Here is a 118,644-nt window from a genome sequence, read left to right as displayed (position 1 = left end):
GGACAGGTGTGCAGCCAGGTGGATCATCGGGTGACTGGCAGGGGCAACTTGAACTGATTGAGAAGTACAATGATCTGTAAAGCTCCACCAAAGAATGCAGAGCCTGTAGGGGAGGTAGTTTAAAGTTGAAGATGTATGGTGCAACCTTGTACATGGTTATACATGTTTTACACAAGTTGGTTGTAGCTTGGTAAAGGTTTTTTATACTCTCAAATCTGTTTTTAGTTGGTCGAGAACTTCTATTTCAACATTCTGCATCAGTTTAACAGCTTTATTAAGACAATAAGATTCAACTGAATCTGATTAACTGAATAAATGAGAAAATAAATGTAATTTTTGTGGTTTGGATGAGGGGTTGAGAGTTATTGGTGCTGTTTTACCTTCACCTTATTGCACAATAAAAAGTGCAAGTACATTGTTTACCAGGAAGGCAAGGGAGAGATTTGTTCATTTGCTCCTCCAATTCAACATTCCCCAGTTGGTTTTGGCGCTGTTATTCGGAAATGCCTGTTTCTGTGACCTCTGGGCTTGTGCTGCACTAACTAGCTTCTGTATGTGTTTGCAGCTTTCTGTGATGATGTGACAAATAAGCAGCTTGAGGCAAATCCTGTTTCTTTTCTAAATTATAGTCTATATTTGGAGGTAATGACATCGAAAAGGAGCTTTAAAAAAAGCATTAGACTGGTGGATTCAGGGTTTAAATAGACAGCAATGTATGTTGCATGCACGCACGCACACACACACACACACACGCGCATTGACACACGCAAACACACAATTATGCAGTATACTCCCCTCAGTCTAAAAGTGTTAATTGGATTCGGAGTGAGGGGTGAATCTCTTTTCAACCTCAATGAAACATTCCCAGGCAGGAGATATAAGTGAGTGGAAATAAAACGATGAAGACACACATTTGTTATTCACTGCTAATCCATTTGACCCAACTAAAAGGCAGAGGGCTAACCTCACCTCACTTGATCTCAAACTTGTCTCATTTTGTGTACTTTAGCTGAACTGTCTATATCATTCAATCTGTATTAGGTACTGATGAAGTGCTCCTCAAGTTTAAACATACAAATGGTTTCTATCACTGAAGTAACCGCTGACATTTTTCTTTAGGCATATTTTCATCATTTGACAACCACAGGACAAGTTGTGAGCACAACATTCACATATTAGCTAATATAGTTAGCCTAGTTACAAACCCAGCAGATTCAGAATAACATTACCTTTCACTTGGACTCATATTTCTGGTCAGCTATGAACGTGAATGCAGTATTCACTCTTTTAACTCATGTTTGGTCTCCAACAGCTTGCCAGGGACATATTAATAACCCTTCAGCAGCTGAACTCTTCACTATATTCACCAGCTAGCTGCTATGTTTGTCTGTCTGCTGTTTGGTGCTGGGCAGACAGTGTGCAGTGGGTTTATCAAAGATTTTTTTCCTCTAAAAAGATGCCTGCTGTGAAAGTAAATGAGGTTTATGAGAGCAGAAAGACTGAACTGAACCAATAAAGTTAATGGTCGTTCAACTAAAGATAATAAAAGTTGCTGCAGAGAAGAGGGAACTGCAGAATTCGATTATATTTCTCTGTGGATTCATGTGTGGATGAGCAACCCCCTTTCATATTATACATAGTCATTTGTTACCATTGTTAATATAAAATAAAAATGTCCTTTTAAATTGGACTGAGATCGCACCTTTCTTAAAGGGTTGGAGGTGACACATTAAGTGGATTTATAGAGTGAGAGGTTCTTTCCGCCTTGACTATTTTCTGTGTTTGTGTGTGTGTTTCTCCCACATTAAAGCGGTTTCACAGCTATTTCATCAGCTTCAGCAGTGGTTCACAGCAGGTCAGGCCTCGCCCCGCCTACCTATGACAGTCTTCAGCCTGTCCTTCCCCCCTTTATTTATTCACCAGAAAAACTTGCTGAAGGGAGTCAATACATCACAGAAGAAAGCGAGTCAATATGGGAATGAGCTACAGAATATTGGCAGGTCTTTCTCAGTAGCAACATGCAGTATTAACACTGTACTGTGTGCTACTTCACCAGATGCAATTAATTCACCTTCAACTAAAATGTGCCACTAATCTGACTAGATAGCTGGGGAATGAATGCAACTAGCATTCTGTATCTGGTGGATCTCAGACTTAATATTCACCCCATCTGAAGATGTGTTCATGAAATTCTTCATCAAGACCCTAATTCTATGTCACTATTTCCCATTATGGGAAAAGCTTAACATAAAATACATACATAAGATTCATCTCAATCTCAGAAATGCACCATCCACACCTCCCCCAACATGTCACCTATACTGGTTTAAATTAATCTACAATGGATGCCTGTGGCCTCGCTCCCTTATCGTTATTGAGCTGGCCTGAGCCAACATGGATGGAGACGGGGCTGATAGCTATTGGTTTTGGACACCAAAGCTGACCAGGGGTCAATAAGATGCAGCCATTAAAGATTGCCCTTGCTTTAATCAGGTGGAAGCTTTAAACAGGGCAACAAACACAAATAGAATAGAGATCAGATCTTATTATCAACCTATTTTCTTACTTGTTAACTTTCTTTCTTGACATTGACAGTTATTGGAGGGACAACAGGAATGACATTTAGGAACCCAAGGAAACAAGTTAAACTGAATTTTTCATGTTTCTACACTTCAGAATAACATAGTCAGAGTTATTTTTACATTGCAATGGGATATAAATAAATAGCTTTTCCTAAAATTGGCCTAGTATTAAAATACTTGTAATTTCCAAACATAGGTGTCAACATTTGCTACTAAAATTAAAACCCTGTCTATAAAATTTGCTCGACGGACACGAGACAAACTTGATCAGCTGATCCTGTGTTGCCTCAGGTCTCCTCCGAGCGACTGTGTGAACAGACTGTCTCAATAAATTATAAATAGAGATGTTGGAATTTACCACCACGGATGATGTTGGAAAAGTGTAATCATGGAGGTACAGGTTTACACAAACACCAACTTTTTAAGCTAAACATTATGAGCTATTGTTGTCTAAATTTTCAAATTGTTTTCTATCATGAGATGTGAACCATCCCAGAAATGTTTCACCTCTGATAGTGCCGGCACTAAATAAAAAGACACTGTTAAAAATCAAAATGTAAAAATTATTAAATACAGCTTTAGTTGCAGCCTCTTCTTTCATAAATTGCATCTCACTTGTCTCAAAGCTTAAAATGTCCTCTGTTACTCATCTGCTTCTTTTTATGACCATCTCTGTCATGGTGTAGAGATATAAAATCAATGAAGAGTAATGACTTTTACCTGGACTCACCTCAGCAGTGTGCATGGAAAGTGTCTGCAGTATTTTCTACTATTTTTATTGGAATAAAAATTGAAAGAGACTATAATCAATATTTGCATTTTAACTATGGATAAAACAACGCTTGTATATAAAGGAGTCACTCATAGTGATGAACCCACAGAGAAATATCACCAAACTCAGCTCTATGAAGTATTTTAGCATCTTTCAGCTCATTATTTTGTTTTTTTAACACACAACTCATCTGTGTTTTGTTGACACTTACCGTTCTCATCAGCGATGTTATCAGTTTCAGCAGGCAGCTGTTTTTTAACTAAACTGCCTAAATAAACCCACCGTACAATACTGCATCAAACAGCAGAGCGAAAAAGTTAGTAACTGGCTGGTGAACATAGAGGAACAGGACATTTCCCTAAGGAGACGGTGGACACCAAAAATTGAGCTAAAAGGAGGGTGAATATTGACCTTACATTCACCAGGTGGCCAAAAACATGACCCCGAATAAATGAAAATGCTGATCTCTATCTTTTGCTAACAAGTTGGGCTTGTCAACTTAAAAGGTGCGAATATGTCAGTGTTGGCCAAAAAAGCAGTTGTAACAGGTTTAAATTAAAATCAGAAATGAGGAGTATTTTTGGCATTCCAAATTGGTTATTTTTAAGTTGTGACTTTTAACCATCCCAGCAGCGTACCTGATGATTGGTTGTTTGGTCCGTCACTTTGATGCAGACTGAAATATCTTGACAACGTCTGGATGGATTGCCATAAAATGTGGTACAGACATTGTTGGTCCCTGAGAGGATGAAGCTTAATGACTTTGTAGATCCTGTGACTTCTCCAGTGCCATCATGAAGCCGGCATTTTTCCTTTTTAGTGAAAGATTTCCAACCTTTGAACTGCCATGAAATTTGATAGATATTTATGTTCACCTAAAAATGAGACCGTAACATTTGTTTCTCCAATACTTTGGGTGCAAAACTAATGACATTCTCATCAGCCTCAGCTGTACTTTGTGTTCGGAGATGTTCAGGCAAATGTTAGCATACTAACCAAAGAGAAACATTAGCATCCTAATGTTAGCATTTAGGTCAAAGGGCCACTGAAAAGGCTCAAAGAGCTGCTAGCGTGACTCTTAGTCAATGAAAACAAAGCCTTTAGAACATTACCTAATTTTCCCAAAATGACATTCATGTTGAATATTAAACAATCCCTCAAATTTTATATTGAGATACAGATGTTGTGTAAATACTTAACAATCCTGCTCACCACTTGGCTAGATCCTTTACTGCTATTCTTACCAGATGCTCATGGTGTCATGACTGGCTTACTTGCTCATCTCAACTGGCACAACTACAGTGTCATAAATGAAGTGTACCGTTGCAAGTAATTAATCTCCACCTGACATTAATTGCTGTATCATGTAATCTGTTCTTATCACATATCTTAATGTCATTAATGCTCCAAAGTCCTCTGAAAAATGCTTAATTCCCCTCCCCTTTCAATCAGGTCTTAACCTTCGTCAGCATTTTTACAATATGTGAACTTGCTCTATCTTTTTTGGCATCATTCATGAACAAAAAAGGCAATGACAGCTTCCTTTTGATAAATCTTGTCCTTTTCATTGTTTTTTTCTACTTCTTTTCATGCCAAAGGGATAGCGATAACACATAAAACATCCATAACCAATGAATCATCTTAGGGCATTAAATCTCTCATATTCTGAGTAAAGTCGGATGCACTCAACAAGCCATTCATCAATATTAATGAGAAGCTTCGTCCTGAAAGAGCAAAAGAATAAAGCAATTTCTCTTTTATTGCAGAGTCTGAAGATTGGGGGAAAGTTGAGAAATCACTCTAAATACTTGAGTGATAGAATGAATGAAGGTTATGATTTCAATTGCAAACTTTTCCAATATATGTGTAGTCCGTAGGTGCAGAGTGCCATGGCTATTCAAAACAAAGAAAAGTGTCATTGTTTGTTCCAGACAGTCTTTATTTCAAAAGACGACTTTCTTTTGCTTTGGGTTCACAACACTGCTTTCAGTCTGTGTCTGTTAGTCATACTGCATCAAACACCACTGAATAATGAGACAGGATACGGCTGGTTTTTTCTACTTTCAACTTAGCAACAAACCCAAGATACAACACCACTCTGGGGAATAAGCCTATATTGATATAACACAGCTTTGAAATAAAAAGTTCTGGAGGAGGATCCAAAGATTGGGCAAAACTTTAATACTGCCAACCAACTTTAAAACTTACCTCTTTCATGAGAGAGACATTTGAAATGCGAATGTGAATATCAGTGGTTGTACAGGTCCTACATGTTATGAAATTCAAAAACGTGTTTTACCATGAGTGTGAGTGTTTGTTTAAAGAGCACTTCAAGTTTTCTCCTCTCCAGATACGTGGTCAATAAGGTAAAACTTGATTATTCATATCACACTTTGTGTCCTGTCCTTGTCATTTTCAGATCACGGATGTGTAACCCCGTCAGGTCCCAGAGTACTCTGTAAGGTAATTGGTGTTAAAGGTGTGTTGCACCTCTTCTAGCAGAGAGTGCATAATAAGTAAGGCTAGACCTTGCAGATGCCACCCCCAGCACCAAAGTCACTGCTGGCACCATTTCCATTTTTTCAATCAAGCCACAAAACTCATTTTTGGCTCTGTCCAGTCATGTGTCGCTGGTCGGGTGCGCGAGCCATTTTTCACTTCATGCAGCTTGTAAAGCAGCCATATGGAAGGGGGGACCTGGCTGCACCCACACTGGCTCATCTTTCACTGTCTCAAGGTCATGCGCTATTTATATATATTTTTAGCTGCTTTAAAAAAAAGTTTAATTAAACTTTCAACAATGTCTTTGACGAGGCAAAATAAATATACAAATCCATGTTTGTTTTTTCTTTCTTTTCTCATAAAACAACATTAATCACATCACATCATTAATGTCACTCCTGTTCTGGATGGAGTTAGCAGATTGTCCTTTGCTTCATTAGACTCTGACACTAATGAACAATAATTTACTCATGCTGAATCTGGGCACCCAAAAAGATTATGAATAAACAATGAAGATTTTAACAAAAGTGACATAGGTTTTCCTTTTGGCTCATCTTGCAAGTGTTAGGATTCTGACAAACACAACTAATGAGGTCTATAACACCAGAAAACATAATTTAGCTGACAATAGGCTAGCGAGGGGTATAAATTCCTGCACATTGTCAATACAACAACTGAATAAAAATCAGAAAAGCAGTGAGAACAGCCAAGCACTCTCCCAGTGAGATATCACCTTAATCTGTATCAGGAGGGATCATCTCAGCAAACCTAAAACCCATTTCCTTTCCATGCTCTGCTTGCATGCTATCTGTCTGGTTGACTTGTTTTTTATGTCCCTTTTGGAAAAGAAAGAGATACCAGCCACCAACTGCAAAGCACCCTCCTTTACCTCATCCAATTTGCAAAAAATGAATACTGCTATCTCCACGTAGCAGGAGGAAAGTATAGTTCCCTCCTTAACTTTATGATTTGATGGCAAACCAAAAGACAGTCCCTGAAAATGGTGAGTATGAATATGCTAAAGAACCCACCCTGAACAAAAGATCCCCTTTTTGTCAAATCATTTTCATTCTGTGTTGCTAAGTGAGCAGCATTACGACGAAGCTATTACATTCTCCACCTTGCCATTCTTTTCCAAACCTGCAGGGCAACATCCAAAAAATTAGTTACCATTCCACACACTGACTGCTGTGTGACAAAAAGAGCACCAGGAGCGATACTAATCACATCGCTCATTCACATGGAGAACAGAGACTTCCTCAGCTTTTCCTCCTCCAATTCACACACACACTGGAAGACCAGAAGCAAATTACACCTGATTTTGTCAAAGGCCATGTCATCAGATGCTATTACTCTGATATAATCGTGCTTGAGTTCTTAAATTGCGTGAGGAATAGTTGGAGATTGAATGAAAACGTTAAATCAGGTGATGATGTGGACAGGTCTGGCCAGTCAAAACAAATCCCAGGATTGATTTAGCTCTGTAGGATTAAGTTATGGCCCTACATGACAGCTGTTTTACTCTGCAGGCTATAAAGTGACCATTGGCATGCCGTTTAGATCAGCAAATTTAAGTATTGATGGATTCATTTGACTAAGGATCAGTCAGTGAAAGGGAACTCAGTTTGCAGGTGAAGGGACCTGCCAAAACCATAATGCAAAAACTGTGAATTTACATGTGGAAAACTGCCTCACCGTTTCCCCTGCGTGTTGACATCACAGTCCACTACGGCCCCGCCTCTTCACTCCGCTGATGCTGATCCCCCCCACCTCCACCTCCCTTGCATCAGCACCATTTCTGGCATCCTCACGGAGCATCGACAGAGGGAGAGCGAGAGAGAGAGAGAGAGAGGGTGAGGGAGAGGGAGAGAGAGAGAGAGGGAGAGAGAGACTATCTAGCCCCACCGAAGCGTCAGACGGCCGCCAGAGCATCCCGGTTACGCACTGTTTAGAGGCCCCATCGACGGATCGCAGCTACAGAAGAAGTCGACATAGCCGGGAACACGGCCACAGCTACAGTCAGTAATGGAGAGCCTGCTGGATAATCCAATGAAAGCCGTTCTATACTTGAAGGAGCTCACTACTATCGTGCAGAACCAGCAAAGCCTGATCCAGACGCAGCGCCAACGCATCGACGAACTCGAACGAAAGGTGGAGGACCTGATAGGAGAGAACCGACAGTTGCGGGACCCTCATCAATACGTCCAGCAGCCCACAGCTCCACATCATCATCACCACCATCACCACCACCCGACTCACCGTAGCACCAGCCCCCAGGCGCCCGCCCACCTCCATCAGCACCCGGGGAGCAACAAAGCTGCGGCTCACCTCGGCCAGCAGGAACAGCAGCAGCAGCAGATTCCTGGGCTATCGGCCCAGCCTCAGCAGCATCCGACCCCTCCTGCTCCATCCTCCCACCACCCGCAGCAGCTGCAGCTCGTCCCCACCTCGCCGCAGTCTCCCAAAGCGAGCCAAACCAGCCCGGACTCCGTCGAGGAGGACAAGAGGAGCCCCTGCTGCAAGTCCCTTGTTCCGCAGACTCCCACCACGCTCTGCCGATCAGTTGGACTGGCCAGGAAAGCGGAGTAAGTAGCTTTCATGCTGTGAACGCTGCAAAAAAACAATCACCACCTCAGCGAGAGGTCTACAGTAAATTACGAAGGCTCTTGAAATCTAGTTTCACCTATAGAACAAACAAAAATATAATTTATAATAATTTAATATAAGGGGAGTGATAGGCGCCAAAATATGCAATCTGAGTGTGGTCATTTGCCTTATTTCACATGACATGTTTATTAAAGTGTAAAAAATTGCTTTTTGTTATATCCTGTCTCATAAAACACACATTTAAGACACAATATTAGGCTCAGTGACCTAATGAGATGGATATTTTTGCAGTGTACCCAGGTCTGGCAAATGTTAGTCTAAATATAGTGAATGCAATTGGCCGGAAAACAATGTGGCATCCTGAAAGGCCTTGAGATATAATGTCAAAGCCTGTTAACAGGATGTCAACTGACATTTCATAAACATTTTAGAAGGAAGCTATCGAAGAAACAGAGGAAAAACATACACATCGATAAAAATACACACATTAATTATTCTGGGTGCACATTTACTGAAGTAGCCTAGATTAAGACACTGTAAACTGTCTGGTACGATATGTGCTCTGTACTGCAATGCACATGATTAACTTCACATCCTCTGACAAGCTGAGGCTTAATTTTTTGACAGGTAATTCAGGCCCCTCCTGTATTTTCACATTATTCACCGGGTTGCTCCCCTGTTCAATCAATTGAATGCTTAATGGATATTGATTCAGAAGGCCCAAGCTGGCATTTCGACAGTGGTGGTTTGTTAATTCTGCACCAAGGTGGACTGTCACTACTGTCTGTAGGACTTTATACTGGAGATAAACTGTTTTTTTGGGTGACTGGTAATAGAAGCAGAAGTTTTGTTAAATGCTGCACTGCAACATTTTGGTCAACTTGCAGTTGCAGCACAGTGCAGTGTTTTCTTTTACCCCCATGTGTTCCCACGCATCCACACTTTGAACGTGGAATGAACGGAGGAGTTTTAAAAATGCAGCTGTTTTTTAGGCTCGGCTGTGGTAGCAGTTTCACAGGTGCGTGCAGAGAGCGTGGAGACATTGTGAAAACATATTTTAAAACAAGCAAAGCACCATCTCCTAATGGCATATCACTGACTTTTATATTCACATCTTAGCATTTCAAAACACCTTCGATGGAATTTTTCTTGGACAGGCCACAGGTAGAAGATTATAACAGACACTAGTAAAAAGATGTTTCAGCAGGAGGACAAAGACAAAAAAGCAAAGACAGAAAGACATTAGAAACTGCTCATAAATCACATTACAGCCAGCCCAGAGGTACAAGTAAGCCTTGATAAGTTTGTTCACATTTGTTCGATTCATTTTGCTTATTCTCTTTTTGGGGCATGAAAAGGATTTATAGCTGAATTGATTAGTCGATTGATAGAAAATTAATCAGCAATAATAATTGATTAATCTTTCGAGCCATTTTTCAAGCAGAAATGCCAGACATTCCCCAGTTCCAGCATTTCAGTTATGCAGATGTATTGGTTTTCTGTGAACTGATAATATTTCGGTTTGGTTGTACATAACAAGCTATTTGAAGATATGAGCTTGGACGATAGATAATTAAAACAGGCATGTTTCACCATTTTCCAATATTTTATGGACTAAATGATTAATTGACTGAGAAATTAAAAGCAGATTAATACATCTTTCAGAATAATTGTTAGTTTTGGACAGTGCTAAAAGGTATATAAAGGTAGTCCTGATAAAATAATAATCTACTTACCCTCATGTCTCCAAAATTAGAAATTCAGCAGCAACTGTCATTTTGTATTTTTCAGATCTAAGCCTCTAATGGAGAGCTGAGGCAGTATAACATATCACAAAACACACATTCCTTTCAAGTGAAGATAACACACAAGTTGCCAAAAAAATCTTCTTGAATGCCTCACTGAGGAATTTAATGAGTATAAGTTAAAAGTGGAAGTTCTACAGTGGTGGCATCTGTTGGATGGGTGATGACAGGTGTTTGTATGCCTGCAATGTTCGTGTGTGTGTGTATAAAAATATTCACCTCCCTTTGAAGTTTTCTAGTTTTAGGGTCTCACCAAATTGAATTAAAGTCGACTACATACTAAGTTAGGTGCAGCTTTGGCAGCAGTTACAGCCTTGAGCCTGCATGGATAGGTCTCTGTCACATCTTGACACTGCAGTTTTGCCTTATTTTTCTTTGTAAAACTGCTCAAGCTCTGTCAGATTGTAAGGGGATCATATCCACCCTCCATTGGACTGAGATCAGCACCCTGACTCTGCCACTCTGGGACATTAACATTGTTGTTTTTAAGCTGTTCCTGTGGAGGATTGGCTTAAAGCTCATTGTCTTGCCGTAAAGCAAATCTTCTCCTAAATCCTTAGGTTTTCGTCCAGGATTTCCATACATTTTGCTGCATTCATTTTACCCTCAAACCTTCCAGGGCCTGCTGCATCTGGATAGCTTTTTTGATCATTGTCAAAAAAACACCAAAAACACATTTAATCCCCTTTGACTCAATGTTGTGAGACAATGAAACATGAAAACTTCTAATGAGAGATGAATGCTTTTTATAGGCACTGTATGTGCTTCAGAGCTGTCCGTGGTGCTGAATGTTCTGTGCTTGCCACTATCAAGGTCACATGAATTGCCTCACACACACACACATGCGCACAGTTACACACACAACGCAACGAGCTGAGCCCCATCTGTTCCACACGGCTGCATTTTGCATTGTTTCTTTTAATCCAGATTGATTTATCGTGCCATTAAGATATAATTCCTAAAGAGTGAGGGTCAGGAATAGTATACATTATCATGAATACTGAGGAAAAAAATGCTTTCACATGGACTCACACAAGCCCACACTCACAAGATATGAATTGCGTACAAAATAAATGTCATGGGGGATTCAATAAGTGGGTTCATTCGTGATTTACCAACCATGCCCCCTGACAGTTCTGCAGAATGATGAACAATGAGAGCGAGGGGGAAGAGAGCAAAAGAACACGAGAGAGAGAGCGTACTGTACACTCTTATCCCTAATGTAGAAAGCAGTGATACATGAAAGGCAGGCAACGTCAGGCAGCATTGTAATTTCCACTCAGAGAATTGATCCTGGCTAGACAAGATGGTGTATTGCTGAGCTGTCAGTGCCTCCAGAGAAGTGATACATTTCTGTTAACGAGAGGATGGCAGGGGCATGTCACAAATATACTAATAAGGGGTGTGTATGCTGTAAGTGTCTGTACGTTGCATGTGTTAATTCGTGAATGAGTGAGCAAGCGAGCAAGAAAATTAATAAACAAATGGATTACCATCTAAACCGCCATTTCCCCCAACTCACTATGTGTTTCTACTTGATTTCAAAGGGAAATGAAAATGAATTTTCAAAGCTTTAAATGAAAAAAATATATGCTCACTCACTCACATCATCATTCCTCATCTCCTCCTGTGGCATAATTTGAAGAATGCAAATCAGGGAAAAGTTGTTTCCCTTACTTACAGACTCCTGCTCTGGTGTAAGCTCAAACTTCTCAGATTGAGAAGTCTGAAGTGTTGCAATTGTGTTACTCAGTCTGAGAAAGATTGTTAAGGGGCCTGTGTGATCTGAGGGAAGCCTTCAGCAATCCTGTCTACTCTTCATTCCCTCCCACTCTTTCCGCTTCCATTGTTCCGATTCTCATTTTCTCCCAAACGTTGACTCCTTTTTCCCAGCCTACAAATGATACCTTTGTCCACCTACCTCATTACTCCTTCTCCCTCCTAGACTGTCCTTTTCCACATCCCTTCATCTAAACTTGCTGTGTCTTTTACATTTCTCCATTCCCTTCACCACCCCCCTGTTCACTTTTCCTGTTACCAGCAGCTTGTATTATTTTGGCCTTCTCTTCAGTCAGGATCAGTATTCAGCTCCTCAAACATTCAAGCTCTCTACCACTTAACCCATCCCCTGGCTGGACAGAAGCCTCCATGTCCACCCTGTCCTTTGGGTCTGCCAAGTGAATGTGTGTTAAAATGAAAGTGTAAGAGCTGGACCATGTGTTCAGGTGGGAGTCAAGAAGAGTGTCATAGGAGAGTACATAGAGTGTATAGAGGTGTATGTGTGTTTGATAGGCAGCAATCCTGTTGCCTGAGGTGGAAATCCCAGGGTTTTCATATAGCTCCAGGTGCTACTCTGCTGCTTCCCTGCCTCCCACACACTCTCACATATATATTAAACCCCTACACACAAAACACTCACTAATGCACTCAAACCCTAACATGCCACATGCCACCTGGCACCCAGCGTGTTTTCCCACAGTAGCCATGACTCCCTCTGAGCCCACCGTGCCCTCGTTTTCCACCTACTGGCCTCGTACCAACCAGAGGGCAGAATATATGCCACCTCCTGCCTGCGCCCTTCTCCTTAAGGAATAATGTGGGATGCACGCAAAGCATTTAGACACGAACACACATTCATATACACACATACAATGTTGCATAAATTACAGAGGAGCCCCGCTGAATACCTGCTGGATGCTGCAGTCTCTTCTTGTTTTAAAACTCTCAGATCAATGAGATTGGAGCTTTGCCAGCACAGGCTCCGCTAGTTATGCTAACCCTTAAGACCCATGCTGGCCTTGATCTCCAGGTACTTTATCCTTATTCTAAATCTAGACAATCTTTCATATAAATCTGTCACGGGACTTTTCTCTGGATAATATACTGAGGTTTTAATTTTGTAGAAGCAATGTGCAACCTACACAAGGGTAAAGTTCAGAGCCACACTAACCTCTGTTAACCATAAAGTGTGTATAAGATAAGTTAAAGGATGTGCTATTTTCATTTCCAGCTCTATATTTTTATTTTGGGACTCCACTAGAGTAGCTTTGCATGATTCACAGTTAAAAAACATCTTATTCATCTTATAACGGCCCTTTATGCAGCCCCTCAGTTCAGCCTCTGTCTATTAACAGGCAGTCTTAGCTACCTTCTCTTTAAGGGCCCCCTCACAATGAGCCCACTCTGTTCTGATTGGCTTAACTTACCGCTGCCATGGAAACTCAAAATTTCCTGCTTTGATGTTCCATATTAGAAGCTCTTAAATGACTCAATAACTGGATATTTTATTGTGAAGAATTTACAGGAAATCAAACATGTTCCTCACTAAATTAGTAGCTTCATTGACAGCATTAAAATCATATGATTTGGATATATTTGGAGCTCTTTGTTCAGCAGATTAATTAGAAATAATGCAGTTATAGTACAAACCTAAACAGCTACAGTGATGATGATGTTTGATGAAGCGTTGCAGGCAACCAGCACACCTCAAACAGGTAAACTACTCATTTTACTTTGTTGTGCTGTGTAATGGAGTCATGGCTCAGCATGACTACTCCCAAAACAATGGAAAAATGCCATAATGTTAGCAGAGTGAACAGAGCAATGAACTTGTGTGCTGTGTGGAGCAGATGATAATATAAAGAAATCCCTCAACAGCTGACATCAGCTCAGGCTGAAAAAAAGAAGAAAATAAGTTGGAAAACGAGTGTTCAAAGCAGCCGAAGCCAGTGCTTTCTGTTTACAGTGATTTATTCTTATGTTTACCTCATTATTTCACATTCATGCATTATTTGGCCACGTTTAATATGAACATCCAACACTGTAACATTATATATGACTGAAAATAAGGAAAAGCAGAATAGGTCCTCTTTAAATTCTCAGAAACCTTTAGAGTTAAGTTGGATGTTAAATTACTCCTCACTTTAAATAACAAGTACTAGGTTGTGTGTTAAAGTGCCTAAAAAGACCTATGTGTGCCTGATGAATACTGACTTCTTCTCTTAGAGACTAAGAAAATAACACAATGTTGTTGTAGTGCTGGAAATTAAAGGGCAGGAAATCTAAATGAATGGTTGGTTCTATACATTTTAACTTTGATACTGAAGTCAGTGGATTCCATCTCATCTCCCGCCAACCTTGGTAGGGATGCACCAATACACCTTTTTACTGAGGACCGATGCTTTACAGTGCTTTGGAATCTTCCTACCTTTCTCTGTGGAAATCATTGAAATAATTTCATGTAAGGTAAAATGATGCCAGGGATTGCTGTGGCCCTGAAAACTGAGTTGGCGACCCAGGTGGCAGCGTTAATGAAACTATAATGACATTCATAAAGAAACTGTGGATCAGTCTCATCATGGCTGGTACGCAGTTTGCTTAGTCAGGTCATCGGCGCAGACACTGATCCAGTAGATTGGATCGGATCGTTAACTGCTGTATGACCCCAATCTCTCACTAACCTTAACTTTTTAACATGACCCCAATTGATTTCTTTTAAGTATTTTTGATTTGCCAAGCTTAACCAAATCTTAACCACATGTGGAAGACCAGAAAAAGCTCAGAATATGGACCATTTTGGATGGATATGACAAACAGCCTATTCTGTAATTTGGATTTATGCTGGGCAATATGATGTTGTTTCTGAACATGTGTATGGATCAAGTTATTTTCTCCCTTTGAACTAAAAGAGCAAACCAACCAAAGCACATTAAATTATATGATGAGGTTTTATTTGGACTACTTTGTACTGTACAAATGGTCCTAATAAAAAATGCTGGCAGGGAGATCTGCAGACTAGACATTGTACAAGACATTGTTAATAGTGTTTTTAGTGTATTTTTCAGTACTGCACAAATGAAAATCTGTTCACCTCTTTTGTTTATTTAGGAGGCAGATATCTTAAAACCTCAGCAAACAAAAACCTGTATCTGTGTAGCTCTAAACTACCAGGGTATTGAAAAACTGAATATTTAAGGAAAAATATGACAAATTATTTTTTCTGGAGTGAGAGTAATCTTTTCCTTTCTGCATGTTTGTCTCTCAAAACACAATTGGGAGAGATTGAGAGAGACACAGATAAGTGGGTGATGGATATGTGGGGTCAAAATGGACACAGTGGGCCATTCTGTACTTGCTCTCTCTCTCTCTCTCTCTCTCTCTCTCTCTCTCTCTCTCTCTCTCTCTCTCTCTCTCTCTATCTCTCTCTCTCTCTCTCTCTCTCTCTTTCTCTGTTCGCGTATATCTCTCTGTTTGCCTTCTCGGCAGCATTATCTCGAGAGAGGTGGAGTCGTTTCTCCTGCAAACCTCTGCTTCCTCTCCCCTCCCTCTGAATGGGAATCACGTCTGCTCAGTTATGACAGGGTGACTTGGCTCTGCTTCTGCTGGAATCCAAATCATGAATATCACATTTGGTGCGTAGTGCTTTTAAATTGCTTCATTTCTCAGAGGATGTAGCTGCCGGGTGATTCCTTACTTCTTGGTAGAATATTAGCTGTTTTCATGCACAAGTTGAGCAAGGCAAAAACAGCCCCAGTTGACGGTAATCCAGCCTTGTGTGCATTTAAGTGTATGTGTTAAGCACTAGGTTTGTTTCTATGTTGGGGTGTTAAAATGACATGAGAACTGCTGATGTAAGGGGATATTTGGGAAATGTTTGTTTCTTTTTTCATTTATATGTGTGTGTGTGTGCAGGAATCAAGGTTGTAACTTGTTTGGAGTTGGGATCACTGGACACTTCTTTTGTTGGTTACATGTTGACTAAATTGGAAAGCATTATTAAATTGAATAGTACTGTACAAAGTAGTCATAGATATGGCTGCTGTACTATCTTTGCAAATGGTGTAAAAGTATATCAAACGTGTCCTCCTCATACACTAATCTGGGTGTTAGGTTTGATCCTCAGCTGACTTTTAATGACCATCTATGCATATGCCATCTATGCACAACCTCTTTTTACCATCTCAAAAACATCTCCAAACTCTACCTCTCTGTAACCTTGTCAATGCAGAGAAAGTTATCCATACCTTGATCTCCTCAAGGCTGGACTACTGCAGTGCACTCTTCACAGAGATCCCAGGCAGAAGCATCCAGAAACTCCAGGACAACGCTGCTGGGATCCTGATGAAAGTGCAAAATCAGAGACATATAACACCAATTCTGTTTTCATTGAACTGACTCCCTCTCTCCATCAGGAGGACTACAAAGTCTTCAATTACATGCTACTCACATACACTCCATCTATGGACAACATACATCTCCCTACCAACAGCTTGCTCCTCTGGGCCTCCAGTACTAAGCTTTGCACCATGGGGGATCGAGCCTTCTGCTGTATTGCCCCATGCTTGTGGAACAGCTTTCTTAATCATTCAGGGCAGTGCAGACCATAGACTCTTTTAAAAAAGGCCGGAATTTATATAGGAAGGCTCTTTCATCTGAACTCTTATTACTATTTTCTTTATGTTCTCTATGTTATTAATTTTGTAGCACTTTGAGTTTCATTATGAATGAAAAGTGCAGTACAGATTAAATGTATTATTTATTATTACTATGTGGACGTACTGTATAAGGATCAAGTACCTGACCAAAATGCAAAAATCAAGCAAAAATTCTTATCCATGTCACACCTCATAACTATACTTACGGAATAGTTATGAGTCAGGGAATCACCGTCGATTACAATTAATCTCAATGGGTAAATGAATGTCTGTACCAAATTTGATGGTAATCCATGTAATAGTTGAGACATTTCAATCAAAACCATAAATGTCAACCTTGTGAGGGTGTTAGAGGAAAAATCAGGGAATCACCAAACTTCATAAGATTCACATAATCTGGGCACCAAATATATCTGTAGCAAATTTCATCACAACACATCAAATATTTGTGAAGATTTTTGAGTGTGGACAGATCCACACAGCCATCACTATAGTCACGCCACCAGCTTGATACAAATACAGATATAAACATGGATTTGTATTGATTGATTTAGTAATTATGTGTGTCAGTTCTAGCCAGGAGCTTTTGATAGATGGCTATTGTGTTGCCAGGTTTTGTTCAAAACTGCAGGGAAAGATGATTACAGAGAATGTAACACGGTTGCATACATACAAAAACAGAATGACAGACAGGCTAAATAATTAGACATATTAAAAAGCAGGACAGGAACAGAATACTTGCATAAAACATGTGATAAGCCCCGCTGGGCTGAGGAGTCCAAATGTTGTCCCACTTTCCTCACAACTTGGAACAGTTTCTTCTCAGTGTCCTCTATGATCCCCAATCAATTACAATGACAAAGTTTGGCTCAACCCTGTTTTTTAAATAACATGGCTCCCGACTGGCAGCCCTGAAAGACAAACGTGTCCTCCTTGTCCTTGACGCTTCCAGATGCTTCAGATGACATCATCTTTTGTATGTAAATATTGCACATTCAAGTTGCAGGTCTGTGTGAATTTGAATGTGTTTTTGTCGTTTGTCATCTTACACTTGCATAAGATGACAAAGTGAGACACCTCTGTCATAGTTGGAGATAAATTATTCACACTTTTGATTGATGCATTCCATTTATTCCTCATGCAAATTAACAGTTGGTCTAATGAGCAATCAGCAGATAGTGTATGTCATTAGTATGCAATCTACATTTGTCAGAGTTGTGGTTGCAAATGGTAATGACAACAGTGTTTGGATTCCTTTTATGTAGATGTTCTGATGAGTGGCTGCTGTGAAAGGTTAGATGAAAATGATGAATAGAGCGGGAGAGAGTGGGCATCCTTGAATGGTCCTCCTGTGCAGTGTGAGGCTTTGTGAGGTTTGTCCCTTTGGTGATGACAGTGGCTGAATAAGCAGTGTACAGAATCTTGACCCAGTTAATAAATGATTCCCCAAAGCCAAATCTTTCTATTGTGGTAATGAGAAATTTCCAGTTTAGTCTATCAAAAACTTTTTCTGTATCTAAGGTGGCTATGATAGTACAGGCCTGTTGTAATGATGAATAGTGCATTAAATTTAACAATCTATGTGTGTTAACAGATGTGTGTGTACCATTTATAAAGGTTTGATTTGATGATTTTTTTTTATCCATGTTGATTAGAGAAATGGGACAGTAATTTGATGGCAAGGTTGGGTCTTTGTTAGGCTTTTGGAGGAAGGTAATTGGGAGTGTGCTCGTGTTTGCTGGAAATCGTGAATTTTATTTTTATTTCAGTCATTAATTTGTTGAATAGCGGAGCTAGAATGGACTAGAAGCAAGGAAGCCATTGGGTCCTGGTGCTTTGTTATTGGGCATAATATTGTGGGCAGCGGAAAGTTCATCCTGTGCTATTGATGAATCAAGTATGTTGGATTGTTCTTTGATGTCGTTTTGACTTGGGTCCTTTTCAGATGAGATGAGATTGGCGTAAAAACATGTAAAGATTTTTATTTATCTCTTAGGGTGAATTTGTGGGATTTCATTTGATATGCCAAGTATTTGATTTTTTGTTCCAGTCCAGCTTCTTGTTTTTGTGCTTCCTTTATTTTTTATAAAAGGAGAACGGAATTATTTTAGCTCTCAGTACTGCACACGAGAGTTTGTGATGACTTTGGGGAATCATTTATTTTTATGAAGGCCCATTCTTTTTTAATGTCCTGTCAAACTCAGAATCTTTGAGAAGAGATGTGTGAGTAACATCTCGTGATGGGTTCATATAGATTCGTTGTGTCCCATGAAATTGTTTTGGGGGCATGGTTACTAATAATGATAGGGTGAGTCTGAAATATATATATTTTAGTTGCTGGTGAGGAAGACACACAAAAAAAAATCCTAAGATCCGTCTCTATGCAGATGATATATTGCTGTTCTAACAAAACCCTCACTTATCATTACAAGAAACATTTAAGCTTATTGAATCCTACTCCTATATCTCTGACAACAAATCTTCCATCTTTTCATTACATAGTGACAGCTGGAAAGTGGCAGCCCATACAGGTCACATGCTGCCAGAGCTTCACTCCATTACTGTACTACTCAAAACACTAAATGATGACCTCCACTACTGACAATGAACCAATTACTCTCCCTTTTTGGGCAGAATAGCCAATGTTAAAATAATAATACTTAAGTATTAAAGTTTGATTGAACAGATGAATTGAATTGAATCATCTGTTCAATCAAAATTCAACATTATGGCCACCAACATAAATCTTCCTCCCTCAACTTCAGATTTCACATCCCTTCCCCGAAAAAAAACAAACTACTTTCCATAATGTATAGAATAATATCACAGTCTGACAAAATGCCATCTATACCATCAATAAAATGGCAACTAGACCCATCCAACACTCCTGATGCCGACTTCTGTAACCACATTTGCAAAAACATCTACTTAATGACTAAAAATGCCAACCTATAACTCATACTCCACATAATTCACTGGGGGAAAAAATGCTCAAAATGGGATTCTCATTAGAAATCTGTTTGCATTGCACACAAAACAGCCCAAATAGCTATGTTCATGCCACCTGGCACTGCACATCTAATAAACACTTTTGGAAAGAAATCAGAGTCACTGTCCTTCTTCATGGGCTGCCACATCCCATTATCCCCTCACTCTGCTTATGAGGAGACATACCAACAATCAATGATTGACTGGTATTGCACCTACACTTCCACTAAAATCTACAATTATACACATACATATCGTAAACATATAAATAAAAAAATGATGGCATAAACATTACTATAAAGACACACAACTTTTCACAACACTGACATCCTCCTACCTGCTCATCAACAAATGTATTTGTTAAATTATATGAATTTATTTATTTTTTGCATAACATTTTTGTTATTTGTCATTAATATTATAGATTTTTTGTATTCTTTTTTATGTAGTCACCCTTTCACACACTCATCATTTCTCTTTCCCTCTCTCTCGCACTCTCTGAGCTCCCCCACCACCATAACATTATTAAACTCCATGGGAACTGTCAAGGCATTGCCCCGGCTTGTCCCCGGCAGCTGGAGCTTCATCCAGGGCACTGTGAGGAAGGGAGGTTGGGTCACCTTATTCCTTTTCTCAACCAATAGCACAGCTAAATGTGTCTGTTAATCCCTTACAAGGGATCAACACAACACTGGGTCAGCCTCCTCCTATGAGGGTCTGGGGCATTAAAAACTAAAAACTTCATATTATTAGTATTAGTAACTGCATATTTTAAGGAATTGGCGACATTATCAGCTACTTACAAGCTAAATCAGATGATATATTGATTGCACAGCTCTTCATAATTGTAGTAATAAAAAAGTAATACTATGTGCACATGTGATAAGTGTAGCACTTGATAATACACCCTTCACATTACACTCTTGTAATAGTCCTGCCATGTATTGCAGCCTGTTTTACAACTCAATACAGAATGTACTATTAGCTGGCAATTAGCAGCTGCTAATGTTTGCAGTGTTGTAATGAAACAGATGTGTTGACCATAGACAAACACGCCATGAAAATGATGCATAATTTAATGGTGATAAGATGGTTAAATACCTCAAGGGTCAGATAGAAAGCTATGACATGACTCTGATTGATCAGTGGGTTTATGAACCCTGCAGCTCAGGAAAAGGGTTATTTGAAAGAAGCAACAGTGTGCAGTTATGGAAAAATGTCCACCCATCTGTCGCAGAGATTTCACCTCCTGAAAGCTTAATGCTGAAAATCCCTCAGCAGACAATTCTAATTTTGCACCATGTGTACCAGAGCGCATCTGTGTGTGTGCATGTGTGCATGTCCAAAGAAGGTTAAGCACGCAGTTAAATTATGGGCTCATGCTACAGCTGAATGATTTAAGGAAAATATGTAATTGTTATTTTTCTATTATTTTCTATAAATTAAACTGCTAGACAGACCTGCATTCATTGGTGGTATACACAGAAGCAAATAAGATATGCTTGCACTGCTTGTGGCCGAGGACCTTCCAAAGTTCAGTCAGAGAAAAGTAAACTTCTAAGTACTTTTTTAGAAATTGACCAATTTAGTTCACATATATTAAGATATAACATTAGTGCTGTGGTGGATAGTAATAAGTGCATTTAGTCAAGTAGTTTATTTAAGTATTATTTTGAGGGACTTCACTCAAGTATATCCATTTTATGCCTCATATTGTCAAGTACTCTTCAGATGGAAATACTGTATTTGGCCCCTTGCCATGATGCAGATGTCTACGTGTTGTTAGCAGTTATTAGCAGAAGTAAAATTATCCAATATTTCCCAAAAAAGGCAAAGATTAGAAAACAATAGTCAAAAATAAAGTCACAATTTGTGTAGCAGAAATACATTTTTATCCATTATAATAATGTAATGGCCCCCCAGATTCATATGGTGAAACCAAACTATTGGTAAACTATAAGATCCTTAATAATTGTTGCGTTAATATCAAATATTAAATGTATATGGCACCTTTCCAGTTTTCCAACCACTACTTTACACTACATGCCAACATTAACCCATTCATACACTGTTGACAGAGGTTGCCACACACGGTGCCAACCTGCTTATCAGTAGGTCTAATGCTCATTCACACACGCACACGCACACACACACACACACACACACACACACACACACACACACACACACACACACACACACACACACACACACACACACACACACTTAGTATTACTGAAGTTTCATTATTGGCCATTGCTCTCTATCCAACATCATTTCTATGTCCACTGTTGTATCATTTACTCACAAACACGCACAGAGACATGCGCAGGCGCATACTTGCCTAGGGAAATGTCAGGTATGGTTAACTTTACGACCCAGAGTAATGTTCACAGCCATCTACCTAAGGCTGCAAGGCATTACAGAGCTGATCGGAACAGGCATGGCATGTCCAATCGGCTTTCCCGGTCTTCTCAACATATCACACAAAGACTCAACCAAGCCTCTACCACGATTTATTGTACTACGCAAGAGAGAAATAGGACAGGGGATACATCAACTCAGCTACTAATTTACTCACTGGCTAGATCATTCATTTTCATTTTTCACACATGTGGTTACACATCTCTTCATCCAATTATTTTCTTTTTCTCTTCACTTCCAGGATTAATAACCTGGCAGCAAAATTGTATTCATTCTTGGAGATAGTAACGACTAGAATGTGTGTGACATTGTTTGTGTGTGTGCCTCGTTTGTGTGTTATATATGACATTTAATGAGCACAGTCATAGTAGCATAGTAGATTGTCTTCCCATTCAGTTGACCGTAAAAGCATCTTGTACTCCCTGTGCACTGTGGTTACATCACCAATGCCCGTCTGTCCACCCACTTGACGCCAGGATTACATCATCAGGTACGCAGTGCCAGGGGGAGGAGCTGATGACTCTACCAGTGATGTCAGGGGAGGCTTTTACTTGGAGCAAATCCTAAAAGAAGCCAATGAGATAAGCAGAACATGAACCATGAATGAGTCATATACTATGTGTGGGAATTGGGGAAGTTATTGTATGTGGATGATGTGGTTTATCATGACATTTCAATCTTCCTAAATCGCCTATCTTTCTCCCTGTGTAAAGGCCTCAAACACTCAGGGTTTGTGCAGTACTTATGGTCTGCTATGAATGACAATAATTCATCTCACCACAAAATGTATGTTTACTGTTGATGTTGATGATTTGGTGGTTGGGATTTTCCTTGTCAGCTGAAGCCCTGGCTGATATATGACAACCATGTCAGTTTGATAGCTGTCAAGCATCAGCGTGAAGCACTGAAAATATCTGTGAAATTTGACCCAGTGCCAACCCTTCAGCAGATGGCCCTGCAGTGACACAGTGTAGCTTGATGCTTGATATGAGCTGCTCAAACTGCTCAATAGTGGACGCACCAGATGGAGATCAGATGAAAACAGTAGGAAAAACTGCTGCTTTCATGGCAATTAGTAACTGTGTTTTGTTTTTCTTTCCTTTTTTGCCATTGGATTAAATTAGACATTCTGAGACTTTGAAGGACCTTTCTTGTAGACTGTTTTTGCATAAATGCAAAGGTAATATGGTAGTCGCCATACCTCCCCTCTAGGTCAAAGCCATAATCTCATTCAAGTCCAAATACAATTAATTTTGGCGAATTGGTTTTAGTGAATGCCACTATGGCTTGCTCAGTTGCCCAGGAAGATCGCACCTTTCTCATCACTGGAAATATTTAAATAATTGCATGTCAAACTTGTGCTTTTGGTTGTTGAAGCCCTGTTATGCAAAAGGTTGTCTTACTCAGCACCACAGAAAAACTAGCCATTTTCTTGTTGTAATGTAGGTGTCATTTTTAGTTGACATGGAAACAGCAGCAGCTAAATGCTAGGAACAATTAATGTAATATTTTTCACAGTGATAACAAATGTTGACTGAAGAGTTGCTATTGCTATAAGTCAAGGCACAATTTGTACAGCTCCATTGACTAGAAAGCTAGTCTACATTTTACAGTTTTTCTGTCACTGTTTTTCATGAACGTAGCTAGCTGGTTATTAAGGAAGACAACGCTTTATTAAAACTAAATGGTGATTTAACATTCAGGCAACCATTCATTATTGTTTTGCAGCAAGAATTTGTGAGCAATTTCTTCATTTGAGTGTGAAAATGGCTAAAATATTTAAGTAAATATTAGTAATAAGTAAATATTTACAGTTTCATTCATTCATTGAAAAATATTTCTGCTCTCCAGTGTTATCATTAGCTAAAAATCAAGCTACTGTTTAGTTTGCTAGCTTGTTTATACTGAGTTACGTCCTTGTATCTATATCGGCATCATTTCAGCTGGAGCAGCTAGCCAATATTGATATTTGCAAGCTAACTTAGCATGAATGCTTCCATGCCCTTGCTGTTTGTAATCTCTGCCACCACACACCCTAAAAACCCAGGGTCGATCAATGCTGGAGACATTTGATTAAAGAACATTTCATTTCTAACAGTAAATTGTCCGGCAGAAATAAATCCAGCTCAGTGTCAGTCTTGAACCCCCTCAGCTGAAGGAACTTTGTCTGACAAGTGAACGCCAGGAAGTAGTTCACTGCTGTTCTTCCCCCCCAGGCTCAGCTCTCTCCTTCTCTGCTTGTTTTGCCTCCTCCGTCAAAGGCTCCTCTTTTAAGTCTTTTTTTTGGAGGGAGGGGGGCAGCAGTTGGGAGTTGAGTTGAAAAAGGGTGTAAAATGTTGAGAGCCTCGAAGAACTCACCTTTGATTTTGAGGGGACATCAAAACTTGACATTTACTGTTGATATTTTAGATAGCGTTAAATTTTCCTTCCTCAGAACTCTGCTAAATATATCCCAAAGTGATGACACATGGACTAAATGTGGCCATGCAAATAAAACCTTCACTTATGAACACATTATATTACTTTTGGACAGCAGTGAAGTATGCTGTCACGTTTCATCTTTTTCCTCCTTCTCTTCCAAGTTGCCACCAGCTTACATGATGTAACTGTGACCTCAAGAGGCCTTGTCTTGTTCAGACAAACATGATGCAGCATAAATGTGGATCTTGATAGTGAAATGGTTTGATTTTTAAATGTCAAATGCCTCAATGGAATCAAGTAGGCTACAATGAGTGTCAGAGAGTGAATAAAGCACAAATGGTGCAGCTTTTCACTCTGGGCACAGGAGTTTTTTAAGGGATTGAATACACAGACAAGATGTTTTTCCCCCCTCTTTTGTGAGATTATCATGGGAAAGTTGGTCTTGCTATCTCGTCCATCTCTAGCTCTCTCCGTATTGCTTGCAGAAGGCGAGCTAAGCCGCTTGAGATGGCGAGTCCATGCTGACGTAAACCTTTCAAGGAAAGCTTGTTTTAATTTCACTGTGCATGTGTATGTGTGTAAAGGAATTCATATGGTCGGCTTTGAGGACAGAAAAATGAGGTGTTTATCCGTGTGCGTGTGTGAGTGTGGAAGATTGGTGCAGTTCTCACACAAAAAAACATCTGATTCCGTTTATTTTTTTTGGCTAATAGTCCACTGCACAATCATGTCCAATCACTTTCACCTCACGAAAGATACACACGCATATCAACATGTGTATTGAATTTGAATTTGAATTTATTTCTCTCAGAAAGCACCCCATTAGCCTGTAAAACATAGCAATAAACTAGCACTTGCAGCAACTGCCTTTTTAGCAAATGGAAGTGAAGTATCCTTCATCCAGAGTGTCTGATTTAACATGATCAAAGTGTTTCTCTTAATTCTGGCATGAGATGTGTTGGTTTGTGGAGTGTGTATAATATTTCAGCTGATCTAAATTAATCAAGGAATTGGATGGAATCTTGTTTTATTTTTACATTTTCATAGGTGATACGTTTTTGTTTTTTTACTGTCACCTTATTTATCTCAGGATTTATTTTTTTAAAGATTTGATGTGACTCTAAAATTAATTTATTCCTAAATCAAAACAATCATGGAAATCAAATAATTACAACAACCACAAAAAAAAGCCTTGGTTTTGCCACTATTGTGAATACGTCTGCTTCCTCCAAGGTCAGTTATATTTGTTTTTACCATGTTTGGCCTTCAGGGGCAGACTAATACTGCACATTATGTTATTTCAATGAGTGAACATGTTCACAGCTATGTTTTTTTCTCTCAGTGCCAAGGAAATGGTCTGTGAAAACTAATCCGTCAATTATTGCAAGCTTTGATCCCCCTCTTCCTCTTCCTCTCTCTCTCTCTCTGTCCCATGCTTCAGAGTGTATCACGTCAGTGCGCACAGATCTTTTCTGCCTTGAGCTGAATTGAATCAGCCGGAGAGCTATTGACACAGTAAAGCTGAATTCAACACGAGGAGGAGCGCATCGACAAACACATTAGACACGAGAAGTTAAAACAAAATACAATGAAGCCATGGTGTGCAGATTACACTCTCCCTCAAACAGATCTGGTGTGTGGAAGAGCTTATAAAAGCTTATAGATTTTTTATAGGTGGTATTAGCGAGCTTAGACCACAAGGGGAACTGAGTCAGCGGCGTGGAACATCAGAAAGCAGGTCATGCAAGTTCAGTTTAATCTTCAGTGCCCGCATTGATCAAACAGCACCCACTGTTTGAGGGAGGTGTGGGTGTGAAACTGGAGGCAGGGGTATGTAGTCTCACAAATTTTGTAAATGTGTAGAGCAGAATTTATGTTGATGTTTTGTTAAGGAAATGTTTGTGTAATCCTGAACATGGGAAGGCGTGGATTGTCGTCACAGTGAGTTTGTTTGTGATAGAAAGACAGATTAGTTTGAAAATCAGGACCTCAGATAGCCTCTAGTCTTCTCATATCAGTACAACTTTTTACTAGAACAAACAGATTCATGATATACAACTCGATACGTGACTTTTTTTTTGTATATGCTATCTCTGTAGCACAGCTGTGACTCTTAAAGCTCCCCTCATAAACCAAGATTGTTATTAAAGGCTTGCAAGCTGTTTTTGAGTGGAACGATTAAGGTGATAGTAAAGCTGAGTAGAAAATGTCAAAAAATAATGGAGAAAATTGTGAGAAGCCAGATCAAAAGGAGACAGAGATAGACGGTTGAGATAAATCAAAGGGAAGGTGATTTATCCTAAACTATCCAAATTCACTTTACTTTGAGGTGTTTTTCTCAAATGTGGTGGAATGAATGACTCAAATGTGACCACACTCACCTTTTATTCTCAAGGTATTGACGCAGTTTGGCCCTGTGTCCCTGGATATTTCTGTCTGTGCATTTCCTTTAAATGTGTCATCATCAGAGGCAACTGACCCTGCTACACACACTGTACCTTTTCCCAATAATACCTATTGATTAAATTCAAATAGGTGCTGCTTTTTTCATGCTGTCATCAAGAAAAAGAAGCCTCAGCAGGTTTGGAGTGAGATTATTATGCCAGAGCCATATCTTATTGGAGTGTGGCAGGTTTTATACGTATACAAAAAAGAAGAAATAGATGCATGTGCAGTATTTCTGTACTTTTCTAATAATAGTTGTCGCAAGATTTACAGAATTGCAGTAGAAAGATCCAAATAAATGTCATCACTGAAGTAGAATAAGTACAGATCATTGTATACTTTTTCTTTTAAAAACACTAGTTGTACATGTTTGGTATTAGTAATTGTTAAGGTTAAAGATACATTGAAGTTTTGATTAATTTTGGTCCCTCATATCCTGAAGTATTACCACTTTTATTTGAGCCAGGGTGACTACAATTCACTTTATTATGGTCAAGAAAACATGTTGATAGGACTGTTTTTTTGTTTCAGCACGTATATAATTACTATCACTAAATATTTGCATGTATCAGTCCCGATTTGTTTTATACCCTTTATCTGTGTGAGCAAATGGCTCTGCCATTTCAACGCTGTTGCTAATCTGTGTCCCCCCAGATTCCGCCTGTGTTCTCGACCTATTAAAAACGGCCACAGTGGTGTCACGGTCATTAAGGCGAACACAATTAGAGGAGCCATTAACAATGGGAATTAATTTGCTGTCATACCCTCCCTGCACTGTCTACCATTGTTGCTGTCAAATACCTCCCAACCTCCCTTGGAAGCACTTTCTCTGTTGCTTTCTTTGTCCTTATAGAGAGAGACTGGCACAAAAAAGAGACTAAAAAATCTGTATTTTCATGTCTGAACCATTCAACATTAAGAGGATCAACATTAAGAATTTCAGAGATGGCTAGTCTAAAAAAAAAAATTAGTTTAAACTCAGGGAAGAAATCTTCAAAGAAGCCTGTGTGTTGTGTGATAAACTACTGCACTTAACAGCAGAGAGCAGGGTTGTTGGATTGGAGTGTTCTTGAGGTGAACCAGCAGTCACGCTCTTACAGGGGGTATATAAGAAGACATGCAGGTCTCCTTGTTTTCACTGTCCTCTCCCAGGGGGCAAACAGGAGGGGAAGCAGGGAAGCAGAGAAGAGATTGACTACAAGGCAGAATATCAAATGGCTACACAGGGGTGATTAGGGATGGACGGGCAGTTGCTGCTGGGAAGATCAGCCTCGCTTTCTTATCCAGTCTTTTGTACCTCACCTCTTTCCTTGCTATCCTTCATGTCCTGTGTCCAGGGTAGAACACAGCATATACAATACTGCAGCCCTTTTTACTGGCTACATCTTCTGACAGCAAGAGCAATTGGGTAAATTCCTCTCTTGCACTACACACCATGCCTGTAGGATGTGGAATAGGTGGATGGGGAGGCATAGACAGTGATTGAAAATAAGTGTAAAAAGGGACCAAAGGACAGAAGAGTGGGAGGAAGGGAGGATATTGAGGGGAGAGATGGATGAAACTTAAAGAGATAAGAACGTGAAGAATGTGAAGCAGCGTTCAGGTGAAAAAAGATGTTCTGATGTAGGGAGGACAGCACGCAAGAATTTTAATGCACATGTGAGAAAACCATGAGTAATGCACTCATGGCTTTCTCACATGTGCATTAAAAATGTATATCCCTACATGCTCTTTTCTTACATCTCAGTATCGCCTTCACTTGTGACTGTATGTACAGTAAGCTTTAAGCTGCCTGGCTGTCTTAAGCTGCAGATATACCATCCTGTATACTGTACTTACTATTTTTGGTTTGCTATTTTGGCAAAATGTGACACTTGTGCAATTAGCCCAGCAGTTTCTTGTGAATTTTTTTTTTCTCAGTCACTAACTACAAAAACAATAATAGAGGAAAATGTTTTTGAAGAGCCACAAATTCACTCTCTCTTCCATTTCTCTCTCTGTGGTGCTGACATATTCAAACTCTCTATCTGGTGCTGAAATACTGAAACTCATACCTTTGTATATCCATGATGATGAAACACTCAATATCTGTCTATCTGTATCTCCCTATCTATACAATTTTCTGATCAACTGAACACAGATAAAGACACATTGACAGCAAATGTATAACAGATTTTGACCCTCATATTCTTTATCCTATTTTTTCTAAATTCCATTATTCAGAATATGAGAGACTGTTCGCACTAAACTTCTGAGACTACTTTGAGGCAAACTTTGTTGTACTGTACATTGAGATGATCTAGTTAAAGAGACTTTGTGGAGACAAATATTATGTTTACATTCACTCTCATCAAAATGCATTGTGTGTGTCCTTGACGCAAGACAAATGTTTTGCATGCATTTCCCTCCTCATATAAGATTTGCAAAGCTGGTTGTTTGAATATTTTGTTTATGTGTTTGCTAGCTTGCGGTCTTCTTTGGTGCCCTGCTGTTTCTTTACGACTTACTGCCACTGGACTGTCAATCAGTGGAATATGATGAAAATTGTCAACAGGGAAATGTAAATGGGATGTATTTATATAGCGCTTTCCTAGTCTTCCAGCCTCTAAAAAGCGCTTTACACTACATGCCAACATTCTCCAATTCATACACTGATGGCAGAGGCTGTCATGCAGAGTGCCATCCTGCCCATCAGGAAATCGAATGCTCATTCTCACACACATCGATGGCACAGCCTTCGAGAGCAATTTAGGGTTCAGTACCTTGTCCAAGGACACTTTCAGACTGGAGGAGCCAGGGATCGAACAGTCGATATTCTAATTAGTGGATAACCCACTCTACCTCCTGAGCCACATTCTTCCCACCATGCTTGCACACGTTTGTCAGATAAACAAAATGGGGACCCACACATTAACTACTAGTGGTCAACAACTCCACACCGTACCTTTAATGGTGCCTATAGACTGTGAGATTTCATTAGTCTTATTAGTTTATTGCAAGCCACACTGTGTGACATATATCTAACAAACTTGGGTGCATCAAGTTTTAGATTGTACGATGATCACACCTACTGAATTTTAGGCTACAATTAAAGTTAATATACAAGAAAGTGTCATCAGCATGCATCATCCATCTGTGCAGCTATAGTGGTAAAGAGTGAAGCTGATCAAGAATCGTAGCTCCACGCTATGTCCTTCTGGAGGACACATCATACAAACAAGGCTTCTGCTGCCACAACTCAATAAGATTTTCTTGTTTGATGGAATCCCAAACATCATTGCTTTTAGTGCCAGGGTTATGTTGATCAATTTTATCCTGCATTCCTATTACTTAATTAGTAGATGTCACATTATGAGATGGTTATCCTAAATTTTTGACACTGTCAGAAACAGCCATCTTTGAACTTCTCTCACAATGCGATGTAGGACCACTGTTTTGGGGCCACAGCCAAAGATATCACCACATTTGATCATGTCATTTTTTGTCTGGGACAGCCCAAAATAGCGCAGTGTGTTAAGTTTAAAGATATACAAATATTAATTTTGACACATCTCAATTAAAAAGGAGAGAAAACCAATAAATCTTTCTTGCATCCCGACTTGTATTAATAGCCTAGAATGCCTAAAGGTTTTGCACTTGCTGACATAATCTGGCAATCTTCAGCAGCAGCTGTGATTAGTTGAGAATACAAATGAGCATTCTTGCCAAAATTAGAACTCTGTTGGCCCAACTTCGGCTTGATTGTTAAAAACATCTGCTTGTACCAGGGTCCAGTGTTAGGAGGACTGCTGTAAATTATGCAACAAAGCTGTAAGTGGCTCAAATCCAGGCTGCCATTGTCTTCTGATTGCCAACCAAACCAACACTGGCCCAAGGATTTTATGTTACCACGGTAATCCTTAAAGTCTCCCTATAAATAATGGCTGTCACAACATTGTGCCTGGGTTAAGTAAGGTGGTTTGAGGGCCTGAGAGACTGGTTCTCAAAGCAAGGTACTGAAAAGCAGACACTGCAAGCTGAGGTTGTAGGGGTGAGTCAGTCTTTCCTTGGTCAAAACTATGTTGTTTCTGGGAGATCACAAAAAAAGGCTTGAAAAACTAGAGGGGCTAAGGATGAAAGGAGTCAAAAACAGGCAAGCCGACAATACAAGGAAAATACTAACCTACCATAAAGCTACAAGGCATAGAAGACAATCTACTAAAGGAGTGACTGCTGATTTAGGAGTATATATACTGGGGCTGACAAGTAATAGAAAGCAGGTGTGGAGGGAGGAGACTGGTTAGGTTATCAAGTGCTAGAAATACACTTGGGGCAAATGGTGGGTGAGAAATGGCAGGGTCCAGACAAACAGATGAATATGGTAAAATGACATGTTGTTTCATTCAGTAGGCAACCTGAAAATAAACAAAATATATAAAATGTATGTAGTCTGGCTGTAATTTGAACTAGACTGTGTCCTCTTGGTTTTTATGTAGGGATATTAAAGTGGTGTCAACATAACAGTTGGCCTTCAGAGATGAAAAGACAACCTTATCACTAAACAAGAATGTCAATGGACAATTCTGTTAAGGTCACAGCACTTGTGGTTTTAGCAAATAAATTATGTTAATGGTTAGGGTTAAGCAACTGGCCACTTGTTTAAATCTCTTCCAGATGTCGTCTTTTCAACAAAAAACAAAAAAAAGGTCAATTGCCTCATTAGAATCTTTAAAATAACATCTACTACTTCTCCAACATTATACAATTCAGAATCTATAAACATGCAAATATTGTCTTTTACTTCACAGAAAAGTCTGTTCTTAGTTTACGTGCACTGGAGGCTTCAACTTTCCACATCACATTTTGTGTAAGTTGCAAACTGGACCAAGATTGGCTCCAACCTAGCTGTGGTGTCACAAACTGTGCTCGTGCATATCCTCGTCTTCAACGTCGTCGTCGATTAAATGATTGCTCAGGAAAACGTTGAATCTCAAGCTCCAAACATCCAAGTGAAGTTAAAAAAAAAAAGAAGCAAAATACGCTCATGAGTGCAGGGGGACTTTAAGGTTGGGTACTGATAAAGGTTACAGTTAATAAAAAGGGTGAATGTTAATTGCAGGTCTGCAATGGGAGTTGAACGTCCAACTTACTAAATGCCCACCCACCACCCTAACATTTTCCACTTCACTACATATAAGGCAGACTATTTTCTGCATTGGTATTGGCAGTGGACATTCGTTTTGAGGTCTAGAACTGTCCATTATATAATTACTCTTAGGAATATTGGCTTGCAAAATGAGAACTAACTAATAACTAAAATAAAAATCTCAGCTTTAGTAATTTAAACAGCTACCAGTTAGCATTTAGCTTTAACTTTTTTATTTATTCTATTGTTCTGTTTCTTCTCTTCCTTGCACAGCAACCAAACAGTGCTTCATCAGTTCTGCTGCCCTGCCCCAGAGGCCCCTGAGGGGGAGACCTCTACCGCTTGTGTCCCCAGGTAAGATAACTGCATCCTTGTAACATTTGCACAATTTTTTTTTTTTAACTTATGTATTTACTTTGAACAATTTTAATTTTCTTTTCTGTAAATTTTAATTACAGCCACTTATCATGCATCCTGTTAATGGCAGTGCTGCAGTAGCTACTTTAGGCAACACAGCTACCCCAGCAGTGTTATCTAAGTTGAAGTGGTTGTAAATGCTTCAGATTCTTCCCGGGGACAAGCCGAGCTTCTTTTTTCTCCATGTTAACAATCAGGCAAAGAGAGGGAGACTCCTACACTCTTAAAATAGCCACCCCATTGACAGAGAGGGAGTGACTCCACACAGTTTTAAATGTCATTTGTCACATCAGCTTGGGTTTTGGGTCTTGTTGAGGCTGCAGCATTGTTTCCTGAGTGAATCTAAGATGCACTGGATGATTTGTTATTTTCACAGTGTCAGCGCTGTGTTTGTCTGACTATCAAGATAAATCCACTGAAACACAGCAGTAATATCCAAACCAATCACATCAAGATCCCATTTCCTGGACATTGGTCAAGTCTTTGGTGGAGCTGTCTATATGACAATTGAACAATTGGCGAAAAAAATTACACTGAGTTTAGCAAGCAAAGCAGGATGATGATACTGTTATCTTTTTATGTCAGATTAACACATGACAGTGATGGAGCTGTTGCTGCCTGTTGGAGTTCCAAGTGTGTACAAATACTTGTATATGAATTCCAGATAAGCACTTTTTTATAAAAGTTTTTTACATTAAGTTTGATGTGGTAATTTGAGTAATTTGCACCCTCTATCATGGGGAATGTGAAAAAAGAACAAAAAGAACAAAAAGAGCTAACGATTAGTTGCTGTAATGATGGTACTTATGCACAACTATTAACCAGCCAGGCAGCTTTGAGGGAGTATAATAATTAACATTTACTGTTGAATAAGCAGTCTACAAAATAGAATTAGATAAGCAAGATTATCAATTATCTCACCCCTTTCAAGAGGAATTGACAGCACAAAAATGTCTCTACTTTCTGATTTTATTTACCCAAGTGCACTCTGCCACCGGTGTCACTGGAAATTATTGCAATCATCTGGCCAAAGCACATCAATAGCAATCAACAGCATCAGCCCCAAAATGGGTTGTTTGTTGTGGACTGCACATTTCACAGGATTGCTTTGCTGTATTGTCTGAGCCAGGCAGTAAATAGCGTACAAGCAAAAGTGTATTCATGGCAAATCATAGCCCCCGAGGTGCTGGACACAATAAGTGACAGAAGGCTGTAGACCAACAAGCACAGACAAAACTAAACTTTAAACACCTCAGAGGCATGTGTTGTTTTATGTCAGCTACGTGGATAGACTGAGAGACAGAAATGTAGAGGAAAAGGAGAGCTGTTTCAATAATTCTCATTTTTGGCTTTGTTTGCCACTTCAGTGAATAGCAAATAAAGCTTCATAAAGCCATTTATCAGATATATTGGCAAACGGCCTGCTGACTAACTCAAAACCCAAGTGTCTTACAGTATCTGTTGTCACAAAAGTCTCTTTGCCCTTTTATTAAATGAAATCAGTGATTCCAGTTGTAAAAATTGAACTGGAGTGACTTTCATGGGATCAAAGCCGGGGGTGGGCGGGAAATTGGAAAGGCAGACAACAAAAAATAAAAAGACAAGAATCGATCTGAATTTAGCAGCTTGAACTTTGCTTGATAGAAGCCGTTTGGTGCTGTTGTGTTTTATGATTGCTTTGTGCTAAGGGACCATTAGCTAAAGGTACAAACAAAGTGCACAACAGAAGGTCCTTGTCAACACCTCCAACTCCTCAAATCCCCCACCTTCACCCCCCACCCAACCTCCCAATCTCTGAAGCAAACCACTTCAAAGCAGTTCTCTCTGGGGCTGAGACAGAAAGCAGCTTGTGATTTTGTCCCTTTTTTTTTTTTTTTTTTGTTCTTGTTGCGTCTATCTCTTTTTGAAAGCTGTATTCTGTTGTTGTTGATTTCTGTATTTCCGCATTGTTGTCAGTGATTTGTTGATCATTTACTCATGTGGCATCACCACATCACATCAACATAACTCCGCGTCGCACCACACCTCATTGCATCCATCGCCACCATTGTTCACTTCATTCGGGCTTGTCTCTCCACTGTGGTCACATTAAGTTCGAAAGAGTCATGTATGAATATTACCATGTAACCAAAGTGTAATTATGCAATGTAAAACTACCATACTGCATTGATGTGTGTACTGTAGGGTCTTTCCCCATGCTGGAAACTGGTGAGACTTCTTGTTGACACATGTAATACATCTGTGTTCATGTGAAAAAAAAGAGTTCTTATCATGTTGCATGCTTTGGCTTGGCAGTGATCAGAACACAGCTCCCTGTCTATCTGTGTGTGTGTGTGTGTTAATGTACATGTATGTGTACCAGTCTGTCGATACGGTACACACGGCATAAGGTAGATAATCTACATACTCTAGTAAAACACATAAAACCACCAGATCAGCAAGAGAATCCATGATGATAGATATGCCAGAAAAAAAGGAAGAGTGACATAACCTTTACTTAAACCCTACAGAAATCTACAAAAGTCTCTCACAGAAATAAAAGTGAGTGGATTGTGTTGTCTTGCATGATTGAGGGGCTCCTCTTACCACCAAACAAGACCTGATTAACATATAAAAAGGACAGTTCATTGCCTCTTTGTGCACTGCATCCACTCACCGATGTAATGAGGCCTTATTTCAAACACGGAACCTGACAGACAAAGCACAATCATCGTTATTTCATTTACATCACTCCTTCTACTGAGAGCAATTCAAGCCTTGGGTCAGCTCAGAAAAGGGTACCGGTGTGAGCTTCTGCAAGAACTCAGTGTACTAATTTGAAGCCATACTTGCACTATGGTTTGCACCAGAGGAGCCTGATCCGAACTGTTAGGAAGTGGGGAAACAAGCAGGTAATATCACAGTGTACGTGGGATCGTTTAAACGAGCAGAAAAGTAGGAAGTTACAAACTGAAAAGAGAAATGTGGATTTCACTGTCACATATAATGAGGACCTTGTGGAGGCTGGAATCTCACCCTGACAGCCTGGTCATTCTTGCCAGGCTTTAAGGAGGCACCAGAGGGTTTAGAGATGGCAGGGGATTTGTATTCAGGGTCACCAAGTCAGATCTATAATCATTCATGGAAGGGGCTGATTTAGCAGGATGGTCATAGCCTTTCAATTAGCAGTGTGAGCCATCTTCTGCTGCAGTGTGCTAGAATTGCACTCAGGAGTTTTGTTTTTACCTTTCCAGTTCCATAAGGGAACCTAAGTTTACTGTAACTTTCTGCTTTGCAGCAAAACTGAGAACTGCTGTGGTCAACACACAGGCCCACCAGAAACCTAATAAATGGAGGGGGGAAATTATGAGTAGAATATTCTTGCATAAAGAATGGCACAGCAGAGGAGCTATAAATAATGACACTCAGAAAGATGCCTGGTGGACAAGCCGCAGGTAGAATGACTGCTTTTCAAATCACTGCTGTGTGTGTTTGTGTGTGTATACACAAAAGACTTCCAGGTATGCAAGAGTAAATTAGCTGACCACAAATGACCGGCGTATTATGTAATTTTCTATCATTTAAATAAATCTACAAGATTAACACAATCATTCCTGAACCTTTGAATTTCCAAGTAACAAATTATGCATACTCAAGTTGTTTGATTCGAATTTTTGCAAAAATAAAAAAAAGATTGCAACAATCAGCATCTGTTAGCTGTTAATAACATGCCACCGTGTAAGGTTTACTCAAGTGTTTGGGGTGCACTCCGGCTTCAGAATTTTTTTTTTTGTTGCAGATGTGTGATAACTCTGCAGTGTTGGTATAGGGCAGTTCTTTCAACAAAAACTGATGTGTAGGCCTACAGTTTGTGTAAACAAGAGCAAGTGCAACACAGGAGGCAGCAGTGTGAGGTACGGTCACTACCAGCAGAGTGCAGCTGCTTTCTCAGCCATCCTGTCCAGTAAAATAGCCAATCAATTGTTGGCTAGGGTTGGTTGGAGAAGTCACTTAGAACATATCATGTCACTGGTCCAATACCTGGCACTGATAGAGCCTGTTAAAGCAGAAATGCCCCAGATAAAGGGCTCATAACTGCCATATGGACTGAATATACAAAATATTATGGACACTAACTCTTTATTAGGTGCAATGGTTAGGTTAATCCAGGTAAAAGGCATTACCACTATATAGATGTCCACCAATCAATCTGAGACACTCACAAAGAAAGATAAATATCAGACACCTAGGATTGAATTTTGGAAATCTAGCAACTATCAATAGTGCAATACAGTACACAATACAGAGAGTTGTGTGCAATATAATAAAAAGCCGAGAAATATTTTAGATTTTAAACTCTGAATGAGGCAAATACTTCCCTTCAGCATAGAACATAGCTCACAAAAATACTTAAAGAAAAAAAAATCTGTTTTTCAAGAATGCGTTGATCATTGTCAAAGTGGTGTTGTTTTTAAAATGCTAGGTACTGGTTCTATCGACATTTCATCCTGTCTGAGGAGAAAGGAAAGACAAACTGTGTCGTTGATGTAAATCACCCGAACCACAACACCAGCCAGTTCAGACAAGCTTCTTCTATTTTAATAATGCCACCTGCAGGCAATGAGTAATAAAGCTAAAGACTAATAAAGATTATTTTCATTTCCGATGGTACTGATCTGACAATGAATTAACATCCAGCTGCTAAATATGAACTAGTATGTTTGTGAGTGATTTATGAGCTACTCTTCGTACTCGCAGTTTAAATTTAGTGTTGCTTAGCTAAACCTTGTAGCCATAAAATCAGCATGCTTCCACAACACAGCTCAAGCAAAATAATTTCCCTGCATAGCTGAGTCATCCTGGGAATATTTAATGACGGCGCTGAAAGGATAAACACCTACTCTTTTGGTCACAGAGTTAAATATAAACTGGACAGTCAGCCTTTGGCAGGTGACGGCCCAAATTTTTGGCATGATATTTAAGTCTGTCGGCGATTCAGCTGCCAAAACGACGTTTTTCTCCACCAGCTCACAGTGCAGACAGAAAGGCTGACATTCTGTTCACCATCTAAAAGCACTTTAAATCAGTTCTCCTGCTGTGCATCTGACAAATTACTTGCACACACATACACACACCAACACCTTAATGAGGTATGCTATGCTAATTAGCTAAAACAATCTGTCATCGGGATTTTTTAGTCAGAGAGGAAATTAGTTATCAAGTCTACAAGCCTCCTCTGCTTTTTTTGGTGAGAGAATAAATTACATATTAATGAACACATGACAGTTAAATTGCACTATTATTATTACATATTACCATAATTTATTTTTGGAGTTGTTTCTGGGCAGTATATCCTTTTATTCAAAAGGTAGATAAATTAGTGGCAAGCTGCACTTTTGCACCCATGGTGTAATTAAAACTTACAACCCTATCTTTTATGACAGGCGATAAATTGAGCTGTAGAGGTAAGGAAGGATCACAGACTGCACCTGGTGAAGCATATGACTTTGCAGAAATATAAAAAGAAGGACAACACATTTGGGTTATTGCCAGATCAGATTTAGGAGTCTCATGTCATAATTTTTATTTATAACTCAGAATGTCCTTGATCATAAACTGGAATAAAACGTAGATAAATGCCACGAGTGGTGAAGATGAAGCTGACACCTTGAAACATCATAGTGGGGAGAATTATGGTATTTCTACAGGAAATTAATTCACCTATGGTCATGGCACAAGTAGACAGCTGTGCCATCTCGCCAAGACACCTTTTTTCTCTAATTAATCACTGGAATTAATAATAAACTGCACTAATTAGTGGAGTCATGCTGTCTGGCAAATGGAAAGGTGACATTGGATGAATAAGGACGCAGCTTGAAATGCTTTGTCACTTTGGGTGGCAACGGAGACAAGTAGAGGTTCTCAGTGTGGGGAGACTTAGAGGACTACAGGGACCATGATGCACTGAGGCAGACGGAGCAACTGATAGGATGATTGATCCATTTTGTTGGAGGACATTCAGGGGCATGTTGGAAAACTGTCCCCAAAGCTTTTTTTTTTAGTGATTCAGGAGCTGCCTTTGAGGTGTGTGGCAGTCACGCACACACACTCACACAAGCTAAAGGAGAACTGCAAGATCACCCTTTGCTTTTGTCCTCACATCCAACATTAGTCTCACCTGTGCAGCTGCAAATTCAATTTCACACATGTGGCGTCTTGATCTCAGTTCGCCAAGTTTCTTTTACCCTTTCACTCGATAATGTAATATTTTGTCCTCATCTCCCTCTGCCTCTGTCTCTTTCGGTTGCATGCCATGGTTGTGCTATCGTGCTGCCTCAGCTGGAGAAAGTGACCTTGTTGGCTTGCTGTTCTGTTGTCATGGGAACAGAGGGCACAGCAGGAAGATGTGCAGTTGTGGCATAACATCTAGAGACTGTCTGTTATACACCACAGAGGTGTGGGTGTATTTTTATTCTTTTACCCATCATTGTAATAACTGCAGAGCCATCACCAAGCCATGTGTTATATTTCTCTGTCTTTCAAATAAGCCTGTCTGTTGTCACCTTCCTATTGGCTCAAAGGGTTTGCCTCTTAGCCAATCAGAGGAGCACTCAGTGTCATTTTCCTCAGGGTTCTGTCCATTCAGCTGTTAGTTTTTGTTCTAGCTTATTCCATTTTAAACACATCCTTTGGGATTTTGAGTAGCCTAAATTCACTCGAAAATTGAAATCAGCACTCAGCAGCATTGTGAATGAATGAAAGAAGCTTTTAGAGTGTGAGCGCTTGGAGTAATTTCTAATTAAAATGATGCTGCATCTAATTTATTTTCACCCCGAGGCCTGCTTTATGCAAGACAGCTACCACAGAACTGTGATACCAGATCTGCTCATGCTCAGTTGCATGATCATAGACATCATTCACTATTTTCTTCTTTTTAATGCATGTAGGCTTTGATGAGATGAGGCTTACTACTGTATACATACTTGTGCAAAAATGAGAAATAGGACCATAGTGATGCTCTGCTGCATTCCTGAACAGTGTCACGTCATCCCCCATCTCTTTAGGAGAACAGTGGTGAGCATAAAATGTTCAGATCTGAGAGCGTCTCCTCCTCTTCTCCCTCCGTTCTGCAGCTTATCTCAGCATTGTGAGCGAGGCAAGCGGAGGGTTTTATTACAGAGGAGATTTAATAAAAGCACAACATTTGATGACTTTGCTGCGGCATCTCTTGTGTGTACAGCATCTGTTGTGTGTATGTGCTTTGAAATGTGTGTATGTGTGTGTGTATCTCAGAATCAGCAGTCTTTTAAGTTTCAGTCTCAGTATAAATGTCAGGGCCTTAGATCTTCTTAAACATACAAACTGCTGTGAAAAGCAAAATGAAAGCAGATACGTGTAGCAATGTAGTATGTTAATATTTTTAAAGGGGCACTCCACAGATTTGTCAAAGTCAGTTTATAAGTCATTAGGTGGACAACTCAACTTGTGAAAACAGTTTTACAATGTGTCTCTTGAGGAGCTTTGTCAAGAAAATATCATGATGTCATCCAGGTTATCTTCGCTTGTGCAGTAAGATGGAAAATGTTGTCTGTGTCAAATCTGGGCGTTGTGGAGAAAAATGTATTATTTTTTTTACCCAGCAGGGAGGATCTAACAAAAACAATGCTATCGAGATCATGGGAAATGTAGGATCCTGTGTTATTTGAAGCTTAAGCCGTATGACTTCTGCTGCTTCAATTCAACCATTTTTGTAAAATCTGTTTCTTTGGAGTCCTTGAACTTAATGGATGTGCAATAACAAATCCCTGAAGTACCTTTTTATTATATTTCATACTCTTTGTAATTATAATCGTACAAGTTGGTAATATTGCTGTTAGAAAGCTGAGTACAGCACAATTAACTTTACTTTTTCTGTCCACCATTTTCTGCAAAGGTGGACAGTGAAAAAAATACATTAAAAACCTTATGTATGCTGTTTTTCTGACGGTACAATGGTTTTGGTCAATTCTAGAAACTGACTCACTTGTCCCAGGAGCCTGCCATCCACTGAAATTAGATTAGATTAGATTCAACGTTATCGTCATTGCACTTGCATTGCAAGTACTGAGACAATCAGAAGTGCAAAAGAAGCAGTAAAGCGCAGTGCAGTGTAAGTTGAATAAGTTGAATGAGAATAAATATGAATACACTATGGGTCAGATATAAGCAGTATAAATATTGGTAAGCAGTAGATAGTAAATCGTGCTCTTTCATTTTGCAAGGTGCACATTTGTAGAATTTCACCAGAATCCAAGCAGACAGATGGGCTTTCCTCAGTCACCTCAGGAAGAAGAGATGCTGGTGAGCCATTTTGACCAGGGGTGAGGTTTTGTGTCATCTTCAGACTTGGAGCCATGTACATAAGTGCAGTTGTGTATGAAGAGGTAGTAGAGGAGAGGACCCAGCACGAAGCCCTGTGAGATGCTGGTGTTTAGGCTGAGGGATCAGGAGGTGAGGTTAACCTAACATGCTGTGGTCTCCTGGTTAGGAAGTCCAGTATCCAGTTGTAGAAGGAGGTGTTGATGCCAAGCTTGTCAAGTTTGGTGATCAGTTTGGAGGGGATGATGGTGTTGAATAATGAACTGAAGTCGATGAATCACATTCTCATGAGTTTGTAGTCTGTGATGGCCTGAGTACCCTGCCACATGCGTTTGAGGTTGGAACTGTTGGAACCATTGTGGAAGTACTCCTCAATCCTTAGCTTGTGGCTGTGCATTGCCCTCTTGATGCCCCTTTTCTGTAGGCCTGCATGTCACCTGATGTGAAAGCAGTGTTGCATGCTTTAAGCAGTGTGTGGACCTCTTTTTTGCTTCTGATTGGGAAATGTTGTAATCCAATTAACGGTGGTAACACTGTTGATGTTAATGTTGATATCGTCCAATACAGAGGAGGCATAGGAATCAATGTCTGTGTGGTAGTCAAGGGTGGCCTCAGTTGCAAACATGTGCTGTAGGAGTGAGTGTACCCACTCTGGCCATACTTGTACTGTTTTAACTGAGGGTTTTACACCTTTCATGAGTGGTGTGTATTTGAGGATCAGTGAGAGGTGGTCAGACTGTCCCCAGTAGTGGAGAAGAATGGCTTTGTATGCTTCAGCAATGTTGGTGTAAACATGGTCTAATGTCTTGTCCCCTCTAATGGGGCAGGAGACGTGAATTTGGGGAGTATAAGATAAGATATTCCTTTATTAGTCCCACAATGGGGAAATTTGCATTGTCACAGCAGCAAATGGACAGTAATAGAATATAAGAGCAGCAATAAGAAAAACGATAGAGAACAATAAATACTAAGTACAAAAAAACAAACTAAAAGAACAATAATAATAAGAAATATGTAGTAAAATAGTCCTGACATTATTAATGCATGTTGGTATATGCTGCAGAAAGGCTTATTATGCATTACTAACCATTCTGAGCTGGCAGAATCACTGCAAGATATAAAACAATAAATGTAGTTTTCCCGTAATATTTTCCATTTTTTTTAGAGAAAAATGAGGTGATCATTACAGGCTGAAGTTCTATCTCGATTAAGGCACTCTTTGTTCTCAGCCTGAATACAGATCTTTTGATTTGCTATGGGCTCAGATGAATGCCATTTTCTGGCTACAACGAGCTCATATGATTTCAGATAATGATTTCGAGTACTGTGGCAGAGCTGTGTGATATATAGACTCGTTGACCTAAACATCTTTTTGCTTCTCATAGATGCAAGCACACATACACTCACACAATGTGCCAAGGTGGTATTATTGCTCTCTCTTCCACTCCTTTGTTCCTTTCTGTCTGACTGTCTTTAATGATCTGCCATCTTATTAGTTTCCATCATCTCAAGCGTCCCAGAATACCTCAGTCCCATTCTGCAGGCCAGTCAATACCTCAACTCCTGCCTGACTCTGCTGCCATAAAATGTCCCCTGTGTGTAGGTGAGTGTTTGTGTATGGAAGAGAGAGTGCGAGCCAAGAAAAAAAGAAAGAGCACAATGCCCTGGGATGAGTGTCTGCTTGTGTTTCTGTTCTGTGTGTGTTTGTGTGTACCTGCCCCTCTATCTAAACTGCCTGCAGCTCCACAAATGGACAAAATAACTCCCCTCTGAACAGCAGGGGGTGCTAATGAGGAGCAGAAGTACTGGCAGTCAGAGACATCTGTCTGTCCACATGCTGGCTGAACATTTTGTCCTGACCTTTTTGCTTTGGCTGTCTGCCTATATTTTCTCCCTCTGTCCTTACATCAAGTCATCTATGCTCTTCTTACTTAACTATAAAGGATGTCCATAACAAGTCAGTTTAAAATCTTTGCCCAATGACCTTTCCTTTCATCAGTCAGCATGTTACAGCATTCCTAATTGTGCAATGACGTAGAGCCAAATGCCCCAAAAGCAGGCATCTGGTTCCCTTAACTGTCCTACCCATTAGCTCAAGAGGTGGGAGAGTGTAAGCTATAAATCTCTTGTGGGTACAAATGGAGGGAAGAATTAACAATCTGCTTCATTCTGCAGTGCATGGCAGGTAACAGAAGGGGTACTAAAACCTGGAAATATGAGGCTCTATCTGACCTTTTAAGTACAAATCATCCATCTTTATCATGCATGAATCGCTTAACGCTTACGTGCTGTTCTCATTTTTTGTTGTGTTTTATAAGAGTAGCCTTTTTGGGATTCAGGCTGTAGCCCAGGGAAGTTAGTGGAGGCAGTAAGTGCTCTCACACACCCAACTCAACTTTTATTTCAAATACTTGATCAGAAATATCCCAAATGTCTTCTGCCACACAAACAGTATATAGCAGGAACCAAACACAGACAATTTTGAGGTACTTCTACCTGGGGTAGAAGAAAACATGACCTTGTTTTTTTCATAACTTTGACATGTCCCTTTCATGAAATGGATGGTCATATTTTTTCTTTTTACTGCAAAAGTCATTAAATTCATGAATGAGGTGATTCACCACATGAGCAAAAACATTTTTTTAAATGCCTGCCCCGAAAAAGGGAGCACCAAGTTCATCATTTTCTACCTGTTCATCTGTATCATATTGTGTCTGGTGGTCTACAGGTGATGTCCCTGTAATCCAAAGCAACCAGAATGTCAAAATATGGTTTTATTGTGAAACAACAGCCTCTTATATAAGGCCTTACCATAGGTGAAAATATCTGTTATATTTTCTCAGAAATACTCACTTCTAATTCTAATGCTAATCTAATGATAATGTAATCAGTGCTTAATTATGCTAATAATTCATTTCAAGTAGTCACTGACAATGTCTCATCAAAAACAAAAAGTAATAGTTTGCTACTGAGCACTACTATCGTGACTATCCAGTGAGTATAACCTAAAAAGGTACAGAAAAATGTCTGCCTTGGTTGTATTTACATATTTCATATTAGCACTGATGGTTTTCAGACCTCAAAAGAACATTATAGTAACCACAGGGTTTTATTGTGAATCAGCAACATAATGCAGCCATAAAATAGACACATTTGCAATGAACAAGTATTTTTCTTGCATTAGAGAAATCATTTATTTATCACAATAAAGATTTCTTTTTATTTTTTTTATTTTTATTTTTTTAACATTTTCTCATTGTTCTTCATGGGATCAATCAATCACAACCATTGGGACATTCCATGTAAATTCAGGAGCAAATGTTTGTACACTCAATCCCACAGACAGACACTAGGATTTCGTAGTGTGATTGCAGTTCTTATCATTGCAATAGAGAAGAATGACATCTTTACGGCTGTTGGTGCAGGCTCTTTTTAAGTGATTTTTGTGGTGATGTGCCATCTTTGAGTATCCAACCTTTCCCAACTGGATTCCATAGAAGGGGTTTGAGGATGTGTCTGTGGCACAGTATACCAGTTTGGTACATTGCCCGTAAGACATGTGGTTAAAAAATATCCTCAGTGGGAGGCAGATGTGAGACAGGCATGTCTGTTGTTGATGCAAGAATGCAACAAAGCTCATCAAGACTTGTACAGAGCTGGCCCTTTGCCTTCATTTTCAGGCCAGAAGAGCATATTGTCTTACAACTGGCAAAGCCTCTGAAAGACAGTCAGACAAGCCAAAGTTTCTCAGACCCTAAAGCTCATTTTTGTGCTTCTCAAATTTGTTGAAAGCATTTATTTTGCCTGTTTTGAACAGGCTGCTTGTTGTATCACATCCTGTCAATGCGTAGCAAGCTGGAAGACTCTCACACACAGCCATTCACAATTTCTTTGAAATCCTTGATACTGGGATGAACTATTGTTTTTTTTTTTGCCTATGCGGTGAATCACTTCACTAACGGGTTTGATGACTTCCATCACATGAAGGGAACATGTCAAAGTTACGAAAAAACAAAGTCATGTTTTGTTCTCAGGCCCTTATTTTAGGGGTTGTCCCTGGACTAGTCATACATTGATTCACTGGATAATTTTCAAACGAGTCCATCAGGGGGATGGGTTTTCCCTAAAATGCTGCTAACTGGTTTTGATTACCTCAGTTCTCAGTCTTCTGAATTTTCAATAACACTGTGTATGCACATCTCCAGAAAACAGCAAATTGATTCCATAGGCAGGATTAGTTAGTGGCCAGTTGGAGGTAGCATTAGGTGCTTTCACTAACATTAACTTGCCTTGTGTTGACTGTTCCTCCTGTCATTGCATATTTTACCTTCTTATTGTACATGAGCAGTACAGAACAGAGATGTTTGGAAACATAGTTTTTTGACAGCCAAATTTAAAGAATTGGACTGTAGCTGTTGTTGTGCAGTGATGGGCGAATCTCTGACTTTTGTATCGCCACAAGCAAGTACCACACATTTGCATATATATATATATATATATGATATATGTTCAAGATCATGAGTGCGTGAAAGATTTACAGGTATTAAAAATAGAAAAATGGGTGTGCTCCATTAATGCTGTACATGCCTTACCTCCCAGTCACGCACACACACCAAGTAGCGATCTATTGAGCTCAAGTTGTTCCCTGCTGTTCTGTGTGAAGGGACATTAGTTGTCCTGGGCATGGGTGACAGTGTCAGATTCAACGTACATCACTGGGTAGAGTCCTTGTCCTGACAGCTCGCCGGCAACCTCACGACAGTAGATCAGAGGAGGAGGTGGAGGAAGAGGAGGGTGGCAGGGGAGAAGAGGACGTGAAAAACTGCTGACAAGGCAACTTGCCTCTGCTGTCACCTCACTCACTGTAATGAGCAACAGGGATGACGAGGAGGAGAGCGAGGGGGTGTTTAGGTTACAAAATGAAGAAGAAAGACAGAAGGGGAAATAGTGAGATTTAATCATGCAGATCTCGGAAAAGAGACACTATCTTCGTTAAGTTTTATATTTTTGTCCATTGGGAATGTGGATGGTCAGTATCAGAAAACAATGAGTGTATATTTCAACAAATATTATAAGAAAGCTTCATATGACAAAGATTAATTCAATATAAAATACATTAAAATGAGACATCATCAGACCACTGAATGCTGATCAACTCTTCCACGCTTTTATGCACATTGTACTGCAGTTACCATGACTTTAACTGTGTTTTTTTGTGGTGAGTCATCTTTGCAGTGTGTATGTCAGGCTATTTCATTCCCTGTGTCACGTCTTGCCTTGTTCTGTAGAGGTGATGGGAAGTCAAAATAAGTTAGTTGTTAAAACAAAGTGAAAGTAGTCTTTAGATGCCAGTGCCATGACAAGAAGATCCACTTTATCTTGAGCAAAACCATAGAGAAACCCTCAAGATAAAGCTGCCTTAAGAAACCTTCAACCAAAAGAACGAAAAATAAGCTAAAAATAGTGTGAGTGACTCATGTTTGTACAAAGTTAATGGAGCTTATACTTGCAGAACTACGTTTTGACCCTTTAATCTAAAGGACATTGTTAAGTAAGCAAAGTCAAACTTCTTATTCAGCTACTGTTGCAGACCAGGTGTCCCTCTCTTGATTCCATTCTTTCACCCCATTTGGTAACCATAAAATGCACCATTAGTTTGCTTCTACAGTAGCCCACGAAGCCCATTTTGAGAAATACCTGCTTTCACATTGCCTGTTAGTTCAGTCGTTCTGTAACTGCCTGCATAACCCCCAACGAAGACCAATGTCAGAGAAAAGATTAAACGTGAAGGTCTGCACAGGCGTGGACATGCGCTTACTCTGGAAGAAAAACCTTTCACATTTCACTGAGATGTAATTGAATTTTCTTCTGCTCTTATCGGCTCGGTGATGGGATAGCATCTCAACCACTTGATGGTGTAGAGTCAATGGAAACACAACGGTGGCCACCGCCTGGCTTAACTTTATTTTTCGCCATAGAATGAACAGAGTGAAACATTTATTTTACCCTTCCCTTGAAAGCAATTTCACCGATGAGGAGAGACTGATTTGGAGTATATGAGTGTGTGTGTGTGTGTGCGAGTCTGAGAACACTGACAGATAATGGAGAACGTGCCAAAGTGTGAATTGTGTGCCTGATGCCAGATCATGCCTCTCCTTCCTCAGCGCCATTGTAACAATAAACAACCTCCCTTCGTTGTTGCTGTTGTTGAATCACAGAGCCTGGTGACAAATAAACTCTGCAGGAGGATAAATACAGGCAGAAAAGTAAGTGAATATATAATGTCTTCCTGTGGAGATAATCTAGAACCTGTCCCCTCAGAAAAATCAGCAGCATTAGTTGTTTGTTCGAACAGTTTAAAATGGCCATAAAATAGCTAAAACCAGTAAGAGGCTAGCTTAGCTTAGCAGTAAGAATGTAAGAAAGGGGGAAATCAGCACAACTTAAGACTGCTAATTAACTTGTTTTATCTTGATTATCTTTGTACCTTAAACAAAAAGGACAAGTTTTCGTTTTATGAGGCAAGACAAGACTCCAGACTATTTTTACGCTTTAGTTTTTGAACAGATTAAACAAAGAAGACATGGCATGACCTTTGGAGACAGCCAGGCTAATTCTTTATGCTAAAATACGCTATAACTGTCACCTGGCCCCGGCTTCATATTTTGTAGAGCACTTACAGTGGTCTACTTAGACCTTACTTAGCAATCTACTTATGTGGAATTAGTTTCATAATAACCTCGGTAAGAATTTAAAGATAAAGATAAATTGATCATTGATCAAGAATCCTGGTGAGTTTTTCCAGTCCACATGTAGTAAGGGTGATGTATTATATTATGTGAGCTAGTATGGGCGGGTGTATGTGTGGTTTGATACAATGAAGAACTTGTAGTGTATTTATCACTCATGTGTACATGTTTGTCCCATGGTCCCCCTGCATTATTGTTTTACAAGCCCTGAGCCCCTGCTGTGTTTGGCTGCATTAAGTCTCTGGCTGTGCTGAGCCTGTGTGTGTGTGTGTGTGTGTGTGTGTGTGTGTGTGTGTGTGTGTGTGTGTGTGTGTGTGTGTGTGTGTGTGTGTGTGTGTGTGTGTGTTTACGAGTGTCAAAGCCCACTCTGGTGTAATACACTGAAGAGCTTACAATGTGTTTTATCAGATGCCAAATGTGCAGTCTAGTCCCTTTATCTCTTTCTCAAACATGGATCAAACAGTAATTCTTTATGTACAGGATAGATTTTACCTTAACAGTCGTATGTATACATCCTTTTCTAACAGAAAACTGTGTTTGTGTGTGTTTGAGTGACCATCACCATGCTTTTAAGGTTGTTGAATGTGATTTGCAGTCTTTAGAAAAAGTAGAGGATTGATGTTTTCAATTTTGATTATGTTGGCACTGTTTTAATATCACATCACAATACTGCAGAGTGGAACTTAAATCCTTAAAATTATTAGATTTTACTATGAATAACACAGCATCACATACATGAAGAATTGTTTTTTGGTTTCTCACCAAACTCACTCTTTATCACTTTTGATATATGTATAAATATGCAGCATTTCAATTCAGCTTCTGTCTCTTAACCGGCAGTCTTATGGCACTTTTCCACTACACAGTTCCAGCAAGACTCACCTCGACTCGCCTCGGTTCTTTTTGCATTTCCACTAGGGAAAGTACCTGGTACCTGGCACTTTTTTAGTACCTGCTCTGGTGAGGTTCAAAGCGAGCCAAGCCGATACTAAAATGTGACGTCAACACACTGCATTTTTAAATACCGGCAGCAGCGTTACAACCATAGTTACAGCTATACGGCTCAATTTTCTTGCTTTGTCTGTGACAAAAAGCCACATACAGCAGCAAGTACACCACTGCCTCAATGTAAAATGATAAATTTACTGTCTGTGTCAACAGCCACTTCACTAAAAAAGGCCTTAGATCTAATAAATATAATGCTTTGTTTGACAACACATCTGCAAAACAGAAAAATAGGCATCTGATTGCTAAGACATCAGCGATATCAACTTCATATGCTCAAGTTGTGTTGTGATCACAGCTTGTTGTGTTGCTCTTTAAACACAAAAAATAACTGAATGCAGGTTTAAATAATGCAAAAATATCTCATTCTTCATTCTCTTTTCTCCTTGTTCAAGCTGTAAAGTCAATCAATCCAATATTATTGGGAAATGTTAATGCAATCATTATAACCTTAGCTGTATGACAATTTCTACATCAGCTCCTTGCTTGTGTCGTACATTAATAGCATTTTCTACTGCTGTCTCTGACATGATCTGTCTATATCCTACAGCAGGGGGTACCCAGCGTTTTTACACTTCAGATCTACTTTTACATTTTTTAACACTGCAAGATCTACCAGTCCCAAATCCCAGTGTCTGTTCCATGATGAGTTAAGGCTGCTGTTATACAGCAGACAAGTTTTACATTTCAGAGAAGGGAGTGATTACCTCGGTTGATCCAAATAGGGCTGAAAGGCAAAAGAAACATCTTCCCATGTTAGGAAATTCACCCCTCATGTCAGTGGATGCCCTGGATTTCATGTGAATATCATTCTGAAGCGTCATGAATTTCCTCACACTGCAGTATCATCAACCTGCACTTTGATGTCCAAGAGAAAAAAAAAGTGTTTCCAATTTGGAGACAATGTCATCCACATCAATACCTGTGCCGACTGTGGTGGCTGGCTTGAATGATGAAAAGTCAGTGAAATGTCTTTCAAACACGATGCAATGCTCTGAACTTGTTCAATGTAATGGGCACTGTTGAGCTGAGCTTCATCTTTGCCCTGATGCTCAGATTCTGAATCCATGCTTTAAAAGTAGCACAGGTCCTGATGCTACAGATTGGCTGAAGGTAGCCGTAGCTTGGCTGTAAAAGTGTTCACGCTGATCATGGCAATAATAGTTTTTGTTTTTTCCCTATAACTCTAAATTTAGCTCATTCAGAATGCCTGTCAAGTCAGTGAGGAATGCCAAGTCCATGATCCACTACTCATCATCAAACTGGGCATACACATACTTAGCGATACATACAGTCATCATCCGAAAAGGATTTTGTGATTGATCTGCAAGCATGATCGACTGGTTTGGCACCATTGTCCTGCAGCACGTCACTGCAGGTATATTTTTTTCAGCTTTCCATCATTATCTGTCTAAGTCATTCTTGGTGTTCATATTTTTTCTTTTCCTGCCATTGTCTCACCCGTTTGTTTTGGGTATTATCATTTCCGTTATTGTATTATAATCCTCTCTGTCAGAACTCATCTGTATCCACCTGTAGTCATTCCTCAACACAATATAATATTGTAAATATTTCAGCTGTCGCCACCGCCACAGAGAACGGTTTCATTTTAATTGAATTTCACATGACGTGTCTGCAGGCCTTTCTGTTCCATTCGTGAATCTGTCTTCTCTGCTTCCAAGAAGGTCTCATACTCTCACTGTCCCATTCTGCAACATCACAGTGAGTCTGAGGATATTCTCAAGTGACTTCCAGTTCCCAGCCTAAATTTGGCCACTCATTCCCACTTTCCTCAGGGATGTAATGAAAGTCTAGATTTATATCCATGTCAGCAGCTCCCTCCAATTCCCCTGGATGGTCTGACAACTCCGTCTGCCATTCCGCATTTGTAGAATCACTATATGGGTATTTCTTTTCTGTCAACCAGGCTATGTAATGTACCCAATTCATCTCCTTGTCCCCCTTGTCCTTCCATCTTTTTTTCACTTTTCAGCTCTTCTCCTCTCATTCTACCTTTTACAGCTCAAGATTGAGCAGCTTTACTTTCTTTAGCTTTGTCTACTATACATCTGCACCTGGTTGATGGGGACCTGCACCACTGCCATGTGGCTGGTCTCTCTTCTCTACTTTACTGACACATTCTGAATTAAGGTGATACTCCACGTTTCAAACTTTTACAGCCAGCTTGAGTGTTTTATACTCAAAAGATGATTTTAGGTTGGAGTCTTTAATTCCACAAATATTACAGAAAAAAGGCTTGTATCAGCGTCTCAGAATAAACTTGCTAATTCCAAAAGAAATTTCATTACATTTGAAAGTGTAATATCTGTGCATGGTCGCCCACATGACATCAAGTAGCTCCCGGGAGATTCCAAATCATGGTGAGTGCAGTGGGTGGCTTGTCTTCTCCTATTTAATAAGTGCATGAGAAATAAAAGAGTCACTTCAGGATAAAACACAGAGGTAAACCTTTAAAGGGGACGTATCATGCTCATTTCTAAGGTTATATCCATCCATTGTGGGGGCTCTACTTGAATATCTTACATGATTTACGGTTAAAACAAACTCTTGAATTAATTCCATACTGGCCCTTCATGCAGCCCCTAAATTCAGCCTCTGTTTGAAACATGCCGTTTTAGCCCCCCCATCCCAATGAGCCCACTTTATTCTGATTATGCACCTTCCAGAAGCTGCTCCATGGCAGACCTCCAGCTGCTTGGGAGGCTATGTAACCAAACAGTGGTAGTATGATTTCACCTCCCAAATTTCTAATCCGATCTGAAATATGCGAGTGGACAATGTGAATAATCTATGGAATGAAGCAACAAAGGCTTCGGAACGGATAGCCATTTCTGCGTATATGCGAACAATCTGAGGTCATCACGAGGAGGAAGTAGAAGCAACATTGCAAACGACACATTCAGAGCAGACTGAAGCCCCGGCTTTTGACTTGCATTTTTACACACATTCACCTTAGACTTTGAAACTTTGCCCTTGTTTAACAGCATCTGACATCATAACAATATGAAAATAAAAGGAAATCACACAAAGTATTGTATGTTCCCTTTAATAGTTCCAAGTGAATTCTTTGCTGAAAGTTTGATTTTGGTGGAAGGGATTTGGTCTTGCTTGCTTGGCTTTTTTTGTGTGTGGAAAATACTTCAGTAGACCTTGAAAAAATCTAATTTCTCAATAACATTAAATATGAATGAGTATTGGGAAAAAAACACCATCAGGTACTTATTTATTAAGAACTGAACAATGCAAGGCTCGTCATCATGGATGTAGTTTGATCAGATTTGGCTGACAGCTGGTTGGCCTGGTAATATAAGCAAACAACCGACCAACTGACATTACATTTTGATTCAGCTATTGCTGAATTTTAGTGCACAGTAGTATGTGACATCACCCTTTTCCATCTGAGCCCCGCCCACCTTAAACCGCTGAGAAGAGCACAGACAAAAACAGAAATGCTTTAGCAAAATCTCTCAGGATGAATAACCAAAACTGTTCTAATTTTGGCAGATTATTTTGTTTTGATGTATGACTCCATCAGCCATAACAAGAAGCTGATTTAGAAAATTGTTTTTTGTGGCCTTCAAGTACACACTGCAGCTCCCAGAACAACATTATTCTCCTGACACTTCGTAAGAGAAATCAAATTACAGTTAACTTACCTCAGCATTTCACAGCAGCTGCTTTTAAACTACTTTGTTTCACTGTCATGTCTCTATTCCAACATTTTTGAGCATGCAGCTAACATGTTACTGGGCTGACAACCTGCACTTTGATCATAACTGCTGTACAGTGAATTTGAGTGACTCAAAAACTGTACTACCTGACCTATCTGACACTTACAATATCATATTACCCCTTTACCCTCAATAGATTAACAGTCAAGGCAGGAACCAGCACATGTATTACAAAATAAGCCATATCAGTTCATGTCACTCAAGCACTGTGTAAGCCATATCAAGTCATGAAATATAGTGAAGAGAAATATTTATTATGGGCTCTGCTTCAATATCTCATCCTCTTTCTCTTTAATCCCGCTTAGATAATATACAATGTGCCATTGTCTAAGTTTACAGTGTAATTTTGTATTATCCTTTTCATCTTAAACTTACATACTTAAAATACATCACTGCTCAGTTAGAAATGTCCTTACAGTTTGTTTATCATATTTGTTTGAGGCATAAACTGCAATAAACCCAGTGTAGCAAGTTAACAGCAAGAAAATCAACACACTCTAGTTTGAATAGTAATTCTGTGTTTTGTTTCATTCCTCAAGATATGTCTGAACTATTGCCAGCATTTTTCAAGTTTCTGTAATTAGGCATCACAGAGCTTCTGTCATGTGATCCTTGAAGTATAAGTTATAGAGGCCTGTGCTGCTTAAAGGAGTCATCATGAGACTGCCTGAGGATATATATATATACAAATGAAAAAGGAAGGGAGCCAAATAAGGAAAAAACACAGTTATTTCTCCCTGATGGGCCACATAATAGGCAATTAGCTTGTGAAATCATCAGGATGGGGGCGACGGCTCAATTGTTTGTTTCACTCACAACGAGGCAAAGAAGCAGCTGAATCCTTTCTCCAGGCATTGTTGTTCTCAAGCACGCTCTTTCTTTTTTCCTCTCTGTTAGGCACCCATCAAAGGCTGCTTTTGCCATGCGGTATAAAAATAGAGCTGGGATTCTTATGTATAACAATATGTGAATAAGAAACAGGGAAAAGAGCATGAGAAAAGACAATGACAATCTGAAACAGAGGGCATACTGTATTTGGCATTGTGAAGTTTACCTAATGTAAGCAGGAAGTTCTCAGGTGAGCAGTCATACAAGCATCCATGACTGCATGCGCTTTACAGAATGTCAGTTCAGGGTTTTGTATGGAGTTAAATTAATCTCTTATTACTGTAGAGCAAATTACACACTACATCATTCATTATATATGTTCAAGTTGCCAAAACAGATTGTTCATAGTGAACAAATGTGCAAACTGTTAGAGACATTATCCACTCCTAGCAGCTAATGTATGATTCATTTTTTTGTGCACACGTCGAATACGGTTTGTTAGTAGCCAAAATCTAACAATATTTGGAATGCACAATGTGCTTTCTATGTCCACCAATCCAAGCCAACCTCTCTCCGGTGACTTCTGTGCAGACCTGAGTCACATGACCAAGACTCGATAGTGATCTCACTCTCAACAAGAAAGCGAATAAGGAGAAGTGCTGAATTATTTGTTTAATTGGAAAAAATATTCTCAGTAAACATTGTCAGAAATTATGTTTCCTCCAAAAAGCATTTGTAAAGGCAATTTAGTATATAGAAACATATTTTAAGAGACATGATGTGATAATACTAGATTTATTGATGACATCGTTTGACATTGAAGTGACACTGACATATGTTGTGTCTGTCTTTTTGAATCCTGCTCTGTGCAGAAGTGCTGAGCCGTGTATATATCAGTATACTTCCAATATGTCAGCCATATATCTACAATGCAATTTCCACTGCGGCCATCTCTCTCTCTCTTTCTCTTTGTATCTCTCACTGTCTCTCTCTCTACATTTTACCCACATCCCTGGGCAACAGCTTTTTGAAGAGATTCAATAAGAAATCCTTGCATATTTCAGGAGCCCAACCTGTTTTCATACGCTGTGTTCTGTTGATGCTAGAAAGATGTTTCATTGATGTTGCATGTGAACGCCTTTGGTTATATTGGTCTTTATACTGTATAGTATAAAGACCCAGTCTTTATACTGTATAGTATAAAGACCAAGTATATATACTTGAATACAGTAGTTTTTCCTTTTGGAGTGAATCAGTCTTAAAATTCAACACCATAAATGAAGGCATACCTTTTTTGCTGCAGGAGGCAAGAACATGTTTCTGCTACGTCTTATATCAACCTGCTCACCCCATGATACCGATCACTGGCCCTCCATAAAAAAACATAGTATCTGCTAGAGACAGATTCTCTGCTATTCTGAAACTGGTCAACATTGATCTCAGTCTTCTTCAGTCAACACCCAGTACTCAGAATATACTGTATAAAAAATATAGAATTTTAAACTACTTCTCTTTTATCCCAGGTTTCTTCTTCCTCCCTCTTGCTAAGTAGTGCTATTTATGAGATATGTTGTCCCACCTAAGTGAGCATAGTATTGATTGGCATCTCCATAGCCAATCCATCAGTTAAAGATTGATCACATGGGGTGAGCTGAAAGCACAAATATGATACCACCTACCATGCACCACTGCAAGTCTACTCAAGGTGAATTTCATAGGGTGGATTTGGTCATGCTTGTTGTAATTCTGTTTATTTAACCTCTCAAATAGGGCTTTATTAACTCATGCTTCAAATGTTTAGACTATTTTTTAATGATGTCTAAACCGTGCTGTGACAGAACATGCTTTAAGTCATATACAACTGCAGATTCTTGGAGAACTTTCCCTCAGGGAAAGAAAAAAAGCACAGATAGCCATGTGACTCATCCAGTGTCTATCTCATGATTTAAACATGTCATGTCTATATTTGTTAACGATTCTACACTAAAGCTTCTGTCAACGTGGCCAAGAATGTACCGCCGGCTCTCAGGAGATTACACTAATATGCAAAAAGCATGTGAAATGGTTCCTCAGTCCCCTTCTGGACTTCATTGTCTGCTTTGAAAGAGGGCGGCTCTTATGGGAGCTATAGTGCTGCAGATGTGTGTGGGTAGCGGATGTGTTTCTGTTTGACCTTGAAACTGGAAACAGAGACTCAAAGACAAGATATATTACATGGCTTTTTATCTGTTGATGAAAGGGGGCCCAGATGGATGTATTCGGTTCCAGAGAGATGTAATTCATTTTTATGTTTTTGGCTCTTTATAAGGGTAATTCTTCTTTTTTATTATTCCAGTTTGTTCCATGCTGGTTCACTGCTGCCCACGTACATACATCCACAATACACACACAAAAACATTACCTTGCACTCACCTAAGGGCCTGCCTTTGTGTACTGCATTGTCACAAACCTGTGTGTACTTTTAAATAACATGAAATGTGTTGTTTTAATAGCACAGTTCCCTTGTAGCTGTCACACAGTACAAAGAGCCCCCCTTTGCTCTTTTCTGCATTAATTGGGCAGGCTTATACTGTATGCAGAGCTTAGATAAGTTCATCACTGCTCAGTGTTTTACTTGTAAAATAGTTCATTTAAAAATATGATTAGTCATGCTAGCAGCATGATATCTCAGCAATTATTGAATGGATTACCACCAACTTTTGCATAGGCATTCATGGTCCCCAGAGGATATAAATGTATTTAGTGCTAATTAGCAAATGCTATAATGCTAACATGCTAAGGTGAACATGGTAAACATTACCTTCTAATCGTCAACATTTTCACGGTCAGTATTTGTATTATGCTAAAGTAACTAAACTGTTTTGGACAAAATGATGATGATGTAAGTATTTAGCAGTTTCTAAAGTTTTTGTGTGCTTTACTATGATTGAAAGGGGCACTTTAGAGATTTTTTTTTACTGCACTTAATGAATAAATAACGGTGAATATCAATCAAACAGCAGAAGACTTTTACTCCCTTGCGTGACTGATAGTCCAAAAATACTGAATCCTGCAATTCCCATACTACAACTTGACTCTCCTTGCATGTTAAGTGCCCATGCCCCCCTTAAAATTTAAGTCCCTTATATAAAATCAGTATAGTTTCCCTTAGTGGATTATGGTACACAAACATCAGTATTTTTGGTGTGAGTTAGTCCTTTAGGCTTTCAGTCATGCATTTCCAAAGTCAGAGCTTTGTCTCTGTGCTTCTGTCACCCTTTTGCTCTTCCCCATATCCTCATTCCAAATGCAACACATCTCATGTCCACACAGTCATACCACCTCTCCCGACAGACAGTCCACTCTCCTCATTGCCCACAGAGACACACTCAGGATCTCAAACAGCAGCTCTGACCACTCACACCAGCATATCATTTTTTGAAAGACACAAAATAAATGAAAGTCAGTGAAGTATCCCACCCTGAACTGTTGTAAATACATGATGGCTGAGTTGTTCACAGAGAGGTTAACAAGGAATCGGGTCACAGATAAACGAAAAGAAGGAGGGAATTAACTTATGTACTCTTCTTGATCGCTAACAGTGAAGAAAAATGACTCAAATTGACCTGGTGATTAGAGAGAACCACAGCCTTTTTGATGCTAATTTGCTTAAAGCTGACATGGTGCATTTTTTATCAGGGGTGAGAGCTTCTTAAATGAACTGGAATGAAAATGATTTGCAGTCTGCAGAGAAATGGCGACAGTGCGAAACTTAACAGGATTTTGGGGAACCAGAAGCTTCACTGTCGGGGCAGAGGTGTCTTTGTTATCTGGGGATTTTTAATTGTTTGGGAATTCATCAGTGTGAGAGTGAGGTTAATTGGCTGTAATGCAGAATGCTTCTTTTGGCTTGTTTCCCTCCTCAGGTTCAGGGATTTGTGAAGGGAAAGTATGCAGCATAGGAAAACACACAAACACACAGATATTCACTATTTAAGACCTCCATTTACAATCCAACTTCATCTTTACCTCTGTATACTCTCCCCACAGTATAAAATGTGTTCTAAGTCATGTTTTCCAGCTTGCAGAGATTGTAATAAATTTCAAATACACTTGGGTGATGTATTCAGCAAATGTATCCCATACATTACCCTCTCGGTGCATTGGAAGAAATAAATATGCTTATTTATGCAGAAGCTTGTGCTCTCCAGTCTGCCCTTGTGTTCTGCCTGATGAACTGATTAATTCTCTATGAGGGATATGAGAAACACATATAGGGGAGTGGTGAGGGAAGAGGGATTTAGCGTAAGTGACATGGCAACAGATCCCTGCTTGGTATAAAAGAGAAATTACTTTGAGAGGCAGAACATAGAACAGAAATTGATTGTTAGCTACAATGATTTCAATATAAATCATGCTTCTATATGGGAAAAACATAACCTCTGTGTCTAAAATTGAAAGAAAACTACTTTCTTAAGCAAGAAATGATAGCTGCAAGCAGCCTCTTCAGGGATCTCATTTGCTATGACTGCTGATGTGGTTTTCCTCACATAATGCCCTCTTCAGCAACTCTTTGGCTGCAGTCCACTAAAGGATGATAGACCCTTTGAATCCAGTGGTCACATGGCCCTGATATCTCATCTCTGGTGCTGCACACCTCCACGATGATGATACAGCAAATGGTGTGCGATCAAGGTTAATGAAAGTCAAAGCAGCCCACAGATTACTGAGTTCATACTGACACATAATCATTGCCTAAAGATGGTGGTCTTCCTGTTGGATGTCATCATCCCCACAGTCCAACAGACTGTGGACAGACTATTATATCTGGTCCTGCAGTCACTCAACCCGGTTGTTGATTCAATACAAAATGTGCTCTTAGTCCACTGTTCTGGATGAATACATCTATTAAATGTGCTATCCAACCAGCACAAAACCAGATGCAGATGTAGTTCCTCTGATGAGTGCTGGGTGCTGATTCCAGAAAAACTGCCACAAGAATTTAAGCTCTTATTTTATGCGTTTAAATGCATGGCTTTATCTGCGTGTTATAAATGCCAATTATAATAAATTCCACAATTCATATCAATATTTAACCCAAAACTCAGGCATCCCATTTATGTTCTTTTGCTAGAAATAAAAAGTGTAACCACAACTACATCTTGAGGCACTCAGAAGGCTGTTTAGAGAAAAACAATACTCAATATAAATGATACACAACATGAACAGCACACACCATCAGCAGATAAACCTGGATTCACACCAAACTACAGTACCAGCTTGTTAGCAATCACAGCAGAGAGAGCAGGAGATGTCAGCAGACACTGTAATTATACTCTTGATGAAACGTACGCTGCGCCCATCTGTCTTCAATACTGACGTATGGAAAAATGAGAAGAGAGTGAGAGAGGCAGCACTGAGGCCTTGTCTCACGTTGACACCTGGAAGCGCTCAATCTCCTACCTTGTGGAGGACAGAGTTGCAGAGAGAGAGAGAGAGAGAGAGAGAGTGTGTGTGTGTGTGTGTGTGAGAGTATGTGAGGGAGAGAGAGACGGTCGGACAGAGAGGATGACAGGAAGCTTGACAAAATGGATGAAAGGAATGAGCAGTTGGCTGATGTGCAGGCTGTGTGTGTGGCAGATTTAGAAGTTGGAGAAAAGGGAAGCCATCGTTGAAGTTGTTTACAATAACTCATGCATCACATACAATATGCTGTACAACAATATATACACACATAAATTATGCAGTTATTCATTTTACATGGGGATTAATTTACTGTTTCTCCTTGCAAATAATCCTTTATCCAGGTAACTTTATACCCTTATCAAAATGTGACTTGAATCCAGCGGCACGTAGCCTATTGGTTGTCAGATTATCCCTCAACATAACAAGGGCACCACAAAAATGCTAATAGGAAAGACTGCATTTAGATTCAAAACGAGTGGAAACATTGTGAGCAGAGATGGAAGGTTATGACTCTCCTCATGAAAGACTTTTTTTCTGGGCAGATCTATTTTTTGCACAAGAAAAGCTCACCTGCTGAGTGTAGAAGCAGCAGACTTTATTTCTCTGTTCATTATTCATTACTCATATGAGTTCTATTTTAGATGTAGCAGACCCAGCTATAACCCGCTGAAGATACTTTCTACTCAAGCGTCAGCGCTGCATCGTGTGATGAAAATGAGAAGGGGGGCCTCCTCTGAAGGAAGGGAAAGCAGACAGGATTTTGCAGCGCACAAATCTTTCTGAGTCTTTTTATCTTCAGATTTAAAGATGTGTGCACTCTAAAACACACTCTGGACCAGAACAGGAAACAAGCAGATATATGATAGACACTTGATACACACATTGATACACACATGATATGAGAAAGCATATTCTAGCCAAAAATTCACACATACAACAGGTTGGCATGCATCTCTCTACTCTGCATGTAGAGGTACATTTCTTTACTTGTCTCTGCAACTTTTTGGCAAATACACAAATAGATAGATAGACACACTGAAAGTTTGTCATCGCTGTAAAGCTCCCTCCTCCTCTGGGGAGAATCATGCCAATTTTCTTCTGTAGCACTCTGCATATGCCAGCCTGAATGTCCTCATTTTATGCTCACTGACTCCAGTTTTATCGCTGTATCCAATAAGAGGGGGAAAAAAGTCTTATCGTAATCTTTGTAATAACATGCCTGGCTGTTATCACAACCGCTGTCAACTAGTGTGAAAACCTGCCTTGAATTCAAAGGATCTTTCAGGAAAATCTGCTGATAGTTACAATAGGTGTGCTTTAGCAAAACAGGACAACTCTGAGAATACTGAAAACAGAAACACAAGCAGGACGATGCATTATATATGAAAACTGGGATTGATTGAGTATTTAGATATCCGTTTATTTTTGCATTTAACCGTTTCAACTTTCCCAGTCTACTTCTCAAGATAGTAGGTTTTTAGTCACACTAGCAGCATGGCACTATCAATGGCAATGTGGGTCTATTGGTTGATTTCAGTTCATCACTTTGGTCCAGACTGAAAATTTTAACAACTAATATGGTGTGTTCAGCCAAATTTTCTCTCAACCCATTCACATGTATTTGACTGCTGGACAATTTACGTTTATTTGCACCAAACAGCCCAAATACTGTCTGTAAATCTTTTCATATAGTTTCTCTCTTTTGTCGCCTTGTTTATGCACCAGATTCATAAAGCCAATTCATAAAGGGCAATTTTTTTTACTCAAGTTGAAACCTTTACAACTCACATGGACATGCATCAATACACAATGTTAACACGCTAAAACTAAGATGGTGTGCATGGTAAACATTATACTTGCTAAACATCAGCATATTAGCATTGTCACTGGGAATGTTAGCACATTAGCATTTAGCTGTGCAGAGTGTAGCCTCACAGAGTTGCTAGCATGACTGTAGAGTCTAAGTCTTATGCTTATAGTCAACAGCTGAAACATTAGACAGGACAACATTGCGCATTTACAAGAAAAAGGCATTTTAAACTACCAATTTTGGATAGAAAATGAAAGTCAAACAAGTCAATACATCAAGATGGTACCAAACAGATCCTCAAACAGCTGACATTTGTTGTCTCTGAGGCCTTGGGCTTAAAAAGATTTTCAAACATCAGAAATCCTGTTGTTTTGTAGATTAACTGAGTGATAGCACAGACAACAAGCTAGCATAAAGGGCTTACTCTAAATTATACAAATGTAATTTAACAAATACATGTAGCATGACACATTTTCACAATTTGGTGTCCTTCCTGTTATGGGTATGCCTTTTGGTTGATAGATGTAGACAACTTTGCTCTTATCTGTCAATGCTAATGATGCTAGCATGACAGAAGAAGGCCTATACTGCAAGGCCAGGCTCATATTTAATGCATGTATGACTTCATCCTCTTAAAAACAACATTAGAGAATATCAGACCTAGAGGAAGTGATTCAACTCAAGGTCAGTTGTCATTTTCTAATGAGACAAAAGGAAAGAATATAGTCTATAAAAGAAAGTGGAGAGGAAGAAAATGGTCTAGATGTGTTCAGAAACACATAAAATATTCTGTGTTATTCGGCTACAGCATAAAAAGCTGCCACCTCCCACACTAATGCTAATACATGCAACATTTCACACATGTAAACAGTCTAAAAGGAATAGAGTCAATTGTATTAGCTGCATGACTGTCCCCCATGTCTGTGTGTGTGTGTGTGTGTGTGTGTTGCGTGTGTGTCACTATTGGCTGTCAACTTTCTTGTTTCTTCACATTTCCTCTTCTGAAGGTTTTGCTGCAATATCTATTTTTTTCATTTAATCTTGTACACTGTGGGTTTGTCAGCTGTTCTGTGCTGTATATTTTCCTCGTTTTCATTGTCTGTCAAGTGTCTAGACAGACAAGAGAGGCAGACAGAACAGAGCAGGTAGCAGAGTGAATGAGATCATACACAAAAAAAAGGGTCAACTTACCACTAACCCAGGCAGCCTGGAGAAGAGGTCAGAGCTCAACACGGATGCAGCAGCAACCTCACTCTGCGTTTTCTCCTCCTTTCTGCAGCGATGACCTTTCTCCAGACTCGTCTAAGGGGGAGGAAGGGAAGGGAGGAGAGGGGGAGCTGCAGAGTGAGGTCCAGTCACAACCACAGCCCCAACAGCAACAACAGCAAGAGACTCAGCCACAGACTGAACCACCACAGCCACAGCCCCAATCTGAGCCCCATTCGCAACCACAGACTCAACCAGAACCCTACCCCGAAGCCAAACCTCAGCTGGAACCCGAACCCGAACGCCAGCCTACACCAGAGCCTACACAGGAGCCTGAACCTGAACCTGAACCTGAACCTGAGCCTGAGCCTGAGCCTGAGCCTGAGCCTGAGCCTGAGCCTGAGCCTGAGCCTGAACCTGAACCTGAACCTGTGCCTGAACCAGAGCCTGAGCCCAAAGTCGAGGCCCCGAGTGAGGAAGCTGCACAGGATGCCCCTAAAGCCCAGTCGCCTACCAGAGAGGAGCACACAGAGGGGGAGCAAGAGAAGCAGAAGACAGAAGAAGATGGGGAGGCAAACAGAAATCAAGAGGGAGAGGAGGTGCAGGCCGAGCGACATGAGGGCGAGGCAGCACAGGAGGAAGAGGAGGAGGAGGAAGGGGGAGGAGCAAAAGGAGGTGGGGCAGGGAGGAGAGCCAGTCTCCACCATACGGCCTCGCCCTTGAGGGTGCAGCGCAACGGGGCCGGCTCGCACTCCGCCACCTCCGACTATGAGCTCTCGCTTGACCTCAAAAATAAGCAGGTAGGGTTGTGTTGGGGATGGGTGGGTTGTGCGGGTTGGTGTGTTATTTGGGTGAGGGGAGCGGGAGGGGGAGGGCGGCAAGTAACCTGGCTTGTGTGTATTGTACGTCTTGTGGTCTGACATGTTTGTGATGTTTAGTTTTCTGTCTGAGGTCGAAGACATTTGGTTTGGGGGAAAAGCCAGGGTTTAGTTCTGTTCGTTTGTCGTATTGATCCCTATTGGCACTTTTAGACTTTCCAAACTGTATCTACTTCCTTTTCCTCTTCACCATAAACCATTATTGTCATTGCCATGTCATCATTTCATCCTAACATGGTTTTGTCTGTCATCAAATTGGGATTGTGCAGGTGTGTATGATCTTACTTAACCCCTAGGTATTGTACTGATGTGGTGCAATTTACAGACCAACTCATGTGCATATGCATACATACACAAGCAAATCAGCATACAATAACATAGAGACAATGTAAAAAAAAAAAGACAAACATGTATCTGCATGAATAAAAAGTATTTTAATTTTTGTTTTCTCTGCTGCTTTATGATACACAGTGGATGATGAAAAGCCCCAATTTGTCTTTTCCATGGAGAATAAAAGCATGTGAATTATCTGTTCTCATCTTATTACAGCCAGCCAAACTGATTTTGTCCTCTGAGTGTTTGATGCTGATATGTCAATGAACTGTGACTGTATTTGTACATGCGTTTCCATGCTCTCATGTCTGTGTTCTTATCATGCCGTCAGGGACTCGGAAATCATCACATATTCATCTCCATTTCAAGGACCATCAGTCATTTGCTATCCATTTTCATTGTCACCCATCTAACCAACATTCTTCTGTCCATGGATCTTCAACCAGGTAAGGCAGCAGAAACCTGTGGGGCGCCTAATGTCCTTCTGGTCAATTTTCTACAACTGCAACATAAATTGTTATCAAGGTGAATACAATATATTTAGAGCTGAGTGATCAGTCGATTTATCGATTAATCGCTCCACAGAAAATCAATGTGTAACTATTTTAACTGATTGATAATTTGAAGGTTGAAGAATGTCTTATGTGACTTTAGAAGGAGCTTTCCAATGTTTGAAACCCTGTTGATGTAATTATAATGCAAATCTGGGCTATCTAGGCTTGGCCTTAAGATTTAACATTTTTAACTAAATAATGGGGCATTTAAGACACTATTAGACAAGACACTATTAAGTTGCATTATGGGAAATGGAGTCTTCTTTGGGACTAAAAGTAGATCTTGACCTCTGGTGCTTATTATAAGTTATACATGTTTATTGTTCCCCAACTCTATGCAAGTGCAACACCAAATGGCTGTTGTGCCATGTTTAAGTCATTTTTAAGCAGAAATATCAAATATTTTCTGATTCCAGCTTCTCAAATGTGTGGATCTGTGGTTTTCCTAGTTTTATAACATTATAAGGTGATTATCTTTTGGTTATGAATTGTTCGAACTGGTCGAACAGAGCAAGACATTTGAAGGCCACCTTAAACACCTTAAATATTTTCTATGCTAATTGAAATCTGCAGATTAATAGACAATGGAAATATTAGTTAGTTGTAGCCCTATATATAGCAGTTTCATGTCATGCTGGGTTTTTTAAGGTCCAATTTTACAATTATTATGGATACGTTTGTTTCTTTATAAAAAATAAAGGTTGCCTACCCGCCTTTCTCAAGTCTTGACTTTCAATTCTGTTTCTCTAAATGTGGTGTGGCACACTTGGGTACACTATATCAATAACCCAGAACTATCAGTAAACATAGCAGCACTGGTAATAAGTGTTTCTCAGGTTCAGGGCACAAGCCACAGGCTGTGAAAGTAAATCTATTTACAGGTGACACTGTTGGTGTCTTTGAATATTTGTTAAATCAAAGGTATGTGAATGAAATGAAGAAAAATGTAAGCAGAGTTACAACAAAGTACTAGAATTCCTAGTAACTGGCCAATGAGACAAATGTATTTCAGTGACATGATTGCTTTATTTCACTCTCTGTTCGCTCCATTATCACCAATCATTCACTTCATGTGCTCAACACTTCCCTATTCGAGACTCTGTGTTCTTTTAACCTCAGCTCCTAACCCGTGTCTCCCTCTCACCTCCATTCTCACTCTTTTAATCTAACATCTGAAACACCTCCCTTCCACTATCTCCCTGTCAACGATGCTGGAGATACGCAATCAGCGAGATTGATCTTCTGTCTGTACAGCTGGGGGTGCAGGGGCTTGATGCATCCACAGATCAATGTCAGAGTAATTGGATCTGCTGGGCGATACCTTGATTGCTGTGGAGGAACCTCATGACTAAAGTATTTGAGCGTTAACTCACTTCAGGATGAGCGTTCAGTATCCAGAAACCCCTTTATGGTTCACAGAATAAAAAAACCCAACTCCAAACGAGTGGTGGAGTAACAATTAATTTATTCAATTTTATATACAACAAATAGTTTTTACAGCCTTAAAATTATTGGAAAAATGTGTGAAGTCAGTTTACTATTTAATGTCTAAATGTCTGTTTAATGTCAAAAGTTTGGTCTTTTACCGGTAAATTTGTATAATATTAGAATTGAGAATTCAAATTAATGTGATCATCCAGGAAGCCAAATAATACAATATGACTATTGCTCATCAAAAATAAAAAAGTTATACAAAAGTGCAGTACCAGATATTATAAACAACAGTCTCAGGGGAACTTCCTCATCTCTGTAAGTAAACACTCAGTATTATCTCCAATGGCAAAGAGTTTGATTCTTTTTTGATTGGGAGGAACAGGACTGTTTAATGTTATAGGAGTTTAATGGGTATTTTGGTCTTTTTTTCTGACTGAGAACATAGTTTTATTCTAAAGATAAGGTTTAATCCCACCCACGCCACATTTTATAGAAGAAACTCTGCAGCACAGATTATCTTTCTGTAAATCTCTTAATCCAACCTGACAGGAGAGTCCTTCATGTAAACAATTATGTAACTGACTAAAACCATATTTAAAAAGTTCCCTTTAAAGTTTGCTTAAGTGAACTTGTGTTTCTCAGACTAATTTGCTGTCTTCACTTTGATTTACTGAGTCTATTTAAACTCTCTCAGCCAAAGCCTTAAGAATACGCCACTGTGTGTTTTGTTAAAAAGCTGTTCATCAAATGGAGAGGTCTTGGAAATGTAAGTAATCCATGGTGACCGCAAAGCCTTTTGTTTTTACAGGATGATGAAGTGATGAGACCTGACTTTAAATGACTGCTCCTGCTCCGTAATTGCTCCTAATACCTGCTTGACTAATTGAGGTTCCCGTGAGTCAAAAGACATTTATCTCCATAAAGTGAAAAGTTTAATCTGGCAGTTTGTATTCCCTGATTATTGCACTTAAAAGTACAAGTAGCATGCAATAAATATCAAACAAGGATCAGGTTAGGGTTCAGATCTTCTAAGGGAATACATCTGTGTTGCACATCAATAGGTTTAAACGTGTAGTAGCTTGTCTTAAAACTGTTGTTGCAAAAAAGCATGGGTTAGCAAATATGATGATATTGTTAAATAGGTTGCTATTGAGAGCATTGGGGGGAAAAATCATCGCACAGTTATGGTCATTTTAATTAGACTGTATTTATCTTGTTTGACTGAATTAATATAATCCTATTTTTTATAATTAATTCCAAGTTTTGTCTGTCAGAGTCAGTCTGACCTTTTGGGTAACTGACTTTGGTCAAGGATGTATCAGCTAAACAGATCATTGTCTAAAGATGACTTTGAGTCTTTTATTATCGTCTTCATTTTGTAATACAGTCAGCATTAGTTGTGTCCCAGTTTTTCCTGTTATGTAATCATCTCGTTAATCATGCAGATGTTTCTATGCTGTAAAACAGTGTGCATTAGCATGGAAGTTCATAATCACAGCTTTGCATTTTGCCTCTCATTTCTGCAGCATGTGAGATCTAATAATCAGTAGTTTTACATGGGCACGAGTCATCACCTTTAAGGTTACACCCCTCAATCACTATTTTAGTAATGATTGATTCATGGCAAAAGAACAAATTAATAGACAAACTAGTATTTTAAAGAAAAAAGTACTATATTTTGGAATTTGCTTGTGAATTAGATGAGTTAGATGAAAAGATTGATACCACACTCACACATCTGTCCTTCAAATATCTGCTATTACAACTTATGAGGCTGAATACAGTACTGTGGAATCAGACAAAACAGAGTCTGGGAGAGGAAGCGACAGCTAAGCTACAGCCGCAGACAAATGCAGACAAACGTCAGCTGCTGAGTTTCTCTGCGAACACAAACAACAAACAGCTAGCTTTACAATAAAATGTCAGATCCGATATATGGTGCCATTACTACTACAGTTTATGAGGCTGAATATCTTGCTGTGGAATCAGACAAAACAGTACTGCAGAGAAAGTGTCATTTGTCTTTGGTATTGATCTGGGCGTGAACACACCGTCAGTAGAGTCAGTCAGTCTGATTGGACGAGACGCATGCAATGCATTTTGGCTGTTGTAGGATTCCTCCTTAAGAACATCAGGGGGAATCTACATCCATTTTCTAATTTTTCTTTAGTCATAGGGCACACATGTCTAAAATAATTGCAGATTTCTACTACATACATGGCTTATTTTTAAGAATTCATCATATTCACAGTGGTGAATTTTTCCTTTAATATTTTATATAGAGACAGAAAAAGTCTCATATTTCAAGCCAAGAAATCTATGTTTACAATCTGAATTCTAAAATCCGCCAGTGTTTCTATTTCAGTGTCCCTACTAAGTTTATTTCAATTCCATATAATGTGGAAATCATATTTGACTTAACTATTGAGTTAAATATTTACATGCCACCTTTATACCTTTATCCTCCTTTATCTATTCTTTATAAAAAACCATTTCACCCTTTTATTGTTCACCTTCAACCTTCAAACTTTGAGTTAAATCTTTCATTACATACTCCAATTCTTTCAACACGCTGCACCATTTTGTACTGGATTGTTTTCCACCTTTTATTCCCTCATTGAAATGGGAACATGGGGTCAGCGTGGTGCTGGTCTGCCTGTCAAAATCGATTTAGAGACCTTGGTGGAACAGAGCAGTGCCACCACCACATCTCCGGAATAATCTCTCTCCATCAGCGCTTAGTGAAGTGATCAGAGGTAGAACTGACAGTCGGCTAATGGGGGGATTTTCAGCTGTGCTGCTCTTGGCGCAATCACCCGTGTCAGCATCTCCTTCGATACCTTACCCGCTCCTCAACACCCTGAGCCACTTGTCTTGTTGTGTCTTCAAGTGCTATTCTCATCTGTGTTTTTGCTTTTTCCTTTCTTGACTCTTTTCCGCATTTCCCTTATATCATACTGATGCTGGCATCAAATCCTGTTAGCACCCACTTTCATCTTCCTTGTCTTTTTTCATACCTTCATCCATCATGTTTCAGCTTGTTTTCATGGCTGTAATTTCATTTGAATGGCAATGTGTATCAGATAAACATTCTGGTAAAGAAAGCAATGTGACCCAAATGCTTTATTATTTATTTATTTAACCTTTATTTATTCAGGGTGGTTTCTTTGAGAGCAGTGCTCTCTTTTTCAGGAATGCCCTGATCACATTCACACAGTTACACTTTCATACCTGGAAGCTTCCCAGTACAACCACAGTCTGATCTACCGGCCACTAAGCAGCTCCACTGGAGCAGTTAGTGTTAAGGGCCTTGCTCAAGGGCACCTCTGTGGTGGTGATGAAGGAGGGGCAAGGACTGCAGCTTCACTTTCCCCAGCCAGATTCATCTTTCCGAAGACCGAACCGGCGACCCTCTGGTCACAAACTTGCTTCCCTGACCCTTAGGCCACCACTGCCCCACAGTTCATCATCCCTGACCCGCCTTACGCAGAAGGCAAAACAAACAAGCTCGACTGCCACATTTAATCAAAAGCAGCCACACTGACGGTCCTTTCTCACTTTCAAGGGCACCTCTGCAGTGGAACTCAGAATTTGTTTTAATGAGGGACACTTTCCTGAGTAATGAGGTCAATCATATTACCTCTGCTCCTGTCTTAAAAAAAAAAAAACCTTCTAAAAGGTCTATTTAGGAGTGCGGTAATGTGATAAGGCTAACCTTGTCATTTTAATAGTGCATACAGCAATCCCGATTAAAGTGATGAATATTCAGGGTGACCAGTCCGCAAGAGCTAACAGTAACAGTAATGTACTCTACTGAGAAGTTGCCATCAGCAGATACAGTAGAGCTCAAAACTGGTTTCTTATTCAGAAACCACCTTAATATTCTCAGTCCGTCTCACTTTGCTTGCAGAGGCTCTGCAGTGAAATGTAAATGGAGTAGATAAGATGGATTTTCAGTGTCATTCCACTTTTCTAAAGAGCTCTGTATGATATTCTGTTCCTCCGCTGACAACGGGAGAGGCTGCATCTTGTTGAACTAACCACTTATCACAAATTGCAAACCCTCAAGGCATTACAGCCTATCAGTGCCTCTTTGCATGATCCAATGCGAGGTGGTTGGGTGACTTTGTCCAGGATTTAAACGAAAGAAGATTAGCATCACATAGTCACACATATGGATCCATTGTGGCCACAGGAACCATTCGTTCAGTTGCATTTGAATTTCCGAGAGGGGTATTTTACTTGGACCAAATCAATCCCCGTATACAGTACATCACACTAATACAAGAAGCCAGCTCCAAATCCTTCAGAGAACTTGGAGGGCGGGAACAACTAGCATCTTATAGAATTAAAATTCTTAGAATTAAAATTAAATGCTTTTATTAATGTGCAAATTAAATATATTTCTATCCAGCATATTTAGAACAATTTAGAATTTTTTTGCATTTGTAAAGTGACAGTATGACACTGTTTTTCTTTAAAATCTGAAATCTCCTTTGTACACATGCCCTCAATAAAGTTGGAGCAGAACAGAATTATCTTCATTGATTTAGACTGAAGGAAAGGATTTCAAAAGATATGCACTACACAGTGTGACTTGAGAAGATAAGAATGCTTTCTGGGCACCTCAAAAGATACTGGCCCCCTGATTGTTCTGGGAAACTCAAAGAGGTTTCATCTAGTGTTTGAGCTGCTGCCAGATGAGGATGGCTATATTACATTTCTATCTATTTCCCACAGCATTTGAGCGATTTTTCACAGGCAAGATTAATGGCTTGTTCAGTTTCAGACAATTTAAAGTTGTGTGGAGGACCTCTCTGTGGAATTTGCAGAGATTATGAGTTCTATTTTCTGAGGAAATGAACAGTTTGTCCAAATGTTACGAGTCAGCTATTACTCTCTGCTCTCTTTCAAACTGTGGCTTTGGCCAAGCTGTAAACACATCACAAGGCCACCCAGCAAAATAGAGTTACTGAACACATCTGAGGATATCTGAATTTGTATTTAATTTTTGCCTACTCTTTCCAAAAATTGGACTTCTTTCACCCCTTGGGATTTCCATTTTTTCCCCCACCAGAATTATTCCCTTCCTCCTCTGCTTTTCAGCTCATTCATTTTCCACCCACACTCCACCTGTTTCTACACCTCTTTTCAGCCTGCTGTTGAAATCATATACTCTATTCATCTTCCATGTGCCAGTAAGACAGACAAGAGAATATTAAAAATGTTAAATCCTGCTAGTGACATGGTATTTAGGCTACATTTATCACTGGCACAGAACACTCTTTCACCTGTCAGCAAATTAAACTTTGTTAACTACCAGTATATACTGTTCTACAGGTTCTCATCAACATGCATCAATGCAATACAGTCCACGATTGAGCCCAGAGTTACATTCCTACCAGTAATTGCACATTGTTGTGATAAGTAGCTGGTTTTTCTTCTGCTCAGAACTTGACAAGACAACATTGCTTTTCTGTCACTCGTATGTTACTGACTATTATCAAATGTTTTCAAATGTTCATAATACAACAGACTTTTCACCAATTTAATATTTTCCTTTTGTATCCCTCTGTCCTGTACTTTCTAGATCGAAATGTTAGAGCACAAATACGGCGGCCACCTCATCTCTCGCCGTGCTGCCTGCAAGATCCAGACTGCCTTCCGCCAGTACCAGCTCAGCAAGAACTTTGAGAAGATCCGTAATTCGCTGCTGGAGAGTCGTCTGCCTCGGCGCATCTCCCTGCGCAAGGTCCGTGTGCAAAACACGGAGGGTTTCTCTGCTGAACGGGCCCTGGCAGAAGGCTGTAACTTGGCAGGCATCCCATTGGTGCGCTCACCATCTCTGCCTGCCACAGTTGGTGGCACCCTAACCGACCTGGAAGATTCATTCACTGAACAGGTCCAGTCACTGGCAAAGTCCATAGACGATGCACTCAGCAACTGGAGCCTGAAGACCATGTGTTCACTGCAAGAGGGCGGAACTTATCAGTTCAGTGCCGACTCCTTCAGTGCAGCAGCAGCTGCTGCTGCAGGAGTAGGGGTTGGAGGAGAGGGAGCTGGTGTGGGAGAGTCAACAATTCATCAAGGCCCGGTGGACCCAAGTGACCTGTCAAGAAGCGCAAGCAAGCTGATGATGGCCTTCCGGGATGTGACAGTTCAGATTGACAGTCAGAACTTCCGTGTTTCATCTTCAGTCATGGAATCGTCCACTTCTGTCACCCTTGGCAGCTGCGTCCAACAAGAAGGATCCTCTCCCACTGTTACAGCTACTTCCACAACAACAAACTCCACTCCAGCCTCCATTCCACCTTACTTTTCACAAGAACCCCCTCCTCCCCCAGCAGAGGTTCCAGCTGAACCCATAGATCCCCCACCGCCCCCACAAGAGCCCCCACCACCTCCAGAATTAGATATAGAAGAAGATGATCAGGATATTGAATTCCCTGCTCCCCCTCCAAGTGAAGAAGAGTTTGGGGATGATGACCAACCTCCCTTAACCCCTCTGGACAAGATGGCTGCCCCTCAAAGCCCAGAGGAGGTGGTGTTGCTGCTGCCGCCACCACCAACAGAACTCCCTCAGGCCCCTCCACCACACGAGGCTGTACCCTTTGGGAGCTCTCCTGTGGTAGAGCCGCTGGAGGTCAAAAGGTGTGGTTCTGAGATGGCAGACAACAGCTCAGAGCAGATGAGCAGCAGCAGCACATCCACAGAGGCGCGTTCCACTTCTGAAGCCTCATCAAAGGAGGCACTGCAGGCTATGATCCTCAGCCTGCCACGCTACCACTGTGAGAACCCCACCAGCTGTAAGTCACCCACGCTATCCACTGACGTCATGCGAAAGCGCCTCTACCGCATTGGCCTGAACCTCTTCAATGTGTGAGTAACCACTGTAATTTTTATGTTTATTTTTAGATGATTCCAATTGAATGACAGTCGCTGATTTAGATCTGTGATCATTTTAGAAGTGAATGTCCATTAGCATTGGTCAGCCATGATTAGTTGCATTGAAACACAAAATTAATGATCACAAAGAGATTTGGGCATGACAACAGAGTCTCGTTTTCTCTTTCAAATGAATTTTAGAACACTGAAATTGACCTTCCTTTCTTTCATCCTTCCATTTTTTAAAAAGGCAGTACACTGAGCTAGAGGGATTTCAAACTGTAACACACATATGATCAGATGCTTAATTAGGTCATGTAGAAATCTTTTTTTAAAAGACAATACAGTGAGATTTAAAAAGGAGGACTTAAGGCCCAAACTGTTTTATAAGAGTACCTGAAGATGGGGCCTTCTGGACTCAAAGAGCAAAGAAAAGCACTTTCTCTCATAAGTCACCATTGTGCTGAAAGAACAAACAGAATGAAGCCCAAGTTTATAAATAAACAGCATTGTCTTCTATTGTTGTGCATCTAGTTAGCCAGTATGACAAGGAAAAATGTAAGAACTAAATAATCACTTTAATAATTACCTAACATTGTTCGTCTTATCAAATAGTTCTTTTAACGTCAGAAGATAAAAGGCTACAGTACGACGAGAAGTAGCTGATATAATTTTGTGTAACTTTGGCTAGATACGCAGGAGTGCAACCTTCCCCAAATTCATTAAAGAGCAGGACAGAGCTGCTAATATTACCTACAATTTGGGTAGTGGGATATACACTACTACAGAGTGCATGTGCTAGAAGTGAAAAGGGTGTTTAATGTAGCCTGTGACCTTGCAAGCAGCTAATGTAGTAGACTAATATGCTCCTTGGCCTTACTTTGGAGATAATGCTTGGTTACATACTATGATTGCAACTTATGTTAGAGTAGACAAATACACCATTTAATCCACTCATTTGACATTTGCTCTTGTGTTTTCACTTTTGAAAAGGCTAGAAAAAAAGACAAAACCAATCCAAACCCTTTAAAATGCCACTAAAAGTAATAACTCTCATTACAGCCACATGCCACTTCAACATGTAGAGTCCTACTTACAGTTTCAAAGCTATGATTGGACTAATGTTGTTAGGCAGGGAAGTTTAGTAAATAAGCATTTAGGGTGTGAAGGGCATCTCCAACTATTGCCATATGTTTTATTTTTTATAAACAACTTGATCATGCAGTTTATATTGTGCTCGGTACCTCTGCTCAAAATGCATCTAAGAATTCTTGTCACCATCTCATTCCCGTGTGTGGCCTCACAAATATTCAGAAGGAGAAAAAAAAGTATTTCTGTCTTGAAAAACTTGTTTATGTCTGCTGGTCGCAGTTTTTCAGTCATTCTGAATTCAGTTCCCCTCGCTGCCTAGTGAAGAGTGACATAGTCAAAATCAGATAAGAACTTCCCAGGATGCGCTCCAGACAGGTGCAAGGTGGTTATATGGCAGCAAGAGATCGGCAGAAAAAGTGTTGCCATGGTGACAGCAGTACATGGGGGCCAGCACTGACTGAATCTGCTCTGTTGATTTGTTGAGAGAAACACTGAATCCTTAAAATGCATGTCAATTCAAATCAGTTTAGTGGGAGGAAGTAGAAAGCCTGTTGGCCTATGACCTCCAGCCAGTTGCCGTCTGATACAACATCAATTATATATGCTGAAAAACACTCAATAGAACCCTTTAAATGATACATATTGGCTTTTTGTCAACATAAGCAAGGCAACAAAGGCATAAAATCCAAGAGTAAATTTACTTGCACATTGGATTTTAATGTTGTTTACTGTTCACAACAACCCTGATTTAATTTGTTTAACATTTTGTATTCCCCCTTCATGTTATGATTGCAACCGCATGAGTCACAAAAATGTGCTAAGCACAACACTTGAAATGGGGAGATTTACCATATGCTCTATTAGTTTCTCACCCAGAGCATACCCTAAAGGATCTAAACACCCCACATATTCAAATAAGTGAACTGGACTCATCCACATGTATTACGAGTTGAGCTCAGCCACTGATGGAGTAGCTGGGTACTAGTCAGTTAGAATACACGAGGAGTGAATCCAAAAAATAATGGCAACGATCCATAAAACCCCAAATTCTCATTAGTCATTCTGCTGCAAGTCTTAAATGTAATTAAAAGTTCCTTCAGCACTGTGCGAATTGGCACCTAGGGAGCTGGGATGAAAAAATTGTTAACATTTCAATCCAAGCAGGTTTTTTTTTTTGTTTTTTTGTTTTTTGTCCCTGCCACCTCAACCATTTCTGTGAAAGTTCTCCTTGCTTCCCAGAATATCTTGCAGTAAAGGAAAATACACCATGTTCCCCTGGGAGCAAAACCACTACAAGACTTCTGTTAAGATATCTCCTCAATTAAGTCATTGATTGAAGGTCATGAACACATATTATCTTTTTGCTCATTGCCAAGCTTTTATTGTGCAATACAAGTGCACAATAAAGCCCTTCAACTTTGACTCAGTGCTGGAGCATGACACTGATGACACTGATGACAAGAGAAGGAACAGGCTGTGGAGGGAGATACAGAGAGAATAAATATGACATTTCATGCTAATTTACTAGATTGTACTAGATTTTAAATCCGGGGCTCTACTGGAATACATTTGCATGATTTACAGTTTTTAAAACTCCTTGTTTATCTTAAACGGATCTTTCACATAGTCCCTCAATTCAGCGGGCATTTCTACAAAGGATAACCTCAGTTAGGAACTTTCAGACATCATAATAGTAAATAAATAACAGAAAATCACAGAAAGCATATCTTCTTTAAGGATGGAGGACATGTAAAGATTGCCCTGCTTTAATAAAAATATAGGATATAGAATATAGGGGATCACGCTACCATTTGGTAAAGCTTTATATTTATTAAAATACAATTCAATATATGTTATCCCACACAGATATTGACTGTCAGTACCAGATACTTCAACCAACGCAGAGGCATTCATTAGTTTCAGCACAGAGAGCAGAAAAGTCCACTCACTAATGCATCTGCTGCTGTTTCTAGACAAGCCATCAGCCTGATATCTGCAGACTGCTGCTAGCTAACAGGTACAGACTGAACAAAGAAGAATCTGGAAACTGTTCAGTGGACTCCCAGAGCTCAGACTCTTGTAACCAGAGAGCATAACCCAAACGCAAACCGGCAATGCATTTTTCCATTGTTTTGGGGGTAGTCACGCCAGGCCATGACTCAAGTTGAGCTGGCACGCTGTGAGTGTTTCTCCATTGCACAGCATGGCAAAGTAAAATAAGTTGTTTACCTGTTGGAGGTGTGCTAGTCATCAGCAGCTCTTCATCAAACATCATCATCACTGTGGCTAATTATGCTTGTACTATTCCTCTCAGCAACTGATTCGCTGAACACCAAATATCTCTATATCTTGTTGTGTCAAATGTTTTTAGCGTCACTAACAAAGCTGGTGGGGAACACATTTCATTTCCTGTAAATACTTCGCAATAAAAGTCCACCGTTATTTAGTCATTTAAAAGTTCTTAATATGAGGCAGTAAAGCAGGAAATCTTGGGTTTGTATCAGCGGTTGCTTAACACAACTCTATATGGTGGCCCCACAGCAGGTTTCCAAAGAGCTGGCCAATTAGAACAGAGTGTGCTCATTTGGAGGGGGGCCTTTAAGAGACAGGAGCTAAGACTGCCTGTTAAGCGACAGAGGCTGAACTGAGGGGAGGCTTGGGTGGTATCATAGTACACCAGGTTATTTAGAAATATCACCAAATTTGCAGACTCCAAGTAAACCTCGAGTACACCTGGAGTTTACGAATAATACTTGAAGGATGAATGTAATCCACAATGTGGGTTGCAAGGCCAGAGTGGCCCTGTCCCTGTTTCCACTCATTGACTCCGCAAGAGGTGAACACTGCAGAAGCAGTGATTCAAAGTTTTTAACTTCCCTGAAAACTTAAACTAAAATATGAGATATTTGTGTCTTGTTATGTTAGTGGTGAATAAAACTTGTAAGACTTTTCTTTGTTCAAGCTGATATTCATCTGCTGGCCTTCATTATGTTTGTTTGACATTTATTCAGCCTTTTTGCTGCTGTGGTTCCAGATGAAGAGACAACAGTAATTGTTTTATCTCAGAATCTTTGCCTTGTACTTCCAACTAAGTGCTCATATTTATAATGTATTTTCTGCCCAGTTGGCGGTTTGCATATATGGTTTGGGTGTTTGATTGATGCATACTTTTGCAGGTCAGACAGTGTGGACTGGCTCTTGTAACAGGTTGGGTAGGTGCAGGTATTAAAAAATCCTGACCTGCTCATCACCACTAGACAATCTTATACATGCTACAATGACATCTATCCACAGTAGGTCAGCTTTTAGATTTTTAAAAAATGCAAATACTGTCATATACCAAATGCCATTGTTAAATGTCAGGAAGGTATGACAGTATGAAAAAATAGATATCACCAAAGCCTTAGTAAGGGGCGGCATCAAAGGTCATTATAAGATAAACACAGTGTTTTTTTGAACTATGAATCATGGAAACCCCTCCAGTGGAGTCCCAGAATAAAAAATATAGAGCTGGAAATGAGCATAAAAGCCCCCCCCTGTAATCACATTCATTCAACATATCAGCCAATACACTATACTTTTGTACATTTAATTCGTTTTTCAAACATGCTCACACTTTGACAGTATCAGTCTGAATGGCAGCTGGAGTGGCAGAGAATAATTAGATGTAACATTTAGCTGTCATTTGAAACAGCTAGACGTTTGTTTGTTTTAAACATATCTTTAGAGGGTAAGTGAGGACTGGACACATTTGTAATGACTGTTTAATGAAAGCTCTCAGTTTGATTACAAGTTTCAGTGACTTTTTAGGGAAGTGTAAAATGACAGGTTTCATATCCTTTTCTGTGTATTTTTCATCCCCCTCTTCTCATTCCCCTGATCAATCACCTTGAAAGATAAGCTGACTTTTAATAAATTGGCTACAAGGGAAGAGACAGATAGAATGAGGAAGGAAAAGCAAAAGAAAAAAAAGTGGAGAGGGCAATCAAGCTTGAGGCTTATTAGTTCCACCAGTTTATATCCTCCCTTTAATACCTTCACTGTTGTATCCTTTGCATCTTAAACAGGGCTGTTTGCTTTAGGCTAAAAATTGGGTATTGCTTGATCATGCGGACAAAAAAGTCACGTATATGCTTGAAGTTAGGTAATCTAATGTGAGTGTTTGTCTTGCAGCAGGTGGCCTATGTACCACCTTTGCAGGAGGAGTAAGAAAGGGAGGGGAGGAAGTAAGTTAAAGAAAGGAAAAGTCTGAAGTTTTGGAAGTGTGTATGCGCATGCATGTGTGACCATGGGTGTCCTGCACCAACCTGCACAAGAATAAAAAAGACAGAACAGTGTATAATGGAAATGGAGTTCAGAAGCAAGAGAGGAACTGAAAAATACACACAAAAGTAGAGAGGGCGGGAAAAGGTTGAGAGAGAGACAACTTGATAAAGTTTCCACCTTGAGTGTGGATGGAATGACAATGACTCCATTATGTGAGGAGGAGACAATGAGTATGTCAAGGACGCTGCCTTTACACAAGGGAGCTGGTATCAAACCTTTAACAGGGAATGTGCAAAGAGAGGGGAGAATGTGAGAAGGTGTGACATTAATGACAGATTCTGGAGTAGATTTCTCTTTTTGTATGCATGAATTTTCCATTTCATACTGTTCCGTTGACATGTCCTTAATTCACATTTCCCACTCATCTATTCTAGTCCAGTGAAAGCATAGATTAGACATCAGAGCAGATCATGGTAATGCCAGATCGACTCCCCCATCATGCATAAAAACGGAACACCATCAGCTTTATGAATTAAAGAAAATGTGGCATCAGAGATGTATAGGAGATGGTGTAAATGTGAGAGAATGAGTAAGTGTGAGGAGAGAGAGAGCGAGAGAGATCTAAATACATATGTCAAGGAAGGCTAATTAACAGAGCAGACCCTCAGCAACCCTGCCGAACTCCTCAAGAGGGATAACCTGCCATCAGGAGGAAAGAGCTTTACAGAAAACTCTGTGTGTGTATTTTAGTATGGGTATGTATGTGTGTGCTAGTTTTCTGCATACACAAACCGTGCATTAACATTCTGCCCTCAGTGCTAAATGAACCAGCACATAATTACAAACTCCAGATGGTGAACAGAGGAAGCAAATTTCTCACGAAACCCAACACCGTTAGCATCATCTGCTCTCTTTATTTAAAGGATAAGGTTGGCAAAAGGTTGTTCCTCTGTGCCACAGAGCTCCCCAACTCAGCTGCACTGGCTACAAATATATACTCCTTTATTAACATGAATATATATATGTTTCTTTTCTGTTGTCTTGCATATGAGTTGTATATGACTTTTGGGTTTTTGTCCTGGTGCTGAGGATACTCAATAGTGTGCCAAATGTGTATTATTTTGCTTAAGACCACAGTACCCATATGTTTTAATTTACTTTTAAGTACTTTTAAGTACTTGTAATGATTCACGGTTTTGAAGCATTTACATTTAAAACACACAATTGTGTTTCCAGTTTGAAAAAAGCATCGGGGTGCTAAATGGTTATCAATCCATCTCTGATTTGTAATGAAACAGAAATGTTTGCATCACTGTGCACATCTGTCCAACAGCAATAAAACAGAGGGCTAGTAAAAGTGAGTATGGTGTTGAGCAAGTTATGTATTTATGATGTGTCCAAGAGGGGGCAGGGGTGTGTGTAACATGGCAAGAAAGAAATTGGGGAGACAGATGTTTGGGCATGTAGCTGTTTATCTCTGAGTTGTTGTTTTAATATAGTAACATCTGAGTCCTGTCTGGCACTGTCTCCAACAGTCTGGAAAATAAGTTGTCTGTGTCTCCAAAAGGAACCGTATGATCATACAAAAAATTGTGTTATATATCAGAAAACATACTTTTTGATATATAACTCTTCAGTATGGTTAAGCTTTAGTTAAGATTAGGCAACTAAAACTACTTGGTTACTGTATGTTAACGGTGATCACCTTTGTTAAAGGCCGACATTTTGAAAGTTTTGTGGTGCAAAAGCAATGTTACCCTGCTTCTGCTTTTGTTCCAAAGAGAGGACGGTTACAATTTGCATAGCCACAAGAGATTCATGTCATGGAAAAAGGAAAAAACATGGGTCGTTTTCAGCATTTGAATAAAGAACTCATGCTATAATTTTCCTGGTGTCTCATTCGGCACCACTTATCAGCCACTATCCATCTTGTATTTCCTGCATCATTTCCTTCCTTTTCTTCCCTATTTTCACCCCTCCATCCATTTGTGATTATGATTAATAATCAGCATGTGTGTTCCATCTGTTGTTGGGCAAACATCAAATGAGTGATATCTGCCAAACTCGTTTGGCGAGACATTACCTTCAGCTGAGAGGGCGAACTAGAAGCTGAGAGTGTGTCAGGGCTGTCACAGCAGATGCTTTCAGGCAGTCCAGCCTACGCTCATCGTCCTCTCCCTCTGTCCTCACTCTCCCATTCCCGCACATCTGCTCCATCTGGTCTTCTTCCAGCCTCCTCCTTTATTCCTGCCCTCTCTCCTCCCCTCTGTCCCGCCCTCGCCTTACTAAACCCATTAACTGTGGTGCACGCACACACAACACTCTGTTATGTAAAGGCTGTGGTTTAAACACCGTATAGAGACCAGAGAAGGAGAGCTGTAGAAATAATGCGGTAGTTTCCCTAGAGCAACTATCCTCTGTGTCTAATAGGGTTATAAATAGTTAAGATATTCCTCTCTTGTTTATGCATAAGTAACTTTCAGCCATGCAGTCAGCTGAAAACTATCAGCAAGCTTTGTGATAGGATCATAGTCAATTAGATGTTTCTTTTCGAACAATGATTAATAGGAGCCAATGAGATGTTTAAATTATCGAAGGTATGTTCATGATGGTACACCTCATTGCACAGCTAAATGTTCACATACTGCAAACTACTCACACATAATGGACTGTTATAACCAAGGCCAACCTAACCAGTGTATAGAGACATGAGGTAAGGTCAAACTCTGATACCTCATGGCCTTTCTCTGATACCTCTGTAGCATTTTGATGTATGATATAATGCCTTTTGGAAGATACATTTTGGTCTCTTAGATTAAATCTAATATTTGTTGCTGCCATATTAGTTTGTCTGAAAGTAAAGTAAAGTTTATTTTTGTATGACAACAGCACTACCTTATATATGTATATAGGCATATATGATATGCTATCTATGTATATATATATAGATATCACCACATTCAATAAATAAATGAGTGAAAATAAACAGTGGTAGGACAGTCTATTTTAATTTAGATTAGTTTTGTTTTTAAAAATAATCAGACTGGATAACATAATTGACTGCACTTCAATGTCAGTTAGTCTGTTAGTGGATCTTGAGTTGAGATTATTTTGTCACAGTACACTCAGGTACAGCTGTGTTGAAGCGCAATCAAAAGCCAGTCTGAGCTGGTGATGTAAGCAAGAATGCGGCTTTCCTTATTGCAAAAGGTTGCACTGCCTCTTCCTGTCCTCAGGAGTTTGGACTCCTGAGATGAACCAAGTTTGAACTCTCGAGTATGCAAGTCTGAACTTGGCATTATCTGTTTTGAGAAAAGTTTAATGTCAGTTAAAATGTAACAACTGAAATGAATTTTAAATAGGTAAGCTAAGATTAGCCACTACAGCCTCTGGTCATCACCAATTTAACAGCACAATGCTTACACAGTCTTACTTTAACATCAAAACGGCTACATTAGTGCTGAGCATATTCAAAACCATTTGCATTGTTTTAGGTTGATTTACAATCTTCTAGACAGCCATTTGTTTCTATTAATTTCCGTCCGCTATTAAAACCCACTCGGAGAGACTTGAGTTACAGGTGATCTATGACAGTGAGCCTTCTTTTCTGTGAAATAAAGAAAAATACAAAATAGCAATGACTCTTGCTAATATAAGACTTGTGCCAGTGCAACAAAGTCTACTTGTTGCACATCTCAGCGTCTGTAAGCAGAGGTTTATAGTTGCATCCCAAATCAACCATTATGATTCTGGCAGTATCCTCTGAGTTTAGCAGTGTGTTGAGCTGTTTAGCACTTCATAATGAATGTTGTAATTCAGCGCAGAAATGAATACAGATTAGACTCCACACTGTGTTTTATCACTTTTAGCAGTTTCTACCCACACCATGTGTGTACATTAAATGCCCAGCCCACACATTTTCCGACCAAGACCCTCATTACTGCAATGCGTCATTTTATATCATTTATTTTGTACATTAATTACAGTTCATTACATTAAATGAATTAATAATAAGCACATAAAGTATGTAGCTCTACTTTGTGTTGATGTGGTTTGCATGGGTCACACTGGGTCTAACTGAACAAATGGCCTTTTTACTGCTGCTAACTGTAAAGTATGTTGAAGAGGAAGTTATTTGTAATGTCTCACTGTAGGTGACTTCCAAAGTCACACTATGCCATGACCAATGACATAATATTGCAATTATGCAGTTTAAGAACAGTGTCAGGGTATTTATGCACGACCGACTGACTCATTCTGTATCTCTTTCATCTCTTGTTTGTCTCAGAAACCCCGACAAGGGCCTTCAGTTCCTGATCTCACGAGGCTTTATCCCAGACACACCTATTGGTGTGGCCCACTTCCTGCTACAGAGGAAGGGCCTGAGTCGACAGATGATTGGAGAGTTCCTCGGCAACAGCAAGAAGCCCTTCAACAGAGATGTCCTAGAGTAAGTAGCACTGAGGATTTCATACATTATTTCCTGAAACCGTTTTAGGATACCATACCACTCCTCATGAGGTGATTGTGCGAGGTAATCCTTCCATTTTCTGGAAGATCAGGGGTCAGGTTAACAACAGGACTGGATTAGATAGGGGGTTTAGCCAAGAAAAATGCTCCACCACAATACTGTATACTGTCATGCTGTCACCTGTTCCAACTGTACACAGTTTAGCTTGAGTTCAGATGATTCCCTGAAATCTAATTGTGAAACACGACATAACTTCCACTTATGTCAAAGAGTGCTATTTTTGAAGACATTTACATCTCATATTTTTCATCTGTGTGAACAAGCTGAAAACAAGCTGAAATTGAAGTTCTATGATCCAACAAATAAGCCTTCATGTTGTTTTGGCATTATTCAGACAAGAAGGAAAGAGCATTTTAGCTGCCATCTAATAATGTAGGCTAAATATCATTCTGGAGCATTCATAGTCTAACTTGGCAGAAAAGGGGAAAAGTAATCTTAAATCTTTGTCTTGGCATTTTTCCTGCAGTTTTGGTTACTGCCTTCTTTAAACTAGATCCACACCAGTGTTACTCTATGTGTGTTTGTGTTTATGTTTACCCTCTTACTCATCCCTTTCACAAAGTTGAGGACCAAGTCATATTTTTATGATCTAAAAAGAGGATGCCAAAACAATGAATGAGACAAAATTTCCCCCAAGGATTAATAAAGTATGTCTTATTCTTACACAGTGGACACATTCCAGGTTTTTAATGGCCTATTTTATTTTATGTCTTGTTACCATTTAAATATTGCTGTCAAAACAACAATAAATAACTCAAGAAATACCCAACAACATGATTAAATATAATTTTGGAGGACAGCACTGCATACATTTACATTTCAGGGATTCATTTTTATAAAATGGCTCAACGACTTTCCCATCACATTAATACCATGCATGTCATGTCATGACATTACATTTATTAACAACAACAAGAAAACTTCCAGAAACTTATGTCATGAGTTACTTTCAAAATCAATAATGATCAATCCTCCTTTTGTCTGTTCTATTCTAAAATTGAAAAAAATAAAGGGGACAGAAAAAAATGATTAATCTAAGGAGTTTAGAGGACAAGGACAGATGCATCCTTCTACAATTACTCATCAAGTAAATGTGAAGACACTGTAACACACGTGCACATGTTACTCATGCACACACGCCCACACACCCACACACACACACACACACACACACACACGTGACTGACTTCACCCTGCAAATTTCATTCCAGTTCATTAACCTGATTGCCGTTATTTACTTTGAAAAAGCAGATGCCTTTTTTTCACACTCTCTCTTTTCCATGATTATTTTCTTTCATCGCCTTCCTGCCTTTCTCAGTAATTGTCTTCTTTATTCTATTACATTATCCATTTGCCAATTTCCTCTTAATTTGTATATCAATCTGAGGAGGTACTGCAGATTTCGTTAATGCTCCTTTCTCTCTCCCAAACCAAGCACACGATTTTCGTCTCTGCAATGTCAGACATACAAGAGACAGCACTCAGCTCACCCTCATCTAATATCAATTCTCTTCAATGGACACCACAATGGCTCCAAATATTTCTCTGGCTCTATTAACAGGATTATGCTTTTAAGGCTTCAATCTCCAATTCTCAACGCAGATACTGTATACTCAGCGCAGGTGACGTTGGGATATATAGATGTATATTTTCCCCCGTTTTCCTAAAGAGTAGTTGTGCAGCAGCCCCAGAGTGGAAGCGATGTTGAAGAGCAACATGATAGGAGAGTGCAAAATGTGTGTGAGAGCACTTTCGATAAAGTGTAGTCACAGGAGAGTGGGTGAGGGATTGCACTCTAATGTAAAAATCTCTCATGATGATTTCCTGAGCCTGCGAATGTATGTGTGTATATGGAGGCTATATCTGCATGTGTGTCTATATTTGTGATTTGTCTGCACGGTAGCTGCCAGCCTCCTGTATTCCTGAATCTTCCTTTTCTTCTTATGAAGCTAATGGGGCCCCAATTGTCTCCTATTTCTTACAGCATAAACAACAATACTTAAAATGTCTGTAGTCATTTAAACTAAATTGTGGCTATAGATTTGGGTTCCAAATAATGTGGCATTCCAAGTAATCATTTACTGATAATGTAGGGTAATTGTTTAGCAGGAAAAATGAGATCTGTTTATAGGCTGTCATTTACTCAGTGGCCCTGTACATACCTGGTATTAAAATGCATTTTGGGCAATCCAATCACAAGTGGACAGCTCTAAGTACAGGTATGAAAGTGCCCAGGATGCACAACACATTGAGCTCCAATCACTCAGACCACACTCCTTCGTATGCCAATGGCATTATATTAAAGTGTGAATTAACACTGACAGTCATCGACCACTGAGCCCATCATACCCACAATCTGGTATTACTCTTATTGGCTCTTTACTTATTGGCTCTTTACTTGTGAAGCTTACAGAAAGGCAAAAATTGTAGTTGTCGCTGTCTGTCACTCCTATGCTTCGCTCCATGGTTGTGTGGAGCTGGAGGGTCTCAGCAACCTTGGTGAAACACAGACAGCATAGGGGAGGAGAGAAATGTAACGCATAAATGATAGAATAACATAGTAGATATACTATGTTTATCTATGTTATGTTATGACACGTTTAATGCCAGACGTAGGCCAGGTCAGAACAGAGTCATTGGCTGCTCAAAATATGGCCTGGTGATTCTTTTTATTTGTGTGTGTGTGTGTATAAGAGTGTGTGTGTACCTGCCATCACAGCTTTGTAAACATACAATTTAAGCCTTGCTATGCTGGCAGGTGTATCTTTCACTGCCAGGGACTGTATACGGATCACCAAAATATACGCAGGATAACAGTATGTGTATGTGTTTGTTTACCCATCCGCACTATATGTGTTATTATGTTCGAGTGTCTGTGTGTGTGTGTGGGAAAGAGATGGGAAGGGAAGGAGAGGAGAGGACTGATGTACTTAGGCTAGAAAGCATCTTGTCTGACGTTACATAAACAAGGAGTGACAGCCAGGGAAGGAGGCAGAGAGAGGTGGTGGAGCGAGGAAGTGAGTCATGAAGAGGGCGATCAGAGAGGCTCAGCAGTCAAGAGAGTAGATCAGGTGGGCTATCGAGTCAGGCTCGGCATGTGCTAGCTTTACCTTTATAAGCAATGTGCAGAAAAAGTCTCTAAATTATATATAGCAATTATATTGCTATTAATGCCATTTAGTTGTACTAATACAGTTGTTAGCACTGTCGTCTCCCAACAAGAGACTATGGGTTCAAATTGACTGGTCCGCTGTGTGTCTGTGTGTGTGTGTGTGTGTGTGTGTGTGTGTCTTCCTATTTGTGCTCCAGTTTCCTCCGACCAAAGACTTGCAAGTTAGGTGAAATGGCAACAGTAAATTGCCCTGAAGGTATTAAATCAAGCGTGAAAGGTTGTCTGTCCTGTGATAGACTGGCGACTTCTCACCCAGTGTAAGTGAGGATTCATGTAGACCTCAGCTCCCTCAACCCTGTACAAGATATGCAGGTGTTGATAATGGATGGATGGTTTGTTGTATTTGTATTATGTGTGATAAAAGAAGCAACATCCAGTGTCACACTAGTACCAGTAGTAAGATTTTAGCAAAGTAGTAAGAGATGAAGTAGTAGTCATAATAATCATAGCAAAAGCAGTACTACTGACAAGAAATGAAGAAGTCGTTGTAGAAATAATAGTAGCATAGTAGTTGTAGTAATACTAGACACATTGTAGATGAAGTAGTACTAATAATAGTAATAATAACAACTTTATATAATACCTATCAAAACTACCACTAAAAAGTGCCTCAAAAACAAGGACAAAAAATAAAATAACAATTAAAACAATTAAAAGGGAAGTTAAAATTATAATTAATACAATGATAATTCATAAAATAGTAATAATAATATTAAAAGTAACATATACAATAAGTAAGAAATTAAGGAAAAGCCATACTTTTAGCGTATGGCTTTTCCTTAATTTCTAGTCTAAATTCCTCAGCTAAGCTATTCCAAAAGGTTTAAGCCCCAACAGCAAAGGCCCTGCCTCCCCTCCGTCTTCAACAATGATCAGGGAATAGCTAACAGGGCCTTATTAGAGGAACTTGAACTAGGTGCTGGTGAGTAATGATTTAGAAGCACAGCCAGGTAGCTCGGTGCCATACCATGAAAGGTAAAATCAATTCTAAAACAAACAGGCAGGGAGATATGATCTTTTAAGACACCCTGAAGCCGTCTGGTCAAGACACGTAAACACAGCATTACAACAATCCGTACAAGAATGATGAAAGCATGAACCACTCTTTGAAGATCATCAAAAGAAATAAAATATCTAATTCTAGAGATATTTCTAAAGTGCAAAAAACCCTGGCCCTTTGGCAAAGGTCTCGAGAGTTAGATCCTCAAGGCCTATGATAAGTATTTCCATTTTAGAGGAGTTATGCTGAGGGAAAAATTCTGCCATCCAATCTTTACCCACAGCGAGGCAATTATGCTTCTAAGATAACTTGGCTGATTCAGATGGTTTGCAGGACAAGTACAGCTGAGTGTAATCTATGTTGCAATAAAAGGAAACATCATGCTGTTTGATAATGTGGCCCAAAGGTTAATAAAGAGAGAATAAAACTGGTCTTAGAATGGAGCCCTGCGGCACCCCATATAAAGACAGTGTTTGCAAGGAGGTAAAGTCATCAGAAGTATGAAGGCAACCACTAGAAGGCAGTCCCAGAGATACTAAACCATGCTCTCAACCTTTCAATGATAATACTATGATCCACTGTTTCAAAAGCAGCACTAAGGTCAAGCAGAACCAGCACCAAGCATTCGCCTGCCTCAGCCTTTATCAAGCTATCATTGCTAAGTCTTACAAGGGCAGTCTCTGTGTTGTGTTGCTGTTAGAAACCTTATTGAAATTGACTTTCACCATTTGATTTGACACACATTTTTTAGCACTTTTAATAGAAAAGGAATCTTAGAAATGAGTCTATAGTTGCCATGGTCAGAGTGATCAGAACCAGTTTGGGGTTTTTTTCTGTACCAAACCTGCCCTGTAATGCTAATAGCAGTATTAGTTGAAAGCATGAGTAGTAATAATTGACATGCAGTTATAATAGTGACTGGAGTAACAGTAATAGTAGTACACAGAAGAAGTTTTCAAAGGAGGTGTAATAGTAATAGTAAGCATAGTGGTAGTAGTGGATATCATAAAGTAGATGTAGGTTGTAGCACTTGTAATAACAATTATATCAATACTAGTGATAGCGGTAAATGAAAAGTTACACAATGGTTTGTGGTATTCTTACTGTGAGTGGGTTCTGCTGTGATCTCATGTTGTGGTACACACTGTGTCAGACAGTACTGTAGACTCAGCTTTGTGCCTCTTTTCTGCTGGAGCAGCATGTGTCACAGACAAGTACTCACCTCATTAACTTGCATTGTTCACAGTAATCCATCTTAATGTAGTGTGTGTGTGTGTGTGTGTGTGTGTGTGTGTGTGTGTGTGTGTGTGTGTGTGTGTGTGTGTGTGTGTGTGTGTGTGTGTGTGTGTGTGTGTGTGTGTGTGTGTGTGACCATGCACCCCAGAGTTTCTTACTGTATGGTGCAACAAACAGAAAAGATTAGAAGCAGAGGGAGATGTATTGACACAGTTATGTACTTATATGTAATAAGGATTTTGATCTCTCTTTTGAAAATGCCGTCTACAACCATCAATAGTATAAAAGTTGCACTCTTTCATCACAGAGGCAAAGATTGCATTTATCTGGAACTAGTGGGGATGGGTTTGGAATAAACCTCATGAAAGCCAATCCAAGTGTAAAAAAAATGACTTTAATTTCATAGTTCGATTATCATTCCACTTTGTACCTCAAAAGAACATTTCACATCAAAGTGAGGAAAACTTTAAAACCTCTGGACTCGTTTTCCAAAGTCACTTCAAAACCTAATTTCATCTCCAAATTGCCCATGATGTATTCCTCCCCCTCTGAACTCACAGGACAGGATATTTTTCCTCTTTAATTAAAGTCATTAAACTGGAGTTGTCAGGTAATAGGAGGATTGTCTGCTCTGAGGGTTTATATGTGCGTGTGTCTTGGCAGCTGTGTCAAAGAGAAGATAGCCAGGCCCAGTTATCCCTGGTGTCCGTGCAGCGCTAATACCTGCAGTAAGCAGAGTGCTGCTGTGACCAGGAAGGAGATGAATGAAACTACCACAGGTTTTATCTCAAGTGTCCATCCACAGGTTCACCGATCCCACCACTGAAGAGGCAGCCACTGCCGTCATGCTGATGTTGCGATAATTTTTAATGTATTTTCTTTTTTCTTGTCTGCTCCCCTTCCTCCCTGTGCTCAACAGTTGTGTGGTGGATGAGATGGACTTCTCAGGCATGGAGCTGGACGAAGCACTGAGGAAGTTTCAGGCCCATATTCGTGTCCAGGGAGAAGCTCAGAAGGTGGAACGTCTTATCGAGGCCTTCAGGTAATTATGAAAGCAGCTGTCTGGATTTATGTTGCAATATTCTCACTGATATCATTTTTATTTTTTGCAGTTACCAAGAGACAGGAGTTTGATATGAATATTTATCATTTACTCTGTTACGCACAATAACCCATAGTCGTCCAACTGATGTCATTTATTTTCTACCATAATATAACTCGGAGTGTGCTGATATTTCAGTGAGTGAGAGGGTGAAATGAAGTACTGTCACTCAAGAATTATCTCTGGGCAAACCTGCATCACAGTGCTTTAAGATGCAATTCAGAAGTGTTTTGATCATTAAATATTCCTACACGTATTGAGGACATATTTTCTTCCTGAGCTGATTTCATGAGATGAAAGTGTAGTTTGTGCTGTGTCCAGGAGCACTGCTGTGCCGGACAGACACACAAAAGAGGGAACATGAAAACATGCCAGTCTGACTAAATGGAAACAGACAACACTGACAGCAATGCACGCAAATAGAAACACAAAGACACACTCACACACACACAAACTCCACTATTTATGAGGAGAAATATATATATATATATATATATATATACATAAATACACAAATATTTTTTATCATACATATTATCTCAGCAGGTGAGTCACGCTGCCTCACCAAATGTGCACACACTCCTGTTTTCTTCTTTCCTCTTTGCTCGGCTACAATAAAATGTTGACAATGCAGCCCCCATCTGAATAGCCAGGCAGTATGTAATTTCCAGCCACAATTTGTGATGGGGAGGCAATTTGTGGAGCAGCTGTGGCACTGTGTGTTCATGCTAACTGTTTGCCGTAGCCCCTCTGGAGTAACAACCACCTGCCACAGTTGTCGAGGTGCCCAATAAGGAGGAGAAAAACGGCGGCATTGTCATAGTCAGTGGGCAGAAAGGTTGGCACTGGTAATGTTTGGACGTTAGGCTCACTCTGCATGTTATCAGGAGCAAAGGGGGAGATGGGGGGAGGACACACAAACTGGGAAAGGAAGGAAGGGTAGCAAATGAAAGAGGGAGGAAGGTTTATAAATAACCAGTGTTGCGTAACCGCCACTGCCATCCCCTGCTCCTGGGCTTTGATATGCCTCCAAACACACACACACGGAGAGAAAGAGAAAAATCTCCTAAGTTAGTGAAGGGGATTTGAAGCAGCAGTGAAAAAAGAGCGAGGGGAAAAGTGAAAAGCAGCCAGCAGCCTCAGTATCTGCTGCGTCAGTGTACTAATGAATGAGCAAATATGAGCCAGTCCTCCCATGCTGCAGATATATTCAGTTTAAAAGTCTGCATCCTAATGGAGCATCCAGAGGTCCTTATTTACTCATTCCGCAGTCACATAAAATTACTGGGTTTTCTGCCACATATATTACAGTTATTACAGATAAAGATCATGTGTATTATGTTTCCTAAACTGCATAATCTTGTCTCAAAAATCCATCCTCAAAAAGCACATAATGACTGGTGGATTACAGCATGGTTAGCATCCTGCAACAAAAGCAAAATTGGTTTGAAAACAGCAGCAAATGCCACATTTTAAGACTGCCGAATGCATTTGATGAGCAGCATCATCCACCATTTTAACCTGTCTTCTACTTCTTTTTTGGTGGTAGTGGTAGGGGTGGGGGTTAATCTTTTTCCATGACTTTCTGTGTAGAGACACACACGGCACACCCACTTTGGAAAGAGCATAAATTGCCATTACTTGCTGCATGGTGCTACATTAAGATTCACAGACAAGAGTATAATTACTGCTTGCTGTCAAGTCACAGTTTTCCAACACAGAGATGTGAATAAGCATCTGTGTGCAGCCCAGTGATCATCATGCTAAAACAAGTGCTCTAAAATAGATGCCGCACACACACACACACACACACACACACACACACACACAGAGAGAGAGAGAGAGAGAGAGACATATAAAACTCAAATACATTTTCTTTTTAATAATTTTGCAAGGGTTAAGCAGATAAAAAAGTGGGTGTGTGGGTGTGAACCTTGTAGTCTATGTGTGTGTCTTTATTCAATCCTACAGAAACATTAGATTCCAATCATGCGGCTCAGTGGGTCTGCAAAACGGTGCAACAGCCCCAATGTGGACTGATTTAAGTAACGATTACAGTGTACACGCCAATACTGAGCACACACACCACTCTTACTCCTTTGCTTGCAGTCGCTGATTACTAAAACACAGTAGCTGTTGTACTGTATTATTAATGATGCCCTTACCAGGACGTTTTCATAGTTCGTGCACTTAACAGAGACAGAAAAACATTTTCTTTCACTCGTCTGGGCACTGGGCAAACAACCATAGTTGGTGTCTGCAAATCTGTTAGAGTCATGGTTTCCACACTACACAGTGGTATTTCCACTCCACTTCTTACTATATTTAGGGATGTGTTTTTGAAAAGTACATTAAACTGTGCCTCTGTCATGTAATTTAGACAAAAAAAGGTAGGTAAAGGATTTCATATTTCAAACTTCATATTTCTTCCCTCTGGCGCAATAAGAATCAGCATCAATCCAGCAACCAAGCACATGAATGTTTGAGAATGTTTAACCATAGCTAAGGGCTCAGTGGACTTTTTCCATTACTAGGGATGTGTCTTTAAATAAACAAAACGAGGATGGAATTTTTGAATTTATTTGGTAAAGAATCATGGAGTGACACAAAAGATACCCAAATACCCTTTGTTTTCTATGTATTGCTAATCCATGTTATCATCCAATCCAGTGGGATGAATGTGTTTACACAGTGAGAGATGCAGTTTCAGCAGCAGAGCACCTGCTGTGAGGTTCGTTATTGCTGAAGGACAGCTAACAACTTCAGATGAAGCCGCAAGCAAAATTAAAGCCATAACTCTTATGTCGGTGCGACACTCGTGCACAGTTTGTATCATGACTTTTACAAGCATGCTGTGGGTTGAAGGATGCCTTTTACTCTCTGAGGATGACACATTTTCTGTGTCTTTTCTTCCATCTGTTATCCCTCCTATCTATCCCTCTTTGTCTGTTACATTTTTCTAATTCATCTTTTTCTTGATGTTATAACATCCCTCCCTCTGTCTCTGTGTCCTCTGCCATGACCCACATCTATTACTATTCTCATTCATCCATCTCCTTTCCTTTGCTTTTATTCTTTTTCCTCATACACCGCTCCCTTCTGAAATACATTTTTACTGATGTCTCTTCCTCCTACCAATTGTTTCCTCTCTGATTTTTTTCCTTCCTTTCCCTCCCTCCTTTATACCCCCCAGCCAGCGCTACTGCATGTGTAACCCCGACGTGGTGCAGCAGTTTCACAACCCAGACACCATCTTCATCCTGGCCTTCGCCATCATTCTGCTCAACACGGACATGTACAGTCCTAACATCAAGCCTGACCGCAAGATGTTGTTGGAGGACTTCATACGCAATCTACGAGGTGAGAAACACAGCATGTTTGCTTGTGGGGGTACGGGCATATTAGGGTAATTAGTCAACATAATCAGCTCAAGTAAGTAAATTCTCAGATCCATATGTGCCACCTGTGAAAGGTCAGAGTGTTACTTAGGGAGTATGAGCTGACTGGATTGCTCAATTGGTTGTGGGGTTAAGAATGCCAAGATCACATATGCAGTATGTGAAAAGACTTCTCTAGAGCCAGTGTTTGTCTGTTCTGGGCTGCTGTAGAAACAGGTGATTATACACTAATTAAAACATACTTGTTAATTATATTCCAATTCTGCCAATTCCAGCTTCACTAGATCTTATACACTGGTCCTTTCAGTCCTGCCTAAATATCTCCTGGTTGGGTTTTGATCAACGCAGCAGTCTCCCCAGATGATTCAGTGTTGTGAAGACAGTGTCTGATATGTATTCAATCAAACCTCCCCTGCATACATTTAGGTGATAAGAATAAGGTTACAAATCTATTCCTGCTCGACATGCATTACGCATTCACGGCTCAGCGTGACAACAGCAGAAAGCACCTGTAATTCTTGTCTCTCATACGCAGACAGATGCTTATTCGCTGAGCGCTGAGGGAGACAGGAGCGTCGTAGTTTTACTCTCCCTCTGCACAATCAATCAGGGAACACTGAGGTCGATGCAGAACAACTTTAATAGATTCATCCAGACTGTTCCCCGCAATTAAATTAAGTTGGAAAATCAATTTTGGCATCTTATGCAAATTAAAATATGCCACTCTGTCTTGGTCTCTTTATTCATCTTGTGCCTGGTTTACTATGTTTTCTCAGCCATTTTCTCATCTTGTTTTGTCTCAGAATATTATGCTGCCCGTTTATTCAACTGTCGGTCCTTGTTTATATTCTCTTTCCTTTTCCCCCTCACTCACAACTCTGTCATGTCCTGACAGAAGAATAGTTCACTCAACTAATTGGCTGAGGTGGAATGCACCAGAAACCAATAGTAATGAAGAACCATAGAAGATAAATTATCTCAATTAGAGACTGTTAAAGCTATTCCACAATGGGCCAATGCAATATAAATCAGCCTCCATCATAAATTAATCCAGGCTTCCAGCTTACTGAAAAATTTAAATTGTTACCGGATCCTTTATTTGTTGGATTGTTTTTAAATAGGATGATCTCGGGAACATTACTTAAATCCTCGTAGTAGGCTGCTGTTCATCAATAGGTTTTGTGACAAGTCATCTTTACGCGCACAGATGATGAAAACAAAAGGGGACAGAAAGAGATGATGCATGGCCCAATCTACAGGGGAGACATGGGTAAAAAAAAGAAAGAAAGAAAGCGGTGTTGTTACAAGAGTAAAAAAATGGCAGGACTGGCAGAAAAATAGAGAAAAAAAGGCATTCAGCAAAAAAAGCAACTTATTAATCTGACTTTACACACATTTCCCCCCGGTCATTTCATGCTCTCCCCCTGACTTCATTATGTGCAGCGATGTCTCAGCGGTGTCCCAGGGTGCCTCAGTGTCACTGTCATCACTTGTGGTGGCTTCATTTTCTCCAAACACATCCTGCCCCATCGGAAACTCAATGTAGCACACAGCACGGTACAGCTGTGCTGATATAATGGGGTGCATCTTGAGGGCAACCTTTCAGCCTAATGACATGCAGCTCTACCTGCATCGAAATGCCACGGCCTTGAACTGCCCTGTGTTCTGGACAGAAAATGTTGGAGCGAGGCAGGATGTTAACCTTTCACTTGCCAATTAACCTCCTTTTACATCGACTTCTGTCATTACTTAATGGAAACAGTGAAAGACAGAAAGTCAAAGAAGGACAGACGAGGAGACTGAAAGGAAGAGTTTTCTTCTGGTGCTAAATATTTAGTTTCTTCTATTCTTTGCATATCAAATAAAGACGCAAAACAAATGTGTGTGCAAGCACACTAAGTATGATGCATTTCTTTGTATATGCATGTTTGTGTGTGTCTTTTGCATACAATCTATGGTCTGTTGTTGCAGCAGTGACACACTCTCTGCTGTATTTAAGCTGCTATCGCTCCACTGTTTGAACAGTAGTCACTCTGTATTCATTAAGATTAACAAGACTGCCTGGTAATGTTGCGTGTTTATCTACATGGATTCATCCATCTGAACAGCCTGTTCTTGTCTTAGGTGTGGATGACGGAGCGGATATCCCCAGAGACATGGTGGTGGGAATCTATGAAAGAATACAACAGAGGGAGTTGCGCTCCAATGAAGACCACGTCACCTACGTCTCTAAGGTTGAGCAGTCCATTGTAGGCATGAAAACGGTGAGGACACACACATTGTTATACTTAAATATTTGTGAGGCACCTTCACTGACATGATGCAGTCTTTAGCCTTTAACTACAACCATCAATGCTGTAATAATTCCCCAGGTCTCCATCTGGCTCTTAAGCTGCTAAATACTCCTATTCCATTCATTGGGTCGTTGCTATAACTTTAGCTATTTGTCGTTTGGTGTTGTGCAGGCAGTGTATAGTGGGTTTTAATTGCTATTTAGTCTAAAACAGCTGCCTGCTGTGTCAGGAAACAATGCTGATGATATAAGAGAGAGAGAACCTAAACTTTAAAGTTATTGGCTGTAAAACAATTAGCTAGAAGCTGCTACAGTGCTCTGTATAACTGAGGGAAGACGTGGGTAAGAATACCGTGGGTTTGTTGCTGTGGGCAACCAGTTTCAAGTGATACATATAGAAATTCTGATTCAAATTGTTAGTCTCTAATAATAATCACACTGATCATTAGAGGAGACCATTCTAATACATTTATAATATCAGGGATGAAGGACAAAATCAACAGTTCTCACTTTATGCATAAAGTTACTGTTTCCCTTGTCAGACACTGTAGACACTTCCCCAGTTGTTTGTGAATGAAATATTGAGAAAAAAAGTTCCTGTACTATGCTATGTTGTTTTTTTTTATGTTAACAATAATCACATGTACTGTAGTCTGAGCTTTATAGGTTGACTAGAGGAATAAATGGGCAGGATTTATCACCTACAAACATACAGATGTGATTACACACACACACACACAAACACACACACACACACACACACACACACACACACACACACACACACACACACACACACACATTAGACTGGCCATCGGGAGCACCAGGAGAAATCCCTTCCCCCAACTGTAAAATAAACACTTTTATGAGGAACCCATATAAATGAAATCTACAAGGACACTATAGAAGGATAACATCCACAATAAAAACGGATACTAAAGAGGAACAGTGAAAGCAGAGTACTGCAGTGTGGTAGAAGCAGAAACAGAAAGAAAATGGGGCATCCATTTTCTATCTATTCAAATGAGTTTTACAGCCTCCCCATCTGGCGCGGGTACAGCTCCCATATTTAACCATCATTATGACATTTCATCCATGCTTGGTGTATCAGTGAATGTAGTCAACAATCAATAGACAGTGTTCACTAGAAGACCTAAAGAACCCCACAGACGTGCTTTAAGATAAAAAAATAATACACTGCTTTGAGTATGAATTTATGTTCTTAAAAAGATCAAACGTGCATCCAATGCACCCAAACACACGATACACAGCTTAAACTGAAATGCAATAGCCTATACTGTAAGTATCTGACTTCAAAAACATGGAAGTGGAAGTGCATTTTATTCACTAAGACATATAAAACAGACACCCTAAATTTAAGCACAGCTTTGTATTTATGTTCCTTACGATCCTTGAATTAACAGTCCTATACAGTTAGAGTGGCCATCTCTGTGGGCCAGTCACCAGGCTGCTTGAGCAGCTCATTATACTAAAACAAGAGTAAGAGAGATATGTCTCCCTCCCGGGCCGACCCTGCACACACGCACACACACAAACTGCAAACTCCATGTCAAGTCACTAACTCATTATTTAAGGCCTTATCACTATCACCTAGCCTCAGTAGTGCTAGCGGAGCACATTTATTACTCATTAAATGTATCATCAGCAGCACGATCATTACCTCAGGTCATTACTCCAGCTAGATACGTCATTAACCACTGCTATCGTTACTCCTTTTTTAACTATTTAAGGCTAAAAAGGCTTGGTTAGTGCTCAGGAGTGACATTATGTAAGTGGATGAACTGGAATCGCTTCAGTTCAAATTTCAGACATTAAAATTGGCCACAAACTAACTTGTCTTTTTAAACTCTCTGTACGAATATTTCCGTGTAAACTTTTATGTGTTTTAGATTTTGCAATTCTGAGATGTACACAGAGGCAAAAGTATTTAGCTTTATAATTGACTGATTACACTGATTCATGAGGGAATGCACTGTGTGCACCCACTCATAACACTGCCAGGCTTTTTTTAAATGCTTCAACAGTTCAGGGAATTCAACTTGAATCTTATCATTGCACCAAGGCTTAGCAAGCCAATTTCTAGAGTCTAGGATATTCAATACCATAAAGCATGTTGCATCACATTAAATCTCACATAGGTAAATGCAGATCAAAATAAAAAGTAAAAAGTAAGATTAACATCAATAATGGTTTGAGATCAACTTGTGCAACCAAGCATTTGGATGCATTTTACAATACAATCTACTTTTTAATTACTTTCTGATATAATCTCAGTTATATCCTGTTAACTTTCAGAATGACATTGAAACATCATATTTTTTGTTTTTCTCCTTTTTTTGGCCTGTGCCTTTAAGTGTCTCTGAGTGATGGATGAGTAGCCATAGGATGACAGAGGGAGTGTTGTCATAACCAAAACAATGATGGATTGTTGACAGGAAGTGACTCTTCTTGCCCATGGGAGTTGTCTGCCATAAAAAGAGAGAGACTAAGATAAAGTTTCTTCCTTATACTATCATATCAGGTGTCCGAGTGCCTGTATTCTGGATCTAAACCTGTTTTTTTTAATATCTATTATGCTAAGAAAGAATAGTCCACATGAGAATGATTTTCCTATAATGGGTTTTTCCATAATGGGAGTTGGGTTGGTGTAAATATTTGATGACTTGATTAAAGCAATATAACATCCCTACTTGAATGTGATGAATTAGCTATGTTTCCCTCGTCTAACATTGTTCAAATTTCCCTAAATATTTTATATGGATAACATTTATAGAATCAGTTTTTCTTCAGGCATACAAGTAATTTATTAAATCTCCTGCCACATTATTTCTCAATAATCCTGTCAGGGAAAGACTGGGTTTTTGGAATGAGCAAGAAGTATTTCATGCTAATGATGTCTTTACATGTTTCTGACATTAGTGTAATGAGAAAGCAGGCTGGCTGTGTCGAGCTGGGTGGGAGTCTGTGTGCCCTGCAGTGATGAGAGATGAGAGAGCAAGAGGAAAAGAGGCAGAGGCTATGTGTGTACTCATTGCGTTGTAAATCGCGCACAGGAAGCAGAGGGAATTGAAAAATTGGAAATGCACGGAGAGAAAACTGAACACTGGCCGTGTATATTTGTGTTTTATCACGGAGGGGCTCCACGTCTACTGACAGTCGGTCAGCTGCCGTTTGGATTTCTGCAGTGATCGAGCACAAAAAGCCGAGACGAGACAAGTCGGGGAGACAAGAGCGTGAGGGGGCGAGAACATGATTAGATCACCCTCCGAAGGCATGAGCCGTTTTTGCAGTGTAATCTGCTTAAACGGTGGAAAGCACTTAAGTCCATGAGGAGAAGCCAGGCCTATAGGGACTGCAGCAGTTTTTGTTTTTTTAAACCTTTACATGACCTCTAAGTGTAGTGTTATGATAGGAGCCACACAGGTCACTAATCAAAAATCTAATAATTAAAAACAGCAACAACACCTTCCTTCCAACTTTAATATAAACAAATATGAGAAACGCATATAAATGAAATATGGACTCTATAGAAGGATAACACACTAACAAACACTGGTACTGAAGAGGAATAGCTCAAAGCACAGTACTGCAGTATGGTGGAAGATGAGACCCAACAAGATAGGGAAACTGAAATACATGCCCCACTTTCTATCTATTCAAATGAGTTTTACAGCGTTCCCATCTGGCCCGGGTACAGCTCCCATATTCAACCATCGTTATGAAATTTTATGCATGCTTAATGTACCACTGAATGTAGTCAACAGTCAATAGACAGTGTTGACTGGGAGAATTAAATTACCCCCTCAGACATGTTTTAAGACAAAAATACTCTGCTTTGAGTGAGCATTTGTCCTCAAAGAGTTCAATTATCTCATCAAACTTTCTTAAAATGACATCTACGTGCACCCAAACAAATTACACACTGCTTACACTCTACTGATGGTAGGAATCTGTCTTCAAAAACGTCTAATCTAATTGATACAGAGTTGTGGAAGTGCATTTTATTCCCTATGACATATAAAAGAGACACCCTAAATTTAAGTACAGCTATGTATTTATCCTCATGATAACCTTGAAATAACAGTCATATTGGTTGCCTTCGATGTTTATTTCTCTAGGGTCAGTGTTGATGTAACCAATTTGTCACAGCATACAGTATTAAATGGATTTTGAACCCAGTGAATGATACGTAGGACTCCAGCCAAAAGTATTTTTATGTTGAAGTCTGAACTTTCTCCCCCTATTTCAGACACTTGTTGATCAAAAATTAACACATTCTCAACCTCTTTGTCTGGTATTCATTTTAAAGCTAAGAGTTGAATCAAATGTTGCTCTTCCTCTACAGGTTCTCTCCGTCCCTCACAGAAGACTGGTGTGCTGTAGTCGTCTTTTTGAGGTGACAGATGTCAACAAGGCCCAAAAACAGGCTGCACACCAGAGAGAAGTCTTCCTCTTTAATGATCTCATTGTGGTAAGTATACCAAAAAAGCTTTATTCCTCCATTAAGTTGATGCTTTTTCCACATTTACTGTTTCTTCCAAACCACCCAGTTAAACGGCCGTTTTTACTGCACACAGTCAAGTTTTAAAGCTGCTTATTTTGTTGTGACAGCTGCAATGCATCATCACCTACTTCAACTATGAGCCATTTCTCAAGGCTCCCTCTCTTCTTTTATGTTGTTTCATATCTCAGACCTCTCCAGCCATTTCTTTTAATAATAGATAGTAGCAAAGGCAGCCTTGCACTGCTCTCATAAGCAAGGATTTGTCCCCTGCAGAGCAGCTTCAAGGGCCAGTAACAAAGCTGCGTTTCATTTGGGCCGGAGTACAGATAAGTTGTTCATTTGGACCAAAGTCACATAGATTGGGGAATTATCAAAGGTTTTATGCTGGGCATAATTAATGTGCTCATTAGGAGACATATAAGGGTTATCTATCCAAAGTCTTTAGCTACTCATAATTGTGTCAAATGTTGATCTCACACCAGTAAAATACTGCAAGGGGGGAAAAAAAGTAGCCTGGCTATTTTCCCCTTCCTTTTTCAGCTAAAGCAAGAAAGTAATTTGGGGCCTCAGGAAAGGAGGTTAAAGGCCGATTTTGAAGTAAGGGGAGAAAAGTTATCTTCCCACATCACAGTGGAATTCTGTTCATTTGGCACTAAAAGTTAGCAGTGCAATATATTACAGCGATATGTTTCATCTGACGGCTTTGAAAGCGGGGCAGGAATTGTCTTTGAAACATTTTACTATAAAATGAAAGTGATAGGGACTTTTCTTTGAATTTGGCCCTGTTCTAGCAGCTTGAACATGTCAAGAGGTGCTTAAAGTGCCAATGTGATGTATTGGTTTAATACACCTTGACTGGTAAATTATACCCGACAGTAGCGCTGCAAAACAGATTCGCCTCATCTTTCTCTATCTGGAAGGTCACTCAATGAAAAACCTCAGTAACTTCTCTAATATATCCTGATATAAGCTTGCCACGGTATTTTTCATACAGATTAGAACACTAGCACACAATTTCGAAGGTTGTAGCGTACATCAGTATTGATTCAATTTGCTCCTTGAAGGTATTTTAAATGATCAAATTGTTTCTTCTTCCCCAGTTTTCTTTAAGGTTGCTCTGTGATAAGGACAGCTCAGTGAGAAATGCTTCAGGAGTATTCAAAGCATTGAACTAAATTTCATGGCCAGTTTTTAAAAACTCTGATTTCTTATTGTTTTCTTTCATAATTTCACAAATGCTATTTCTGCAGATATTGAAGCTATGTCCAAAGAAGAAGAGCTCAGCAGCCTACACTTTCTGCAAAGCCATGGGCCTTCTTGGCATGCAGTTCCACCTGTTTGAAAATGAATGTAAGTCATAGTGTCTTCACTGCTGAGAGCTGAAAAATGTAGTTAGATGAAATACCTAATGTAACTCACTATGCTTTGAGCTGTTAGGAAACTAAAGGGACGACCCAATTTAAGTCTGGTGTAGAAGTTATAGCTTTGTTTGAAACAGGTTAATATGACACTTGTTATTGTTGTTTACTTTTGCTTTAATTAGATGATGGTAGAAATTCTGGATGTGGTTTGTCCAATATAGTGTTTTGAAAACTGACATTTGAATGTCCTGTTGAGTTGTTTTTGCAAATATCTCTGCAAAGGAAAACAAAAAGAGTTCCCATTGTGCAAATCTAAATGTGTAGGCATTTTGAAATCTAGGAATACACTCAGTAACATAGTAGCAAGCCGTTTTATCTCAATCAATGTTCTCTGTACCCTTCAGACTACCCCCATGGCATCACCATCCTCTCACCTTTTGGCTCAGAGAAGAAGCAGGTACTTAACTTCTGTGCCCAAAGTGCTGAAGAGCTGCTCAAGTTTTTAGAAGATCTGAAGGAATCTATCGCTGAGGTGTCGGAGATGGAGCAGATACGCATTGAGTGTAAGTTTCTTTATATTTTAACAGAGTGTCCTTACAAAGCAGTGAAAAACTCTTCACAACACGTTATTTGTTATATCCATCTTTGCCCTTGTCTTGTTGTACGATGTACCTTTCTGTAGTTAGGTAAAGATTTTTTGAAATATACAAAGGATGGAGGCTAGCAAATGTTTGTGTATTCATCTTGTGGAAATGCGACAAAAGAATTGTCAACATCTTGTTACATTTCTGACCAAATTGATAACCTCACATCTTGGCAAGTGGGAGACTACATTGGGTGATGATGACATACTGCGAGAATCAGTGGGTCCTCAGATAGGATTGACTTCTGACTCCTTTGTTTTGTGTTATTTTTCAACTTCGACATCCCATTCATGTAGGTGCAGACTGACTTTTGCTGTTTTGGTTTGTTTGCCTCGGTGCACTGCAGCTCAAACAGACTGCAGGAGGGCAATAAATTGGAGATGAAAAAGAGGCCAATGTTCCTGAAAGTGGTCAGGCATCAGAGGTGTTTTGGGTTTGTGTGTATATGAAATTCTCCAGACAGGAAGGATATTGTAACTTACACACGCACATACATAGACACACATGGAAAACTGGAGTATTAAGGCCTGACTCCTGCCAGTGGGCATCGAAAGAGAGCACCCCTATTGGGATTTGACGCGTCTGCATTACCCTTCACAGAGAAGGAAGGCCAGCAGCCTGGGGAGAGCAGGCAACAACATATGGAGACAGGCAGGGGTTGACTGAAGGAAGCTATTTGTCTCTCCGAAGCCAGGAAAAGGATAAACAGTCACTCTGCACAAAGATGCACACAAACCAATACACACACATACAAGTAAGAATTCATGTTGGGACATATTTGTTAAAAATCAACATATAAACATACAAAGACAGCACACTCTTTTTCTCAGGACAAAATATGTGAACATTTGAGGAATTTGGAAAGCTGAGCAACAAGCAAGAGTGCTTGCAGGTGCATCTTTTTGCCTCTAAGGGCTTCCTATTTTTTGCACATTGGTAAATATGCCTGTGGCTGACTCACATATGTTTGGGCTTCCCTTCTTTGAGATAGAAAGCAGGATATTACAGTTTTGGCGGTTTACAGAGAGGAAAATTCATAATGGCGTTGATCAATTCAGTTCAGTCACACACTCACTTTTAACCATGAGAAGAATCTAGCATTTCACAGACAGTGTTTCTGTTTCCTTCTCTCCAGCCTGTACTTAGTATATTTGTAGATTCTTGTTTACAAATGTGTAGAGTTTGGTTTGTACAGACAAGCGCGCTGATGTTTATTGTAGATATTTTGCTCATGAAATACAGTGTGATGTTGATGTGATGATGAAATTTGACACCCTTCTAGGGGAGCCACATGATAAGCCTTCTGGCTTTTTTGAATCTGCCTGCTCATCTCTTGTGATTGTGTGAATTTTCACCTCACTTTTCATAGTTTTTTCTATGTTGATACTGTGCAAATAAACAAACAAGATACTAGACAGCACTTAAAAATAAATAAATACCGCTTGCCAAACTGTAACTTTGATCAATTTCCATATATATTCATTAAAGAAATACTGTTCCAATTAAGTCCAAGCAAATTATATATTCTGTTACTGTAAACTGTATTCTTCATATATGATAAATCATATGCTTGTCTTTACAGAAATTTCATATCTTGGCTTTCTCAGCTCATCTTCTGTGCACTGACTAAAATTCACTGTACTCTAGGTTACACTAGCAGTTCACAGGAAATGTACCAATTTAACACTGTCTCTATTTTCACTGTACCAAAACATTTCTTTTTTTCCCCAGGAAGATTTTTTTTAAATTATTGTGAACTATTGGGACCTGTAAAATGTTAGTATTACATTTAGTTGCTGTTAGTATTACTAGACTGAGGTAGAGGACATGGTGTACTGCACTGTTAAAGTCTCACCTTGCAATTTTGCACTTCAGCACCAGAATTAGAATGCAGCTCGGTGTTGACGACAAAACAACATTTAGTCATCACAATTGGAAATGACATGCAATTACCATCAAGTGTGAAGTTTAATTAGAGAGACGGAGGGTCGTGTTTTGAGTGAGTGGGAGGGAAAGGAACAAGAGCGTGTGTGTGTGCGTGTGAGTGTGTATATACACACACACACACACACACACACACACACACACACACACACACACACACACACACATGAATGCCTTCAAAAGAGTAGAATGAAGCCAGTTAATGCTGCCACTCTTATCCATTTCCATCTACCAATCTGTCTCCCTCCTTTGCTCTCTGTCACGGTGATTATGATGATGATCTTTTCTGTCCTCTGTTCTCTGCAGGGGAGCTGGAAAAGCAGCAAGGAGCAAAGACACACTCGGTAAAGAACAACGGCACACAGCTAGAGCTGCGTGGCAAACAGGGCTCCCCATCAGGTGCGTGTGCGCTTTTTAATTTTAAAACCCATTGAAGAGTCCTCGTCACTAATTGCATTACTCTACCTGCTGCTGAAGCAAAGTTCGCCCACTGCTGTTTTATGAATTGATCAACTGGAAAAGATGGTACCTCTAGCATTAAAGCATGAAAAGTAAATAAATGTGTATTATTATTTAAAATGTAGTGATACATTAAATATACTTCTGAACTTCCACACTAATCACTTTCACACCAAATTCAGTTAAGACCTTTTAAAACAAATCCCAATGTCTTTTCAACTTGAAATACTTTGAATGATATACATTACCAGTTCATTTCTTGTTCTTAAAAACATGTAAAGATGTCATAAAAGAGGAAATAACTATGTAACACATATTTTGCTGCCACTTTTTTTCCCTTTTTCCTCTATTTTCCCTTCCTTCAGGAAACCAGGAGGTAGATGACAGAAGTGGACACAATGCAGTGGAGGTAAGTGGTTAGTGATAGGGCCATGTCCCAAACAAAAGGTAAGTTAGCACAGTAAGTCATTATCAAGGTAGGATGATATAGGATGAAAACCTGGAAGCAGTCATATCTTTGAGGCCAGAGGCGTCAAGCAAGAGTGGGTGAGAGTGCACGAGAGAATGAGTGCTGCTGGGTAAAGTTTTGCGGCCATGTGAGGTAACCGTCCAGAACCAAACAAAATATTAGATTGAAGGATTCCTTTGTGATACAAAAATTAAAGATGGTGATTTGGGGAAAGAAATGAATAAAATCAAAGGAGTCAGAACAGGTTCTGCTCACTGAAAAATGCATCAGACTCAGAGGCTTAAATATTATCTGTGAGCCTAAAAAGGAATAGGTTGTAATTAGTTTCAGAAGCTCCGGCAGCAATTGTGACTCCTTTAGGGCCTTTCAAGAAAAAGAAAAAAAAGCAGACATTGCTCAAATTAGTGCAAATCTGAGGACGTGTGGAATTCATATACTATGTGTGTGTGTGTGTGTGTGTGTGTGTGTGTGTGTGTGTGTGTGTGTGTGTGTGTGTGTGTGTGTACCCGCATTTCAGCACTGAGACCTTAATTAACACAGTAATATGCAGGCAGATACATTTAACGCTCATTTGACCCGGAGTCGTCACCTCCCCACCCCTTACCAGACCTCCAGGGGTAAACTCCTTGTGCCAACATTTCGTGCAAGCAAGAGAGCAAGCTGAACTACATTACCCAAGGGGCTTTGCAATTACCATCCTAGAGGACTCAGATAACCTTTCCTAGTCCTTTCTGTGGCAGTGTGCCCCCAGAGTTGAAGGTTTGAGTGAAAAGCCAAATGCACCGGGTCAATTTGACATTCAGTGGCTGTTTACTTCAATACAACTCACTGTTATTATGTCGGGCTCTATGTCTCTGCTCAGTGCAGCTTTAAAGTATGCAGGTGCCGGTTAGACCTGAAGTAATTATGTATTACTTCAGAGTAGAGCTGGGCAATATATTGATATTATATCGATATCATGATATGAGACTAGATATCGTTATATATCGCTAGATATATCATCAGAGTTGTCTTTTCCTGGTTTTAAAGGCTGCATTACAGTTAAATATATACTTTTCTGAACTTACCAGACTGTTCTAGCTGTTCTGTTATTTACCTTTTACCCACTTTGTCATTATATCCACATTACTGATGATTATTTATCAAAAAATTCATGTAAATATTTTGTGAAAGCGTTGACAGTCATCTCTACAATATTGTTGCGATATCGATATCGAGGTATTTGATCTAAAATATCGTGATATTTGATTTTGTCCATATCGCCCAGCCCTACTTCAGAGTGAAAGGCTTTACACTCTTCATTTCCGTAGCCATGAATGCTTGAATTACAGTTAGTACAGCGAGGCAAACATTCATTCATTGTTGCACAAGAGACATTTAAAGACATGAAAGTACAATGTTTTTATTGTGCAATAGGATATCTGCTCACTTTGTGCATATGGGGGCTCCCTCTCTTAGCAACCTGTAGGCTCTGATAATGGAGAGCTATAATCAACTTTAATTTAAAATAGCAACCATATCCTTCTTAAACTGTACAATAAGATTTTTTCAGGTGTACTACTTTATATAAAAAGACCAAACAACACAAAATACAGTAGTTATTAGTTATTAAACTAGTACATTAAAAAAAAAGGATAAAAATGGTGTATTTTCACCTGCAGTATAGCTTTAATCAGTTCTTATCCAGAAGCTGATTTTTTATACTCCACTTACATGGACATAACTTGAGGGTTTTCCTTCTCCCATATTTTTTTTTCCATCAATGTTTGCACCTCAGGTCAGTCTTCATGGCTGTCCAAGCTACCTCCACCAGCCTACAGTAAATGTCAGTTGCTGGTGGGGAGCTGTTAGCTGTCCAAACACATTTATCTTGGAAACCAGGAGGGTCAGTCGGAGAAACGAGCTTATACTATAAGCATAAATATAGGGATGTCTGAATCCAACGGTGAACTGTTGCTCAGAGGAATTTTGTAAGTAAATGACACTAAGAAGCACATTTTTGAATTAAAAGTTTGAAAATTAAATACAAAAAACAAAATGATCCACTTCAGGAAAGGCAAGCAGACAGTCAAAGAGCGCTCACGGAGAAAAGCAGAATTAGCTGACTATCAAGTCCAAATCATGTTTGCATTTTTCTAGTTTCTAGTTTCTAATCACCATCATCTTAACCTTCACAAATAATTACATTAACTCTATTTACTTGAAATACATGTGAAAATAGTATGCCTGACATGTGCTGTGGTAGAATATTTCTTACAATTTCACTTTACTTTTGTCCACAACACATCTCAGTGTGTTTTCATTCTATGAAATTGTAATGTTGTTTTTTTTTGGCAGTTGCTTTCTGAGTTTGAGAAACAGTGTAAGGCATTTTGGAAAATTCTTTCCTAGCTATATTGAAAGAAATGTTTAAAAAGCTATAATAAAGTAACTCAGATAGCTGAGAAAAAGGGAAAGAAACTGTCACTATAGAAAGAGAGAAACAGCTAAAACAAATGTGACATATGGAGGTTTGCATTCTGATGAGTGTTGCCTGTGGACGTCTGTGGTTGTCAGTCTGCTCACCTCCTCTCCTCTTCTTCCACCTCTCCCTATTATCCGTATGACCTCCGTCTATGTTCTGATTACCCCGATCCCCAAGTCTCCTCGTGTTCGCTGTCACCATAGTGCCACACAGTGGTTTGGAAGGGAGACACAGGGGCCCTCAGTGTCCCCTTTGGAACCACCGGGCCCCTTCTGTAGCGCCACACCAAAACTCTTATCCCCATTCCCCACCACTGTTCCCCTCCTGACCCCAGTCACGCACTGGTGTTCCCAGCATCCAGTCAACACTGTTCCCAGAACCTGCAGGGGTGGAGGGAGGGGAGTGTACAGTAGTCACAATGATTTAACACCTCCACCGACCCCCAACACCTAAGCCCCCACGCATGCCCCGTGTGTGTGTGCTGTGCGTTCACCACCCCCCCCCCAAAAAAAAGAGGGCTTGACGGATTGTAGAGGAGGAACCAGTTTTATAACATTTGATGCTGTTCTCTTGGCTGTTTTCTAAACTAGGTGTCAATTCACAACAGGCTTCAGACGTACCAGCTCAGCAGCAGCATGGCTCGGAGTCCCGAGAGCGTGGCCCTTCTTAACCACCAGGGGGAGCTGCTTTTCCAGCAGGGGCCCCAGGGGCTAACCCAAGGGCCAGCACCTCCACCTCAGCACCCACAGCTGCAGTCAGCGGCGAGCACCCCCGCCCACCACCTCCACCTCCAGCAGCACCACCAGCCCGCTGTCAGCATGGCTGATCTGCGGCCCGAGACACTCATCCAGTGTCAGCAGATCGTAAAGGTCATCATGCTCGACAACAGCGGCCACGGTCACATGGAGGCCTTCCTCAGCCAAACGCCCACACACCACCACTACCAGCATCACCACCACAGCCACCACCAGCTCAGCCAGTCGGCCATGTCCACCCCGGTCCGCTCACCGGACAGCTCCCATGGCAACGACGGCCACCAGCCCCCGCTGCCTCCCCCACCTCCGCCTTACAACCACCCGCACCAGTATATACCCCCGGATCCCCGCCTCAGTCTACATCGGACCCCAAGTGGCTCTCGGAGCATGGTGTAAATAAAGCTTAATTAGTATTCTTTCCCTTACAGATACACACACACACACACACACACACACACACACACACACACACACACACACACACACACACACACACACACACACACACACATACACACACACACACACACACACACACACACACACACACACACACACACACACACACAAACACAAACACAACCCTACCCCTTCTCTTCCTATTTAAAAGTACATAATGTACATATATACATACAAATGAAAGAGCTATAATAGAAAAAAAAAATCTCACTTATATGCATATATTTAAGAAAAAATGAATAAAAGAAAAATGGAGGTTTTAAAAGAAATACAGAGAAATAAGTGCATATATAAAGTTTTACTTGACTCCACATGTATTTTGAAATATTATGTAGTTTTAACAAATTTCTATAACTTTTTGTCAGTTTTAACTCTTGCTAGAGAAAACTCACAGATATTCAGTTTCTGGATGGATTCCTTGTAGTTCCAGTATTCACCAAACAACAACAGAAATAAGTGAATCCCTTAAACTTTTTGGATTTTCCTGGCAATTTGGTGGACACGCTCCAAGGACAGCTCCTGTTCAGCTCCTGTTCAGCTCCTGTTCAGCTCCTGTTCAGCTCCTGTTCAGCTTTCATCATCCCAAACCTCATGCCTACTGTGCTGTATGTGCACGTGCGTGCGTGCATAGTTGACACTTATCTGAAAAATGTGTGCCAAAATACATAAGCCTCCATTAAAAACAGACTTCTTTGCACTTGACTTAATGCTAGGGCTCCAAGAAAATAAAAAAAAAACTCCTTTGCTTTGAGAAAATAGTCCTTCACGCTTCTCCCACAAGGAGCAGAAAAAAAAGAATAACAAAACTGATATTTCATAAAAATCCTGTAACCCCTTTTGCGCCGTTGCTGATTTATTTATGTGATGGAGAACCTTCTCTCTTCTTCTCTGCTTCCCTGGAAAAAGAAATGACATCCTCCAATAAGCTGTGTTTGTTAATCTGCTCCTCATTTGTGTCATGGCTCTCTATCATCAGAAAACACTCTTAGTCAGTTGTCACTCTCCATATATCATTCTACAGTGAAGGATGACAGGAAACAAAGGCAACCAATCATAAGGATTCCTGCCTAACCAAAAAGTCAACCCCAGCCCAGGATGGTTCTGTTGATTGTTTGTCTTGTCCTTGTTTGTTATTCTTCATATTTAAATATTGTTAATGCTTCCCAGGAATTCTTGCCACATGTATGTGATGATGGTGATCTGCTTTTTATTTCAAATGTACACATGATGAAACTGTTCTTGGACTTTTCTAAACCTACAAAAGGTTCAGCTTTCACATGTACAGTCGTGTGTTATTCATGAAATGCTTCTTTGCTTTTTCAGGAAATCATACATTTCCATGAAGATGCTTTACGCTACTGCTGTTAAATCTCTTTATGTTAACTTTGATGAAGCGTTCAACCTTTGTGTGTTTTCCGTCGGTGGATAAATGCAGGACTGAGTCCACCCACCAGTCAGACAAAACATCCAAACACTGTCTCTTCATGTCTGTACAACTCTTCAGATTTAGTTTCTCCCCTCCCTCTCTAACCGTTTACTATGACATTTTCAAAAAGGCAAAAACTACATAAAACACGCAGCGGCGTACACAGCTTATATTGCAAATGCTGGCATTAATGGTATTGTTTGTGCTGTTGGCTAACCTGCTTTAAATAAGAATGGGACAAAAAGAATGCATTATCTGATCTCTTTCTCTTTCACCCTAGATTGTAAATACCACATCCGAGTCATGTCGGAAAGGACAAGCAAGCTACCTTTAGCCCCTTCAAAATGCTATTGCGCTGTCATGCATCCTTCATTCTGAAATAGGTCACAGGATGCCCCAGCCCGAATGCGTCCATCTTTTAAACATAAGCCCCATCAGGTACTGCAGAATGGATGGACAGTTAACTCTGCTCCTATCTGACCCTTAATCTCATTTGTTGATTTATAATCATAGAGCCACTGCAGGGAGGTCTCTATCTAATCTTTTTGTCCTTCTCCACTCACGATTCTAACCCAGTGGACAGACAGAGATTCGCAGAAAAAACAGTGTTGTGCTGGCCAGTAGAGATGATTTGTGTGTGCGTGTGTTTATGTATGTGTGTGCGTGGCCTGCTAACAGTAGCATCCTAAACTTTCCCATAAACAAATCCAACCTCTCTCCTTTTCATCCTGGTAATTGCTTTTGTTATTATTTCATAACACCATGAGAAGAATTAGTGCTTTCAAACTGAATGAAGAGCCATTAGGATTATTTTAATGTTTTTCAGTGGCTATAAACAAACATTTGAAGGTTACAAAATAAATTTAAGCATATAACATCAAAAGTTCTACTCTTATCTATTTAATAATAAGGGATGATGATTATATGATTGTTAAAGTTTCTTCACATTTAGTTATTGAAATCAACATTCAGATATGTGATTTTTTTTCCTCACATGCATGACATCTGTTTGTGTATTGGAGGCCTCTTTGATTCCCAAAGTATTTTTTGTGCATGACTGAATTTGCTGTGAGCACACGAGTGGGAGATGAAGATGACAGCCTGTAATGAAACTTAAAAAAAAAATAAAAATACATATATATATAAATACAAATATGTATATACAGTGCCAGTCAAAAGTTTGGACACACTTTCCCATTCCTTTGAATGAGAAAGTATGTCCAAACTTTTGACTGGTATTGTATATATAATAACAAATAGAAAATGGATTTTCAGCCAATATAATGGACAGCTGCAAACTTGAGGCCTCTAATTTGCCAAAATGTGGCCATTTTTGTTTTCCTGTCTTTCACTGCCCATTGTTTATGGTTACACAGTTTTGTTGAAGCATTTTAGGGGATAGACATGCTGTGTGTGCAATAAAACATGAACTTAGAAGAGTGGCTTTATGTTTGATAGGAAACCAATGTAGCATTTTGGGAGTGCAGCATATGATATGGAAGCTCAGTAGTGGTAAACTTTTCACAAAGAAAAAAGGGCTCTGCCGTACCAGTGCAATGCTTTATGAATGACATGCTGATTTTGTCTGAGTCTTCAACACTGTGTTTGCTCATACTAGTAAGTAAAAATAAATATTTAAAAAGTGGACATATTAAGGGGAAGACAGGTGGAAACAGAGTGTAACAAGTATGAACCATCACCTCCCACAGTTGGCTTTGATTCCCTCTCTACCTGTCTTTGCAGTATATCAACATGCTATTAAAGATTATTTCAGTCTATTCACCACAATAGTTTGCTTTGGTTTTTGGATTTAATCGCTTGATTCTTTAGTTTGACTTGCTGTGAAAATACACATTTTTTTAAATGTCTCATATCAGTTAACATTTTAATTCACACCACAACGTTTTTATATTCAAACTAAAAGCTATTTGTGCAAAACTACAGGCATGCAAAGTCTATAGCATTTGACATGTTTAATGGATAAATCCTTTTTTTTTTTTACAACCTGGGTTTTAGACCCATTGACTTTTCCAGGCCTCATGCATTAAATCCATAGACTGTATATACAGATGTTGGCTTACTGGAAACCCCGAGCGGTGCACACTTGGGCAGTAATCAAGTAAGACTAAACTTATTGAAATATTGAGACAGTCCAACTCAATGCGAGTCCCGCAGCTGAGGAGATCAGCAGGTGAGCCAACTGTCAATCACAAATGTCAATCAACACCCACATGCCGGACATTTTAGCTCAGATTTTTTGCCAGAACACAAAAAGGCGTACATATATACAAGAGAGAAAAGCACAATTGAAGAACAGAAAGGTAACTGAGGTAAACATTATCTATTTCCAATTTTACCTCAATAACTTCCTCAACACTATACTACTACTGTAGATGCCACAAAATGACGACGGAGAGTTGATTTACCAGATGCAGTTTAATTTTTTTTTTCTTTCCGACATGACATGACATGACATGAAACAACTGGAGTAGTCCCTCATACATCTCATTTTACATACAGTATTACCCAAACTGACTTGCTCATCATCAACTATTTAAAAAACAACACATTTAATTTAAAAAACATAAAATAGTGACACAGTAACATTTTATTTACAGTTTTCTAATGTTTTAATCAAATGTGTTGCCATAAAAACTAATATTTCTGATAAGCATCACAGCTGAGTTAAACAAGACACTATTTATGGTAAATATACTGTACAGCTTTCATCACATTCATTACAAATATTCTATTTTAGTGTTATTTATGTCAGTCTGAATAAGAGAAGACAACAAGTATAACAGAGTGGCCCACATTTTTACACATACAGACATTTTTTATGGTAAAATATATTTACTGTACTGCTATCTGGACAAAAAATATCACAGTGGTTACTTTGATCATTTGTTAAACTGGCCCATAAGAAATTCAAATTGAATGCATTCCAGTTTTATACATAAAGTCAAGTTTCATCAGATTGTTTATTGTCTCCATGTAGCAACACTGATTGCACTGAGAGAAAACTTTAAAGTAAGATGAAGATTAACCTGTCATATATGTGGAATACTGCAATGTACAGAGACTCAGTGCTGATCTAAAGAATTATATTTGTGGTCAGAGCTCAGTCTTTTTTACTGTAAAAGGAAATATTCTTCTAAATATATCAAAAAAGCTTCCAAATATTTTTCCTTTATGCTATTGTTTTTTCAACACAATTTAAAATGGAGGAAAGCATCATATTCCATCTATTCAAGTTTCAGATTTCAAAGTAGACTAAGTCCTGGCTGACAGGGGGAAATGGCAGTCATATTATTTCACCCTGACTGATCCTGGCTAGACAGGAGCTTCACCCACACTCCCTGTGTGTGTAAATTCTTCATGCCCCGATAGGTTTCTATCCTGCTGGGAGGTAGTCATCCTGCGCCAACGCTGGTCAAGTAAAGAGAGTTATATCAGTGTCAGATTAGTCTCAAATGCTTAAAAGCTGACATTTAAAGTTATGCAGAACAATAGTTATAGGTAAAGAAAGTGAATATTAAACAAAATATTATGGGAGGAAAAGGGAAAAGGGGAGAACACAAGATGTTAAACTTCTCAAGGAGGCACTGATATCTCAGTATTCCAGTTTTGTAGTTTTGACACAGAGACAAAGTATTATCTGGGAGAAGCTGTGATCACCTTCAAAACGTACCTCCCTACCTAAAACCTGGATAATGAGATTGGCCTCAAGCCAAACTCATCATTTCTGTTCCCTGCTGTACGACAGTAGTCTAAATAACAAAGAGAGAGAACATCCTGCATTCCTGTGCCTTATCTCTCAAGCATCGCCTGCACTATTTATTTTGTTTACTTTCAGTTTTTCGCTCTGTGCACCATTTCCATTTAGACCTAGGCTATCTGTGGTTCACAACTCTTCAGCTGGAATGATTAAAAATGTTAACAGAAAGAACAGCGAGCTGTGTTAAAGGTTTGTACCTGCTTGATGCTTCCTTTGGTGGTGCAGAACATGTAGATGACGTAGCCAGGGACCAGTATCATGGAGGACAGAGCCATGAGCCAGCCAATCACTTGGCCCCACAATGGGTACACGTACTTCCCCAAGCTCAGAGGGGTCATCTCGATGGCACTGAAGGTAAACACCCCCTACGATATAAAATTATGTCATTATGTTCCTTTCAACTCTGGTCAATTAACCAATAAAAGACTGTTGAATGAGTCCTGCAAACACTGATTTGGTGGTACAGTATGTTTGAAAACATCTAGATTAAAACTGGTCTAAATTCAGTTGAAAAGTGGAACTTCATGCTCAAATATAGTCACTTAATCCTGTTGAAACAACAGTTAGTTTGCAACCATGCAAGCAGGTCTGTGAGGCCGTACCTAGGTTTGAGTTGAATGCTACCGTTAGCATGCTAACACTCACAGTGACAATGCTAACATGCTGATGCTCACGTCCCCCATCTTAGCTTAGCGTGCAAGCATACTAAAATTTGCCAGTTAGCACAGTAAACCACAAATACCAACCTCATGGTAGCGCCAGAGGAAACGTATTCATACATTGGGGTTAATGAATTTCAGTGCAAAATTTCAGGGCAACTTAATTTAGTCCATGTTTAACCTATAGGATATGTCTAGCTGTCTTTTACCAGCAAATCATTAAATCAGTGCTTTTTGGGAGTAAACTGTGCATATTCATTGTGGCAGCATATCATTCATTTTCCATCTGTATAGCTGCCTTTAATATTACACTTCCTTTATCACTAGCCTACAGTACTGGAGATAAAGACATGGACATGATTTCCCTGAGGGCCTGACAGTCCATGGATGAAGTACAAATCACCACATGGTGGGGGAAACTAATTCACCAATACCATCAATCCTATATTGACACAAGCTGTAGCCTGATGTGTTCATCATAGATCTCCATGATGGCGAAGAAAGCACATTAGAGTTTGACTGACAATATCACTCTGTGGTTGAAGGGTCTGATTCATGCAGTTTAAATCAATAAGCATTCCCCGCCTACCAGGCAGATCATTGGGGTGAAAAACATCCAACAAAGCTTCCACCAGCCACAAGGTCGATAGCCGATCATGTCTTCAATGTTCTGATAAAACCTTTCAGCTCCTGTGGCATAAAGACAGAAGGACAAAGAGAAAAAAAGAGTGTGTGTTAATTTGGGGATAATAACTACGAGAACAAAGCCTTATGGGGTGAAAGAAGGGGGAAGTCCATTGGACAAAGTCTTACCACAGAAAGAGTAGCGGATAGATGTTTAGTAATTTCCTGTTGGACAGCTACATCATATAGACAATCCACATGCTTTATTCACTTGGTGACGTGGCACAATGAAGCCTTTCTATACTCTAGACTATCTCAATTGATTTTTTCATTTGGTTGCAGAACTCAGAGTTTGGTTTAAGAACGAAAACATTAAGACATCACAAAAACATTTCCTACCATAAAACCAGGATATGGAAACGGTTTCGAAGAAGACGAGGTAGAGGAGACACATCCCACTGGCAGAGTAGTAATCAAACAGCTTGAACACGTACAGGCCACCCTGCAAGATTTCAACACACATATATCTGATTTAGAGGCTGAATATTAATTTCCCTCTTCTTTTGTAAGATGAATGTTGTTTTGAGATTGTTTTGCCGTTATGTATAATGCAAAAAAATGGTCTAAGTGTTAATGTGTATGTATTCCTGTTGTGTTTTAATATAATTTTTCATCATACACGAGGACATCCTGCAGAGTTAAGTGCAGTGATTTTGAACTAATAAAAGCATTATAATTAAAATAAAACAATGATCTAAGAGCATTTAATATAAAAAGAGATGTACACAACCACACCTGTGTGACGTTTGAGAAGCCAATGATGAAGGAGATTAAGCACACAATGAGGATGAAGATCTTCTTCCTCTTCCTCAGCAGTAGTGGATATTCATCCATTAGAGCAGTGATGAAGCCTTCCACAGTGCAGAACTGATTAAACACACACACACACACACACACACACACACACACACACACACACACACACACACACACACACACACACACACACACACACACACACACACACAGACAATAACTTCAATTAATACCCACAGTACACAGCCGATTAAGAACTCTGGGTGAGAAAAATTATAAATAGTAACTCAGCAACAGATATATTTACCTGACTGTCCAAGCCTAACATCATGAGCATGGAGAAGAAGAGGATGGCCCATAGAGAAGACATGGGAAGCTGCGTGACAGCTTGGGGATAAGCTAAAAACGCCAGTCCTGGACCTAAATGTCACACACAAGACACACTTTTTAAATTCCATATTATAGCTCACTGAAATTCTTTAAGTCCCACTCAAAGATATGTTTTCTTTTTGTTCCCTCAATTGGATGTTTGAGGTTCACTGTGCAGACCAATGTATGTGCAGAGTTTAATACTAGAAGGCTATTTTCATATTCATTTGCTGAAAGTGGAAAGTTTCTCTGTGCTTACTGAAAGTCTGAGTTTAAGCCGTGTACCATGATCAAAATGTTTGACATCACAACTACTTTGGAGCCAATCATGTTGCAATTTACAACTTATAAAAGTATAGAGTATCTTTAGAGTTCATATTAAGATAAGTCTGAACAAACTCCACAAATTGGGTCAATACTTTAGTTTTACTTGGAGAAAACCAATTACAAAAACAATTTAATAACACATGATTAGAGAAAAAAGATAATATTTCTTTTACCAAGACATTTTTGACTGACCTGCCATGCACCTATAGTACCGTACCTGATGCTGCTAATTCCTTAACAGGTTTCTTAGTGATATGGGACATGAAGCCTACAATGGAAAAGATGACAAAGCCAGCAAACATGCTGGTGCAGGAGTTAATGCAGCACACTATGATGGAGTCCCTGGAGAAAGAGGACCAAGATGTAAAGTTACGGAGGAAAGGAGAAAAAAACAAACACACACGACATCAACCATCAGAGCAGATGTACAAAGCTTGTGATTGCCTGCCCGTACTTGTACACATCATTATTGTAAGAGTTGTAGCTCCCCAGTGCGATGAGCGAGCCCAGGCCCAGTCCATAAGAAAAGAAGATTTGGGTTGCTGCATCCAGCCACACCTGTGAGACAGCAGATATATATATATATATATGCCCATGTTTATGTCTATTTGTCTGTGACCATGTTTGTGTGATTGGCTGTGTGCAAACTGTCTACCTCCGATCGGACGAGCTTATTGAAGTCTGGTGTAATGTAGAAGAGGATCCCATCTATGGCCCCAGGCAGAGTGACCCCTCGGAAGAACAAGATGAACAGCATGAAGTAGGGATAGGTGGCTGAGAAATACACCACCTGCGATAGAAAGAGAATAACCTAATTGTAGGTGTTCAAATTACATTTCCTTTCTGTTAAAACAAACCTACAAACCATAGTACCCAAGAGTGCACATTTTCTCAGCTATTAAAATATTTCGATGACTTCTCTTCGACGGAAGAATTTGCCAGAGCCTTTCACATGTAGCACCCAGTTTTGTAGCAAAATGATTATGCTTAATTGGTAATGTCCATCAAGGCCAGGGCCTTGGGGGAATTCATTTCTCTCAGCACTCAGAGATGCCACACATTAAAATCCAATTATCCTTGGCAGGGAATGTATAAATGTGTTTCTGCTCACATACATTGCCTCAACTTGCTGTAATTTAAAAATCCTTGGCAGATCTATCTCTTTTCTTATCATCTCTGAATGGTCTTGCAGTTTGGGATTAAATAATATCTTTTGGAACCTTTTCTATTTATCCACCTGAGTGAAATGTTGAGAGATGAGACAGCAGAATGGCAGCAAATAGATTCTGAGAGGATAAATAAATAGCAACAAATGTTCATCAGATTTTTAAAAAAAATGATTTAAACTGCATTCCTTAAATTTCCACTCAGCCAACAACATTTCACCTCTGCCTCCTGAGCTGTTGTGTGTCTAGTAATTTTTTCATTATTAAAAACTTTAATGTTCAAGACGTGGAGAAAAGGGCTCATATAAAGGAGACTGTGAAATGTAGCAGACAGTCTAAGGCCGGGGAGACAAAGTTTAAACAACAAAGAGCTGAAAAAAATCAGCTGAAATTTAAGAAGAAAATCTGACCTTCCCCGTCCACTCCACTCCTTTCCAGATTGAGAAGTAGACAAGGATCCAGGCCAGCGCCAGAGTGCCCACTAAGGGCCAGCGTACCTCTCCCGGCTCCTCCAGACCACCAGACAGCTGATGCATGTTCCGCCTACAGGAACACACACACACACACACACACACACACAGACACACACACACAAATAGCTTCCAGGAAAAGCTTCTCACATCCATATACAGAGCATCATGTACACTCATACATATGGCAGGAAGAAGCACACATCTCACTGACTTACTCCCAGAACTCAGTGACAGCGCTGGTCAGGTTGGTGGTGTCTGTCAGACTGTAGTTGGAAAAGCATTTCTCTGTGTTCCAGGGGTTATCACAGCTTTGCCAAGGCAGCTCCTGCACACACAGACATATGTATAAACAAAACAAGCGTGTGCATTTAATGAACCAACTTTGATTTTCGCCTTAAGATGAAAACACTGAACAGCAGTGAACACTTTTTAAAAAAACTCAAACTTGTGATGCCTGATCCCCAATCCTCCATTTTCCTCACCACAAGAGCCTCATGCATGATTCATGTAAAGTCTTTAAATCTCTGCCACCAGGCTTCTTTGAGCCAGGTGGTCATGCAGAGAAATACAAAGGCAGAATGAGCAAAAGCCAAGACAGAGCAAGAAACCATAGCGGTTGAAAAAGGTTTACCTACCTAACCAACACTTTTTCTGAATTGACATTGAAGACTTTCTTTTCTTTGGATGATGTCTAATTGCAACTTTTGTGATTGATTTTGTAAAACAATAACATTACACACATTTTGCTATTGGAGTATTCAATTTTAAATCCAAAGCCTCAACTCCTTAGGGAAATATGCGTCTCTTTAGCTGTGAAAGGCTCCACTATTTTCACCAGTTAGTTGCTAATCTTTTGTTTTTGCTGGGCAGGTAGCCTAAAGTATTATCAGAACTTTTTTGCTCTGAAAACAGCTGCTGGCTGTGAATGAACCAAAACAGTTGCAGGCCAGAAAACCAAAGACACTAAAACACCCCATAGAGCTGAGGGGAATGGCATAGAAGAGTGACCATTTTTTGTGCGTTTGTCACAAGCAACCCGTTTCATATTACACATAGTCATTTGACCCATTGCTAATATGAAAATATTGCTTTGTGCAGCTTTAATTTCACCTCTGAGATTTCTGATAATCTTCTGTGTCTCTTTCAACAAGCCAGACTCAGTACTCAATGGTCAAAATGGGAAATGTAAAGCAACACAGACTCCTTAACAAAAATTGTCTGAAATAATTAATATTGATTATGTAACATACCGAAGCAAAGGAGTTGAATAAGTAGTAGAGTGCCCAGGCGATTATGACAATATAATAGATGTTGAGCCAGAAGGACAGCACCACTGAAGCCAGGCCAACACCTGAAGAAGGAAGCATTATACAGTACATTGTTTTCAGATTGCATGTAAACTAACATGTAATGCAATGTAAGTAGCAATATATGCAAGCAGAGGCTGTATAGCAAAAGAAAAAAAAACAGCGTCACTCATATTCATCATCATTCTCATCATTGTCATTTTGCTATTTCTAAAGTTTACTTGCCCCTGGCATTCACTGTCAGCTATCAAAGTAGCATGTTCACTATCACAGTGTCTGTGCTGACAGCAGATAAAAATGTGCTTCTCTTGAGATATGTGAGCTTGGAGGCAACAGTACCTATAATTGATACCACCAAACACTAGAGCAGATTCTTAAATTAGAAAATTGTCAACAAAACAAATTTTCCTTTATTACTTTACTTATTTTTTTGACAAGCAGTTCAGTTGCAGGAATAAAGAGCTTGATGTCAAGACAAGCAAAAAGTCAACTGGAGCAAAACAAATGTGTGCATTTTGAGACCACTCAAGTATCATTGATGGTAGAGTTTGAATAGTCTCATCTCAGACTGACAAGAGGTTCAGTCCCCAAAGAAAATTATAACTGATGCATCAATTATTAGTGGTTAATGCATATTGTTAGTGTTATAGGATGCTCACAACGCTTATCCACATCACTAAATCACTCAAACTATTTATGTAACTTTACATAATATAAAAAAACTCAGGTAAATCTCCAAAGCTCTCCCACTTTGTATCCACATATCTCACCTTTCATCATTGGGAGGAGCT

The 118,644-nt window shown here is 39.7% G+C and overlaps 2 protein-coding genes across 4 annotated transcripts in view; one reads left to right on the top strand and one right to left on the bottom strand.

Moving 5' to 3' along the window:
• Nucleotides 1-7,881: 7,881 nt before the first annotated feature.
• On the top strand, nucleotides 7,882-106,931 carry iqsec3a (IQ motif and Sec7 domain ArfGEF 3a). 3 transcript variants are annotated; one of them, XM_062443750.1, is made up of 15 exons: nucleotides 7,882-8,441; nucleotides 32,379-32,459; nucleotides 61,728-61,797; nucleotides 62,047-62,454; nucleotides 70,444-71,732; nucleotides 81,385-81,546; nucleotides 87,955-88,077; nucleotides 91,331-91,497; nucleotides 93,660-93,799; nucleotides 98,195-98,320; nucleotides 99,604-99,703; nucleotides 100,119-100,277; nucleotides 102,609-102,701; nucleotides 103,127-103,170; nucleotides 106,285-106,931. In XM_062443750.1, the coding sequence occupies exons 1-15, from the start codon at nucleotides 7,882-7,884 to the stop codon at nucleotides 106,843-106,845; spliced, it is 4,083 nt and encodes a 1,360-aa protein (XP_062299734.1). In that variant the 3' UTR covers nucleotides 106,846-106,931. The 3 variants fall into 3 exon arrangements, with proteins under 3 accessions (XP_062299734.1, XP_062299732.1, XP_062299733.1); XM_062443748.1 differs by having other exon boundaries at nucleotides 61,728-61,877; nucleotides 61,968-62,454; XM_062443749.1 differs by having other exon boundaries at nucleotides 61,728-61,888; nucleotides 62,000-62,454.
• A 4,736-nt stretch (nucleotides 106,932-111,667) lies between these two features.
• The window catches only part of slc6a1l (solute carrier family 6 member 1, like), a 7,629-nt gene continuing 652 nt past the window's right edge, over nucleotides 111,668-118,644 (bottom strand). The window contains exons 2-14 of the mRNA XM_062444107.1: nucleotides 118,624-118,644; nucleotides 117,797-117,897; nucleotides 116,762-116,871; nucleotides 116,484-116,616; nucleotides 115,563-115,697; nucleotides 115,362-115,465; nucleotides 115,125-115,249; nucleotides 114,519-114,631; nucleotides 114,191-114,322; nucleotides 113,795-113,897; nucleotides 113,361-113,461; nucleotides 112,310-112,477; nucleotides 111,668-111,763 (exon numbers count right to left, since the gene is read on the bottom strand). The exon at nucleotides 118,624-118,644 is cut by the window's right edge and continues 111 nt beyond it. Coding sequence (XP_062300091.1) covers nucleotides 111,668-111,763; nucleotides 112,310-112,477; nucleotides 113,361-113,461; nucleotides 113,795-113,897; nucleotides 114,191-114,322; nucleotides 114,519-114,631; nucleotides 115,125-115,249; nucleotides 115,362-115,465; nucleotides 115,563-115,697; nucleotides 116,484-116,616; nucleotides 116,762-116,871; nucleotides 117,797-117,897; nucleotides 118,624-118,644 — 1,442 coding nt within the window. The remainder of the gene's footprint in view (nucleotides 111,764-112,309; nucleotides 112,478-113,360; nucleotides 113,462-113,794; nucleotides 113,898-114,190; nucleotides 114,323-114,518; nucleotides 114,632-115,124; nucleotides 115,250-115,361; nucleotides 115,466-115,562; nucleotides 115,698-116,483; nucleotides 116,617-116,761; nucleotides 116,872-117,796; nucleotides 117,898-118,623) is intronic.

The sequence above is a fragment of the Scomber scombrus genome, chromosome 22, assembly GCF_963691925.1.
Source record: "Scomber scombrus chromosome 22, fScoSco1.1, whole genome shotgun sequence".
Lineage (NCBI taxonomy): Eukaryota > Metazoa > Chordata > Actinopteri > Scombriformes > Scombridae > Scomber > Scomber scombrus.
The sequence above is the reverse complement of the archived record's forward strand: the minus strand, read 5'-3'. Positions and strand labels throughout refer to the sequence as shown.

Coding starts and splice junctions, on each gene's coding strand:
- iqsec3a (XM_062443748.1), top strand. CDS start 7,882: ATGGAGAGCCTGCTGGATAATCCAATGAAAGCCGTTCTATACTTGAAG. Junction 88,078..91,330: donor CGTCTTATCGAGGCCTTCAG/GTAATTATGAAA, acceptor TATACCCCCCAG/CCAGCGCTACTGCATGTGTA. Junction 100,278..102,608: donor GGAGCAGATACGCATTGAGT/GTAAGTTTCTTT, acceptor TGTTCTCTGCAG/GGGAGCTGGAAAAGCAGCAA.